Raw genomic sequence first — 120,818 nt, 5'->3', positions numbered from 1 at the left:
ATATTGGTTTTAAAGGCCTCTGACCCTCCGCACTTTTCAAGCAGCAGTGTCGAGGTGTTTGAGCAGTCCCTTTATACTCAGCAGGACAGAGCAGGTCTCTTGCACTGGAATTTGCCATCTTGTTTTTATTAGTTATAAGATGCCTATGACTGATCTAAAGTCCTATCAATTATCTCTGTATATAAAGCCCTAATATACAAATAGACTGAGTGGTGAAACAACAGAACAACCGTTGACACGCACTGACCACCAGGAGGCGAGTGTGGAACATGGTGGGCATCAGCCATGGCCGGATGGTAGAGCAGGTGAGGGGGCTACTGCATAGGGGCTAGCCTCTGGTGGTTACTGAAAATTCTTTGCTCCCACGTGCTGCAGTCCCACCCAGGGCACGCATCCACTGAGGGTGCCTGGTGCCAGGGCCTGATCGCTCAGTGCCACCAGCAGGTGTGAGCGATGATTGCCAGCCCCGATTGCCCTTGAGGGCTTCTCCACTCCCCCTGCTCCTGAGGGGCAATCGGGGCTGGCAGCCGCCTCTCGCACCCACTGCCGGCAACTGCCTTGCTTACACCCGCTGCACACCAGATCCTCTGCTCACACCCACTGCTGGCGCTGGCCCCGCTTTCATCCACTGTCGGCACCCAACACTGTTCCGGATTGCTAGGGACTGACAGCGGGTGCGAGTGGTGGCTGCCTGCCCCAATTGCCCCTGAGGACTTCTCCACCTCCCCCTGCTCCTGAGTTGTGACTGCCAGTGGGTGCGAGTGGGGCTGGTGCCTCAGTATGTGGGAGTTGCAGTGGTGGGAGTGGGGCTGGCAGAGAGGAGATTGGGGGGCTATAGTGGGAGGGGCCAAGTGGGGGCATGGAGGATGTGCCCCTGCAGCCTCACAGCCCACAGTTCCTGTCAAGGTGCACAAATTTGTGCACTGGGCCCCTAGTAACATTATAAATACATGTCTGTTATAGAAAAAGTAGAAAATACAGATGAAAAGAAGAAAATACTAATAAAGTTTACCTTCTCCATGACCCTGACAGCACCACTATTAACATTTTGATATATACCCATCCATTCTTTTTCTATGAATATATGTACCCACAATACAAATTTGCAAACTTTTAACATTAAAAAACGAAAAGGTAATTTTATTCTTCCAAGATGAATAATGTGAAATTCATAAACAACTATTTTCTAAATAAAATGACAAAGATGGAAGACATCATTTAGGGCTTGAGAGTAAGCTTCTTGTTAAAGGATTAAACTAAGAGCCTGGGGAGAATGGGTGCTTTTGAGGATGCTGGTATAAACTAAGAGCCTGGGGAGAATGGGTGCTTTTGAGGATGCTGGTATTGTAACTATTCATAAATAATATAAATAACCACCAGATGAGCAACAGAAAAAACAGTACAGTTGGCAATTTCTGAAGAGATTGTCTAATTTTGTCACATAAAATGCCAGCACTAGTGAATTCAGTCACTCAGGTATCGAGATATTTCATTAAACGTGAAGGCTTGCAAGGCAGCTGCTGGAACTTACAGTCACATTTTCATTAAAAAAGAGGCCCTCTCCCACCTTGCAAATCTAATATTTCAATATGTTTTCTTTTCTTTTCTTTTTAAAATAAAAGTGTACTCAAATGGATTACTTAACATTTGGCTTTTGGGATATAAAACATTTCTTTGTGGTACTATTGCTTGGTCATTGTTAATGCCCGTTTTAATAGGTGTGTAACCCATAGAGCTGATGTGTTATAGATTGCACATCCATTTCTTGATGTTGCACACTTAGCTTGGGTCTCTTTCTACCGCCACCGTTTTTTGTTATTTATATACTATGTAGTGCTGCTGCAGCAAATATTTTGGTGCACAAACCACAAGCCATTTTTACTTTTGAGTTCTCTTCTTTTTCTTTCAGATAATCTGGTCACATTTCCTGAACAAGGGGTCTGAACATTTTTATAGCTCTTCTTATTGAAAATATCTTCTTAGCATGAAAAATTCCAAGCACATAAAAAAGAAAGGTCTTAAGATCCCTCCTCACATCCTTCAGCCATTATCACGTGGCCAATCTTGTACCACCCACACCCCTTCCATTCCGTGGTCCCCTCATTTCCAAGCAAATCCCAGCCATCGTATTCCAACTTTGTAAGCACACCCCTTTCACAGATGAGGACTCCTAAAGAGCCGCATGACACCTGTCACACTGAACAACCAACCTTTAAACAGCCAGCAGCGCAGGGCGTGGCCCTGCTTCAGAGCCGCCTCCTTCCCTGTCAGACCTGGTCTGAGAGGGAGCCGGCCGGGCCTGGGACCGCCCCGCCCCCCCATCCCCATCCCCATCCCCAGGCGGCGGAGCCGGCGGCGGCAGGTGAGGCGCGCTGCAGCCACAGGGCCCGCACAGGGGGCGCGGCTGGGGGTGCGCGGCTGGGGGTGCGCAGCAGGGTCTCCCCAGGGAGAGGCACAAAGCATGCATGGGGTGGCAGGTGACAGGGTTTTAAGGGGTGCCGGGAAGGTGGGGTCCATGGGAGGTTTGTGTGTGTGTGTGTGTGTGTGTGTGTATGAGTGTGTGTGTGTGTGTGTGTGTGTGTGTGTGTGTGAGTGTGTGTGTGTGTGTGTCTGTGTGAGTGTGTGAGTGTGTGTGAGTGTGTGTGTGAGTGTGTGAGTGTGTGTGTGTGTGAGTGTGTGTGTGTGTGTGTGTGAGTGTGTGTGAGTGTGTGAGTGTGAGTGTGTGAGTGTGTGTGTGTCTGTGTGTGTGTCTGTGTGAGTGTGTGTGTGAGAGTCTGTGTGTGTGAGTCTGTGTGTGTGTGTGAGTCTGTGAGTATGTGTGTGTGTGAGTGTGTGTGTGTGAGTGTGTGTGTGAGTGTGTGTGTGTCTGTGTGAGTGTGTGTGTGAGAGTCTGTGTGTGTGAGTCTGTGTGTGTGTGTGAGTGTGTGTGTGTGAGTGTGTGTGTGTGAGTGTGTGTGTGTCTGTGTGAGTGTGTGTGTGAGTGTGTGTGAGTGTGTGTGTGTGTGTGTGTGTGTGTGTGTGTGTGTGAGTGTGAGAGTGTGTGCGTGTGTGTGTGAGTGTGTGTGAGTGTGTGTGTGTGTGTGTGTGTGTGTGAGAGAGTCTGTGTGTGTGTGTGTGTGTGAGTCTGTGAGTATGTGTGTGTGTGAGTGTGTGTGTGAGAATGTATGTGTGTGTGTGTGTGAGATGAACTATCCAGGAAAGGGACACCAGCCCACTTAGGAACAGCAATGACTGAAACTTTGTAGTATTCCAGCGGCAAAAACAATGGTAATAATGGCTGCTGGTCGGTAAGTGTGTGTGCAGTGCTGGGCTTAGTCCTGTCACGTTACCTAGTTTTCCTCCGGATTTTGTAAGAAGAAGTGGGAAATGCAGGGAGGGCAGATGCACGGAGACCGCATGAGCGTCAGCCATGTCTGCAGGCTTGGCCAGGGAGCCGCCGTTGCCACCCCCACAGAGGAGGACCGAGAGCCCAGCGAGGGTGAGGGCTGGCCCAGCGGCACTCAGCTGTTCCAGGGCTCCCGCCTTGGGCCGCTCCTGCTCCCCAGGTGGTGCCAGCTGCGGAGCTTAGGTTCATGGCCGCTGAGCAGAGAGGGACATGCTGGCTTTGGGGTGTGGTCCTGACCCTTCACAGCTGTGTGACCTGGGCAGGTTCCTGGTCCGTGAAATAGATAATTGTAATGTTTGCCCCCGAGATTCTGCAAGGATGAAGTGACAGTGTGCAGAGGGCTTACACCGAGTTCTCTCCTATCCAGTGGGTGCTGGGATATGCACACACTGGCACCCCCACCGTTTGGGTGACCTCTGTGGGGCCTGAACTCCTCTACAAGACTAACGAGGCTGATGGGAAGAGCAGGGGGGAGGGCAGGGCCTGGGCGCCGGAAGGTGCTCAGTAAGACCATCTCTCTCTCTCTCCTTTCATTGTGGAATCTCCAGCATTCTGACTTCTTCTCCGGAGACCGAGAGGAAGAGGCCTGGCTGTCCCGAGTCGAGTCTCACCGTCAGGGCAGGGCTGGCACAGGAGGGGCTCCGTGCCCCTGGCTCAGACAGGTCTCACCCTTGAGTTCTGCGCCCTTGTGAGCTGGCCATTCCAACACCAAGGTTTGAAATACAATCCAAATCCAGTTCAATCAGCCCGGTATCCTACAAGCTGGACTAGTAGGGCATTTTGCATTATAGTAATGAAAATGGTATCTTTTTTGGGGGTGGGGGTGGGGGAGGGAATCTCCAAGTGGGGATCTGCAGGCCCATACGGGTGTCTGTGGTACAGATCTCAGACAGCCGCCTCGCAGGCAGTAAAAGCCGTCACTGTGAATTGTTGGTTTGCTTCTGGATGGATAGCCCAGCGGTGGAGGAACCTCCGGCATCTTTGCAAGTTTCCTGGGAAATGAAATGTTTCTCATCCACTTGTCCAGGCTCCCCGGGGACAGGCCAGGAAACGGGGCTGCTGGTCTCCCTACCCATCCATATGCGTGTGATGTCTCAGGAAACTGTTTGTTTAAGGCATGTGGTCATTTTTGCGCTATCATTTTAGGTTCCAACAGGGTGGTCCTGCTCACCTGATTTCCAACACCCCCCTCCCCCCGCCCCCCAGCCAATGAGGGTTCCAAGGGGCGGGGCCCAGGGAGAAAGCCATTGACTCCCTAATCACCAGTGCCTTGTGGGGCCTTCCAGTTCTTTTGGCCAGTCTCCTAAACGAGAATGACCCAAAGGACTTTCATTCAAACCCACGGGCTGGGTTTCCTTGGAATGGGCTTCGTCAGTAATTGTAAACTTCTCGGCAGCGTTAATGGGACGCTGTGCCAGGGGCACAAGAAGCTCGTTGTCTGGGAAACTGGAGAAGGTGACTGAGGCCAGTGCCCAGGGCAGGGAGAAAGCAGTAGGGGTTGTGGGAGGTTGGGAAGAAGCCTGGGGCAGGATGGGTGGGTGAGCGCATCTACAAAGTGCTTTGAAACCCAGAGTGGAAGGTGCAGCTTTGGTGTCTGGAGGTTTCAGAAGTTTTAGTTTGTTTTTGTCCTGGGCAGTAAAACGAGAATAACTGTTTGCAAAGTTGGTTGTGGAAGCCCCCTTGGGGGATAAAGAATCTGTTTGCATACAGGCTAGACCACACCAGGGAACTCTGCATGAAAGAACTTGGATTCCTCTGAAACACTCTGGAAAGTTGTGCTTTTGGGTTTCCCATCAAGTTCCTGTTAAGAGCAGGTATCTGCTTTGGGGTGTAAGCATAGTGTAATTCCCAGACTTCACCTGACCTGACCCAGGAGCAGCTCTGAGTGGTCCCCCTTCTCCACTTCACCAAGAGGACACCACATCCTCATGTTTTCCTCAGCCCTCTGCTCATTCCTCACACCTTTCCACCCTCTTTTATTTCATTTTTTAAATATATACATTTTTAATAGTTGATAGTATTACAGATGTTTCCTGTTTCCACCCCTCCCATAACCCCCCTTCTCCAAGCCCCTATCCACCCACCCAGGTCTTCACCACCCTATTGCCCGTGTCCATACATGCATATCTCTCTATGTAAAAAGCCAGGGACCTGAAGGCCGTAATGACCGGTGGCTGTGACACCCACAGCAGCCAGTGAACTGCCTGCAGCCCCTCACCCTGCTAGCTCCTCCCCCAATGGCCCCCTTACCCCATTTGGGGGTGGGGCTGACCGGCCAACATCTCACAGCCCCTCCCCCCACCTTGCCTGGCCCTGATTGAACCCTGATTGGCAGGCCTCTGAACAACCTCCTGCCATCTCCTCCTCCCGATAGGCCCAGCCCCGACCCACCCCAATTAGGGCCAGGCCGGCAGGACCCCACGGGCACATGAATGCATGCACTGGGCCTCTAGTAACAATTTAAGTGCTCTGGTTTGTATCTTATTGGCATGTCAGTCTGTTCCATGCCTCCATTCTTCAGGTCCTATTTTGTTGGTCAATTCATTTTGTTTATTAGATCCCACAAATAAGTGAGATCATGTGATATTTGTCTTTCTCAGTTTGGCTTGTTTCACTTAGCATAATAGTCTCCAGGTCCATCCAGGCTGCCCCAAAGGATAAGAGACATCTCCTTTTTACAGCTGCATAATATCCGTTGTATAAATGTCCGACAGCTTTATCATCTATTCATCTTTTGAAGGGCACTTGGGCTGTTTCCAAGTCTTACCTATGAACATAGGGGTGCATATATTCTTTCTGATTGGTGTTTTAGAGGTTTTAGGATATATTCCCAGAAGTGGAATCACTGGGTCAAACAGAAGTTCCATTTTTAATTTTTTGAAGAAACTCCATACTGTTCTCCACAGTGGCTGCTCCAGTCTGCATTCTCACCAGCAGTGAACTAGTGATCCCTTTTCTCCACATCCTCACCAGCACTTGTTTGTTGATTTTTTGATGATATTCTGACATGTGAGGTGATATCTCATTGTGGTTCTAATTTGCATCTCTCTGATGATTAGTAGCTTTGAGCATATTTTCATGTCTCTTCGTCATTTGTATGTCCTTTTGGAGAAATGTCTATTCAGGTTCTTCTGCCCATTTTTTAATTGCACTGTTTGTCTTCCTTTTGTTGAGTTGTATGTGTTCCTTATATATTTTGGATATTAATCTCTTATCAGATGTATCATTGCCAAATATGTTCTCCCTGCAGTGGACTCCAATTTTGTTTTGTTGATGGGTTTCTTTGCTGTGCAGAAGCTTTTTATTTTGATGTAGTCCCATTTGTTTTTTTTCTCCTTAGTTTCCTTTCCCTAGGAGATGTATCAGCGAAAATTCTGCTATGTGAGATGTCTGAGATTTTACTGCCTCTGTTTTCTTCTAAGATTTTTATGGTTTTATGCCTTACATTTAAGCAGTTTATCCATTTTGAGTTTATCCTTGTGTATGGTGTAAGTTGGTGGTCTAGTTTCATCTCTTTGCATGTGTCTGTACGGTTTTCCCAGCACCATTTGTTGAGGAAAACTGTACAGGTGTAGGTCAATTTCTGGGTCCTCTGTTCTGACCCATTGGTCTATATGCCTTTTCTTGTGCCAGTACCAGGCTGTTTTGGTTATAATAGTTTTGAAGTATAGTTTGATATCTGTTATTGTAATCCCTTCAACTTTGTTCTTCTTTCTCAAGATTGCTGCAGCTGATATCCAAGTTCTTTTATAATTCCATATAAAATTTTGGAGTATTTGTTCTAGTTCTGTGAAGTATACTGTTGGTATTTTAATAGGGATTGTGTTGAATCTATACATTGCTTTGGGTAGTATACACATTTTAATGATGTTAATTCTTCCAATCCATGAATATGGTATACATTTCTACTTCTTTGAATTTTTCTCTATCTTTTCAATGTCCTGTAGTTTTCCAAGTACAGGTATTTTCCTCCTTAGTTAAGTTTATTCCTAGGTATCTTTTTGTTTGTTTATTTTGTTGCAATAGTAAATGGGATTTAATTTTTTTTCTCTTTCTGAGAATTCATTATTGGTGTTTAAAAATGCCATCAATTTCTGGAGGTTGATTTTGCATCCTGCTACCTTGCCTAATTCGTTAAAAAAATATAATTTTTATTTCAGAGAGGAAGCGAGAGGGAGAGAGAGATAGAAACATCAATGATGAGAGAGAATCTTTGATTGGTTGCCTCCTGAATGCCCCACACTGGGGATCAATTGGGAATGGAACCACAACCTCCTGGTTCATAGGTTGACGCTCAACCACTGGGCCACACCAGCTGGGCCCTAATTCATTTATTAAGTCTAGTAATTTCCTGATGGAATCTTTAGGGTTTTCTATGAACAATATCATGTCACCTGCGAATAATGACAGTTTTACTTCCTCTTTTCCAATTTGGATGCCTTTTATCTCTTCTTGTATGATTCTGTGGAATTCCAGTACTACGTTGAATAAGAGTGGTGAAAACAGATATCCTTGCCTTGTTCCTGTTGTTAGGGGAAACGTTTTCAGTTTTTTCCTATTGAATATTGTGTTTGCTGTAGGTTTGTCATGTATGGCCTTTATTATGTTAAGGATGATCTCTCTGTTCACAGTTTGCTGAGAGTTTTTGTCAAAAAAGGGTGCTGAATTTTGTTGAATGCTTTTTCTGCATTTATTGATGTGATCATGTGATTTTAAACTTTCATTTGATTTATATGATGTATCATATTTGTTGATTTGCAAATATTGTACCAGTCTTACATCCCTGGAATAAATTCCACTTGTGCATGGTGTATGATCTTTTTAATAATTTGATGAATCTGATTTGCTAATATTTTGTTGAGAATTTTAGCATCAGTTTTCATCAGGGATATTGGCCTGTAATTTTCTTTCTTTGCAGTGTTTTATCTGGTTTTGTATTAGGATAGTACTGGCTTCATAAAAAGAGCTTGTAAGTGTTCCTTCTTCTGGAATTTTAAAGAATATTTTGAGGAGGATAGGTGTTAGTTCTTCTTTTAATGTTTGGTAAAATTCACCTGTAACTCCATCAAGTCTGGGACTTTTGTTTGTTGGGAGTTTTAAAATTATTGCTTCAATTTCATTGATTGTATTGATAGTTGCCCTACTCATGTTTTCTGATTCTTCCTGATTGAGTTTTGGAAGATTGTATGTTTCTAGGAATTTGTCCATTTCATCCAGATTGTCCAGTTTGTTCCATATAGTTGTTCATAGTATTTATTTACAATCCATTGTATTTCTGTGGTGTCTGTTTTTAATATTTCCTCTTTCATTTCTGATTTTATTTATTTGGGTTCTTTCTCTTTTTTTCTTGATGAGTCTGGCTAAGAGTTCAACAATCTTGTTTATCTTTTCAAAGAACCAGTTCTTGTATTCATTGATCTTTTGTATTGTATTTTTTGTTCTCTGTGCATTTATTTCCACTCTGATCTTTATTATTTCTTTTATTCTATTTCCTCTGGGCTTTTCTTGATTCTCTCTTTCTAATTCATTTAGTTGTAGGGTTAGATAGCTTAGAGTGCTTTTCTTTTTCTTTTTTTTTTTTGTGTGTGTGTGTTTACTTTATATTTTTTAATTTTTTACTTTTTTTTTTTTTTTTTGAGGTAGGCCTATGGTCTATGAACTTCCTTCTCAGAACTGCTTTCCCCATGTCCCATAGGTTTTGGGTGGTTGTGTATTCATTTTCATTTGCTTCCAGGAAGTTTTTAATTTCTTGCTTGATCTCATTGGTAACCCTTTCACTGTTTAATAGCATACTATTTAGCCTCCATATATTTGAGTATTTTTGATTTTTTTTTTATTGTAATTGATTTCTAACATTATGCCATTGTGATCCAAGAAGATAATTGGTATTATATAAATCTTGAATTTGTAAAGACTTGTTTTGTGCCCTAACATGTGGTCTATCTTTGAAAATGTTCCATGTGCACTTGGGAAGAACATATATTCTGTTGCTTTTGGGTGAAATGTTCTGTAAATATCAGTTAGATCCATCTGATCTAGTGTGTCACTTAAGGCCTCTGTTCCCTGATTGATTTTTTTAAATCTGGAAGATGTATCCAGTGACGTCAGTGGGTGGTTAAAGGCCACTACTATGACTGTCAATATCTCCCTTAAAGTCCATCAAGAGTTTTTTATGGCCAGCTCAGTGGTTGGCAAACTGTGGCTCATGAGCCACATGTGGCTCTTTGGCCCCTTGAGTGTGGCTCTTCCACAAAATACCACGTGGGGCATGCACATATAGTGTGAAACTTCGTGGCCCATGAGCTTAAGTCGGTTTTCGGCTCTCAAAAGAAATTTCAATCATTGTACTGTTGATATTTGGCTCTGTGGACTAATGAGTTTGCTGACCACTGCCCTAGCTGGTTTGACTCAGTAAATAGTGTCAGGCTGCAGATCAAAGGGTCCTGGGTTTGATTCTGGTGAAGGGCACATCCCTCAGTTTCAGGCTTCTCTCCAGCCTGGGCCCTAATCAAGGCTTGTGCAGGAGGTAACCAATCCAGGTGTTCCTCTCACATCGATATTTCTGTCTTTTCCTCTCTCTTCCGCTCTCTCTAAAATCAATGGGAAAATGTCCTTCAGTGAGGATTAAAAAGAAAGAAAAAAAAAAAGCTTTTTATTTTTATTTTTTATTAATGTACTTGGTTGCTCCCATATTGGGTGTATATATGTTTATAAGGGTTATATTTTCTTGTTGAATCATTCCCTTTAATAATATGTAGTGGCCTTCTTTGTCTCTTGTTATGGCTGTTGAATTCTATTTTGTCTGATTGACTATTGCTACCCCAGCTTTTTTTTCTTTCCATTTGTATGGAATATTTTTTCCATCCATTGACTCTCAGTGTCTGTGTATCTTCTGAGGTGGGTCTCTTGTAGTAAGCATATATATGGGTCATGTTTTCTTATTCATTCAGTCACCCTGTCTTTTGATTGGAGCATTTAATCGATTTACATTTAAGCTTATTATTGATAGGTATTATTTATTGCCACTTTTATTTTTGTTAGAGCTATGATCCCCCCCTCTCCTTTTCTTCTTCTTTTAAAAAAATATTTTATTATTTTTTTTTACAGAAAGAAGGGAGAGGGATAGAGAGTTAGAAACAGTGATGAGAGAGAAACATTGATCAGCTGCCTCCTGCATGCCCCATACTGGGGATGTGCCTGCAACCGAGGTACATGCCCTTGACCGGAATCAAACCTGGGACCCTTGAGTCTGCAGGCCGACACTCTTTCCACTGAGCTAAACTGGGTTCGGCTTCTTCTTCTTCTTAAAACAGTCCCTTTAACATTTCTTGCATTAGTGATTTGGTGGTAATGTGCTTATTTAACCTTTTTATAAATTTCATCTTCAATATTAAATAACTAGAGGCCAGGTGCACGAAAATTTGTGTACTGGGGGGAGAGTCCCTCAGCCTGGCCTGCCCCCCATCACAGTCCGGGAACCCTCATGGGATGTCGTACTGATGGCTTAGGCCCGTTTCTCATAGGGAGTAAGCCCAAGCCTCAGTCTGGCCTCCCTCTGTGGGAGGCGACTGGCCAATCAGGTATATAGTTACTTTCTGGAGGCACCTGGACTCCTTCCTTACTTCTTTCCTTTGTGGTTGGAGAACAGGGGACTAAAAGGTGGAGACAGACCTGTGCCGAGGCCTGGAGCTTTTGTAGGCAGTGGAAAGAGGGAGAGGGCTAGGAAAGTCTAGACATATTTCCTTCGATTGTCCTCCCTTTCTCTGGGCCACTCCCTCCATTTTTCCTTCTCATGGTGGACACTTGGGCCTTGGTGCTGAGAACCAATTCCATCATGTAATAATTACAAGAGTTCTGTCAAAAGGTTGATGGGACTTGGGCGGCTCAACAAGGGTGAGTCACATATGTAGTTTACCTGTTGGAAATGGGTAAGGCACTTCCCCCAAACCTGAATAAGATATGGTTTGCTGCCAGACAGCTCAGGGCATTTTATTGCCTCCTGTTGGCCAAACACCTGAACAGTTGTAGGCTATTCCCCAAACTGACAATACCCTTTGATACCTTACTCTTTGAAGTGTATATCTCCACCTTGCTTTGGGATGAACTGTGTTTAATAAAAGCACGTGGTCCTGAGATAAGGAGAGTCTTCTAGCTCCTTCAGCTGAAGCTCCTCTGACCCCCAGTGCCTTTCAAAACTATCTTTCGTCCTTGGACTCCTTCTTGAATCTATGTGCAGCCCCTTTCTCCAGAATGCTGAACCCTTTGTAAGGCTGGGAAAAGAGTCCCAGCACCTTTGAATGACCGGAGCCCAGCAACAGTGGTGTTCAGCCCCCTCACTTCTCAGCTGACTGTACAGCCACCTCACATTCCAAGTGACTGAAGCACTGGGAATCCACAGCTCCTGGCTTCTCCCCTCTTGGTTTCTTCCTTGAGTTGGTTGAAAAGTTCACCGAGACACTGAAGCAGCTCTGTGCTGGGGGTGGGGGGTAGAGTGGGAGACACAAGCAAGCAGCCCTACATCCCAGGTCAGGGACACAGGCAGGCAGGGTCACATCCCTGGCCAGGGATGCAGGCAGGCAGCTTCACCTCAGTGCAGGGCTGGACGTTAGCGCTGGGCAGGCCTGGGCCTGCCTCCACTGGGGGCAAAAGTCCCCACCTCCATCCCCACCCCCCAGTTCCTCTGCATGCACAACCCATTGACTGGTCATGACTCAGACACCATAAGGGACAAATTAGCATATTACCTCTTTAAAAAAAAATCTTTATTGTTCAGATGATTACAATTGTTTCTCTCCCCCGCCCCCCCCCTGCCCCCCATAGCTTCCCTCCACCTGGTCCCCACTCCACCCTCTGCCCTTACCTCCTTCCTCCCCCCCCCCACCCCATCCTCATCCATAGGTATATGATTTTTGTCCAGTCTCTTCTCATACCCCCCACACAGGCACCCCTTTCCCCCTGAGAATTATCAATCCCCTCCCATTCTATGCCCCTGGTTCTATTTTATTCACCAGTTTATTCTGTTCCTCAGATTCCCCCCCCCCCCCCATTTTTTATTAAGGTATTATATGTGTACATATCTTACCATTGCCCCCCCCACCCACTCCCATACATGCCCTCCCTCCCCAGAGTTTTGTATCCATTGGTTATGCTTATATGGATGTATACAAGTCCTTCAGTTGATCTCTTATCTCCCCCATATCTCCCTGCCCTACCCACTGTAATTTGACAGTCTGCTTGTTGCTTTACTGTCTCTATCTTTTTGTTCATCAGTTTATAATGTTCTATATTATCCACAAATGAGTGAGATCATGTGGTGTTTTTCTTTCATTGACTGGCTTATTTCACTCAGCATAATGTTCTCCAATTTCATCCAGGTGGCTGCAAATGATAAGAATTCCTTCTTTTTTATGGTAGCATAGTATTCCATTGTGTAGATGTATCATAGTTTTTTGATCCAATCATCTGCTGATGGGCACCCAGGCCAGCGTTTTTCAACCGCTGTTCCGCGGCACATGCCTAGGTGCAGACAAGACAAGAATTTTATAATTTTTCACTATTTTGTTTACTTAATATTTCATAATAAAGTAATTATAAAATACTTTCTTTGTGTTTATTTGATTCCTATTCAAGAGAATTACTTTATATATAGTCAATATAGGCACAGAGTTAAATTTTTTAACATTTTCTAATGGTGGTGTGCCTCGTGATTTTTTTCATGAAACAAGTGTGCCTTTGCCCAAAAAAGGTTGAAAAACACTGACCTAGGCTGTTCCCAAATCCTAGCTATTGTAAATTGTGCTGCTGTTTCTAGTTTCTTAGGATATATTCCTAGGAGTGGGTCAAATGGGAGTTCCATTTTCAGTTTTTTGTGTTCCTCAGATTTTTAATTCACTTGACTTTTAGATTCACTTGTTGATAGATATGTATTTGTTGTTCATAATTTTTATCTTTACTTTTTTCTTCTTTTTCCTCTTTTTAAAGAACACCTTTTAGCATTTCATATAATACTGGTTTGATGGTGATATACTCCTTTAGATTTTTCTGATCTGTGAAGCTTTTTATCTGCCCTTCAATTCTGAATGATAACTTTGCTGGGTGGAGTAATCTTGGTTGTAGGTTCTTGCTATTCATCACTTTGAATATTTCTTGCCACTTCCGTCAGGCCTGCATAGTTTCTGTTGAGAAATCAGCTGACAGTCATGTGGGTGCTCCCTTGTAGGTAACTAACTGTTTTTCTCTTGCTGCTTATAAGATTCTCTCTTTGTATTTTGCTCTTGGCATTTTAATTATGGTGTGTTTTGGTGTGGTCCTCTTTGGATTCCTTTTGTTTGGGGTTCTGTGCACTTCCTGGACTTATAAGTCTATTTCTTTCACCAGGTGGGGGAAATTGTCGGTCATTATTTCTTCAAATAGGTTTTCAGTGTCTTGCTCTCTCTCTACTTCTGGCACCCCCATCATTCTGATGTTGGTTCGCTTGAAGTTGTCCCAGAGGCTTCTTACACTATCTTCAACTTTCTGGATTCTCTTCTCTTCTTGCTCCTTCTTTATTATATAGGATAGCCTTGCTAGTTTCAATAGTGTTGGATTTAGGCCCTGGCTTTTCATTATTTTGAAGACTTCATGCCATTTTCTTCTGGCCTGAAGTGTTTCTATTGAGAAGTCAGATGACATTCTAATGGGAACTCCTTTGTAGGTAATTTTCCATCTCTCTCTTGCTGCCTTTAAGATTCTTTCTTTGTCTTTAATATTTGCCATTTTAATTATAATGTGTCTAGGTATTGGTCTCTGAGGGTTCATCTTTTTTTTTTTTTTATGCTGTTGAGAATCTTTACCATCATTACTCTGAACTTTTTCAGATAAATTTCTTATCTCTGCTTCATTTATCTCTTCTTCTGGAGAATTATCTTGCTCTTTCATTTGGGAGTTGTTTTTTGTCTCCTCATTTTGGCTGTCTGGGTTTGTGACTATGTATTAGGTAGATTCCCTACACTTCTTAATCTGGCTAATTATATTAGGCAAAGACTCAAAGCCTTCAGAGACCACCTCTATCTACAGACTGATAGGACTTGAATTGCCCCAGGCAATCATCCTCAAGTGTGGCAAGAGTTTTTTTTTTCCAATAGGATGGGATAGTTGTTTCTGCTGGAGGCTAATTGTTCTTTTTAAGTGGCCTCAGGGCAAAGCATTTTCCAATAGGGCAGGTCAAGTGCCTTCCCTCCAGGCAAGGCAAATGTCTGTGTGGGAAATATGTCCTCTGCTGTGTGAGGGAATGGCTCAGCACAGGAAACCCGGTTGTCTGCTTTCTGAGCTCTAACCCCCAAATTCCAAATCCTGGCTTCTGCTCACACAGCTCCAGTTCACTCCACTCTCCCTCTGACGGAGCACAAGGTGGGTGGCTCCACAGGGAAATTTGTGCATTGGTCCTTTAAGAGGGTGCCTGTATTTTCAGCTGTCACTCCCTGGCAGATAGCAACCCTACTGCTTTTCACAGCCAGATGTTATGTGGGTAACCTCCTCAGTTCTGGTGCTCTCTGATGGGGAGCCTAGCTTTGGGATTAGATGCAAGAGTTCTCAGTGGCAGCCCCCCTCAGTTGAGATATCTCTCTGGGACTTTAGTTGCTGTCTCTGGGCACCTGACCAGCCCTTTCTTGCCTCCAGCCCTCCTACCAGTCTCCATGTAGTCCCCACTTTCAGTCCTCAGGTATCAGGAATCTCTCCAACAAGTCTTCTGTTGATTATTCAGGAAGTTTTTCTGTATTTTAGTTGTAATTCCACTTTGTTCCTGGGAGCATGTCCATGCAGCATCCACTTACTCTTCTGCCATTTTTAATCTCTGAGGGTTCATCTTGATTATGACTCTCTGCACTCCTGAACTTATGTGACATTTTCCTTCACCAGGTTGAGAAAGCTTTCTGTCATTATCTTTTTAAACAGGTTGTCTGTTCCTTGCCCACCCTCTTTCCCTTCTGGTATACCTATAATGCAGATGTTGTTACATTTCATGTTATCCAAGAGCTATCTTCCTGGTTTTTAATTCTTTTTTCTACTTGCTGCTCTAATTGGGTATTTATTTTTTACCTTGTCTTCCAAATTATTGATTGATCCTCTACTTCATCCAATCTACTTTGAATTCCTTCCAGTGTGTTCTTGATGTCAGATATGTTAGTCTTCATTTCTATCTGGGTCTGGTTCATGGTTTCTCATTTATTTTTTCATGCTGCTATAGTTCCCCCGAGTTCCTTGTAATTTGCACTAAGCTCCTTATGCACCTTATAACCATTAGTCTGAACTCTATGTCTGATATGTTGCTTGCCTCCAGTTCATCCCTCCTCCCCCCCTTGGAGATTCCTACTTTTCTTTCATTTGGCAATTGTTGCTTTGTCTCCCCATTTTAGCTGTCTGTATATTTGCTTCTATGTACTAGATAGAAGTTTTATGCCTCCCAGTCTTCATGGGATGGCCTTATGTGGAAAGTGTCTTGGGGTCCAGTGTTGTAGTCTCTTTGATCTCCTGAGTTGGATGCTCTAGGAATGCCCCTTGTGTGCATTTTTTTGGGCTTTCCTGTTGTAACTGGGACTTGATTGTTGATGTCCCTTTTGTAGGAGAGATATCTCCTCCAATTTGCTGTCAGTGAGCCTTAACTTCAACATTGTTGTGCCACCGTTATACAGATGCTGACAGAACAGAATCAGACACAGTAGGACCAATAAAAAATACCCTGGAAATCAGCCTACTCAATGCAACAACAGGAAAGACTAAGAAAAAAAAAGTAGAAAAAAACAAAGCAAATAAAAAATAAAAAGAATACTAAAAGATGTGTGATCAAAGACTTAGAGGGGATATAAAGAAAAAGGGAGGAAGAATAAGGAAAAAAAAATGCCCACATGGAAGCAAGATGGAAGCTAAAAGAACTAGTATAGCTGAAGCTGGTTTGGCTCAGTGGATAGAGCGTCGGCCTGCGGACTGAAAGGTCCCAGGTTTGATTTCGGTCAAGGGCATGTACATTGGTTGCGGGCACATCACCAGTAGGGAGTGTGCAAGAGGCAGCTGGTCGATGTTTCTCTCTCATCGACGTTTCTAGCTCTCTATTTCTCTCCCTTCCTCTCTGTAAAAAATCAATAAAATATATTTAAAAAAAAAAGAACTAGTATAGGAAGAAAAAAGAAAAGGAAACAGAAAAGAAATGAAATAATAATAATGAATTAATATGTAGTAATAATAGATATATTAAGATATAGATAGGAAAAGTAAAATAGGAAAAATGAGAAAAAAGAGGAAAAATAAGAAAAATTAAAAACAATAAGAATAGACAAAAGTAGAAAAGAATCAAAGGAAAGGGAAATTAGATATATGCAAGAAAAAAGAGATGAGAAGAATAAAAGGGGAAGAAACAAACTACAACAAAAAACAAAAAAAAATCCATGCAAACACACACACACACACACACTCACAACCACACACACACACACACACACTCAAAACCTTTGGGTCCACTATTTGTAGAGCTTGCTGGATTTTGCTCTGATGTTGAATCTGGTCCCTTGGTGTATCTATCCTGGGCTCTCCACCCCCCACCCCCCCGCCCCAACCCCCAAGGTTGAAGCCCCTAGTAGTGCAGTGGGCGGGGACTCCTTAGCCCAGAGGCTGGGGCTGCCTTGAGTCTCACAACTTCATTGTCCTCCCCCTTAGAGCTGGGGCTCTGCGGGGTAGCCAGGTCTTGGCCGGGATGGTTTGATCAGACTATTGTTGGGGTTGATGCCAGTAGCTTGGGGGTGGTAGGCCCTTCCTCCGTTTCTCAGCTCTGCCTGCTTTGCTGGCACCTCCGCTCTGCCACCTGCGGGGGCACAGATTTCCTGCCCTGGCCATTCCTCTTGCCTGGGGATCAGAAGCAGCTGTTTTGCCAGGAAAGAGGGGACCTCCCCTGTCTTCCAAGTGGGCAGGCTGAGCCTCCTTCCTTGACCCACTGACCAGCCCCCTTTCTGCTCACCCAAACGAGTTCCTCAAAGAAATAGAGGGGCCACACATTCAATGTCAAGTGTGTCCTTCAGGAGCCTCCAGTGCAGTTTGGGCCCAGGCTGCATGAGTCTCCAGGCTTGGTGCCTAGCCGCTGCCACTCCCCGCAGCCTCCTTCCCGGCAGGACGTGTAAACCCTTCAAGGCGGAGCTGCGCTGGGGAGTGGCGTGGCGCGGCTGTCAGCTGCAGGCGCCGGTCCCTGAGCATTCCCTAGATTAGGGGTGTCGAACTCAATCAGAGAAGGGGCCAAAATCTAAAATCCAGCCTAAATCGCGGGCCGAATGGTTTACTGAACAGTCATAAACTGTCATTGTGATGGAAACGCAGCGGAGTGCAGTGATGACAGCGCGGTGCGGGCCACATTGCAAGGCCTGGCGAGACGGATTTGGCCCTCGGGCCTTGTGTTTGACACATGTGCCCTAAATGCACAGTCCGGGAGGTGTCTGTAGGGGCGCCTCCACCCTCTTTCATTAAAAACACAGCAGTCATTTTGTTTTGCCTTTTGTTTTAAAAAAATTGTTGATGTACCAAATTTCAAACACATGCAAAGGTAGACACAGGACTATAGGGAACCTCCTGTGCCCACCACCCAGTTTCCATTGTCAACCCACGGCCAACATTTTCCTGGATGCCCATCTGCCCCCTCCGCCCTCCCTCTGCATCCTTTGAAGGCATCGCTCACCACGTTTCTTTTGTGAACATGCACGTGTGTGGCTCCCCGCGGGGCTGGCGGCCTTCAGCTGGGCGCCGCGGCCTCGGGCTTCTCTCCGCTGGGGTCTGAGAGCAGCCACGTGGTTCTCGCCGGGCTCCCCGCATCGCCAGGGGCGGCGATGGGGACCAGCCCCTCTCACCTCTGGCAGGGTCACTCCGCCGCCCAGACCCCACCCACCTACCCAGGCGGCTGCTGCCCATCCTTGTTGTCCTGTCTCCTCCGCTGTGTCTACTTGTTAATTCCCGGGATGTACTCTGATGTAGTTGCTTTTCCAGTCTGGCCCTGGGACAAGGGGCACGTCTGCCTCTTGGGCCACCCTTTCCCTCTGTCTCACTTTAAATGCATGAGCATGGTTGTGTGCCAACAAAACTTTATTCATGGACACTGACATTTAAAGTTTGTACATGACATTTTCACGTCTCAAGAAATATTCTTCTTTTGATTTTTTTAACCATTTAAAAATGTAAAAATTCCTTTTAGCTCATGAGACATGCAGCTGATAGAATGTGGCCCTTGGGCTGCAGTTTGCTGACCCCTTGCTGGCGAGGTCATCAGAATGGGGCCTTCAGAGTCGGGTGTGGTGGGACCAGTGTCTGACCCCTGGTGGTACCTGTGTCTGACCCCATTGAGGCCTCTGTATAAGCTGTTAGATTCGGGGGGGGGGGGGGGGGGGGCGGATCTCATCTTTGTGGCCTTCCAAGACAGGCCTTGAGTGAGTTCTCCTGTTTATAAAAGTGCTACCTACCAGTCTGAGTGGCCTGTCTTTCTTTATTGCAATCCGAGTGTGGGGCCCGTTTGCAAACCGACATCCCTCCTTTAATAGAGAAATGCTCCTTTAAAAATATAACCACAATTCTGTTACCAAACTTAAAAATATTAACAATTGTGTCACACCAGCACAGCCAAGGGTTCGGCGAGCCCGAGAAAGGGCTGGTGAAGGATGAAGAAAAAGACAAAAAGAATAAGCTGGGTCTGGGTGGATTTTCTCTGCCTGGCTGAAGCCACAGAACAGATCCAGACTGCAAAGCTGATGCTTTATTTATAGTCAGGGGCAAACAAGGTAATTTACAATGTTCTTATATGTTTCACATGTTCTTATATGTTCTTATATGTTCTTATATGGCAGCACTTGCTGCCCAGGAAAGATCTAGGGAGCAGTTACAAGATCAAGCTTAATTATGCTTAGTGGACTGTGCCCTCCAAGCTGGGACTTGTTTGAGACTTTGCCAGCAGGTCAGTCTGCTTAACCCTATAATCACTCTCTACATCTTGCCCTTCTTTTAATTTTAAGCTACTAATGATGGAAGTAAAACTTAAACATCAAAAACAAAGTTCTGACTATTAAAACATTAATAAAACAATGAAATGAAAAACCCAATAACAAAATAATACAAATGCAAAACCCAGACATGGCTGTTAATAAAACAATGCCAATGCAACACAACAATAATAGAGAAATCAAACTACAGTAACATTTTTCTACTAAATGAAAGTTTCTTTTGCTGATTTTATCAAGATCCTCGGACTTGGCTGCGCAAGAGTTTGCAGAAGACTGGCAGCTAACCAATGCTAGGATGACCAGAAGCAGGAGTAGCTTCCATTTCTTGCTTTTCTGCTATCTGCTGGGCCTCAGTTGTTAACTTCTTCAGTTGACCCCATGTTGGCATCTCAGTCTTTTGCGTAGCTTTTGTCATCTTCCTTTTATGCTTTGCTGTCGTCAGGGCAACTCTCAGTCTTTTGAACGATGGGACAAGGAGCTTCTCTGGGCCATGGTGGTGTCATACGTAATGCTCTGGCACTCAGATTGGCTGTGCTGCTCATTCTGGAAAGATACAAACACAACCTCTTCCCCACATCATTGCTGGATCTGGTCCAAACCTTTGTCCAGTTTGTGTATACTTCCATCGGGCTAACTCTACGGAGTCTATTGTACAGGAGGCATGATGCCTTTCGGCTGCTGTATGACCCTCTGCATTCCAATTCAAAAAATTTAAAGTATAAAGAACATGACTGAGTTTGTTTTGAGGTGACACATAACATCCGTCTCCCCGTTTCTGTTTTAGTAATTGCATTTTAAGAGTACAATTTGCTCTTTCCACTATTGCTTGACCTTGAGGGTTGTAGGGGGTACCAGTTTTATGACAAATTTTATATTGCTGACAAAAATGTTGAAAAGCAGAACTAGTATATGTGGGTCCATTGTCAAATGTTGCCCTGCTTCTAGCTTAATTAAGAATGCAGGCAGCAAAAAACAAAAGAAAAAGAAAAAAAAAAAGTATGCAGGCGGCTACGGGCTTTTTGTCATTTTAAATTCTGCTGTTGGATTATAAGAAATATTTAGTTACTTCATTTTTCCCTTCTTAGAGGCCAAAACCTTCATAACATTTAATTTTTATTTGATAAGGCTTTCCATGCAATCCCAAGTATTTTAGATTTGTTAAATTTAAAAAGATTTCCTTTAAGAAGAAAGAATAAATTTTTTTGTATTACTCCAGGCCCTTGGAGCTTTCCAAGAATCATCTGTTAAAGCGTTGACATTTTAACATGGAAAAGAAATCAAACAAATATCTATATATGATCTAAATATTATAATACCTTTAATTATTATCTTATGATATCAATTAGATTCTAAACAAGTTTTTGCATAGAAAAATTTTGGTTGGGATCACAGAATTAATCCTCCTTTTTAATTAGACCAATAATAAGCAACTTACTTTGAATTTCTAATTATTAAAGAAAACACAACATTTTATTTTCTCAAAAATAAGTTCTTACACTTTAGGCACTTAATTACCAAAAGTATATAATTTCTCCCAATTTAATTTGCACTTTTAAAGCTGGCAGGTCAAATATATTCAGCATTTCCTAGATTAATAGTACTTTACATTTTTAAGAAAAATACAAAACATAATAAATTAATAGTTTCAATTCTATCCTCTAGGTTTTTTATATGGCAAATTTAAACTTTACTTTTTATTTGCCAGTAGCTCTGGAAAATCAGGTTTGGTTTATTCGAATGTAAATTACCACATTTTTCAAAGATGGTTCCTGGCAGGACACTAGATTACCTGTCTACCCATTCCTCCATTAACAAAGGGTGTAGCCAGTTACCTGGGCTTTTTAGATATTTATAATTAATACATTATTTATCTATATTTCAACAATTTTTTGAGATTCAATTCCAATTCCAATTCCAATTATTTTAAGGCATTTGCTTTGGATAAATTCTATAACAGAGAATTTACTGGTTTTCTTGAAGGCCTTAAACGTTAACTTTTAACCAGGTTCATTAGTATTTTGAAAACTACTCTTTATTATAGAAATGCGAATTCTTTTGCTGAAATTAGCTTGAATTTCTTTGGAGAAGACTTTTTTTGCTGTTTTTCTTAGGAAGAATTACCCAATTCTGGGTTTTTCATTTTCTATAGCTTTTGTAGAGAGATTTCAGTTTAAGACAATTTAAATGACTGAAATCAGACCATGCATGCATTCTGTCTTACAGCTAGGTTCTCTCCTCACAAGCGCATAAATTCCAGACATATTTCTAAAATTTTAAGACTTTTTCATGGCGAAAAAGGAAACTTTAATTTAGCCTACTGAGAGAGTGGGCTTCCATATTGATCGCCATGTGTCTCCCTTCCCCCACATCCTGCTTACTTCAGGGGAAACATCAGCAACAGAGCTGGCTGAATTTCTTTTCATGCTTAATAGATAAAGATAGATCTTAAATTTTTTCTTTCTTTTTTGCTTTCTTAAGTAATAACTAATCACCCAATTTGGCCAAGATTTGCATTTCCCTGCCCATTCCTCCATTCCCCTTCTGGAGTGGGCTCTAGACAGTCCCCAATCAGGGACCACAGACTGAAAGTAGAGGCAGGCATTTCCTCTGGATCTTCAGCTATATAATGATTGTGAAGTTGTTTTCCTACCTTCTCCCATGCCTCTATATTTACCTTTTCTTCCTCAGAAAAACATGGGCAGGTTTTACTCACAAAATTCAAAAATTGAAAAGCTGTTCATACCACACAGAACAGCCCCTTGCTTGAAGCCTTAAGCATGGATACACAGACATTCTTTCCCTTCGATTCCGGATTTCCCATGTTTTACACCATGTTTTAACTGCACTCCTTACCTTCCTTTTTGCTTTTTGCATGTGCTTCACTGGAGCGTCCTTTCACCTGACAATTGCAGTTCTCTCACACTCAGGCCCGCATTGAGTGCACTTGGGCTGAACTCAGCCTCGAGTTAGGTGCCACTTGTGCCGAGCCAGCACAGCCAAGGGTTTGGCAAGCCTGAGAGAGGGTCCAGGATGAAGAAAAGACAGACAAAGAGAATAAGCTGGGTCCAGGTGGATCTTCTGTGCCTGGCTGAGGCCACAGAACAGGTCCAGACTGCAAAGCTGATGCTTTATTTATAGTCAGGGGCAAACAAGGTAATTTACAATGTTCTTATACATTTCACTTGTTTTGGCAGCACTTGCTGCACCTCCCACAGCCCATTAGCTGCCCAGGAAAGATCTAGGGAGCAGTCACAAGATCAAGCTTAATTATCCTTAGAGGACTGTGCCCTCCAAGCTAGGACTTATTTGAGACTTTGCCAGCAGGTCACTCCGTGGCTTAACCTTATAACCGCTCCTTACAAACAATAATTCTTTAAAATCTTAAATATCCAGTCAGGGCTCAAATTTCCCCAGGTGTCTCATATTTTTATTTTATGGTTTTCTTGAGGATCCAAATAAAGTCTCTAATTGGCTGATGTAGCTAGGTTTTTATTTTTATGTTCACAGTTCCTCCCCCCTCCCTCCCCCCTTTCTTTGCAATATATTTGCTGAAGAAACTAGGTTGTTTGTTCTTGGGGAATCACCCACTCTTGATTTGCTGGTCGTACCTGGTTTACCCAATATCTTAAGGAAGGAAATGTGCTTGAATCAGCCCTTAAAACTCACGTCGTTTCTTCTTAGGTACTTTCTTGGTAATCTCCTCCAGCATTATGGGTTTAAGGATATGTTGAATGCTCTGTATATGGAGCATTGTTTCATATACAAAAGGTTTAAGGTTCAGTTCCCAGTCAGGGCACATATGGAAGGCAACTAAGCTCTCCCCTACTGCAGACTCAAAGAGCAGAATGCCTACTTGCTGTCTCCACTCAGATATGTAGGTGGCATCTAAGTTAGTATGCCCACTTCCAGTGTGTTGGCTGTGCCTTCCCAATACATCCAGCATCCAACCATTTCTCACCACCTCCCTGCCATCTATGACAAAGTCATTATTGTCACCTAGTACTGGTTTCCCTTGCTCAACCACTGCCTCCTCCATGATAATCTCAGGGTTATTGGTCCAGGTTTAAAAAGTAAGAGCGTGCCTCTCGCTCTTGTGCTAATGTTCCTTCAGTGGCTCTCATCCCCCCCTACAAGTAAAAGTAAAGGTGCTTAGCAATGGCCTTATCTCACATTTTTCTAGACCATTTCCACAGACATTCCATGTTTGAATTTTGAAAATATCAATCTGGATTTTTGTTGTTATCTAATAAACATACATATAGAGCTTTATTTGTGTCAAGCATTGTTTCCAAGTGATTTACTATTTAAAAAAAAAATCCTCACCTAAGGATTAGCTAATAGATTTTAGAGAGAGGGGAAGAGAGAAAGAGAGAGGACAAGGGGGGGGGGGGAGAAAGGGGAAGAGAGAGAGAGGAAGGGGAGAGAGAGAGAGAGAGAGAGAGAGATCAGTTGATCAGTTGCCTTCCGTACATGCTCCAATTGGGAATTAAACTTGCAACCTAGGCATGTGCTCTGACCTGGAATTGAACCCCAAACCTTTTGGTATATGGATTGAAGCTCCAAACAACTGAGCCATACAGTCTTGGGCTAAGTGATTTACTACTTTTTTTCTTTTCTTGATTGCTAATAATGGTAGCTTGCTTTTATTTATTTTAATTTAAATTCTTTATAGTTTAAAGTATTACATACGTCTGCTTCTGTTAGAGAGTGGGGATTTTTGAGCACTGCTGAGGCCGTAAACTATGCCCCAGATAGAGTTGTCAGTGCTGACACCAGGCCAGGCCTTGAGATAGGGGCTCATGGCCCCTTCCCAGCACGTAGGCCTTCTTTCATACAACACTGTCAGCTTTCTGAAGAACAGGACGACCCTGTGAACAACATGGTCGTCAATGGCATGATCCTGACGTTGCTTGGGAAAAACTGTTTTGTCTTGGGTTACTTGTTCTGCAAAAACAGGATGTGGTTAATGTGCTTAAAAGTGGTCCTGCACAAAGGGTCAAGACTGCTCTCTAGACTCCCTGCGTGGAGAAAGGCAGAGCAGTCGATAGCCAGCTGGCCGGCCGGCTCTTAAAGGCTCCCTAAATTCTAATTTGGTCTAGACTCTAGTGGTCATTCACTTGCCTTCAGTCCACAACACTCTCTCCCCCCATTGGCCTCTCTTCAATCAGGGTGGGGGTGGGGGGGTAGAGAGGAGACATATGTAATACTCCCAACCCCAAACACTTGCCCTCACCCCACTATTATCTGTGTCCATTGGCTATGCATACAAGTCCTTTGGTTAATCTCTTACTCCCTTTCCTCTCATCTTCTCCTGCCTTCTTGCTAAGGTTTGACAGTTTGTCTGATGCTTCTATATCTCTGCATCTGTTTTTGTTCATTAGTTTATGTTGTTCATTATATTCTACAAATGAGTGAGATCATGTGATATTTATTTTTCTCTGACTGGCTTATTTCGTTTACCATAATGCTCTCCAGGTCCATCCATGCTGTTGTAAATGGTAAGAGCTCCTTCTTTTTTATAGCCAAGTAGTAGTCCATTATATAGATGTAGCACAGCTTTTTAATCCACTCATCTGTGATGGGCAGTTAGGCTGTTTCCAAATCTTAGCTATTGTAAATCAGCTGCTATGAACATAGAGGTGTATATATCCTTTCTGATAGATGTTTCTGATTTCTTGCTATATATATATATATATTCCTAGAAGTGGGGTTACTGGATCAAAAGGGAATTCCAGTTTTAATTTTTTGAGGAAGCTCCATACTGTTCTCCACAGTGGCTGCACCAGTCTGCATTCCCACCAGCAGTGCATGAGGGTTCCTTTTTCTCTGCATCCTCGCCAGCACTTGTCATTTGTTGATTTGCTGATGATAGCCATTCTGACAGGTGTGAGGTGGTACTGTATTGTCGTTTTGATTTGCATCTCTTGGATGATGAGTGACTTTGAGCATGTTTTCACATGTCTCTTGACCTTCTGTATGTCCTCTTTTGGAAAGAGTCTATTTAGGTCCTTGTGCTATTTTTTGATTGGGTTGTTTATTTTCCTTTTATTAAGTTGTATGATTTCTCTGCAAAATTTGGAGATTAAATCCTTATCGGAGATAACATTGGCAAAAATTTTCTCCCAGGCAGTAGTCTCTCTTGTTGTTTTGTTGATTGTTTCTTTTGCTGTGCAGAAGCTTTTTATTTGATGTCGTCCCATTTGTTTATTTTCTTTTTAGTTTCCATTATCCTAGCAGCACTATCAGTAAAGATATTGCTATGACATATATTTGATATTTAAAGCCTATGGAGTCTTATAAGATTTTTATGGTTTCCTGTCTTACATTTAAGTCCTTTATCCATTTTAAGGTTTTTTTTTTGTGTGTGTATGGTGTAAGTTGGTGGTCTAGTTTCATTTTTTTTGCATGTACCTGTACAGTTTATCTAACACCATTTATGCTATTGCCTCCTTTGTCAAATATCAATTAAGCATAATGGCTTGGGTTGATTTCTGGGTTTTCTGTTCTATTTTATTGGTCTATATGTCTGTTCTTGTGCCAGTACCAGGCAGTTTTGAGAACAGTGGTTTTGTAATATAGCTTGATATCTGATATTGTGATCCCTCTGATTTTGTTCTTCTGTCTGTAGCTACTCAGGGTCTTTTTTATTCCATATGAATTTCAAGGTCTTTGAAATATGCCACTGGTATTTTAATGGGGATGGCACTGAATCTATAGATTGCTATAGGTAGTATGGACATTCTAATGATGTTGATTCTACCAATCCATGTAAGTGATTTACTATTAGCTACTTTATCCTCAGACCACACTATGCTGGGTGTACAATTATTTACTCCATCTTACAGATGAGAAAACAGAGGCCCAGAAAGATTAAGTAATCTGTGTAACATCACACAGCTAGTAAGTGGTGGTGATGAGATTCAAACCAGGCATCTGGCTTCTCAGTCCATGCTTTTCTTTTCTCTTTTGAAATAAACATTTGTGCAGTATAATTTATATTAAAATAAAATACATCCATTTAAGGTGTACAGTTCAGTGAGATTCGATTAGCGTTTGTACATTTCTGTATAACAGCCACCACCACCACCAAGATATAGTAATTTCACCCCATGAAGTTTCCTTGTGTTTTTTTGCAATAAACTCCCCTCACTGTATGTCACTGTTTCCTAGGCACTCCTGATTTGCTTTCTGTTACTGTAGATTATTGTGTCTGTTCTATAGTTTCATATAAATTGAATCATGACATATGTACTCTTTTGGATTGGCTTTTGTTTGGCATTACATCTTTGAGGGCATCAATATTCTTAAGTTAGTTTATTCCTCTTGCTATGGTTATAATGTGATTCAGTTTCTTTCATCACTTTAAAACATTTTTTTTTGCCATCTGGTAGACCTATAATGATTTTATGGTTTTAATATTTATTTCCCTAATGGCTAATGATGTTGAATATCTTTTCATGTTCTTATTTGTCTTCTGGATATCCACTTTGGTGGAATGTCTGCTCACGTGTTTTACCTATTGACTAATTGGATTGTTTATCTTTTTTAAGGTTTAATTTTGAGAGTTCTCTATATATTCTAAATTGTGTGTGTGTGTGTGTGTGTGTGTGTGTGTGTGTGTGTGTGTTTGTGGCAGCTTGATTATGATGTGCCTTAATTCGGTTTTCTTTGTTTCTTCTGCTCGGAGTCTGTTGAACTTCTTGGATTTGTGGGTTTATAGTTTTATGAAACTTGATAAGATTTTGGCCATTGTTTCTTTATTTATTCTGCCACCCTCTTTTTTCCTGGGACTCTAATTACATGCATTTTAGATGTTTCATAGTGTCCCCAACTGTCTTCCCAGTTCAGTGAGACCTGTAGGCTGGAGACACCAGGTAGTGAGCTTGCAGAACTCCGTTTAAGTGTAAAGAAAACCTCCTGAGTAGAGAAAAGCCCAGTTCTCCCCTCCTTTGTCTGTTCCTGTGAGCCTGTCACCTGTGTGTCTCCTTCACCACTCCACACAGCACACTTCATCTGGCCACTAAGTGTGTGAAGGTTTCCCCCACACTAGGCAATTCTGTGATGCCGGTGGGTGTCCTACAATTTAAATTCTGACACTGTCTGGAGAAAATGCCAGACCCCACTGGTTAAGGGCCCAGTCCCACCAAACCTCTTTTACCCCACTCAGCTGCAAATTACGAGTGGTAGGTTTCCAGGTTACACACAACTTCTGTCGGACTGGCTTAGGATTGGAGGGCCCCACCCCGCCCTGATGTGTGATGGATTTGGTGGAGCAGCTCACAGAGCTCAGGGAAACACTCATGCTTAGTGACAGTTTATTAAAGGGCGCGATAGAGGATACAGAGGAGCAGCGAGGTGAAGAGCTACACAGGGGGAGGCTTGGAGTGTTCTGAGTCCAGGAATTTTTGTCATGTGGCATTAGGGTGCCCACCCTCCCAATGTGGATGTTTGCCATCTTGCGAGATGTCTGAACCACGTAGTATTGGGATTTCCCTCCTTTTGGCTGGTCAGCCATTACCTTCCATTCCAGCCTCTCTCTGGAGGGTGGGGGTAGGCCTGAACATGCCGGTCTTTAAATCATGGCTTAGTCTTTAAGATGATCAGCTCCCATCCGGGAGCCGTCCAGAACCATCTAGACTCGCCTTCATGGAACAGAGGGTGCCCTGGTGCTCTTGTCACCCAGGAATTGCAAGGATTTGGGGGGCTCTGTGCAGGAGCCAGGAACAGGACCAGTATACGTACATTTCCTAGTATCTCACGCCTTCCCTTCTCTCAGGAATCTCAGCCTTGTGTTACCTGTCACCCAGTATCTAAAAACATTTGTTCATATATTTTGGTTGGTTTTCTAATTATTTTAAGTATGAGATTTTATCTACTGCCAATGACCCCATCATATCTGGAAGCAAAAGCTCAACTCATTCCTTTTTATTGATGAGTGGTATTCCATTGGATGGATATGCCACATTTGTTTAATCTTTCACCTGTTGTTGGCATTCAAGTTGTTTCTAATTTTTGGCTCTTATGAATGAACCTGTACAGTCTTTGTGTGGACTTAAGTTTTAATTTTTCGTGAGTAAATTCCTAGGGGTGAATTCCTGAGTCATGGAGTATTATATATTTAACTTTTAAGACATTGCCAAACAGTTTTCCAAAGTGGCTGTATCAGCAACATATGTATTAGAGTTTTTGTTCTCCATTACCACCAAAACTTGGTATTATCAGTTTTTTAAATATTTTGCCATTTTAGGGAGAATGTAGTTGTATCTCATTGTGGGTTAAATTTGCATGTTCTGATAATTAATGATGTTGATCATCTTTAATGTGCTTTTTGGCGATTTGTATTTTTTAAATAAAGTTTATATATTTCTACATTTCCCCCCATTGGCTATCTTCTTCTAACTGAATTGCAAGAGTTCTTTTTATATCCTGGACACAAATTCTTTGTTAGATACAGCAGAGTCCTTGATTTTAAGCACTCCTCTTGGTTGGCTGAGGGGAATGAGGGGAAGGTACGACTTTCAGTAGGTGAGAGAGGCTGTGTCTTAGACCGGGATAGGGGTTTACATGGGAAAAGTAGGTGGGATTTTAAAATTGTTTTGAAAAAACCTTAAGGGATTCTGGGTCTATTTGTTTTTCCCTTTTGTCTTCCGAATCTTTTAAATATATTTAAGAAATCAAACTGGAATTATTGATCTATAATAATCATGCTTGAATTAATTACAGGAGGATGACTCAGGAACCTAGGACATATGCACCTGTCCTTTTCCTTTTTCTGAGCCATGGAGTGGCCAGTATCAGCGCAAATTCCAGCCAGGGTGAGTCGCAGGGAGGAAACCTCTCATGGTTTCCACACATCCGGGGGATGGAGCGGGGATGGGCCAGATTAGGTCCTTAATGCTGTGAGGTATTCTGGAGTGTGTGTGCATAGGTGTGTGTGTATAGGTGTGTGTGCACATGATGTGTGCATAGGTGTGCGTGCAGGAGCACATGGAGGGTTTTCACGGTTATTCTAAAAGGGGTTTTCAAACCAAGCTTTTCTCACACTGGGCACATATGGGTGCAGGTGTGACTAACACGCACTATCATTTTCCTCCATGGCTTTTAGGGGGACTCTTATCTGAACCCACATTTGTATCTTGGAAGGTTACACAGTTCAGCTCTAGCTGTGCATTCGCTGTTTTCTTACAGGTTTGCATCCATTGCTGCAGAAAATGGCAGTGAGTATCCTTCCTTCCTTCCTTCCTTCTACCCACACCTCCTCTCCAGTTTTGGATGTTATACTTAACTGTTGTCCCTTTGCCTTTCAGGAAGAAATAATAGATGGAAACTATCTGAATGGTAATGTCCCTACCTGCTGCTTCTAAGAATTTCACACCGAATGTGACCCATCTCTCTGGAGTGCCTCATTTTTAAGCATCTTTCATTTTATTCCCATTCTAGCATTTCTGGATCTCATACAGTTTCAAAGGTAACCTGCTCTTGGGGCAGGGGGGAGGGGGATAGATTTTTAGTAAAAGTTCTTCATGACAGTCTCTTAGTTGTAAAGGTAATAGATACACATTACAAACAATGCCAGCCGAAGCACCAGTGTGTTTTTAAGGAGACACAGTTGTTCCACAAGCTTATTCCCTTGCTCTGGCACAGGAGCTGGGGGGTGAGGTGGGGCGCTGGGGCGCGGCTTTTCAAAGTGCTTTATACACTGAAACACGTCGGGCCCTCCCAGCACCCCGGGGCCCTGCTGCCACCCCATTAGGCGGAATGATGACACTGAGGCCCGGGGGTGCATCCAGCCATGCAGTGGGGAGGGGAGCCCGCCCATGGCCTTCGCTGTGGTGTCGCCCCTGCTGCGGACAGCCCTGTGAGACCCCTGGGGCACAGGCAGGGTTCTGGGGAGCCCTGTGGAAGGACAACCACCGCAGATATTTGTCTGCCGGGAGTGCTGGCCTCAGGGCAGGGGCGCCCGATCATGCTAACGTGAAAGATGCCCACAACACTCCCCTCCCTAAGATGACTCCAATGGGTAGTTTTAGGAATATTTTTTCAGGCTAAGATGTTGATTTATTAATTTGTTATCCATTCGTCACTTATAACAAAAACGGGCTTCTGAAGGCCTTCCAGGGGCTGGCGGAGGAGGCTTCACGCCGGCAGGCACGCTCTGCGAGGAGGGTGCTCCATGGGCGCACACGGGAGCTGGCCTCGCACCACTGCTGGGGTGTGAGCTGTGCCAGCTTTGGCTGTTACGAGGCGAGCTGTGCATTTCTATGTGCTGCACCATTCAAAGCACGCTCCCTGTGTAAGCAGATGGAACCCCGACAATGCATAACACAGACAGGGAAACCGAGGCACAGGACAAGTCAGTAAGTTGCTGAAGGCCGTGCAGTTGCGTGACTGAGCCAGTATTCAAATCCAGTTCCGAACCCACACTCCACAGTGCTATTCCAGTCTCTAATGGTACACACAGCTCCCGTTTTCATTTATTATTGTTACTAATTTAAAAATATTTTTATTGATTTCAAAGAGGAAGGTTGAGGGAGAGAGAATCATTGATTGGCTGCCTCCAGCATGCCCCACCCTGGGGATCGAACCTGCAACTTGGGCATGTGCTCTTGGCTAGACCCTTCAGTCTGCAGTGAGCCACATCAGCCAGAGCCTGTTTTTCAACTTAATTTAGTGAGGACGCCTTCCAGGTTCACCTGTTTGAGCTGTAGTTGGTTTAAGGGGATTGCTGTGGGAGCTGGAATGCTGCACAGAGCGCAGAGGCTGGTCATTGTCCTTCGGAGAAGGGGATCCAGGCTGATTCCTAAACTGGAAACTCCCCCGGACCCACCCACTGTGCCCCCTTCCTCTGCACTCACGCACAGTTTCCGGCATCCCAGCCGCACTCCCCATCCTCCAACGCCCTCCCGCCCGGTCACTCAGCTAGCAGGAGAGCTGCCTGTCAGGGGCGGGGAGCCGCCTGGTGACCTTCTCCCGTCTCTCTGACCGAAGCTCCCAGCCGTGGACGGCAGACCTGTCCCACGCAGTCCTGGCACACCTGAACGCGCGGAACGTGGCCTTCACCGCCCCCAGCCTGCAGGTGTGTGCCCCCCCCCCCCCATGTGCCCTCTGCTCAGGGCCGCAGCCTCGGGCCAGGTGAGCGGAGAGGGGCCAGGTGCAGAGCTAGGCTTCGCCCCAAGGAAACACGTTCCGTCCAGTTTTTCTTAAAACACGATACAAGTTCTTGGTCTACGGTAGCTTTTATCTTTCCATCTTGGATGGAGACATGGTCCCTTAGGGTGTAAGCTGAGCCGCCATAACAAAGAGACCCCAAACGACAGCGCTCAAACAATTTATTTTATTTCTGTCTTATGCAATAGTCCACAGCTAAGCGGGAGACCCAGAGAGGATATTTGAAAAGCCCATCCAGAGACCAGGCTCCTTCTAGCTCACCACTTTGTCAGTCATTCTCTAGGCTGTTGCCCACATTCTGAAACAGCACACCATTCTCTACCCAAGGCGGGGAAGGCCGGGGGAAGGTGGGGGGGGGAGATGAGGCAGGAGGAGAGAATCAGGCAGGCGGGGGGAGGGGGGAGATAGGAGGGGAGAATCAGGCGGGGGGAGGGGGGACAGGAAGTGAAGGTGGGCAGCTTTTCCTTTAGGGATGTGAGCTGCCTCCCACACTTCCTTTGCTTGCTTTCCTTTGCTCTCAGTCCATGGTCATGTTACTGCAGGCCTTTCTCAGAGGCCACGGACCGATTTGGACGAGTGGGATTCTATCGCTAAAAGGAACAGGGGAATAAGTATCAGTATCTCGGTCATGCATCCAAGAAATATTTTTCTTCACTTTTAACCCAACTGCAAGCAGAATCATGTTCGGTGGCCGTGGATCTGGGCCTCGGGTGGCGGGGGCCATGTACTGGGTCTTCGCCATTGCCCTGGGAATAGCACACACAGAAAACCGAGGGAATGCTCTCCCAGAATTCAGACTCCGCAGAGAATTCATGTCTGGATGAATGACGTCTGACAGCTGTGTTTCCATGTTTATGTGATGAAAACAAAAATACCAGCCAGCACTCGCAGCTGCACTCCTCGGAGAGTTAGCCGTGCGCCATTCACAGGGCACCTCATCCCTACTGCTCAGCAGGCTGAGGCAATTTAAGACAAGAAATGCCTGACCCTTTCTCTCTAGCATGTGGTTTCTCATGAAATACATATATGCATATTAGTATGATACTACCTGTCTCCATGTATGCGCAAATATATACTAGATATTGAGTGAATGAGTGGTAATACTACAATACTACCATTGAACAACAAACAGAGTATAAGTATGTCCCCTGCAATGAGTGGGATATGCTTATGCTAAAAAAATTATTCCTTGCTTACCTGCGATTAGACTCAGCTGGGTGTCCCGTGTTTTCTCTCGCAAACTGGTGAAGTAACTTGCCCAAGGCCACGCAGCCAGGACGTGGCTCTGGAGACCACCTTTGCCCGGGCCACCTGCCCTGGCCTTCCCGGAGCAGCTGTGTTTGAGGGAAGCTGAGGAGGAGGTGCCGGGGAGTGGAGGGAATCTGGCAGGAGAGCTGCGGAGGGAATGCGTCCTCACTCCTGGAATGCTTGTCTGGCCCTCGTAGCTTGGGGCCTGGGCCAGTGCCCACCGGGGGGCACACTCTCTGGACCAGGAGCCTCCACCCCCCAGGGAGCAGGCGGGCAGGGAGACGTGGGCTGGCTGGCTGGGTGGGCGGCGAGCTGATGTCCAGGCGGGGCGCGCCCAGCATCGCCAAACCTTCGTGTTTTCCGTGAGAAGCTGGAGATCTGGATTGTGTGGGAACACCCTCCTCTCAAAGCTGGCAGCTGAGGACACCCCCGCCGCCTGCCGCTGGGTGCTGCTGGGGTCTCTGCAGGGTAGGAGGTGCGGCCCCTCCCGTCTGTCCTCACCACCTCCGCACCCACGTCCAGGCAGCCGCGGAGCACCACCTGGAGCAGCGCCTGTACCAGCCCTGGCAGCTGCGGGAGGACCTGCGGGGAGCGGACGCCCAGCAGTTCCGCACGGCCATGCAGTGCCTCCGGGCCGACAGGAAGGACCGCTGGGTGAGGCTTCGGAGGGGAGGGCGGGCCGCTGTGCTTGCTGAGTTGAAGCGAGTTGAGCCTGATTCAGGTTCTGAGCTTTCTTTCTTTTTAAAAAAAAAAAAAGTATGTTTTTATTGATTTTAGAGGGAGAGGAGAGGGAAAGAGATAGAAACATCCATGATGAAAGAGAACCAGGATTGGCTGCCTCCTGCACGCCCCACTTGCGATGGAGCCCGCAGCCCGGGCATGTGTCCTGACTGACCAGAATCCATCCAGTGACCTCTTGGTTCCTGGGTTGACGCTCAACCACTGAGCCACCCCGGCCAGGCCGGCCCTGACCTTTCCTGTCTCCTTCTTCCTCTCCACCCCCTGGCAGATTTAGGCCTGAGATTTTCTCACTCTCTGAAAATCAAAGGAAGAGCCCTCATGCACACTTGTGAATGGGCGCTCTGCCCCCAGGGAAACCGGGCTCAGAGATAAAAGACTGTGTCCCTGACCTCAGCAGTTGACAGTTTGGAGTAGGGACAAAAAGCAGATCATTTTCACAAAAGTTAGTGATGTGAGAGCAGAGCCAGGCCTCAGACCCAGAGAGCCCGTGGCCGGCCCCGCACCGCGAGGCTGAGATTCCTGTCAGAGGCAGGTCTTGTGGGCCAGTGTCCCCAGAAGGAGTTGAACCAAGTACACATTTTCATCATCAGGGGTTTACTTTAAAGTCTGTGATTAAAAAAGAACGGAGACATTGAACCTGTGAGATTCGTAGTAGGAATGTAGTGTTTCCTTCTGAAATGAATCGAAGTTTGTAAAAAAAAAAAAGAGTTTGTTAAAACATACAGAGTAAATAATAGAAAAGGAAGTGCCAGTTTAGGCAAAATGGGGATTTCCAGGAAAACGATACTGATGAATGTGCATTGGGGTTTACCATGTGCCAGGCCTGCTCCCAAGGCTGGCCCGGAAGCTGTTTCTGAAAAGGCCTGGCCCCGTGGTTTAGGCTTTGCCCGCCGAGCAGTCTGCACAGCGGCTCACCGTGCCCTGGAGCAGGCCGGCTCCACAGGGCAGGAGTGATGGCGCGGACGTGCTCCATAGCCCGGCCCCCTGAGCGGGCAGTGGGCTGGTGGGCCAGCAGTGCTCTCAGCACGGACCCTGTGCGGGCGCTGGGTTCCCTCCTGAAATGGGGCCGTAGGAATCTTACCGTTTCAGTGCTCAGAGGAGGAGGTGGGTGGGGAAAGAGAGGGCTGTGAGCCTGCCGGCATCGGCTGAGCCCATGGGCCCTTCTCAGGATATCGTGTTAAATCTGTAAAATAAACAAAGAAAGCCAATTCTATTGAAACACATTCATCAAAATGTGTAAATATAACATCTGTGGAATGTCTCCTGTGTACCTTATATGTATTATCTCCTTCAAGGCGGGTAGGAGGTAGGCACTGATTCTATCACATGAAGAGGAGGGACGCAGCCTTAGGGTGAAGTGATTAGGGACACACACAGAGTAAGCGCAGGGCCTGGGGTTGAATCTGAGGATGCCTGGCCCTCAGACGCGTGGGCTTACCCTAAAGGAGGGCCATCTCTGAGAAGACACACTGCTAGGCACAGCAGTCAGTGCTCAGAAAATGGTGGCTGTTATTTTTAGAGGGTGTGTTGGGTGAAGGACAGTGGGCCAAATCAGGTGTGACAGCCCTGTGAGCATTACTGTGTTCTGTGGCTCACAGGAGTCATTCATTCACTCATTCATCCATCCATCCATCCATTCATTCATTCCTTCACTCAGTCAGTCATTCAACAGCTTATTTCTCAAGATTGTCTACATACCAAGCATTCTACTGGACACATGGCTTGGGCCTCAAGGACGCTCCTGGATCAACCCCACACTAGAATCAGGTGCGAGGGCTCCAGCCCACCCAGTGAAGTCAGATGCTACAATGGTGCTTGCCCAGTGCGGCTGATGTGCTGAGCAAGTAGACCACCGGCTTGGAGGAAAGACAGCCCATGAGCATCTCGAATGCATCGGGGAGTTTGGCTCAGTATGCTCCTAGGAGCACTGCTGGGGTAGAACTGATCTGACATTACGGTGACGCCTGAGCTCAGCCTTGGAGGACAGGAAGGAGTGAGCTGGGTTTCAGCAGGGGAAGGAGTGGGGAGGAATTCCGGCTGGAGCCAGGGCCGGGGTGAGCAGTCACGGGCATCTCAGAACAGGCTGTGCCGTGTGGGTGGAGCAAATGGCGGCCTTGACTTGGTCCTGGAGGCGAAGGCAGGTGGTAGAAGGCTTGGCACACAGCGTGGGGTTACACAGTGGTCCTTGCTTTCCTCGCTGCTGCTAATGTGGTCCCTTCAGCGCCTCTGCACCCAGAGACCGCGCTCAGACCCCCTCCCCCGCTGCCTTTATGCCTTTAGGAGCTGGAAGGCGTCGTCATTGACTTGGGAGCGATCCGGGAACAAGCCCTGCAGAGCCCGGGCGTGAACCGCAGCCTGCTTCTCATCACGCTGGAGAGGTGTTTCCAGGAGCTGAGCTCCCTGGAGTGCGTGGAGGTCCTGGGCAATCTGCTGCGAGGGTCCCCGGGCAGCTTCCTGCAGGCTGACCTCCCCGAGAGGCTGCCCCCCGGCCTGCGCCAGGACGCCTTCCGGAACCTGTGAGTCCCCGGCCCTCTCACTCCACTCGCCGCCCGCAGGTTCTTGTGAGAGTCCAGGAGATGACACAGGGTGTCCAAAAACTCAAGGCACACTGAGTAGTTGTGAAGTCAGTGTTCACTGACAGCAGCTCATTTCCAGAATTCAGAACCATCTACAGAAGTGGGTACGTTTTTTGTCAGGGCGTTTCCACCTGATGACTCTGGTCCAGGCGCTGCCGGTGACAGTGGAATCTCAACATCAAGAGTCACTTCGTGCACTATCTGTGCTCTCCACTGGTCAGCTGTTGCCGGTTTTGTACCGTAAACTTAATCTCTTATGTCTCCCCATACAAAAAAGTCTGGTGGATAAATTTTCTTTGTTCAAAGCTTATTCTGGCTTCACCAATTATTTTAAATCGGTTAATCCTGAAAAGGAATGAAAATTGAGCGCATTATGTGCTGTTGAAGCGTATCTACATTTCTATACACACGTGGATATGAAGACAATGTTTGTACTTCAACTGCATTTTCAAACTTCCAGGAGCATTTTAGGATGGATTTCCTCTGCTCAAAGCTCAGCCTGGCTGAAAAGAAGCAGCAGTGGAGCGCTCAGCTGTGAAAGTGTGGCCCATGTTTGGGGCACCCCGAACGGGCAGAGGGAAGGCGGTGGGACCGGTCAGGGTGTGAGGTCTGGACAGAAGCTGGAAACCTGCGGAGTTTAGAGATGGTTTGATTAGTGTCTCCCGAATTCCCGTCACTCCAGACCTCACGATTTTTGCCGTATCTATACACATCTGTGCTGTTATTTCCTTCCTGTTTTTCTTTATAGGGACTCATTTTTTTCCTTAGTATTTATTTAAAAAGAAAATTTGATATCATTATTGCAAATGGGAAAAGGGTATTATTTGTCTTAAGTAAAGTAGTCATAGAAGTAAAAACGATAACAAAAAACGGTGCCACTCAATGCCAGCGAGGCGTGTGGCTCCCCGAGCCGAGTCCCTGAGCCCCTCCTCCTGTCGTGAAAGGGAGCTGGGCCTGAGCCCTCCCACCGCACCTCCTCCCGAGAGCGGGATGGCGGGCACTGCGGGGTGGGGGGTAGGAGTGGGGAGGTAGGGGTGGGACGGAGGGGGGTGGTAGGGGCAGGGGGGTGATATGGGGGGACTGGCGGGCACTGTGGGGTGGGGGGAAAGGAGGGGGGTGGAGTGGAGAGGTAGGGATGGGGGAGAGTGGGGGGGTAGGGGCAGGGGGTGATGTGGGGGGACTGGCGGGCACTGCGGGGTCGGGGGAAAGGTGGGGGCTGGCGGGTACTGTGGGGTGGGGAGAAGGGGGTAGCACCTTGCCATGAGAAATTACACCTTGGGTGCGGGACACTAATTAGAGGGTTGTGTCCAGACTTGACAGGCATTGACCTTGCGACCACTGCCAGCTCCTTCTGCTAATTCCATCTCTTTATGGCCCTAAAGAGCCATTGAAGCCCAAACATGACTTAGAAGAGGGGAAGGACTCTGATAGCAGCAGCGTGGGCGGGTCTGTGTGTGTTTGCTTTCAGCACCGAAGGGCTGTGGGGTCACAGGTCATGAGCTGGTGCTGACCTCTGTCTGTCGCAGGGTCCGTTCTGGGCCCCTTTGCTCGATGCCATTACATAGCCCGCTCCCGCTGCCCGCTCCCCCAGGCTGATGTGCGGGGAGTGGACGGGAGAGAACGTGATTGGAGAGGAATTTTATTGGCCACTGCTCATCTGAGTCAAGTGTCAGAACACCCATTCAAACATTTTTTTTTTTTTAAACTCTTGTTTCTAAGAGGGAATTACCAGATCCTGTAGTCGGACAGTTCAGCGCAGTCAAGTCCAAAGCTCACACGGTGTCAGGAGCATCTTTGGACGGCTGTCCCCGCTCTGCCGTCCTCATGGGCCTGCGCCAGGCAGAGAGCCCTGTCCAGAGGGCAAAGTCTCTTTCCAGCAGGTCCAAGCCAAGTCCGGACCTGATGCTCACTGGTCCAGACCGGGTCATGTGCCGTTCTTGGTCCAATCACTTGTAAATGGACCTAATATGCTCAAGGCTGAGATGGGGTGCCATCCCACTCAAACCTCATGGGTGAACCAGGAATGGGAGAAATGTTTCTCCAGGAGCAATCGAGGTGCTTTATGAGAAAGAGGGGTGTAGATGGCTACTGCAAAAACTCTATGGAGCCCAAATAAGAGTGGGGAAAGGTTGCAGATCTTGTGGACGGAAAGACAATGGAATAATGCTGATCTAACATCCCGGTTCTCAGCACGAGTGGGGGTCCGGAATGTGCCCCCACACCCCCTGAAGACGTGCTAACGGGTCATCTAACAGCCTCTTCTTTTATGGACAGAGAATCCGAGGCCCAACAAGGAGGTGCACCCACGGTGGGTGGCGCCGTGAGGCCTGCCTGACTTCTGCCCGTTTTGTCCTGTTCCTACTCTGCCCGTCACCCCCTTCTTCTGAGGCGGAGGCCTTTGTTCCCTCCTCGTTGTCCAGATGAGGAGCCTGAGGCACGAAGGCCCCCAGGTCGGACTGCAGGGGCCGATGGGCCAGGTTTCATGAGGCTCACCCCTTCCCGAACCCGTGTGCCTGGAAGAACAACAAAACCAACAACAGAAGCCAGTGAAGACCGAAGCACCAGAAGCAGATGTTAAGGTGGACTTAAGGGACAGTTGCTTGCTCACCTTGATGTGACTAGGACAGCGGCAGGGGAAAGGAAGCTTGGAAAGGCTGGGACAGTCCGCTGGGGGGTTGGTTCAGTGGGTGGTGGGGGCAGGGGACCCCGGGGGGCTGCGCCTTGCTGTCAGGGGCCGCTGTCTTTGGCCAAATGGGACTGCCAGGAGGGGACGGCGACGTGGGCCACAGGAGCAGGGTGGGGGACACCAGGTTCCGGCGGCCACTGTGCGCCCAGCGGGTCTGTAGCAGTGCATGGCGGTGACCGGTGCGGGAGGACGCGGGGCAGCCAGGGCCGCACACGCTGCTGGTGGAACGTAAAACGGGCAGGCACTTCGGAAAGCAGTCCGGCCGTTTCTCAAAAGGCCAAATGCAGGGCTGCCACCTAACCCAGCCACGTCCATCCGGGCGTCATCCAAGAGAAATGAAAGCGTGTGTCCACAAACACCCTGCACAGCAATGGCGGCAGCAGCACGGCCGTCACAGACAGGCGAGCCTCAGGCCCCCGCGGGGGCGGTGAGGAGATGGGGCTGCCGCACAGCGGAGCGTTTCCTGGCCACGAAAGGAATGAAGTGCTAACACGCATGAACCTTGGCAGCATGACGCCGAATAGAAGAAGCCAGTCTCAGGGACAGCGCCTCGTCTGAGTCCATTATCTGACATGTCCGGAGGAGGCAAAGCCAGACAGGAAGTACATGTGGGGGCTGGAAGGTGAGGGCACGGGGGTTCTCCATGAGGTGGTACTGGTTGTACAACTCTGGTTACACCGAAAACCATCAGAGTGTACCTTTAAATGGGAAACGGTGTGCTGTGTGAGTTATAATTTCAATCAAGATGCTATCAAGGGAGCAGGAGGCTGAGCGTGAGCCGCTGTCCCTCAGAGCAGCCTCCACCTGTTGTCCTTCTTGTGTCCTTTAGGTCCGCAGTGTTCAAAGACCTCTACGACCAAACCTCGGCCCGTTCCCAGGGAGCCCTCTACTCCTGGATGGCCGGCGTGCTGCGGGCGTCCTCCGGCGCCACCGGTGAGCCTGCGTGCGGGCACCGCCCGGGGGCCGCCATCCTCAGAAGAGGCTGCCGGGCTTCTGAGGGCGGGCTTCCATTCTGTGCCACTTGGGATTTTACCTGCCCCTCCCAGACTGGCAGGAGAGTTTGTGAGGCACGGGGAATAAGACACGAACCCGCTTCGTGAGCACTTTCCCTGTGCGCAGGCCTGAAGTAAGGCCGCATCCAGGTCTCCCAGACGGTGGGATGGGAGCAGGGTGGCCTCCTGGACGTGAGGAGAGCCTTTAGAGCAAGGTCGCAGGTTCAAAACCCGTGTTAAAGTGGCACAGGGTAACCTTCAAAAATAAAACCTAGCTCGTCCGGCGTGGCTCAGTGGTTGAACATCAACCTATGAACCAGGAGGTCACGGTTGGATCCACGCTCAGGGCACAGGCCCCGGTTGTGGGCTTGATCCCCAGTAGGGGGCGTGCAGGAGGCTGCCGGTCAATGATTCTCTCTCCCTTCCTCTTGGAAATAAAAAATAATATATTAAAAAAAATAAAACACAATCTAGGAAATGAAGCACTGGAGTTTAGCCCTAAGCTTCTTGGCAACCAGAGCAGAGATAGGTCAGGATCCGTTTACTTGGGAGATGTTTATCAAAAGCCTGCCATGTGCCTCCAGGGGCACAGAGAGTCCAGGTCCCAGAGACAGGAAGTAGCATGCTGGTGGTGTGGCTGGGGGCAGGGAGCTTCGCTTTTAGGGAGCGGAGGTCCGGCTTTGCCAGATGAGGGAGTTCTGAGGTGGAGGCAGGAGGGCCCACGGCAGCAGGCGAGCGAGCTGGAGGCACCAGGACGGTCAGACGGAAGGTTTATGGGGTGCATTTGACCACAGCGAGAACGAGCGATACGGAAAAAGGACGCTGTGGAAGAGCAGTGCCAACAAGCCCTTCGGTAGCTTCAGCGTGCGGAGTGCGTAATGTTAGTGTGCACACAGGACGAGCCTTGGAATGCTTTCAGAAAGCCCCGTCTGCCGGCCACCGGCACAGAGGAAGCAGACAGCCTTCGCTGGGCGGCGGGGGAGGGTGGGGTGGGGTGTGTGTGTGTGTGTGTGTGTGCGTGGAGAGCCCGCCAGGCCAGCACACTCTGTGCGAAGGGGCAGGAAATAGTTTAGACTTTGTGCCTCCAGGGTTCAACTCTGGTGTTACAGCGAAAGCAGGCACAGGCAGGAGATGAACAGGCCTGGCTGTGTCCCATAAGCTTTATTGGTGGACACTGAAACTTGAATTTCATGGGTCACAATATATTCTTTCTTTTTAATTTTTCTTTCAACGATTGAAAAGTGTAAGAACGGGGGTGGGCTGTGGTCTGCAGGCCCTGGGCCAGGGAATCGGGGAGACCTAGCATTTCAACTGATCCAAATGTGTGACCCCTCCCCTGCCAAGTGGGGATGGGGAGCCAGGCCGCAGGGACTGAAGTGTGGGGATCCCCCTCCCCCAATTCTCTATCCTGCTGGAGCTGCTCCGCTAATTACCAAGTCAAATGTCCCGAGTCCCCATCTAGGGATCCTGAGCTCACCTCAAAGCTCTGCTTCCTGTTGGGGTCACCCTGTTGCTCACATGACTCAGCCCCCAGCAGGGCTGCCATCATTGCTCCTGATGATGACTCACTGCACCCCCAAAGCTCCCTGCCCCCCTTTTCCCCAAATGCCAACAATGAATGTTGCTGTTTATAAAAGTTTTTTACGGGAAGATTGGAGCATGGGGCCAGTTCTAGCTCAGGGAAACTTGAAACTGGATCCTGGGCATAACTGCTCTTTTAAAAAATTTAAAAACTTCTCAATCTGCCCAGCTCAGTGATTGAGCGTCGGCCCTTGAACCAGGCCATGGCTTGATTCCCGGTCAGGGCACATGCTCGGGTTGCAGTAGGAGATGTGCAGGAGGCAGCGGGTCAATGATTCTCCTCATTGATGTTTCCATCTCTCTCCCCGTCTTCCTTCCTCTCTCTGAAATCAATAAAAACATATTTACATTTTTTCAGTCAGAGTTGACACACACTATTAATTAGTGTCGGATGTACATCACAGCGATCAGACATTTACTCCCTATGAAGTGGTCCCTCCAGCAAGGCTAGCACCCCGGCCCCGCACATGGCCATGCAATGCTATTGACCGTATCCTGTGCTGCACTGTGCATCCCGTGACCACTTCGTAACTTCCAGGCGGTACTGCTAATCCCCTCACACGCCCCAGCCCGTCCCCTACGGCAGCCATCAGTCCCTTTATGAGTTGGTTTCAGTTTTGTTTGTTCATTTATTTTGTTCTTCAGATTCCACATGTAGGTGAGATCACATGTATTAATCTTTCTCTCTCTGACATTTCACTTAGCAGATGCCCTCTAGATCCATCCATGTGGTCACAAATTAAAACAAATGTTTTTGGGGTTAAATGTCATTTGAGGATATTTCTTTCCATTGATTTTTAGAGACAATAGAAGAGAGGGAGTGAGGGAGGGTAGGAAAAAAGAGAGAGGAAAGAGAAAAGGAGAGAAAGAAAGAGCGAGATGTGAAAGAGACACATTGTATGGTTGCCTCCTGATGGATCCCCAACTGGGGCCGGGGATCGAACCTGCAACCCAGGTCTGTGCCCTTAAATAGGAATGGAGCCTTAGACCCTTTGTTGTGCAAGTGGGTGCTCTAATCATTGAGCAATACCACCCGGGGCAAGATGTTATTCTTTTTTTATTGTTTAAAGTATTACATATTGTATGTCTCCTTTTCCCCAGTTAACCCCCCACCACCACTCCCACCCCTAAGGGCAGGCTCCCACCACCCCAGTGTCTGTGTCCATTGGTTACACTAATATTCATGCATACAAGTACTTTGGTTGATCTCTACCTCCCCCCTCCCCGCTCTCCCCCGCTCCCTGCCCCTTGTCTCTGGATCTATTTCTGTTCATCAGTTTATGTTGATCATTATATCCCATATATGAGTGAGATCATGTGATATTTATCTTCGACTGGCTTATTTCACTTAGCATAATGCTCTCCAGGTCCATCCATGCTGTTGTGAATGGTAAGAGTCCCTTCTTTTTTCCATTGTGTAGATGTACCACAGTTTTTTAATCCACTTAATCATGGATGGACCTGGAGAGCATTATGCTAAGCAAAATGAGCCAGTCGAAGATAAATTTCACATGATCTCACTCATCTCCTGATGGGCACTTAGGTTGTTTCCAAATCTTAGCTATGGTAGATTGTGCTGCTATGAACATAGGGGTGCATACGTTCTTCCTGATTGGTGTTTCTAGTTTCTTAGGATATATTCCTAGAAGTGGGATTACTGGGTCGACTGGGAGTTCCATTTTTAGTTTTTTGAGGAAACTCCATACTGTTCTCCACAGTGGCTGCACCAGTTTGCATTCCCACCAGCAGTGCATGAGGGCTCCTTTTTCTCCACATCCTCACCAGCACTTGTCATTTGTTGATGATAGCCATTCTGACAGGTGTGAGGTGGTACCGCATTGTTGTTTTGATTTGCATCTCTTGGATGATTAGTGACTTTGAGCATGTTTCATATGTCTCTTGACCTTCTGTAGGTCCTCTTTTGGAAAGTGTCTATTTAGGTCCTTTGCCCATTTTTTTGATCAGATTGTTTATCTTCCTTTTGTTAAGTTGTGTAAGTTCTCTGGAAATTTTGGAGATTAAACCCTTATCTTAAATAGCATTGGCAAATATGTTCTCCCATGCAGTGGTCTTCTTGTTGTTTTGTTGATGGTTTCTAAGATTTTATTCTTTATTATAGCTGAGTAGTAATCCATTGTAGATACGTAACACTTCTTTATCCACTCATCTACTGATGAACACTTAGGCTGCCCCCCTGTCTTGGCTATTGTAAATAATGCTGGGGTGCAGATATCTTTTCAAATGCGTGTTTTCATTTCCTTCAGATAAACACCCCAGAGCGGAATTGCTGGGTCAGAAGGTCGTTGTGTTTTGTGTTTTTGAGGCCCCTCCATACTGTTCTCCATAGTGGCTGCACCATCCCACACTCCCGTTCACGGGGCACGAAGGTCCCTTTTCTCCACACGATGGTTCTTCAAGTTCTGTTGACATCCCACTGATGGGAAATTCAAACAGAGTGACCGAGCTCTCAGGGAGTTCAGGGGAGAGAGACAGTGCCGCCGGCTGGGGAACAAGGTCGGCTTGCGGGAAGAGGAAATGTTTGAGCTCAATCTCGAAGGTAGGATTTGGAAGCAGAAGGGTATCGGGGGTGGGGAATGTCTGGCCCGCTGGCCATGTAAGTCCCTCGAAATCATGTGGTCTGGCCCTGCCAAGGCATTAGGGGTGAGTTAATTAAATGTTTGACCAAATATAGCAGGCTCATTTTTAAGGTGATCATTTTGTATGGCACTTGAAGGATGTTATAAATATCCACATGGCACTGGGCAGAAAAAGGGTTCCCCACCCCTGGTTAGGTGAAAGGCATTCTAGCTCACAGGAAGGCCCACGCAAGCAGAGTTTGGTGATAACCAACAAGGATGATAACGGTAGTTAGTAATGAAGAGTCAGATATATCTGAGGTTGCCAGGTTACTTAGTAACGAAGTGAGCTAACATAAAGCTGTACTGTGGTCTGAGGTCTAACCAGTGATCTGCATCTCTAACAGCTCCCGGTGCTGCTGGTGCAGCCGGGAGAGCACACTGCTGAGTAACCAAGCCCCGCTGGCAGCATCTGTGCTGCCCAGTGAGGCGTGCGCCGGGGGCAGCGTGCTGTCCGTGAACGAATGCAGGAAGGAGGGCCTGCCTTCAGGTCCCGCCACAGCGCACGGCTTCTGTTCACGCATGCGCTCCCTGACCCATTGATTTATTTGCTTGCAGATGGGTCTGCTTCCTGGGTCAGCGCAGAAAACTTACGGATTTTGGGGAGATACATGGTCCACCTCCCCCTTGAAGAAATCATGGAAATTAGCCCTATGGAAGTAAGTCGGGAGGCACGCTCCCTGTCCCCCTTGCTAACTCCCGGGTGCCCTGGGCACTGGACCCTGACCAGCGCAGGCAGCCGGGGCTCGAAGGAAACCCGCGGAGGGCCTCCCGCGGTCAGCCCCCACCATGTCCCAGTGCCGTCGAGCTGAGCCGAGAAAGGGCAGCCGTGGCCACGGAGACAGCTCCGGCAGGAGCCGATGTGACAGGAGGTTGTGAACCAAAAGTCACTTGAGTGTTTTTATCCTCGAGAAAGGCCATGGGACATAGCGTTTCTGGCCAGGAGGCATGAGCCCAAGTGGAAGGCAACGTGGAGGTGTAGCGCTGAGCTGTCGCGAGGAACTTAACTTGTGGCCAGCTGGCCCTCTCCTGCTGCTGACCAGCCACCTCGCAGCCCCCAGAGCGCGCCGCCAGCCCGAGGCGTTGGGGGGAGGGGCGGGATAAGAGGGGTGACTCGCTCTGCTTCCCCCCCAGAGTGACCCATCGTCCCTGGCCCGTGAGCGAAGCCTGCATCGGGCGACAGGCTTGTCCCAGGGCCCACCGACCCACAGGGCCTGGCTGTTGTGAGACCGGAGGCAGCACTGGGCTCCCCTTTGACCTGAGAGGCGGGCGGTGCTGAACGGCTTCGATGCTGTCACCCTTTGCCCTCCCAGGCTGAGTCCGGATAAAGGCAGTGAGATTCCGAGTGAGCTGGGCGGGGGCATGAGAGGATCAGGAGGCCACATGCACCTTGTCTTCTTCATCTGGGAGGGTGGGAGGGCGGGAAATCGGGCACAGGGCAGTCACCTCCAGAGGTACTTACTGGTTGGGTAGCCGGGCCCTGAGGGCCTGCTTTCTGCCCCATTTACAGGGAACGCCCTGCTCTGAGGACAAGGGAACCTTTCGCTGGCTTCCAGTCTGGAGCTCAGGACAGTGAGCTCAGGAAGGTGGGGCTTTTGTGGCCACGTGGGACCCTCGTCCCCATTCACAGGGCCCCAGGGCCTTACCCACTGGTTAGGCTTTTAAGCTCAGAAAGCAGTGCATTGAAACGGGCGTTAATGGGACAGCCTTGGACACAGGCAAAAAGTGAGCAGAAATAGGAAGATGTGCTACTCAGATTCTGTTCCAGTTCACTTCTTAATCTTAAAAAGAATACAAGTTTTCAATTGCCTGAGGCCATTTATAAACTCACTCATCTATCAAAAAAATTGATTCCCCCAAACAGGAAATGTGTGGGCCACCTTCTCTAACCTCAATATAACAAGCCTAGAAGTAAATGTGCAAATATTAACTTTAAAAAGTTCAGCTTCATGGATATGAAAAGTAATGCTTCCTTAATACAGTGGGGCTTTCTGAGGCTGGAGGCACCCAGCAGCCAGGGGCCCCGACGCCCACGGGGACGGGCCCGGCACCCTGTGTCTGGGATGGCCCTGGCCACGTCCGCCCCCGCCTGACCTTTCTGTGCTTGTCCACCAGATGGGGCTGTTCATCAGCTATGACAATGCCACCAAGCAGCTGGACACGGTCTATGACATCACGCCGGAGCTGGCCCAGGCTTTCCTGGAGCGGATCGGCTCCTCGGACTTCGACATGAGGAACGCCTCTACCGTCCACAGGCAGGGCCCTCGGAGCTTCTGCCCGGATGCAAGCACTCTAAACGCCCGGTTCCTCCGAGCAGCAAAGCCTCCGGGAGGGAAGGGGAAGGGCTAGTCCGTGAATAGTCTGGGGCCTCCAAGGTATTCTCCAAGGCCTGAGGGGGGACGGAGGCTTTCTGGGGTCTCCTGGTGGCCAGGCATTTATGCAGCTTTGTCAGGCTCAGGGTTTAACTCGCGGCTTGCTGTCCATCCCAAGGTAAAGGTGCAATTCCCAGCGAGCTGGGTGGAGTGCTGGACACGGTTCCTGGGCCCCCTACTTGTGAACCCTTGTTCTCGAGACTCCCAGGCGGGATGTTAGAGCCCAGGTCAGCTCTAGAATTTAGGGGCTGTAATGGGATCCTCCAGGAGCCATTCCCAGCAGGAGCCGTGCTCAGGAAGAGGCCGAATGCTGGGGGCGAGGAGGGCATGCAGTGGGGGGATCTCCAGGGCCTTGCTGTCTCCTCCAACATCACCTTAAAGTTTTCCAAACTCACCTGTGAGAATGTCGTTACATAAAGTGTTACCCCTTCTTCCTCCATCCCTAGAAATTCTCACCAGCAGCCAGGGTCTCGTGTTTCTATGGCTGCACAAAGGAGAGCTAGTGGGACCTGAGCCAGGCCTCCTGGTTTGATCCTGGCTCTGTGACTTACAAGCCGAGGGGTTTCGGCGTGTTCATGCCCCGCTCTGTGCCACCCTTCCTCTGCCTGAGAAAGGGAGCCTGCCCCCCTCCTCCCCCCGCACTGAGGGACCACACGGGACACGCAGTTACCTGCTCAGGAAAGTCTGTTATTCTCAGCGCTCATTCCCATCGGCCTTCGCCTCCCCGTCGCCTTCCTCAGTAGACACATGTCAGACCCTCTCCTGTGGACACGCCTGGGCATGGCCGTGCCTGGGAGGGCGGGGCCAGGGGCAGCATGGCCAGGCAGGCGGGCAGCACGCCACGCCCAGGAGACAGCATGGAGCGCTAAGAGCAGCCAGGACTGAACTTGTGCTCCGTCCCGCCAGGAAGCGTGCTGATCGTCAGCATGCCTAGCCTCACGCTCAGTGCCCCAGCCCCACACCCATCACACGTACCACGACGTGCTCACCGACACAGCAAACCTCCCCTTCCAAAGCCCCGGGCGGGGCGCCTGCGCAGATGGACTGCGGCAGCACCTTGCAGGGAGGTCAGGTAGCCTGCCAAGTCCCGGCCTGGGCTGTGCTCTTCACCCCTGGGGCGGTGCTCCCAGCTGGGCCAGGGGCACAGCCCACTGCTGCCCACACTCCTCTGTCTCTTGGTTTCCTCTCCTTTGGAAAAAAGTCATTGTCACCCAGGGGGTAGTATGTAAGCACCCTGGGCATGAGTCTGGCCCCAGAGAACCCCTGGCGGGCAGCGGCGTGTCTCCCATGGAAAGGGGCGTTCCTGTGGCCCCTCCCCCAGGAGGAGAGCTGACAGCCCCGGGCTCCACGCCGGCTCCCCTGCGGCTAGTCCGTGAATAGTCTGGGGCTTCCAGGGTATTCTCCAAGGCCTGAGGGGGGACGGAGGCTTTCTGGGGTCTCCTGGTTGCCAGGCATTTATGCAGCTTTGTCAGGCTCAGGGTTTAACTCGAGGCTTGCTGTCCATCCCAAGGTAAAGGTGCAATTCCCAGCGAGCTGGATTTGCAGGCCCCGCCCCGGTGTCAGCCTTCTCCTCTCACGCAGGCTGGGGCTGCTCGTTTGTTTCTATGGAGACCTGGAGCTGCTGGACGCCACCCTGGCCCGAGTCCTCCTCCACCAGATGATCAAGTGCAGCCGCCTCCGGGGCTTCCAGGCTCGCGTCCAGAAGGTGCACACGGGACGCACAGCCCCGGCCCGGGCCTCAGTCTTACTGGCCAGAGCAGTGGGGAGTCTTGCCCGGCCTTTCGGGACCTGGATCCAGCCGGAGTGGAAAGGGTCTCAAACACACGAGCTTAACCTGGGAAGGAGCGACACAAAACTAGGAAAAGTTTGTTTAGATCAAAACTCTCCGAGTGGCCACCCCAAGCTTAGAGGTGCAGGACACCGGGGACGGTAAGGGTAGCTTCTGAGGCCCCCGGTGGAGCCGACTGCGCGTCTAACGGCGCCCAGGTGGCGAGCTGCTGCCAAAGACCACCCGCCAGTGAGCCGCGCTGTCTGGTGCCCTCGCTGGCAGATGTGGACGCCGAGCGCTAGCGAAGGCAGGAAGGCAGGGAGGCAGGGAGGCAGGGAGGCAGGGAGGCAGGCGGCAGGCTGGGGAACTGGAGCCGGGACAGCTATTTCTTTCACTTCTCTCTGTTGCCCCCCAGTGGCCATTTCAGGACGGCCTGGAACACAGGCACACTCATCTCAAGTGAATACATATGTTCTTCTCACAAATTCAGGTGTTAGACTAGGGGTGTCGAACTCAATCAGAGAAGGGGCCAAAATCTAAAATCCAGCCTAAATTGCGGGCCGAATGGTTTACTGAACAGTCATAAACTGTCATTGTGATGGAAACGCAGCAGAGTGCAGTGATGACAGCGCGGTGCGGGCCACATTGCAAGGCCTGGCGGGACGGATTTGGCCCGCGGGCCTTGTGTTTGACACATGTGTGTTACACCATGAGCCGTGCCTGCTTTTTTCCCTCTTGTGCAGATGTCATGTTAAAAGTGGTGACATGGAAACAATTGGGAAACGCACTTGACTAGCGCTAGACAGACATAAAGTAATTGTCCAGGTGGTCACAGAAGCGGGGGATTTTGTTAGATATCATTTTAAGTGAAAAATATAGAAAAGTACACTTCTGTTCATATGCCAATTATGTAAAAATATGTACTATCGCTTATTTATAAAGGCATAGAGGTCTTAGCAGCCGATAGTTATTTGTGTGAGGCAGGATTTTCAGGAGCCTTACTTTGTGTTCCACTGGGAATTACTCCCATATAGATTGCACATCATCATAAAACCCCTGGGTGTTTCAGGAAAGGAAGGCAGCCATGCGTACAGCTGTAGAGTTCAAGGTCACACAGGAAACAGAAGCTGTGAGAGCGGCTGGCACTGTGGGTGAGGTGGACAGGGTCCTCCTGCCATGCTTTCAGGCTCATTTAGAGACAAATTAGTATTTAAATGAAGCACAAGGTCAAGGCCGGAGGAGGTGGTGTTCTCTTTGGGTGACTGGCTGTCGGGCCTGTCAGGAGTCCCACCCAGGCTGGGTCCTCTCCCCCTGGGGAGGCGGGTGCTGGAGGCGGCGTGGAGCGGTCATGCCAGGACGCAGCCAGGGGCACTCCTGTCCTACTTGCTGTCGACTCTCACTGCAGTTTCTCCCCTGCCAGCTCAAGGCCCACCTCCTGGGCATTGCCACGGAGAACCAGACGCTCAACGAGACCCTGGGCTCTTTGTCGGACGCGGTTGTGGGCTTGACCCACCGTCAGCTGGAGTCCCTGTCCCCCCAGGCTGTGCACAGCGCCATCTCCACCCTCAGCCAGGTGTCGGGCTGGGCCAAGAGCCAGGTGGTCATCTTGTCCGCCAAGTACTTGGCCCATGAGAAGGTCAGTGGGAACTCTGAACTCTTAAAAAAAAATATTTTTATTGAGGAAGGGAGAGGAAGAGATGAGATGAGATGAGAGAGATGTGATGAGAATCAGTGATGAGAGAGAATCACTGATTGGCTGCCTCTTCCATGCCCCCCACCAGGCATCGAGCCTGCAACCCAGGCATATGCTACAATCAAACCATAACCTTCTGCTTCATAGGTTGACTCTTAACCACTGAGCCACACCAGCCAGGCTGAACTCTTTTTGTTGCTGTTAATCCTCACCGAGGACATGTTTTCCATTGCTTTGCAGAGAGTGGGAGAGAGGGAAAGAAGGGGAGAGTGAGTAGACATTTGGGTGAGGAGAAACATTGATTGGCTGCCTCTCATATTCGCCCCCACTAAGGGTGGAGCATGACTCTGCAACCCAGGTACATGCCCTGGACTGGGAATGGAATTATCCACCCTTCCGAGTGCAGGCCGATGCTCTCATCCCTGAGCCACCGGCCAGGGCTCTGACCTCCTTTCAAGGCCCGGCACCCAAGGGCCAGCTCTGGGTACATGGTGGACAGCCGAGGAGGACTCCTCGGTTCAAACCCTGTCCTTCCATTTGCTAGCTGGACATTGGCTACCTTGGACAATTGACTTAATTCCCCCTTGTCTGTTTCCCTATTTGTAACATAGATGGATACCAGTCACATCTATTCTGTAGGCGGCTGCATGGCTTACGCAGTCAGTACCCAGGAAGAGTGGGGACATCCCGTGGCCCCACGTGTCGCTGGGGGTGTGAGACCTCGTTGAGCAAAGCTCAAGAGTCAGCCCAGGACGTCCTTGCTGGTTGTTGAGGCTGCGAACACACCGCTCGTCCCACGTCAGAGATAGTGCCCTTCCTTTCCAGTCTGTCCCCACAGACGTCCCCACAGACTGTCCACGGACGTCCCCACAGACGTCCCCACAGACGTCACCACAGACGTCCCCACAGACGACTGTCCCCACAGATGTCCCCACAGACGACTGTCCCCACAGACTGTCCCCACAGACTGTCCCCACAGACGTCCCCACAGTCCCCACAGACGACTGTCCCCACAGACTGTCCCACAGACTGTCCCACAGACATCCCCACAGATGACTGTCCCCACAGACGTCCCCACAGACGTTCCACAGACGTCCCCACAGACTGTCCCCACAGACTGTCCCCACAGACTGTCCCACAGACATCCGACTGTCCCCACAGACTGTCAGACTGTCCCACAGACTGTCCCACAGACGTCCGACTGTCCCACAGATGTCCGACTGTCACCACAGACTGTCCCCACAGATGTCCTCACAGACTGTCCCCACAGACGTCCCCACAGACGACTGTCCCCACACCACAGACTGTCCCCACAGATGTCCCCACAGACTGTCCCCACAGGCTGTCCCCACAGATGTCCCCACAGACTGTCCCCACAGACTGTCCCCACAGACTGTCCCCACAGACTGTCCCACAGACATCCGACTGTCCCCACAGACTGTCAGACTGTCCCACAGACTGTCCCCACAGACTGTCCCCACAGACGTCCCCACAGTCCCCACAGACGACTGTCCCCACAGACTGTCCCACAGACTGTCCCACAGACATCCCCACAGATGACTGTCCCCACAGACGTCCCCACAGACGTTCCACAGACGTCCCCACAGACTGTCCCCACAGACTGTCCCCACAGACTGTCCCACAGACATCCGACTGTCCCCACAGACTGTCAGACTGTCCCACAGACTGTCCCACAGACGTCCGACTGTCCCACAGATGTCCGACTGTCACCACAGACTGTCCCCACAGATGTCCTCACAGACTGTCCCCACAGACGTCCCCACAGACGACTGTCCCCACACCACAGACTGTCCCCACAGATGTCCCCACAGACTGTCCCCACAGGCTGTCCCCACAGATGTCCCCACAGACTGTCCCCACAGACTGTCCCCACAGACTGTCCCACAGACATCCGACTGTCCCCACAGACTGTCAGACTGTCCCACAGACTGTCCCACAGACGTCCGACTGTCCCACAGATGTCCGACTGTCACCACAGACTGTCCCCACAGATGTCCTCACAGACTGTCCCCACAGACGTCCCCACAGACGACTGTCCCCACACCACAGACTGTCCCCACAGATGTCCCCACAGACTGTCCCCACAGGCTGTCCCCACAGATGTCCCCACAGACTGTCCCCACAGGCTGTCCCCACAGACAGATGACTGTCCCCACAGACGTCCCCACAGACGACTGTCCCCACAGACTGTCCCACAGACTGTCCCACAGACTGTCCCACACAGACTGTCCCACAGACTGTCCCCACAGACGTCCCACAGACGTCCCCACAGACGTCCCCACAGACGACTGTCCCACACCACAGACTGTCCCCACAGACGTCTCACAGACGTCCCCACAGACGACTGTCCCCACAGACTGTCCCACAGACTGTCCCACAGACTGTCCCACAGACATCCGACTGTCCCCACAGACTGTCAGACTGTCCCCACAGACTGTCCCACAGACATCCCCACAGATGACTGTCCCCACAGACATCCCCACAGACGTTCCACAGACGTCCCCACAGACTGTCCCCACAGATTGTCCCCACGGACATCCCCACAGACGACTGTCCCCACAGATGTCCTCACAGACTGTCCCCACAGACGTCCCCACAGACGACTGTCCCCAGAGACTGTCCCACAGACGTCCCCACAGACGACTGTCCCACAGACATCCGACTGTCCCCACAGACTGTCAGACTGTCCCACAGACTGTCCCACAGACGTCCGACTGTCCCCACAGACTGTCCCACAGACGTCCCCACAGATGACTGTCCCACAGACGTCCCCATAGACGTCCCACAGATGTCTCCACAGACTGTCCCACAGACGTCCGACTGTCCCACAGACATCCGACTGTCAGACTGTCCCACAGACTGTCCCACAGACGTCCGACTGTCCCACAGACATCCGACTGTCCCCACAGACTGTCCCCACAGACTGTCAGACTGTCCCACAGACGTCCGACTGTCACCACAGACTGTCCCCACAGACTGTCAGACTGTCCCCACAGACTGTCCCACAGACATCCCCACAGATGACTGTCCCCACAGACATCCCCACAGACGTTCCACAGACGTCCCCACAGACTGTCCCCACAGACTGTCCCCACGGACATCCCCACAGACGACTGTCCCCACAGATGTCCTCACAGACTGTCCCACAGACGTCCGACTGTCCCACAGACATCCGACTGTCACCACAGACTGTCCCCACAGACTGTCAGACTGTCCCACAGACGTCCGACTGTCACCACAGACTGTCCCCACAGACTGTCAGACTATCCCACAGACGTCCCCACAGATGACTGTCCCACAGACTGTCAGACTGTCCCACAGACGTCCGACTGTCCCCACAGACTGTCAGACTGTCCCACAGACTGTCCCACAGACGTCCCCACAGATGACTGTCCCACAGACGTCCCCACAGATGACTGTCCCCACAGACGTCCCACAGATGTCTCCACAGACTGTCCCCACAGACTGTCCCACAGATGTCTCCACAGACTGTCCCCACAGACTGTCCCACAGACTGTCCCACAGACCCATAGGCTGTCCCCACAGACGACTGTCCCCACAGACGTCCCCACAGGCTGTTCCCACAGACGACTGTCCCCACAGGCTGTCCCGACAGACCCACAGGCTGTCCCCACAGACGACTGTCCCCACAGACGTCCCCACAGGCTGTTCCCACAGACGACTGTCCCCAAAGGCTGTCCCGACAGACGTCCCCACAGACGTCCCCACAGACTGTCCCACAGACGTCCGACTGTCCCCACAGACTGTCAGACTGTCCCACAGACGTCCGGCTGTCCCCACAGACTGTCAGACTGTCCCACAGACGTCCGGCTGTCCCCACAGACTGTCAGACTGTCCCACAGACGTCCGGCTGTCCCCACAGACTGTCCCACAGACGTCCCCACAAATGTCTCCACAGACGTCACCACACCCACAGACGTCCCCACAGACTGTACATCCCCACAGACATCCCCACAGACAGACGTCCCCACAGACGTCCCCACAGACAGACATCCCCACAGACGTCCACACAGACAGACATCCCCACACCCACAGACTGTCCCCACAGACGTCCCCACAGACAGACGTCCCCACAGATGTCCCCACACCCACAGACTGTCCCCACAGACTGTCCCCACAGACTGTCCCCACAGACTGTCCCCACAGACGTCCCCACAGACGTCCCCACAGACAGACATCCCCACAGACGTCCCCACAGACAGACATCCCCACAGACGTCCCCACACCCACAGACTGTCCCCACAGACGTCCCCACAGACGTCCCCACAGACAGACGTCCCCACAGATGTCCCCACACCCACAGACTGTCCCCACAGACGTCCCCACAGACGTCCCCACAGACAGACGTCCCCACAGATGTCCCCACACCCACAGACTGTCCCCACAGACTGTCCCCACAGACGTCCACACAGACTGTCCCCACAGACGTCCACACAGACTGTCCCCACAGACGACTGTCCCCACAGACGACTGTCCCCACAGACGTCCCCACAGACGTCCCCACAGACTGTCCAACAGACGTCCCCACAGACGACTGTCCCCACAGACGACTGTCCCCACAGACGTCCCCACAGACGTCCCCACAGACTGTCCCACAGACTGTCCAACAGACGTCCCCACAGATGTCCCCACAGACAGACGTCCCCACAGACGTCCCCACACCCACAGACTGTCCACAAAGACTGTCCCCACAGACTGTCCCCACAGACTGTCCCCACAGACGTCCCCACAGACGTCCCCACAGACAGACATCCCCACAGACGTCCCCACAGACGTCCCCACAGACTGTCCCACAGACTGTCCAACAGACGTCCCCACAGACGACTGTCCCCACAGACGACTGTCCCCACAGACGTCCCCACAGACGTCCCCACAGACTGTCCCACAGACTGTCCAACAGACGTCCCCACAGATGTCCCCACAGACAGACGTCCCCACAGATGTCCCCACACCCACAGACTGTCCCCACAGACTGTCCCCACAGACTGTCCCCACAGACTGTCCCCACAGACGTCCCCACAGACGTCCCCACAGACAGACATCCCCACAGACGTCCCCACAGACGTCCCCACACCCACAGACTGTCCCCACAGACGTCCCCACAGACGTCCCCACAGACAGACGTCCCCACAGATGTCCCCACACCCACAGACTGTCCCCACAGACTGTCCCCACAGACTGTCCCCACAGACGTCCCCACAGACGTCCCCACAGACAGACATCCCCACAGACGTCCCCACAGACAGACATCCCCACAGACGTCCCCACACCCACAGACTGTCCCCACAGACGTCCCCACAGACGTCCACACAGACTGTCCCCACAGACGTCCACACAGACGTCCACACAGACAGACATCCCCACAGACGTCCCCACAGACAGACATCCCCACAGACGTCCCCACACCCACAGACTGTCCCCACAGACGTCCCCACAGACGTCCCCACAGACAGACGTCCCCACAGACGTCCCCACAGACAGACGTCCCCACAGACGTCCCCACACCCACAGACTGTCCCCACAGACGTCCCCACAGACGTCCACACAGACTGTCCCCACAGACGTCCACACAGACGTCCACACAGACAGACATCCCCACAGACGTCCCCACAGACAGACATCCCCACAGACGTCCCCACACCCACAGACTGTCCCCACAGACGTCCCCACAGACGTCCCCACAGACAGACGTCCCCACAGATGTCCCCACACCCACAGACTGTCCCCACAGACTGTCCCCACAGACGTCCCCACAGACAGACGTCCCCACAGATGTCCCCACACCCACAGACTGTCCCCACAGACGACTGTCCCCACAGACGACTGTCCCCACAGACGTCCCCACAGACGTCCCCACAGACTGTCCCACAGACTGTCCAACAGACGTCCCCACAGACGACTGTCCCCACAGACGTCCCCACAGACGTCCCCACAGACTGTCCCACAGACTGTCCAACAGACGTCCCCACAGACGACTGTCCCCACAGACGTCCCCACAGACTGTCCCCACAGACGTCCACACAGACTGTCCCCACAGACGACTGTCCCCACAGACGTCCCCACAGACGTCCCCACAGACTGTCCCACAGACTGTCCAACAGACGTCCCCACAGACGACTGTCCCCACAGACGTCCCCACAGACGTCCCCACAGACGTCCCCACAGACGACTGTCCCCACAGACGTCCCCACAGACGTCCCCACAGACTGTCCCACAGACTGTCCAACAGACGTCCCCACAGACGACTGTCCCCACAGACGTCCCCACAGACGTCCCCACAGACGTCCCCACAGACGTCCCCACAGACTGTCCCACAGACTGTCCAACAGACGTCCCCACAGACGACTGTCCCCACAGACGTCCCCACAGACGTCCCCACAGACTGTCCCACAGACTGTCCAACAGACGTCCCCACAGACGACTGTCCCCACAGACGTCCCCACAGACTGTCCCCACAGACGTCCACACAGACTGTCCCCACAGACGACTGTCCCCACAGACGACTGTCCCCACAGACGTCCCCACAGACGTCCCCACAGACTGTCCCACAGACTGTCCAACAGACGTCCCCACAGACGACTGTCCCCACAGACGTCCCCACAGACGTCCCCACAGACTGTCCCACAGACTGTCCAACAGACGTCCCCACAGATGTCCCCACAGACGTCCCCACAGACTGTCCCCACAGACAACTGTCCCCACAGATGTCCCCACAGACGACTGTCCCCACAGACGACTGTCCCCACAGACTGTCCCCACAGACTGTCCTACAGATTGTCCCACAGACGTCCGACTGTCCCCACAGACGTCCCGACTATCACCGCAGACTGTCCCACAGACATCCGACTGTCCCCACAGACTGTCAGACTGTCCCACAGGCTGTCCCACACAGACTGTCCTACAGACGTCGCCACAGACGTCCCCACAGACGACTGTCCCCACAGACGTCCCACAGACGTCCTGTCCCCACAGACGACTGTCCCCACAGACGACTGTCCCCACAGACGTCCCACAGACGTCCTGTCCCCACAGACGACTGTCCCCACAGACGTCCCCACAGACTGTCCCCACAGACGACTGTCCCCACAGACGTCCCACAGACGTCCCCACAGACTGTCCCCACAGACGACTGTCCCCACAGATGTCCCACAGACGTCCCCACAGACGACTGTCCCCACACCACAGACTGTCCCCACAGACGACTGTCCCCACAGACTGTCCCACAGACATCCGACTGCCCCCACAGACTGTCCCACAGACTGTCCCACAGACATCCGACTGCCCCCACAGACTGTCCGACTGTCCCACAGACATCCGACTACCCCCACAGACTGTCCCACAGACTGTCCCACAGACATCCGACTGCCCCCACAGACTGTCCCACAGACTGTCCCACAGACATCCGACTACCCCCACAGACTGTCCCACAGACATCCCCACAGATGACTGTCCCCACAGACATCCCACAGATGTCCTCACAGAGTCCCCACAGACTGTCCCACAGACTCTCCCACACAGACTGTCCCACAGACGTCCCCACAGACGACTGTCCCCACAGACGTCCCCACAGACGTCCCCACAGACTGTCCCCACAGACGACTGTCCCCACAGACTGTCCCACAGACTGTCAGACTGTCCCACAGACTGTCCCCACAGACGTCCCACAGACGTCCCCACAGACTGTCCCCTGTCCCCACAGACTGTCCCACAGACTGTCAGACTGTCCCCACAGACTGTCCCACAGACTGTCCCCACAGACGTCCCACAGATGTCCCCACAGACGACTGTCCCCACAGACGTCCCACAGACGTCCCCACAGACTCTCCCACAGACTGTCCCCACAGACTGTCCCCACAGACGTCTGGGACAGTCTGTGTGGGAGAGTCTGTGGACAGTCTGACAGTCTGTGGGGACAATTGGATGTCTGTGGGACAGTCTGTGGGGACAGTCGTCTGTGGGGACGTCTGTGGGGACGTCTGTGGGACGTCTGTGGGGACAGTCTGTGGTGTGGGGACAGTCATCTGTGGGGACGTCTGTGGGGACGTCTGTGGGACGTCTGTGGGGACAGTCTGTGTGGGAGAGTCTGTGGGACAGTCTGTGGGGACAGTCTGTGGGACAGTCTGTGGGGACGTCTGTGGGACGTCTGTGGGGACAGTCTGTGTGGGAGAGTCTGTGGGACAGTCTGACAGTCTGTGGGACAGTCTGTGGGGACGTCTGTGGGACGTCTGTGGGGACAGTCTGTGTGGGAGAGTCTGTGGGACAGTCTGACAGTCTGTGGGGACAGTCGGATGTCTGTCCCCACAGACTGTCTCACAGACATCCGACTGTCCCCACAGACTGTCAGACTGTCCCACAGACTGTCCCACACAGACTGTCCCACAGACTGTCCCCACAGACGTCCCACAGACGTCCCCACAGACGTCCCCACAGACGACTGTCCCCACACCACAGACTGTCCCCACAGACGTCCCACAGACGTCCCACAGACGTCCCCACAGACGTCCCCACAGATGACTGTCCCACAGACTGTCCCACAGACGACTGTCCCCACACCACAGACTGTCCCCACAGACGTCCCACAGACGTCCCCACAGATGACTGTCCCACAGACGTCCGACTGTCACCGCAGACTGTCCCACAGACATCCGACTGTCCCCACAGACTGTCAGACTGTCCCACAGACTGTCCCACAGACGACTGTCCCCACACCACAGACTGTCCCCACAGACGTCCCACAGACGTCCCACAGACGTCCCCACAGACGTCCCCACAGATGACTGTCCCACAGACTGTCCCACAGACGACTGTCCCCACACCACAGCCTGTCCCCACAGACGTCCCACAGACGTCCCCACAGATGACTGTCCCACAGACGTCCGACTGTCACCGCAGACTGTCCCACAGACATCCGACTGTCCCCACAGACTGTCAGACTGTCCCACAGACTGTCCCACAGACGTCCGACTGTCACCGCAGACTGTCCCACAGACGTCCAACTGTCCCACAGACGTCGTCCGACTGTCACCACAGACTGTCCCCACAGACTGTCAGACTGTCCCACAGACGTCCGACTGTCCCCACAGACTGTCAGACTGTCCCACAGACTGTCCCACAGATGTCCCCACAGATGACTGTCCCACAGACGTCCCCACAGATGACTGTCCCCACAGACGTCCCCATAGACGTCCCACAGATGTCTCCACAGACTGTCCCCACAGACTGTCAGACTGTCCCACAGACTGTCCCACAGACGCCCGACTGTCCCACAGACATCCGACTGTCACCGCAGACTGTCCCCACAGACTGTCAGACTGTCCCACAGACGTCCCCACAGATGACTGTCCCACAGACGTCCGACTGTCCCCACAGACGTCCAACTGTCCCCACAGACTGTCAGACTGTCCCACAGACGTCCGACTGTCCCACAGACGACCGAATGTCACCGCAGACTGTCAGACTGTCCCACAGACGTCCGACTGTCCCCACAGACTGTCAGACTGTCCCACAGACTGTCCCACAGACGTCCCCACAGATGACTGTCCCCACAGACTGTCAGACTGTCCCACAGACGTCCCCACAGATGACTGTCCCACAGACGTCCGACTGTCCCCACAGACTGTCAGACTGTCCCACAGACGTCCCCACAGATGACTGTCCCACAGACGTCCCCACAGATGACTGTCCCCACAGACGTCCCCACAGATGACTGTCCCCACAGACGTCCCCATAGACGTCCCACAGATGTCTCCACAGACTGTCCCCACAGACTGTCCCACAGACTGTCCCACAGACCCACAGGCTGTCCCCACAGACGACTGTCCCCAGAGACGTCCCCACAGGCTGTTCCCACAGACGACTGTCCCCACAGGCTGTCCCAACAGACCCACAGATGTCTGACTGTCCCCACAGACTGTCAGACTATCCCACAGACTGTCCCACAGACGTCCGACTGTCCCCACAGACTGTCAGACTGTCCCACAGATGTCCGGCTGTCCCCACAGACTGTCCCACAGACGTCCCCACAGATGACTGTCCCCTCAGACGTCCCCACAGACGTCCCCACAGACGTCCGACTGTCCCCTCAGACTGTCCCACAGACGTCCCCACAAATGTCTCCACAGACGTCCCCACACCCACAGACGTCCCCACAAATGTCTCCACAGACGTCCCCACACCCACAGACGTCCCCACAGACATCCCCACAGACATCCACACAGACTGTCCCCACAGACGTCCCCACAGACTGTCCCACAGACGTCCCCACAGATGACTGTCCCCTCAGACGTCCCCACAGATGTCCCCACAGACTGTCCCCACAGACGTCCCCACACCCACAGACTGTCCCCACAGACGTCCCCACAGACTGTCCCGCAGATGTCCCCAAAGATGACTGTCCCCATAGACGTTCCCACAGACGTCCCCACAAATGTCTACACAGACGTCCCCACACCCACAGACGTCCCCACAGACAGACGTCCCCACAGACGTCTCCACAGACGTCCCCACAGACGTCCCCACACCCACAGACTGTCCCCACAGACGTCCCCACAGACATCCACACAGACTGTCCCCACAGACGTCCACACAGACTGTCCCCACAGACTGTCCCCACAGACGTCCCCACAGACGTCCCCACAGACGTCCCCACAGACTGTCCCCACAGACGTCCCCACAGACTGTCCCCACAGACGTCCCCACAGACATCCCCACAGACTGTCCCCACAGACTGTCCCCACAGACTGTCCCCACAGATGTCCCCACAGACATCCACACAGACTGTCCCCACAGACGTCCCCACAGACTGTCCCCACAGACGTCCCCACAGACGTCCCCACAGACTGTCCCCACAGACTGTCCCCACAGACGTCCCCACAGACGTCCCCACAGACGTCCACACAGACTGTCCCCACAGACGTCCCCACAGACATCCCCACAGACTGTCCCCACAGACGTCCACACAGACTGTCCCCACAGACTGTCCCCACAGAATGTCCCCACAGAAGGTCCTCCTGAGCGGGGTGGGGGCAGACCCAGCTCAGTCTCCTGCGTGGGTCAGATACGTGGCCCTGTATGTGGCCCACGCCCTCGCCCTGGGGCGGGGACGGGCCTTTTTCTTGGGGCTTAGTCTCTTCGGGCCCAGCAGAAAGGGCTCGGAGCCCTGAGCCCCGCACGGGGTGGCTCCTGCTCTTCAGTCACAGCCAGCCCTTCCCAGGAAGCAAAGTGGCTCCTGAGGATCGGTCGACCAATTCCAATGTGACAACAACAGCCTTTGTCAAGCGCTCACCCTGGGCCAGGTTCTGCTCCAGTGAGCTGATCACTTAGGCCCCACAACCCGGTGGACGGAGTCCTGACTGGCTCTCCAGCTCCTTCCTGTGAGGCACACAGCACAGACGGCATTGCCACGGCTGCAGGAGAGGCACCCGGCTGGGGCTGAACCCAGGGCACCTGGCTTCGCAGCCTGCTGGCCAGCTCCTGGCTGACACTGGGCATGGCGCCAGGACCACTGCCCGCTGTCCTCACCGGCCTCCAGGCCGAGGCTGCGTTCCCCTGGCCCTGCTAGCCTCGGGCGACTCCAGTCTGAAGGCGTGGCAGCCCTTCCCTGCGTTGCCTGGGGACAGGGGGGGCTCGCCTGGCATTCCCTGCGGTGGTGTCGGAGTTAGGGGTCTGTCTGGGTCCCCCAGCTCTGGAGGAGTGAGAGGCAGTGCTTCGGTGGGAGAATCAGAGACTGTCCATCCTTCGGAGCACAGCCCAGGGAAGCCACGCAGCCAGCCTTTGTAGAGCCACGGAATCTGCCTGCGTATATGGAAGCATGTGCATGCTCCAGATGAGGCGGGAGCATGCACAACCTGAGAGGAGCCAGTACAGACATATTGTCACAAAGCATCAGACTCATATCCTGAGACGTACCTTTATTATTTTTAAAATGTGTTTTTATTGACTTCAGAGAGGATGGGAGAGAGAGACATCAATGATGAGCGAGAATCATTGATCGGCTGCCTCCTGCACGCCCCCTATTGGGATTGAGCCCATAACCAGGACTTGTGCCCGGGGCCCTTCAGTCTGGAGACCGATGCTGGCCGGGACTGAAGCATGTCCTTATTTCAGGGGAGTTTCTGCCTGGAGGTAACTGAGCGCGGGTTTGGCCCTGTTGGCTGCGTGCGGGGGACAGGGTGAGAGCATGGATGGCCTCCGCACGCAGGCCCGAGAGTCACGCTGGCCGCCGAGGGCTGCTCTGACGAGTATGTTTCGTCTGAACTAGCTGGCATTTAACATTTAACATTTTTCCAACAAAAATCCAGGTGAGTCTCTGGCTTTTTAAAATGTGGGCCCACACGGCAACAATGGGCAGGAACGGACCAGCCGCTGCCCCCGGCGGCCCCAGGCTCTCGGGGGCAGCGGCTGGTCCACAGGCAGCAGAGTACCCCCCGTAACCCCCCGGGGGTTGGTACTGCTCCGTCCGGTTCTGACGTTTACTCTCTTTCCAGAGAGAGGAAGGAAGGTCTGGGCGGCAGCACACCCGCCTCCCGGTGCCCACCCTGCTGCCCGGCATGCAGTGGGCCTAGCCAGTGCCCTGCAGGCAAAGGCCTTCGCAAAGCTTCGCCCCTCTCACCGGTCCCCAGGTACTGTCCTTCCACAGCATCAGCCAGATGGGCGTGCTGCTGGCGGGCGTCGGCGCCCAGACCTTCTCAGACATGGACCCCAGGGCGCTGGCGCAGGTCCTGAGAAGCGCCGGCTCCCTGCCCCTGTCCGCTCTGTCGCCGGCCCAGCAGCAAGGCATCCTCAGCAAGGTGAGGGGCAGGTCCCGCCGGTGCCCAGCGCCTGCCCGCAGCCTGTGGCTTTGGGGTTTGTGAGTGGGCGGGGTTAGCCCAGCCTCCGGGGGAGGGAGTTGGTCGGGGGGAGGGGTTCCACCGGGGAGGGGTTCCTGCGGGGAGAGGTTCCTCCGGGGAGGGGGTTCCTCAGGGAAGGGGTTCCTCCGGGGAGGGGATTCCTTGGGGGAGGGGTTCCTCCGGGGAGGGGGTTCCTCAGGGGAGGGGGTTCCTCAGGGGAGGGGGTTCCTCCGGGGAGGGGTTCCTCTGGGGAGGGGTTCCTCTGGGGAGGGGATTCCTTGGGGGAGGGTTTCCTCGGGGGAGGAGCTCCTCCGGGGAAGGGTTCCTCCGGGGAGGGGTTCCTCCGGGGAGGGGCTCCTCGGGGGAGGGGTTCCTCCGGGGAGGGGTTCCTCCGGGGAGGGGGTCGAGCCTGGAGAAGGCTTTTTCTGCCGCCTTCCCTCCCCCCAGAGAGCACCTGGCTCCTTGTACTTCTTCCCAGACCCCACTGCTCTCCGAGCCCCTCACACCCGGAGGACTCCTCTTAAACTAGGTTTCCTGATACAATAACATTAAACGTAGATTTTCCAACTTCAGAGTGAGTCTGAAGCTCCCGGGGTGCTTCCGAAGCCCTCTGGGTTCACAGTCACACCAGCTCCTCTTCCGCACTCGCAGGGGCCTTGGGGGCACCCTCTTCTCTCAGACTTGCCTTTTCCGATCGCAGAATCTCTTAGAGACCAAACAAGAGACATCTGCCCCCACATCACCCCCTGCAGCGGCAGGGGCACTGATGGTTAAAATAGAGAGCGAAGGTTTTGATTTTTTACAGAGAGGAAGGGAGAGAGACAGAGAACTAGAAACGTCGATGAGAGAGAAACATCGACCAGCCGCCTCTTGCACACCCCCCACCGGGGATGTGCCCGCAACTAATGTACATGCCCTTGACCAGAATCGAACCTAGGACCCTTCAGTCCACAGACCAATGCTCTACCACTGAGCCAAACCGATTTCGGCAAAATAAAGAGCGAAGGTTTTGAAATAAGACAGACATGAATCTTACTTTCAACCAATTACTCATTAAGCCTCAGTTTTCTTAGCTGTACAATGGGGGCAGTGACCCCGGATGGGTTTTGTGCTGGGGAAGCCCGTGGCACAGCGCCTGGCGTCTCCCACGTGGCTGTCCGTCAGTGCCCTCTCGCTCTGCAGGTGGCCGGAGCGGGAGCTGGCGCCCCGGGTGTGGTGGACATGCCAGGGGCCCTCTTTAAGGAAGTGTCCCTCTTTGACTTAAGGAGGGAACTTGGACTCAACTCCACTGTCCTAAAGGAGAAGGCATTTCGGAGGAGCCAGGTATGACTGCTGAGATCGGACACGGTGTTTGAGGTGTTCCCACGCCAGCGAATCCCCCCCCCCCCCCCCCCCCCCCCCCCCCCCCGCGAGGCCTTCCTCCAATGAGATCACCTCGATTCCACACTAGCTGCCCGGAAGGGCACCCCGGAAGGCTCAGCCTCAGAGGGTTCCGCTGCTGCCCCAGGCGCTGTCCAGGGCACGGGTGCTGCCGCCTGCCTGCCTGCCCGTAGGCTGGGGCTCCGGTGACCCTCCGTGGGGTTGGTTAAACTGCTGGAGCGGCTCCCAGAACGCAGAGCAGCCCTCTGTTCTTTGGGCCACTGGTTTTTAGGGAAGGATGTGACGGGAACAGCCGTTGGAGAGAGGCGGGAGCAGAGTGTGGGGGAGGGGCGGAGCTTCCCTGCATCCAGCCCCCCACCCCCTTCACCAGCCTCATCATTGAGCTTCTAGCTCCCTCCCTCCCTGGAGGGCAGGGGTCGGCCTGAGAGTCCCACCTTCTGATGACATAGTGGCTTGCCGCTTCTGCTCCCTGGGCGTCCTGTGTCCAGGAACTACCAGGCGGGCCTGTCAACACAGAGGCAGAGGGCGGCAGCCCTGCTCCCTGCAGCGGCTCTCCCTCCGCCTTGCTCGGGGCGGCCTGGTGTGGGAGCGGCCCACCACCCCTCCCCTCCCAGCCCTGCCACTTAGCAACTGTGTGCTCCTGGGCAAGTCAGCCTGGGAAGCCTCTGTCTTCCCATCTGTAAAATGGGTCGTGTGTGCCTTCCCCACTGGGCTTCCTGGTGCTGGGCCCAGCATGTGCTTGTGGGGTGAACCCCCCCCCCCCAATCCCCCCCCCCCCAACCCCGCCCCGCCAAGCTGACATTGTTCTCTCCCCTCAGGCCTTGTTCCTGTTTGAGCTGCTGTCCCAGACCAGCAGGCCCGCCGAGCTCCTGAGGTAGGGAGCGCAGCTTGCTAGCTCTTCGGAGCCTGGGAGAGCTGGGCAGGTCCTCTGCAGCCCATGCCACGTGGGCTCTGCCTTCTCTCCTCCTCCTCCCCGTCTCACCCAACCGCTCTCCCCGCCCCTGTCTTTCTCCAGTGCCGGGCAGCTGGTCAAGGGCGTGGCGTGCTCCCACATCGACGCCATGAGCGCCGACTCCTTCCTGGCCCTCTTCCAGCATTTTGAGAACAACCTCTCTCTGCTTTCACCCTATCAGGTACCTTTCTGCTTCTGCTTTTCGCTTTCTACCCGGGAGCTGACCCTGCCTTGACTGGCTCTGAAGATAGTGATGCCGGCAATATTCTGGTGCAAATGATGGTGTGGGCCCAAATACCGAGCCCGGCTTTCCCCAGCTTCTTTCGTTTTTAAAAAGTATGTTTTTATTGATGTCAGAGAGGAAGGGAGAGGGCGATAGAAACATCATGATGAGAGAAAATCACTGCTCCATGCCTCCTGCACGACCCCTACTGGGAATGGAGCTCACACCCGGGCAGGTTCCGGTCAGGGAACCGAAAGTGACTCCTGGTTCATAGGCCAATGCTCAGCCGTGAGCCACGCCGAACGGGCTCCAGTTCTTTCTTAGATGCTCCGCATGCCCGCCTCCAAAGCCGGAGCTTTCACAGGGCGGTCGTTTCGCACTCCGTGCTGAGCCCTGAGGCCCGCCCGGGAGGCGCAGCGTCGCCCGCTCACAGCCACATCCCAGACCGAAGGCGCCCGTCAGCCACAGGCGCGCGGCCAGCGTGGCCAGGACACAGCTGCTGTAGGGCCTTTTCTTCTCACTGACACCTTCGAGGTCCCCGGTGACATGCTGCTCTCACAGACAGACTCTTCGGTGCTGGGCATGTCTTGGGCCTTGACTGAGGTCATGGCTTCGCGGGTATTTGCATACGTCCAAACGCATCCATTGTACACTTCAAACCAGTGTGGCTCTTAGCATACAATGATAGTTCAATAAAGCTGTCAGGAATACAGGCTGCCGGCTTTCTCTTAGAGCAGGTCTGGGGGACCCTGTGGGCTGCCTCCTCACCGCTCCCTGGTGGGAATGTCCCCGGCGGAGGCGGGGGCGGGGGGGGGGGGCGGGGAGGCCAGCCGCCTGGAGCAGAGCCCCCCAACTCCTCTCCCAGACGCTCCTGTTTTCCACCTTCACATACCGCTTCCTCAGAAAAGTTGCGTTTTTTCTTTATATTTTTTGCTAAAAACACGTAATTATCATATAAGAAATAGCAAGAAAGTAAATTTCCCTGAAACAGTGGTCCCCAGAAATTCTGCTGTCACACTTGAGGGAGGTGCTCCTGGCATCGCGTGTGTGGGGGCCAGGGCAGCAGCTTCACACATCGAGCGCAGAGGGCAGCGTCTAGCACATGGGAACCCCCCTCTCCCCCTCCCTCTCCTCCCCATGCCAGCGCCCAGCTCATGGCCACCTCCTGAGGCCAGCAGGGCTGCGGCTAGACTGCTCCACAGGCAACTGCAGGGAATGCTGGCTCCTGACTCTGAGGGTAGGGTGTGTATAAAACACACTTACCTGCAACTTCAAAAGTACAAGCGAGCTCATACTGTGTACACTGTTCTCCTTAACTTATATACTTATATACTTGTATATGTATATAAATTAGGGCATGGACATCATTGCATATTAATATATGCAAAATTTACCTGCGGAAACAGGTAATTGTGCAGTATTCCACTATTTCATAATTTACCTAACCAGGCAGCCCCCACTGAGGGCCATGATGGCGAATCTTCCTTTTTTGCCATTATAAACAAAACCGTGGGGAGCATTCTTAGACTTAAAGTTTTGTGTTCATCTTTAAGTGATTGCCTCAGTTTCCTCATGCACAAACTGGCACAATGGTGCTCCCTACACCCTGGGGTGTTCTGTGAACAAGACACATCTGTGAAGGGCCAATGCCCTTATCATTTCACTAAATGCTACACCTTTTTCCATCTTTCAGGTTAACTGTTTGGCGTGGAAAGCCTGGGACGTTTCCGGGTCCTTCATGCAGCCCTTCCTCTTGGCTGCGCTCCCGTGAGTGAGCATGGCCCCCTTTCTGGCTAGGCCATAGGGTTGGGGGCCCACCCAAACCAAGTGCTCCTCCCCTGGGGGACTTGTGAGGAGCCAGAGGCGGAGTGGAGCGTTCCTGGACAGTGACGCCCTCGAGACATAGGGTGTAAATCTGGGCCCACAGGTATTTCAGACCCTTGCTTTTTCTCGTTATTTAAAAGCCGAAGCCTGGGCCCAGGAAGCAGGTCTGGCCTGGCGGCCTCGCTCTGAGCCCACGCTCCGGAGGCAGGGCTGGGTGAGCCGTGGGGCTTTGCCTGGTATGTGTGGGCACTCAGGCCTGGGGGCAGTCCTACTTTCAAAACATAGTCTGGACACGGTTTCTGCTTTTCTCCTCTTGCTGTTATTGTCTTCATTCATTCAAAAACATTTATTGAATGCTTACTACGTACTAGCTCTTAGAAATAACTAAAATTTCCCCATAAAGAGCTTACAAGCTTAAAGGGGAAAGACAGTTAAGCATGAAACCAATTATAGTATCAAGTTGATATTTAGTTAAAAGTGATAGACTCTTAACTCAAATTGGCTTAGGCAATAAAAGGCAATTTTGTATTTAGGTAGCTGGGATGTCCAGAGATGGATTTCAGGCATGGCTAGATCCAGGGGCTAAAATTATGTCATCTGCCTCTTAGCCTTGCTTTCCTCTGTAGGCTTCTCTGTCAGACAGTCTCTCTCTGTGGTGGCCCCTGGCAGATCCAAAGTTACATCTTCCTAGTTTCATGTTTGGGGAAGAGAAAGACATTCTCTTCCCATTCTTCCCAATAAGACTTGGGTTGGACTGTCATGGGCCTACATTGGGCCAATTTGCTCTTCTTGACCCAGCCACCGGGTTTGGAAGGATGGATAACTCGGCTGGAGCTGAGAGTGGATAGGCACCCCCAAAGCACATGGTCTTACAGTGAAGGGGTGATTCTTTGGGAAAGCCAGGTGGGAATGGGGCATGGACACTGGAGCAGCGGAGGGAATAATAGTCTTTTCTTCAGACAGGAGGTCAGAGCTTGAAGAATGAGGTGGGTTAATGAGTGTAAGAGGGACACTCCAGGCAGGGGCCAGGCGTGCCGCCCCACAGGGATACGTGCAGGGAAGAGTCCTGGGAACACGGGCTGTGATCTGCAGAGTCGGTGTCAGAGAGAAGGCCAGACAGGAAGAGACCGTCAGACCAGGGAGTGCTGTGTGGGGCCCTGCGGGTTCACTGTGTTCTGGGCACAGCTCTCAGATTTACGTTTCAGAAAGGCCATCCGCGCTGCCCGTGGCAGAAAGCAGGGCCTCAGCGGGATGGGGGGCGTGTGGCTTCTTGTCTGTAACCTGGGCCTGGGCTGCCTGTGTCCTTCCGCCGGCCCTCCAGCTTTCCCACCAGCACGCTCCATCCGGAGCCACTCACTTTCCCCCTCACCTGTGCCAGCCGCTGAAATTTCCTGTCTTCCCCGCTGGTGGCAGGGCCTCCCCCTTACAATGAAGCATCCTGCGAGCAGGGGCCTCCCCTCCTGTCCTGTTCACGGTGTCGCTGGCCGCCAGCACGGTGCCTGACACACAGCAGATGCTCTGCAGATATCTGCCGAGTGAGTGAGTGAGTGAATGAAGAAATAAATGGAACTGGGAGTGGAGAGACAAGGGAGATTTGAGTAATATTGTATTAAGGCCAGCGCAGTGACATTGGCATACAAGGGGAAAGGAGTCTGGGGTGGCATAGAGGAAGAATGTCAAATTTAGTTTTGAAAGAGTCACATGGCGACGAGTTAGGGCACCTGGGTGTAGAACAGTCTTTTTTAACCTTTATTTCATTGTTGCGTCCCGAACATTTTAATTTCTTCCCAGTGAGAGAAATGGTGAAGAATAACTTTGTTGAGTAGGGCTGAGCTTGGTGAGTCACAGATCATTGTAATAACATTAGCTTCCCTCCCTCCCCTCCTGCCCTGAACATTCTCCGCCCTGGGGTGACATTGCACCTGCTGAGGACACAGTAAGAGCTGAGGGGGCACTTCTGGCTGGAGATGATGGAATTGGGAGTCATTTCTCTTGCTCTCTTCACTCCCTCCTCACATTTTTTCCTCATTTTTATTTTCTTCTCTTTCCTCTTTGTCCCTTCCTTTTTCTACTTTATCTTTTCATTTTCTCCTCATTTCTCCCCTACTGGTCATCAGTCAACATATGTTTATGGAGATACTATTCTGAGATCAATGCTGCTAGAGCATAGAAGAGGAGCATGACGGGGAGTTTGGTTTCTGCCAATAGGAGAGGAGCAAGATAGGAAGTTTGGTTCCCATCCCTAGAAGAGAAGCATGATGGGATATTTGGTACCCATCCCTAGTAGAGGATCATGATGGGAAGTTTGGTTCCCATCCATAGGAGAGGAACAGGATGGGGAGTTTGGTTCTCATTACCAAGAAGAGGGGCATGATGGGGAGTTTGGTTCACACAGCATTAGAGGAACATGATGGGAAGTTTTGTCCCATTCATAGCAGAAGAGCATGATGGGAATTTTGAACCCCATCCTTAGAAAAGCAGCATGATGGGAAATTTGATTCCCACCCATAGGAGAGGAGCAGGATGGGGAGTTTGGTTCCCATTCTTAGGAGAAAAACACAATGGGGAGTTTGGTTTCTCTCTCTAGGAGAGTATCATGATGAGAAGTTTTTCCCCCCCATCCATAGGAAAGAAGCATGATGGGAAGTTTGGTTCCCATCCCTAGAAGAGGGGCACTATGGGAAGTTTAGTTCCCACCTGTAGGAGAGGTGCTTGATGGGAAAATTTTTCCTTCCCTAGAAGAGGGGCACTTGGTTCCTATGAGGGGTTTGGTTCCCACCCCTAAGGGAGGAGCATGATGGGAGTTTGGTTCCACCCCTAGGGGAGGAGCATGATGGGAGTTTGGTTCCCACCCCTAAGGGAGGAGCATGATGGGAGTTTGGTTCCACCCGTAGGGGAGGAGCATGATGGGAGTTTGGTTCCCACCCCTAGGGGAGGAGCATGATGGGGAGTTTGGTTCCCACCCCTAGGGGAGGAGCATGATGGGAGTTTGGTTCCCACCCCTAGAAGAGGGCCATGATGGGAAGTTTGTTTCCCATCCATAGAAGAGATGCACGATGGGTGGGAGGCTTGCAACCTGCCCAAAGGAGCCACATCACTGGGAGAACACACATTAAAGATTCCCCTGTGAGAAGCTCTTGGGCATGCAGACCCCGGCCCCCAGGGCAATCCAGAGCAGCCACCGTCTTCCTGCCCTTGGTTCCCACCTCTCTCCAGGGCTCGCTACCTGGCATCCATGCCAGCCTCCAGGTGTGTGCCCCTTCTGATCGGCCTGGGGAAGATTCGGTTGGACTCCTTGGTGTTAGATCTCCACAAAAGGACTCTGGTCCTCAGGAAAGTGCAGCAGTGCCTGGTAAGGAGCCTTTCTGGGCGACACTTTCACTGATGTCCCTCCCCCCCACCCTCACCCCGAGGCTCCCGGGGAGCCTGGCCATCTGGCTGGGACCTCAGCCCGATGTGTGTCTGAAGCTGGCTCTGAAGCCGCTGTGGGGCGGTCTTGTCCCCGGTGCTGGAGACTGCTGTTCTGGGGCCCGAAGGAGGGCAGACGGCTCAGGGGCCAGGAAGAGCCCAGCACAGTGTCTGGGCTGTGGACACGCCTCTGCTGGTGGCCGTCTATGTGCTGTGGGAGAGTCACCTTTCCTCCTGAGCCCCAGGCGCTATCTGCAAGTGGCTGAGCACTTCCTGCGCAGAGTTGTCGAGGCCCAGGATAGGCGAGGTGCTGTTCAGTACCAAAGCCCAGTGGGACCCGGCCTCGCCGACATCTTTAATTATTAGCAGTTACAGTTACTCTGGAGATGAGCGTGGATCAAGACTGCAAACACCCAGCATGGCCGCAGAGCGAGCGCTCGGTAACCGCTAGCTCAGCTGTCATGCTGAGAAAGCGCTCTGAAGACCTTCAGGGCTGCACGCACTGGGCGCCGCTTTTCTTGTTCATGTGCTGTTGTCACAATGGTCCCAGCTCGGGGGCTCCTCAGGCAATGGCAACGAAGCCAGCCCTCATCCACCCCCTCACCATGTGCCAGGCCTCTGTCCACACTGGCTCCCATGGGGTCTCCCCAGAGGTCCCTCAGGTCTCCCTGGGGCGAGGTCAGGCCGGGCTATCTGTACTGGTCCATGGCAGGGCGGGTGGAAGATGCAGGGTTTTCTGAGGTTTGGGGATGGGAAGTGATTTTAAAGGGTCACCATGTTGGGCCCCGCTGGTCCTGCCATGCGTTATGTGTCGGTTTCAGAACAACTCCATTGCCGATGAATACACCGTGGACATCGTGGGGAACCTGCTCTGCCACTTGCCAGCGGCCGTCATCAAGCACGGAGTGTCCCCCAGGGCCTGGGCCACTTTCCTGCACGGCCTCAGAGCCTGCGCAGAGCTGAGCCCCGAGCAGGGGGCTGCGGTGAGGCTGCGGCTGCTGGAGCAGCACGGGTGAGCCGGTCGGGCGCAGCTCCAGGTGGGCCTGTCTGGCCAAGGGGCACAAGCCCTGGCCTCCTGCCCTCAGACAGAGTCACCTGCTTAGGATGAGGCTAGATGCTTGCATTCATTCTGCAAACCGGCCTTCTTCTTTCGGCCTCAGACTCCCTGGAAAGTGAGAACCACGGTAGCTGCTTTCAGGCCTCCCGTGGCTGTCCCCACACATCTTCGCATATGAAAAGGGGAAGCGTTGTTGTCATGACATGATAATAATGACAACGAGGATGATATAAATAACCGAGGTGTTGTCACTCTCAGTGAGCGAGGGTTCCCTAGGAAAATGAACTGTTTTTCCCCTGTAGAATTTTCTGACGTTTCCTCAGATAGTTGAGTAGGGCCTAGTAGGGTCAATGGTTAGACAACAAATGTTTTTGAAGAAATGGCTGTATCCCAGGCACTGTACTATTATAAAGAGTTACGAATATGGAGTTAGAAGCAAAATTCCTTGGGTTAAAATTTTGTTTCTATCATCTATTGCCCGTGTGACCTGGGAAAAGTTACCAAATTTCTTTGCACTTTATTTTCTCATCTGTAGAATGGGGACAGTGACAGTCCCATAGGATGAACTGAGTTAATGCAAACACAGTGTTACCACAGTGCACAGTCCACAGGACTATGTGGCAGCTGTGTCCTCTTAGAGCCACAGATGCAGCAGTTCGAGATGGGTGTGGTTCCTGTCCTCATGGAGCTCAGGCCTAGCGGGGTTACACATTTACATTAGAGTGCTGGGTGCAGGAATTTATGCACATTGAAAGGAAATTAATTAGAAGAAATATTTTAGAGGCGGGGGAGGGACCAAGGGAGGTTGGCTCCAGGGTGTGCCTGGCCCATCTCGCCCAGTCCTGATTGCTAGACCTCAGCAGCAAGCTCACTTACAGGTCAGAGCGTCTGCCCCCTGTGGTCATGGCGCATCATAGAAACTGGTTGAACGATTGAATGAATGGGTGGATATTTAGCAGTTTAGGCATACCGTATTTTTCGGACCATAAGATGCACTTTTTCCCCCCCAGAAGTGGGGGGAAAAGTCCCTGCGTCTTATGGTCCAAATATAGCCTACAAATATACTTTAAAAAAAAAGTTTTTTTACTTGCCCGGCTCTGTGTGGTCTCCGTGTGCTTGCCCGGCTCTAAAATGGTTCTAAATGCTGCTGTTTACTTTACAGGGTTGATTACATGTGTTTATGACTGTGATGTTGGGTTTTAATGCACATAAAATATTTTAGGACACTATTTGTTTCAGAATCTTTTTTTCTTCGTTTCCCTTCTCTAAAAACTGGTGCGTCTTATGGTCCGAAAAATACAGTGTGTGTGTGTGTGTGTGTGTGTGTGTGTGTGTGTGTGTGTATGCCTAAACTGCTAAATATACACATATACATATTGTGAATATACACATAATATACACATACACATATTGTGAATCCTCACCGAGGATATTTTTCCATTGAATTTTGGAAAGAATGGGAGATGGAGAGATTGAGAGAGAGAAACACATCGATTGGTTGCCTCCGCACTTGCTTCTGACCAGGCCTGAGGATTGAGCCTGCAATCCAAGTACGTGCCCTTGACTGAAATCAAACCCGGGACCCTTTAGTCCATGGGCCAATGCTCTATCCACTGGGCCAAACCGGCTAGGGCTGGGATAATATTTTCAATCAAAGAGATGGGTGGGAGGTGGGGGGGTTGGCCAGAGTTGGCTTGCCTAGGCCTAAGAGAGGGGTTATCACTACTACCTGGGCAGCCCCCCTTCAGAAATGCCACTGAATGTGGTGTGAGGTACTTCACTGAAGACATTTGTGGTCTCTGTAAGAACAACAGTAGATTCTATGTTAGTGCTGTCAGTATCCGGTCAATATTCAAGAGGATATTTTGTCTCGTTATAAGGAAAGACTCTTATGACAATTTAAAGAAACACATAGATCATTACTCTTCTATTGAAGAGGGTGAGAAAGGAAATGACTGAAATTTAACAATTCAATTCGAGCTACAAATGGGTTGCTGAGTTCAGACACTGAATGTAATGGAAAACTGCAGGGATGGACTTCAGGCATGGTTGGATCCAGGAGCTCAAATGGTATCCTAGGAATTTTTCTCTTACACTCAGCTCTGTGTTCTTGGGTGTGGTCATACTATCATCACTGGAAGGGCCTCCAATATCTTTTTTACTACACCGGATACCAGGAGAGAGAGAGAGAGAGAGAGAGAGAGAGAGAGAGAGAGAGAGAGAGAGAGAGAGAGAGAGAGAGAGAGAGGGCTTCTTTATTTATTTATTTTTATTAAGGTATTATATGTGTACATATCTTTCCATTGCCCCGCTCCCCATGCCCATACATGCCTCCCCTCACCCCCCCAGAGTGAGAGAGCTTCTTTAGCAGTTCCTTCAAAATTTCTAGGGATGATTCTGATTGGTCAGCCTGTATGCACAGCAGCTTGGCCAGGCAAGTGGGACCATGTGGTTGGCAGTCTTTCCACACATGAAGATAGTCTATTTCTGTAAGAAAGGATGCTGGGACAAGGACAACAGCACAGCGTCTGATTTATTGCTTTTTCTCTCTTAGACTCCCTCAGAACTGGACAGCCGAGACGACAAAGGACTTGGGACCCTTTCTAGTACTTTTCTCAAAAGATGAATTAAGCTCTGTTGCCACAAAGGTACCTGTGTGTCCTCTTGTGAGAAGGCGGGAGGGGTCTGGGGGAGACTGTGGTCCGGTACACTCCACAGGGTGCTGCCGGTTGTTTCCTGAAACTTCCCCTGCTCTGAAGGGCTCAGGTGTTGGCAGCTTCACCCCAGGAGGCCAAGGGCAGGACGGGAGTGAGGCCACCACTGCCTGAGCTCCCACCCTTCCACATGCCTCTAGCCCTGCTCTTCCCACACGCATGCTTGTTCCAGGTCTTACATGCACCAGTGTCATGTGCATACACACATGCCAGCCTATGTAAATGGCATGTGCTTTCATTGTTGAACATTTGTTGAATTATTGTAGAGGTTGAATATTGCTTTATATGATCCTTTGTAGAAACCAGGTTAGTTTGGCTAGGGATTAAATTTATGTGAGAAGCTGCTATGAAGGAAGAAAAACCTGAGCCAGCAAGTCCTGGTATAGTGTAAGGCTGCTTTCGATGTGTGTTTACTGTGCTTATTACTTCTCCTCCTCATTCCTCTACTCTACCCCACAGTTTCCTGATATCCTTCAACAAACAGCTTCCAAGATGGTGGGGATCTTGCCCCCCAAAGAATTCCTCTGGGCTGTCTTTGAATCTGTTCGGAACAGCAGCGAGAGGGGCTCTGGCACTGACCCCAGCCCTGGTGAGTGAACGGGGCCCCTGAGCCGGTGCCAGGCACGAGTGTTTCGGCGGAGTCCCTGGCATCAGAGGCCTCCTCTCCGGGGGACTGGTGAAATGGTTGCAAAACAACAGGCTGGCAAGAATTCACACACCAATGGCCCCCTTGTATGGTGACTTGAAGGGCAGCTGCGTGCCTGACCCAGGCCGGTAGTTACTGGTGGACACAGCATTTCACAACGGTTGGCTTAATGGGCCCCAGTGGCTGAGCGGCTGTTTGCAGGGCCGGGGCCAGGCTGGGTGGGTTTGAACCCTGGTCGGCCGCGTGCTGAGTGTGTGATCTGGGTTAGCTTTTTAACCTCTCTGTGCCCCCGTGTTCATCCTCTGTGAAACGGCAGTAGAAGTTCCTACCTGAATAGGCTATGCAAACTTGTCAAACTGTGGCCGGCGGGCCGCGTGCCTCGTTCATTATGCAGCCTGCGGGCCACGGTTCGACATACTGTGTGAGGACTAGTGGATTTAACCTCTAACATGTTCCCATAGAGCCTGGCATGTAGGAAATGCTCAGGGAGTGTTAAGTGTTTTTATTAAAAAAAAGAAAAAAAAAAAGAAGCATTTTTATTGAATTCATGTTCAAATGTTTTGGGGGTAGCCAGACAATAAATGATGCAGTAGCATGCTGAGTGAGCTAAGTGCATGAAGGGAAATAAAGCAAGGGGAGGGGTCAGGGAGTATGGGCGGGACTGTGATTTGAAAAGGGATATTTCAGTGAGAACCTGACATTCTAGTAAAGACCTGAGGGGGTGGGGAGGGACCCGTGGACATTTGAATTAGAGTCTTCGAGGCAGAAGGATGGGTGAGGGGGTGGGGTGACACCGGCCTGCCCTCAGGCCTTGGCGAGAGGCCTGAGCCCTGGGTGTCCCTGGGAAGGGGCTCCCGGGCATCCAGCGGGACGTTCCGACCTGATTTGTGTTCCCGGTGGCCTCCACTCCTCGGCTGTCTCATCCTCCCGCCCTGAGGGCTGGGCACCGTGATCTCCCCCACTTTCCCAGCCAAGGAACTGGAGGGTCAGAGAGATGAAGAGACGGGGCCACCGTCTCAGTTAGTAAGTGGCAGCTCATTCGGGGGAGCTCAGCCTTGCAGCCAGAGGCCAGGTGGCAGCACTCCTAGTCTGTGCACACGCAGGAGGGCTCGCCTAGTGCGGGGTCCGAGCTGCCAGCAGTGCCTCAGGGTTAGTCACCGCTGCGCTCACAGCCGCTGAGGGCTTAGCAGGAGTCCTGCTCGGCTTCATTTCAGCTGACCTGTGTGCTGAAATTCCACAAACGTACGCTGGGCACCGGCCCTGTGCCCGGGAACGCAGCGGTGGGACGGCTCCGGTTCCCTGCTCAGCCACTCTGGTCCTCCGGTCCCCACTGCCGCCCGGGCCTGTTGTCCCTGGAGACGGAGAGGGCCTCTAGGAGGGACGAGTCTCTGTCCCCTCCACGTGGGTTATGATAACGATGTCTGAGGGCCTCGCACCGGGCCCTTGACCTGGTCCAGTCTCACTCCTTGATTGAAATCCAGCGAATTTGTGAGGCCGGAGTGGCACAGGCTTGGGAAGCGCTGGGCGAGGCTGGTGCTGGCGGCTTGTCAGCGTCAGTGTCCAGGGTCGCTTTTAAGATGGGAGCTGTGGGTGTTCTCCCCGGTTGCCACCTCTGGGCCACAAAGGCGATCTCTCACCTCCGCGCTGGGGGTGGGCACTGGCTCACCAGGTGCGTTCCAGCTGCTCAGGGTGAGCTGGGCGGGCTCTCCTGCCACTGCTCCTCCTGCCTGGGAGGGAAGGCCCAGCCTCCATGATTTTATGGAGGGCAAGTCACCCCCCTCCCACTCTTAGGAGAGGTCCTTTCTCATAATCCTGAAACCCTCAACTCTGGGTTTCAAACTCAAATGGGTGGGGTGGGTGGCAGGTGGCGTAAACAATAGAAAGTGTGAGAGTGCTCACTGCCTCCCTGAACCACGTGCTTCATGGGTGACGCCACGTGGTCCTCACAGAAGTCCGACCAGGGGTTCCCGCTTGTCCAGGCAGCACACACGCACGGAGGGTTAAGAGCTTTGGATTTGAACTTGCAGCCAGGATCTTGACGGGCAGCTCCTGCTGCCCTCAAGGCAGTTTGCAGTCTAGCTGTGATGCTGCAAAGCTCCTACTGGGTGCAGGTGGCTGTGTGAAACGTTGGCATGTTCACAATGTTGTTACCAGGTGGTTAGAAGTGGGGCTCAAGCTGCCCCAGGTCCTGCTGCCAGTTCTCCGTTCACTGCCTCTCGGGGATGAAGCCGACAGGAGCATTACTCACGTCAACACGGGAACACCTTTCCTGAGCTGCTTTCTTCCCGCCTCCCCCGGGCTCCGTTTCAGGTTGCCATGGAGTTGAGGTCCCCTCTTCCGATGACATCTTCAAGCTGGCTGAAGCCAATGCCTGCTGGGCCCCCCAGGACCTGCGCTGCCTGGAGGAAGCCACGTTCCTCGGGAGCGTGGAGCTTCTGGGGGCCGTTGGGGGCTTCCGCCGGCCTCAGCTGACCGCCCTGAAGGAGAAGGCGATCCAGGTGACGTGCACTGGGGGGCGGGATGGCTAACAGGAGGAACACCCACACCACGGCCAGCCCGCCTGCCACGGAGCCCGAGCCAGCGAGGAGCGCTCCCCTGTTTTCTGGTTGCAATTTCACTGCGGGAAGTATCCAGGCCTCCCCTCTGCACCTCCGTTTCCTCCCTAGGCTGCACAAAGACCATCCAATGGGCGCTGCATGAACCCCATGTGTGGGTGAACCCCAACTGTGGGTGAGCCCCATTGCGGGGGAACCCCATTCTGTGGGCATATCACATTCTGCAGGTGAATCTCATTCTGCTGGTGAATCCCATTCTGTGGGTGAACCCCATCCTATGACCGAACCCCATCTGCTGGTGAACCCATCTGCAGATGAACCCCATTTGTAGGTGAACCTCATCCTGTGGGTAAACCCCATCTGTGGGTGCACCCCATCTGTATAAACCCCATCTGCAGGTGAACCCCATTCCTGGGTGAACCTCATCCATGGATAAACCCATCCATGGGTGAACCCATCCTGAGGGTGAACCCCATCTGTGTAAACCCCATCTGGGGGTGAACCCCATCTGTGGGTGAACCCCATATACGGTGAACCCATCCTGTAGGTGAGTCCCATCTGTGGGTGAACCCATCCTGCGGGTGGTTTGGGCCTAGACAGGATGGTTTCTAGGGAGTGCTCTTCATCCTCCTCCCCGATAACCCCAGCTGAAGAGAACCAGAAGTTTGCCATTTTTATTGTTTCAGCTGTAAGGAGAGTTGTAGAATATAATTACTAGAGGCCCGGTGCACGACATTCATGCACTAGGGAGGGGGTCCTTCAGCCTGGCCTGCACCCTCTTGCAGTCTGGGAGCCCTCAGGGTGTCAGTCGGACATCCTTAATGACGTGGCAGAGGCCAAGAGGCTCCTGCCGCTGCCGCTGCCGCTGCGCTCGCCAGCCATGAGCCTGGTTTGTGTCTGAGCGGCACTCCTCCCGTGGGAGTACCCTCGCCACCGGGGCAGCTCCTGCACTGAGCACCTGCCCCTGGTGGTCAGCGTGCATCATAACGACCGTCATTCCACGGTTGGGTTGATTTGCATATTAGCCTTTTACTATATAGGACTAGGGGCCCAGTGCATGAAATTCGTGCATGATGGGGAGTATCCTTCAGCCCGGCCTGCACCCTCTCCAATCTGGGACCCCTTGAAGGATGTCCTACTGCTGGTTTACAGGGATCAGGCCTAAACTGACAGTCGGACATTCCTCTCACAATCCGGGACTGCTGGCTCCTAACTGCTCACCTGCTTGCCTGCCTGATTGCCCCTAACCACTCTGCCTGCCAGCCTGCTTGCCTCCAACTGCCCCCCACCACTGGCCTGTTCACCCCCAAATGCCCCTCCCCAGCCTAATAACCCCCAACTGCCTCTCCTGCTGATGTGCTTGCCCCCAGCTTCCCTCCCTACTGGCCTGCTTGCACCCAACTAGCCCCCCTGCTTGTCTGCTTACCCCAACGGCCCTGCCCCCCACCAGCCTGATTACCCGTAACTGCCCTCCCCTCTTGGCCCATAACTGCCTCTCCCTCAGCCCTGCCACCATGGCTTTGTCCAGAAGAACATTCAGAAGGTCTCCTGGAAGGTCTTCCAGTCTAATTAGCATATTACCCTTTTATTAGTATAGATAGAGGCCTGGTGCACGAATGGGGGCTGGATCAGGGTGGGGGTTCCCTTGGGGAGTAGGGCAGCCTGGGTGAGGGGCCGTTTTCAGGCTGGTCAAGCCCCCTAGTGGGACCTTCTCCCCATGGGAGTGTGGCCAGCCTGGGTGAGGGCTGATGGCTGTTTGCAGGCTGGCCACACCCCCTTCAGGTGGGGTGCCTGGCCAGTCTGGGTGAGGGGCTGATGATTGTTTGCAGGCTGGCCAAGCCAACAGCGGGGACCCTCACCCCATGGGAGTGTGGCCAGCCTGGATGAGGAGCTGAGGGCTGTTTTCAGTTGGCTATGCCCCTCACCTCCCATGATCCAGGCACCCAGCCCCTTCTTTTTTTTTTTTTTTTTTTTTTTTTTTTCAGTGCCTTCTTGAGTGGAGGCCAGGGCTAACTGGAAGCAGATATCTGGGATTTATTTATCTTCTATAATTGAAACTTTGTAGTCTTGAGCACAGGCCAGGGTCAGCCAGGGCGGGTGGGAAGCTTGGCCTCCTCCATCACCGGGGGCAACCCAAGCTTCCTGCTTGCTCCAGCTCCATGGCCGCCACCATCTTTGTTGAGTTAATTTGCACACTTGCTCCTGATTGGCTGGTGGGCATAGCGGAGGTACTATCAATTTGAATGTTTCTCTTTTATTAGTGTAGATAGCCAATTTCCCCTTTAAGAAGCCTGTACTACCGTAATTTATATTCTCAACATCAACAAATGAGGGTATCCTTTACCCCATATCTTTCCAGCACCAATAAACGCTCATTCTTTTTACTCCTTATCAGTACCATCGGCCAACGTGGTGTTCTTTGATTGCTGTTAATGTACATTTTAAAAAGTTATGACTGAGAGGGAATTTCCCCCGTATGTTTACTTATTCTTTTAGGAATTTTCTGTTCATATCTTTTGCCCATTTAAAAAACAAAATATAATCATCTTTTTCTTAACGATTCACAAAAAAGTTTAAATATTAAGGAGGTTTACCCTATGTCTGTTTTACATACTGTCGGTAAAGCTCAGTCTATGCTTTCTTCCCTCTGAAGGTCTGGGACACGCCTTCTTACTGGAAAGAACACCACATCGTCTCGCTGGGCCGCATTGCTTTGGCTCTTAACGAGAGTGAGCTGGAGCAGCTAGACCTCAGCTCCATCGACACCGTGGCTTCCCTAAGCCAGCAGTCAGGATGGACCCCAGGACAGGTAGGCAGATGTTGCTGCACAGGACGGTGCCCAACAAACTCTGCCCCCCCGTCCAGGTGGGGGTTCCCTTGGGGCGTGGGGCAGCCTGGGTGAATACTCCATCATCACTGTCGTTTTGAATCTGTTTTTATCGAGTAACCTTTCTCCTAATTATGAGCCACGTTTTCTTATGTGTAAGTGTAATAATTTTGACTGGCTGGTGGGCACTGTGAATTTTATATTTTGAGGCTTGATTTAGTTATACTTCTTTGAAAAATATTGGGCTTTGTGCTGGGATACACTGAAATTACCTGCAGATCAGTTTGATTTGGGGGCCTTCCTTTGGAAGTTGATAAGGGTGAGCGCGGAGTGACCTTCAATCTGCGGTTAGTTTATCCCCATGACTGAGATGTGGTTCTGAGAAGAGTGCCTAACAGCGCTCGGTGTATTTCAAGGCCTCTCTCATCAGGACGGTGGGATGTGGACTCTCTCCAGCTCCACATGAGCCCTGAGAATTGTCCAGCCCCTGCTTTCTGATGCCTCGGCCTGACATTTACGTGGAGTTTTGCTTCCTGTCTGTGTAGGTCAGTGCTCAGCTGACTTGAGAAAGCCTCCATGCAGATCTCTGGGGTGAGCTGTCTGTGCAGGGCTTCCCTTGCCAGCACTTCCTCACCAATTATGGGTGCTCCGACCTCTGCAAACATGAACCTCTGTACCCTCAATAAGCTGGACCACTGGGCGTGTTTGGGTTCCCTTCCCTGCTCCATGGCCTGGCAGCTGCCTCTGGGCAGTGAACAAGGGCAGTTTTAGGGGTCACCTTAGTTGCTTTGCTTTTCTCAGGATTATAGTCCTGTGCTGCTTGTTGTACAACATCTGAAGACATTCCTTCTATGTAACTTATTCAGTCTTCTTGTTTTTTGTTGGAGGACGAGTCCTGTGTCCGTTAATCCTTCATGTGCTAAGAAGTTCTCTCCAGAACTTGTTTCAATTGGAGGGAGTTAATCCACTGTATTGCCAGCGAGGGGGTCACAGCCGCTCTGTGCTATCTCATTATCAGGGTCATTGTTAGCACTGGGCTTACACATGATCTAATTAGCAACCCACAAAAACTACCCTTCCTCATCAGTCTTTGAAAAAGTCCTAGCATTGCCCTGGTCGGTTTGGCTCAGTGGATAGAGTGTCAGCCCAAGGACCGAAGGGTCCCGGGTTTGATCCCAGTCAAGGGCACATGCCTGGGTTGTGTGCTTGATCCCCAGTGTGGGGTGTGCAGGAGGCAGCTGATCAATGATTCTCTCTCATTCTTGATGTTTATATATGTCTCCCTCTTCCTTCCCTTCTGAAATCAATAATAATAAAAAAATCTCTATATATAAAAGGCTAAGTGTCTGTGATACACAGTGACCACCAGGGGGCAGACACTCAATGCAGGAGCTGCTATGGCACACACTGGCCATTTAAAAATAAATAGCACCATGGACCCGGCACCGACAAATTAAAATTCAGCTTCCCCCAAGTAGGACATAAAACCCACCACCACCCTGGATGACCCTCCACCAAGTCGCAGCCAATGCTGCCAAGATCCCATGGTGCAAAATGTGGCCCACAGCCAGCCCAGCCTGGAAACGATTCCTGTGGGCGCAGGGTAATGACATCACATAGCAACGCCCGGCTTCCTCTCCCTGGAGACTAGCTTCCTTGGAGTTTCTTCAGGCTAGGTGCAAACATTTGACAATTTAACCAAATGTTTGTGAAGAATTTTCCTGTGCCTCATCTCATTTGATCCTCACAGAAGTCCTGGAGTAGGTAGATAGGAGACTCGGTAGAATCCTATTTTCATTAGCTGGAAAATGGAGATTTAGGAAGTTTAGAAACTTGACCCGACTGAAAAGAAGTAAGAAATGGTGGACCTTGAAAATGACTTCAGGTTTTCTCACTCCACAGAATATAGTAAAACACTGCTGCAGTTAAATATTTCACCCTTTGTTCTCTCTGTGTGATCTACAATAATCTACTTTATGTTGATATTTACTGCTGTGTTGCTGACAATTACCTGAAAGAGAAGTTGGGGTGCTTCTCTGGGTTGGAAATAAGTTTAGCTAAATCAGAAAGCAGGTCTAATTAAGCAAGTTTATTCTATCTATATTATAAAAGGCTTAAGTTGACTCACATATGAGCGATACATATAAAGCCAATCGCATGCGTGTGTTTCAGTCTGTCATTGTTGATAGTGAATTTGGTTGACACTTCTATTACAGAGAGAGGACAAATAGTAATATTAAAATATTTCTTCTAATTAATTTCCTTTCAATGTGCACAAATCTGTGCACCAGGACACTAGTCCTATAAATTTAAGAATAATATGCAAATTGTATCCTCGACTGGGAATTTGATTGGAATTCAACCAGGAGGGGTTGGTGTATGGTAGGCTTCATACAGGTCCCGAAAGGTGTCTGGGTCCTGATCCCTAGAACCCGGTGTGGCAAAGGGCTTTGCAAAGGTGATTAATTTAAGGACCTCGAGATGGGGAGTTATCCTGGATTGTCCAGTGAGCCCTGTGTGATCATACGTGTTCTCCTAAAAGGAGGCAGGAGGGCCACACACAGGCGCGTGATGATGGGTGTGGAGGACAGAGACTTGAGGTGTGTGCTGCTGGCTGCAGGATGGACTGAGTCAGGAGTGTAGACAACCCCTGGAAGCCAGAGGCAAGGGGAGCACTTCTCTCGAGGCTCCAGAAGAAATGCCCTCCGACCCACTTCAGGACTGAGGACCTCAGGGACTGTGACAGAATACATGTGTGTGTGTTAACCCATTACATTTATGGTAAGTAGTTAGAGCAGCAAGAGGGAATACATACTGAGCAGTTTGTCAAAGGCATGGTGTCAACAAAGAGAGAACGGATTCAGGGCAGGCAGGGGACACTAAGGCTGAGTGGCACCCCCCAAATAGGACACCTGTGAATTGTGACCTCTGGAGCTGGGTGACGTGGAGGCCCTGGCCACGAGGGTTACATGAGCTAATACATGTGAAACACTTCACACAACCCCTGGCACACAGCATTCAATGAAAATTAGGTGTTTTCATTGTTAGCACCAGCATCTTCATTGTTGTCATCATTACACTTCCTCTCTCTCTGGCAGTTGAATGGTCTCCGCATTTGCAAGATGAGAAACAGACGCAGCAATCAGGTTCTTTCCACTCTGACATTCCGTAGTTCTGGGGTTCTGTGACTCTCAAACCGGTTTTGACTGGTTTGAGAAGTTCCACACCACATTTTGATATTAAAACCTTTCTAGTCACATCTGGGAGAAAGCAGAAAAACATACCCAACTTGGAAGCTAGAGTATCTCCTTTTGCAGCAATTTTAGTTTCCATGAGCCGCAGTGAGATTTGTCAATATGTTTGAAGAAAATGTGCAAACCTAATATTTGCTTGTGTCATTTGTGCTCAGTCCCTTACCATTAGCTGTCAGTCAAACCCTTAAGTGCATGTCCTCGATTAGTAGACCTGGTGGAACTACATTAACAGCGAGTTCAGCTGAAAGCCAGCAGCAGGAGAAATAACATCTTCTAGAAGCTGGCGAATGAGCAGAGCTCAGAGCTTACAGGGTTTCATTTTCCAGTGCTTATTATTGCCTGAAAGTATTAGAATTAATCGTGGTGGGATCATTACAGATACACTATGTTTTAGCTCAGCACCGGGCAGGCTGAGCATGCATTTTCCAGCTCCCAGTGGCAAGGACAATTTAATACCACATCTTCAAGTCATTTGTTTAAATTGTATTTTTGCACTTTCATTTTAAAATGGGCATGCCTGATAGTTGGAGGAGCACATATTTCTGTGAGCCAACTAGTGAACCTGGCTGTGAAGGCTTATCTCTACCTTTTCTCTGACCTGGCGCCTTCGAGAGGGCAGGCTCTGGGGTCCACCTGCGAGTCTTATCCCAGGACTATTATTTGCTAGCTGTGTAACCTGGGCTCAGTTACCCAATCTCTCTGTGCCTCAGTTTCCTCATCTGTGAAATAGGGGTAATATTCATGCTTACTTTGTGGGGTGGTTGTGATGATTAGGGAGGTGGGGTATGTGACGTGCTGGCACACAGTAGCATTCAGTATTATCAGCTAGTATTTCGGGTGCATACAAATGCCAGGCAAACACACTGCAGTGTGCGTGTGGTGCCACTGAAGTCCCCCATGGAACTGTGAGCTTGGTGATCATGGGGGCAACTTCCTGTGGAAACATAGGAAATCTCCCTGAAGCCAATCCACCACGTGGAGGCAGCATCGGATGCCATTTCCCAGGAGTGCACATTGCCTACCGCTTCCATCCCTCACCGTTCAGCCGCCCTTCACTCTCATTCTCCACTGAGCGCCAGGCATTGTGTTGGGTGCTGGGGATACAGCAGTGAACTAGCTGGCTAACGTATGTATCTTTATTGGTTCTACTTGGTGATACAGACAAAAAAGGTGAGTAATCAAGGTGGAAAATTGAAAAAATTGTGATAAGTGAGAAACATCAAGTGGACAAAGTGCTCATAGAAATAGCAAGGAGGGAGGGTAGTTGAGAGGGAGATCCAGGCAGGCTTCTCTGAAGAGGTAGCATTTAAACCAGAGAAATGGGAAAGCAACAGCCACATGGAAACTGGAATTCCATCGCGACAAGTCACTTTTTTTAAATATCCCAATCATTGTGCAAATTTTCCGCGCTGTCTGGATCTCCTGGTATGAGGGGGACGGACTGATGCTAAAGGAACATGGAAGTTCAGTGTCCCTGTGATCCTCACACCCACTCAGGAGGCGTGTGTCCTTGGCTGTCTCCTCCCACTTGGCCCTGTGAGCTCTCGTCCTCTTGTATCTTTGTCCCCCCCCCCCCCCCCCCCCCGTACCCCCACGAGCACAGAGGGACCAGACTTTCTATGCAGCTCTTCTCCAGCAGATTGACCCGGATCCTTCTTCAGGGCCAGTGTAGGCAGATCAAATACACATCAGGGCTCATTTCGTTACAAGTGGCAGGAAACCCAACTCAAAGTGGCTTGAGCAAGAAAAGGAATTTATTGATTCCTATAACTGAAAAGTTCAAGTATAGAGTTCCTGTATGGCTAGATCCAGGGACTTCCACACTATTATTAGGATTCTGTCTCTCACCATTAAAAAAAAAATTATTGATCTCAGAGAGAAGCAGGGAGAGAGAGAAAGACAGAAACATCAATGATGAGAGAAGAGCCATTCATTGGCTGTCTTCTGCATGCTCCACACTGGGGACCGAGCCCACAACACGGGCATATGCTGTGACCCGAAATCGAACCATGACCTCCTGGCTCATAGGTCAATGCTCAACCACTGAGCCATGCCGGCCAGGCTCCCGCCATTTTTTTTACCCAGATTCTTTTTTGGTTGGCTTCATTAGAGGCAGGCTCGTTCTGTGTGATGAGTTCTAGTAGATTCAGGTGTTTCTCCTTCCCAGGTCCAGTCCAGAGCAAAGAAAACTTTCCTCTCCTAGTTATGCCAGCTAAAGTCCTGGTAGGTTTTGCCTGGATCACATGTCCCATCTAGAACCAATTAGTGCAGTCCAGTTAAGAGATGCCTTAGCCGAAACCAGTTTGGCTCAGTGGTAGAGTGTCAGTCTGCGGACTGAAAGGTCCCAGGTTCGATTCTGGTCAAGGGCATGTACTTGGGTTGCAGGCACATCCCCAGTAGGGGGTATGCAAGAGGCAGCTGGTCGATGTTTCTCTCTCATCGACGTTTCTAGCTCTCTATCTCTCTCTCCTCCTCCCTGTAAAAAATCAATAAAATATATATTAAAAAAAAAGAGATGCCTTAACTGGTCAGGAGCAGGCCATGGAATTGCCCTCTGGAAGGGTCGTAAACAGTGGATGGCTTGTGTAGAACTTCAGGGACCCTACACATCAGCCCCCTTACAAGAAAGTTCATTGAAGAGATCCTGTGTTTTTCCAACACCACAGCATTTGATGTGCTGCTCTCTGGAGCTGAAGAATGAGGGCAAGTTATGTAGGACCTGAGAGAAAGAAAAATTCATTTTAGCTCAGATAGTGAGGGAAGGCTTCAAGGAGAAGATGGCATTGGATTTGAACCCCCCAAATGAAAGGATGGTTGAATTTTCAATAGTGGGAATGAGGAATGGCATTTCAGATGGAAGGACTGATCTGAGCACAGGCACAAGGCAGACGAGGGTCAGGTTTTGTCAGAAAGTTATGGGAACAGATACTGAAAAGTGTGGATCCTGATTCAGAACTTCAGTGTCCAAGCCTTCTGAAGGTTATGAGCTACGGAAGCAAAGCAAGGAGGCAGTGCCTTTAATGCTGGTGGAGCTCGCAAACACTTCACTGCCTGCAGACGTCTCTGTAGATCAGAGCGCAGATGCTGAGGCCAGCTGGTGCCATGGTTTGGGATGGGCACTGGGTCAAGGAGTAGGGTTGGGGGTCCATCAGGAGGCTGCTGAGTTGCCCCCTCAGACCGCTTGGTTATCCCTGGGAGCTCATCTCCTAGCCCTCTTCATTTCCGTAGGCCACATCCATCCTGCACGGCTTCCTGGAGGACTCAGGCTACGGCATCCAGGATCTGAAGAGCTTCCACTTAGTAGGACTCGGTACAACTCTGTGTGCCATGAACGTCACCGAAATCTCCCTTATAAAGATCTCAGAATTCAGGTAACCAAATTATAGTGTGCAACAGGCCAAGGATGGATGGGTCGTTCCTTCAGCAGATCCTGTGCTTCTGATGCTTGGCCACACTTCTGGGCACCAATGGGGTTAGCTGGGTCCTTTTCTGGTGCCGAGCTGACACCTTTTTTGGCTCACGCTATGTCTCTCCCTCTTAACCAGGGTGGTGGTGGCCAGAATCGGGACCCTGCTCTGCAGCACCCCTGTCTTGGCCGAGTTCAAGAGGAAGGCAGAAGTTGTGTTTGGGGATCCCACCAAGTGGTCCAGCTCTGTCTTGCAGGAACTCGGCACTATTGCCGGTAAGAGTCACTTTGACCGTGCCCTTCTCTTTTTCTGACCTTAGACCTGGGGACAGGAAAAGAATCCCGGACATCTGTACAGTTCCAGTAAAACCTGGATGTCAGCGCATGAAGTTGCAGAGGGTGGGGTTGCAAATCTGCCCTTTGAACAAGCTCTCTCAGCAGTTCTGTGCACCCAAAGTGGTTTAGAGTGTGATGGAATGGACTGCTGAATAGGTTTACACCGGATCTCAAAATGCACCTTCTCAGTGTCCATTTCATCGTAGGAGACCCATCAGGCTAACGCAACCCCCACTGTTTCCCCGCGTTGATTAGGACAGAGTTCCCAGGGGCCTCCAGGGTCTTCTGTAGGAGGGACACGCACCTCCCACTGCATCATTCATAAAACAAGTTGTGTTTCGCAGTCCTGAAGCAAATCCTGTGGTTCCTTTTCTCCCCAGCCGGATTAACGAAGGAAGAGCTCCGGGTGCTTGACAAGGATCTGATGCCGTATTTCCAACCATCAGCAATCAGATGCCTTCCTGCTGAGATATTCAAAGTAGGTCCTTGCTTCTTAAGGGAGCTGGAGCTTGACCCCATTTCACACCACACCAGGAAGCAGGGCGGCCCTGCTCCCCGGGCACCACTGGCTTCTGCTCAGGAGCCAGTGGCGGACCTGTCATAAGATAACTGCATTGTTTTTCAAGTTTTTTTCTTAAACGTTTAACTTATGTTTTAATTGTATTTAGTTATTTATTTTAAAATATTGTTTATTACTTTCAGAGAGGAAGGGGGGAGAGAGATAGAAACATCATTGATGAGAGAGAATCATGGATTGGCTGCCTCCTGTATGCTCCACACTGGGGGTGGAGCCCACAGTCCAGGCATGTGCCCCAATGGGGGACTGAACCATGACCTCCTGGTTTATAGGTCGATGCCCAACCACTGAGCGACACTGGCCAAGCTAGTTGTATGTTGTTGTTTTAAGTTGCATTCTCTTCATAGCAAATGGCACTGACTTTCTGTTAACAATGACATGACAGGTCCATATTCCCTTATCCCCAACCCTTGGGGACAGGTGTTTTATAGAACTCAGAATTTTCTAGATTTTAGAGAGATCACTTCATGACTGTACAGTATGTAACTTCACAGCCCCAGTGGTATCTGGGAGGCACCAGTAAGCACATACATTGCTATTTCTGTGAGGAAACTGATACTTCTGGCCAGGCACACTAATAGACTCCAAATGACTTCACATCAGTTTGTCTTAAATTTTAGAAAAAACTTTGCATTTGCAGACTTTTTTGGACTTCAGAGTTAGAGATGGGGGATTGTGGTCCTGGGTAATATTTCCTTTAAAAATACATTTCGGTAAACACATGGAATTGATTTAGAGAAAGGTGTTTAAAAAGCCACAGCAGGACAAGCGACAGCCCCGCATAGCGCGTACGGAGAGGGAGGCTTGGCCACTGAAGCCGGGAAGCTGGGGGCGCCGGGCAGGCAGGGGCCCTCTCTTCTCCCTGGGCGCAGCTGCTCTGGGGGGACCGGCCCAGGCCGTCTTCCTTGCTGGCTAATTGGGATCAGACACCTGAAGGAGCTTAGGCAAACTCCCATGATGCCTCATCATTGGTTCATTTCAAGACACGCAGAGCCTGAACCATCCCCATGCCCAGGACAGCTCCCACAGGCAGGCGCCTGGCTGCTGGGGCAACAGTCAGAATGCTGCAGCTGCTGACTGGCTCATGGCTGGCATGGAGGGCGGCCTGTGCCTGCTTCCCGGCTCCGGCAGGAACTTGGAAATCCCTACTGACCGCCTGTGCCGGCAGGCCCAGCGCACCTGGCATGGCCGGGGAAGGGAAGCAGTGTCTCAGGGCCTGGAAGAGACCTCTGGGTGCAGGGCTGGGAGGGTGGCGGGACCTGGGGAGGCTGCTGGGCTCTGGCACAGCAGGGCAGGGTGATGGGGGTGCGGGGGGCTCAGGCAGGGCAGGGTGATGGGGGTAAGGGGTGCCCAGGCAGGGCATAGTGATGGTGGTGTGGGGTGCCCAGGCAGGGCATGGTGATGGCGGTGTGGGGTGCCCAGGCAGGGCAGGATGATGGCGGTGTGGGGTGCCCAGGCAGGGCAGGGTGATGGCGGTGCGGCGTGCCCAGGCAGATCAGGGTGATGGGGGTACGGGGTGCCCAGGCAGGGCAGGGTGATGGGGGTGAGGGCCCAGGCAAGGCAGGGTGATGGGAGTGAGGACCCAGGCAGGGCAGGGTGATGGGGGTGGGGGGTGCCCAGGCAGGGCATGGTGATGGCGGTGTGGGGTGCCCAGGCAGGGCAGGGTGATGGGGGTGAGGGCCCAGGCAGGGCAGGATGATGGGGGTGCGGGGGGCTCAGGCAGGGCAGGGTGATGGGGGTGAGGGCCCAGGCAGGGCAGGATGATGGAGGTGAGGGCCCAGGCAGGGCAGGGTGATGGGGGTGTGGGGTGCCCAGGCAGGGCATGGTGATGGCGGTGTGGGGTGCCCAGGCAGGGCAGGGTGATGGCGGTTGGGGTGCCCGGCAGGGCAGGTGATGGCGGTGCGGCGTGCCCAGGCAGCTCGGGGGATGGGGGTACGGGGTGCCCAGGCAGGGAGGGTGAGGGGGTGAGGGGGGCCAGGCAGGGCAGGGTTGATGGGGGTGGGGGGTGCCAGGCAGGGCATGGTGCGATTGCGTTGTGGGGTGCCCAGGCAGGGCAGGGTGATGGCGATGTGGGGTGCCCAGGCAGGGCATGGTGATGGCGGTGTGGGGTGCCCAGGCAGGGCATGGTGATGGTGGTGTGGGGTGCCCAGGCAGGGCAGGGTGATGGGAGTGAGGGCCCAGGCAGGGCATGGTGATGGCGGTTGTTGTGGGGTTGCCCAAGGACGGGCAGGTTGATGGGGGTGAGGGCCCAGGCAGGGCAGGGTGATAGGGGTGAGGGCCCAGGCAGGGCAGGGTGATGGGGGTGGGGGGTGCCCAGGCAGGGCAGGTTGATGGGGGTGTGGGCCCAGGCAGGGCCCATGGGTGTTGCGGAGTGCCTGGGCGTGCAGGCTCCTTTCACTGGAATCTCAGAGTGAAGTGTGGGCAGCCGCTTTGGATTTGTTTTGTGAGACACAGTGGCCGGAGGTTCAGTCTGGCCTCGGGGTGTGGAGTCAGCACCCCTAGACAAATGGCTATGCTTGTGGTACAGACTGCTAATGGTGGGTCAAGGGGAAGCCGAGCAGCCTGGGCCCGCACATGTGCATGTGCGTGTGCATGTGTGAGTTTGTGTGTGCAAGTGTGTGTGTGTGTAGAGAGAGAGGAGGCGATGCCCCAGGCAGGACAGGAGAGAGAAGGGGGGAGAGAGGAGGAGGGAGGAGAGAGGAGGGGGAGGAAAGGGGATGGGGGTAGAGGGGAGGGGGGAGGAGGGCGGCGGAGGGGGGAGGGGAGAAGCCCGTCCGCGGGAAGGCGCGATGGCGACCCCTGGCGGCACCCACCGGGATCCCGGAGTGAAGCGGGGGGAGCAGGGGTAGCCTGAGCTGTGTCCTGAGTGGGGCAGGGAGGGTTGACTGGAGTCCAGGAACACACCTCCCGGATGGGAAGGAGTGGGGAGAAGGGGAGGGGAGGGGAGGGGAGAGGAGGGAAGGGTGAGAGAGGAGGGGAAGGGGATAGGGGAGGGGGGTTACAAGAGGAGGAGGGGAGAGCAGAGGGGAGGAGGGTAGAGGAGGGGGTTGGAGGGGGAGGAGGGAAGGGGGGAGCATGAGCCCCTCCTGGGACCATGGGGCCTTGGAAAACCAGCCATGAAGTCCGTGGCCTCCGCACACCCGCGGGAACCGGAGCCTCCTCAGAGCTGAAGGGGTTCAGAAGGCGTGTTCCGGCCGTGGGAGACCCCGTGCGCGCAGAAGCCCCCACGTGCGGTGCCCACGCAGACACCCCTGGGAGACCCCGCACCCCCCACCCCCTTGGGCCCCGGTGCCCGGTGGACCCCGCGCAGAGAGGAGCCTCCGGCCACCACGGCGCCCACACTGAGTCCCTGCCTCGCCCTCTGCCCGCCCGGCCCGGCGCTGCACGGAGCCCTGGGAGCCCCTCCGCCGGTGCCTGCGGGGAGTCTCCCGGAGCTCACTGCCTTAGCTCCAGGGACCTGGACTCGGCGCTGCCGCCCAAAGCCCGGCTAGAATTCTGAGGGCTGCGTTCATCTCTGGGCTATGGTAATGGTTACGGATGGGAAGTCGTTCCGGGTTTGCATTTTTGGAAATTTGCTTTTAGAAAATACTTTCTGTAGCGAAAGTGTCTGATTTTAAGGATAAACGGTAAAGCGGGCACGACAAGGTACCCGCGGCGCTGCCCTTCCCCCGCAGGAGCTCTCCGCCCAGCAGATCGCGGCCCTGGGCCCCGAGAACGCGGCGGCGGTGACCCCGGCCCAGCGTCGCCAGCTCCGCGCGCCGCAGCTGCAGAGCCTCCAGTGGACGCTAGACGGCGCCAAGACGCGCCCCTCGCTGGAAGCTCCCCCGAGCGCAAGCCCCAGCCAGACCCCGCCCTCCCATTCTCGCCCAGGTGAGCGGACAGCCCCTGCCCACCCATCCCTGGTCCTCACCCGTGTCCGCTCCGGGCCTGGGCGGGAAGGGCCAAGATGCAAGCTCACTGGAGACTCTGCCTTCAGAGAAAAGTCCTGTCCACTGAACACGTGACAGTGACTAAACGCCCCACTGCACGTGGAAAATATTTTTAATGATTCTTTTATTGATTTCAGAGAGAAAGGGGGAGGGAGAAATAGAAACATAGATGATGAGAGAGAATCATCGATCTGCTGCCTTCTGCACACCTCCTACTGGGGATGGAGCCCGCAACCTGGTCCTGTGCCCTGGCAGGGAATCAATCCCAGGACCCTAAGTCTTCAGGTGGATGCTCTATCCACTGAGCCAAACCGGCCAGGATCAGGGCAGCTTTTAAAAGCCGCCAGTTTCACTGGCCTCATCCAGAACACACTGGATTAGAGCCGCTTACGACCAAACTCACTCCACTGGTGCCTTTGCCTCCTGCCTTCCCACTGTGTGGCATTAATTACCAAGTCTAACCAACACTCACTGGGCACCTGCTATGTGCGGGCCTGCCGTCGGGGCTGGGAATACAGAGGTGAGCACCACAGGCCCAGCTGTCTTGTAAATGAGCAAGTGATTTCCCAGCTGGTACGGGCAGGGCAGGGCAGGGCAGGGAAGAAGCGGCAGGTGAGTGAGCAGGGGCTGAGCTGAGTGGGTATGGGACCTGGCTTCCTGCCGTTCCTCCTTGCCTCCCCTCCCCCCTGCCCACTTTGTGATTCCTTCTGTCTTTACTATCCCCGGGCTAAGTCGTGGGGAAACAGCTGTGAACAAGCCACTCGTGTCCTCCACCCTCAGAGTGTGGGGCCGGGAGACATGGCGCCCAGTGGCGGGAGGCAGGTGCAGTGGGGAGCACAGGCATGGAGGGAGCACAGGGGAGAGGCGCTGCCCTAACGGGGGACCCTGGGGAGGGGCCATGGAAACGTCCCGAGGCGGTGAGGGCCGGCTCAGTGCCACCCAAGGTGGGGAGACAGATGGGTGCTCAGCCAGGTGAGGGGTCCCGGTAGAGGGAGCAGCTTGAGCAAATACCCAGAGAGAGAAAGAGAATGTGGGCTTAAGCCTGCACTCTGCCTCTCCCAGCCGCCCCTCGGGCTGGCACATAGGGGCTCCCAATTGCTGCTGCCGCAGTGGCCAGAGGTGGCGCTTGTAAAGCGGAGCCCTGCTCTGGGACTTTCTGTGATTATCTTTAAAACGTTAAATGCAATGTGCATACATTTAGAGATTACTTTTAAATGTTGTGGCGTTTTTTTTGTGTGATACACACAATAGATGATACATGTTTCCAGCGATGTAAGGCCTGAAAAGGGATGCAGTGACCTCCCCTCCCCCCCAGCCTGCTGCCAGTGTCCTGAGCCTGGTGCGGATTCGTCACCCTGGCCGACCTCTGCGCTGTGACCCAGCTTACACACTTTGTTCTGCGTCCTGCATTTTTCACCGGGACAGTCCCGTGTCTGCCTGTAGGGCTGTGCAATTGCTGGTTTTCTGGTGCCATAACTTTAGCGAACTAGGTCCGTGCAGACGGGGTTCATGGGTTCTGCTTGTTCTGTTTTAGTGCTGCAAAGGACGCAGCAGTGACTGACCTGGTATACTTTGCTTCCGTTCAAGTTGCAGGAGCAGCTCTGCGCGAGGGGCAGCCGGGGCGTGGGTTTGGCAGTCCTGGCTGATACTGCCACGTCCCTGGCAGAGCAGAGAGCGGCCGGTGTGCCCTGAGCCGGCAGTGCGGGAAGTGGCCAGGGCCTTGGCAAAGTCTTCCCTGCAGGTGCTCAGCTGGGCATGTCCTAGACATCTCTCCCTCCGTCACGCCCAGGCCTGGGCGGCTGGCCGTGGCAAACATTCCTAAACTTGCTTCCTGCTCTGATTCTTAGAATTCAGATGCCTGGGCCTTGCTGAACCGGAATCTGCGGGGGGGGGGGGTGGGAGGGGGTCTGCGTTTTTAACCAGCTCTGCAGTGACTCCTCTGTGAGGCAGCTCTCGGGAAATCCTCACCCTCCAGTACCCGCTTTGGGCACCATTCCCATTTAGGACGGAGGAGTTGGTGTGTGCCTGCCTGGCTGGGAGACCCTGTACTTCCCTGTGTTTCCTTGCAGGGGCCTCCGCCTCCCGGGCCCTTTGGCTGGGCTGCCCGCTGCTGGTCCTAGTGCCCACGCTCCCTCGGTGAGCCGCCTGCTGGCACTCCTCCACTGCCCACGCTGTGCAGCAGGCCTCGCCCAGAGCTGCCACCAGAGCGGCATTGAATGAAGGTCCCAGAAGGCCACGCTGGCTCCTGCTGGGCCCAGGCCTCGGCCCCATCCAGCCTCTCACCGGCCAGGTGGACGGCAGCTTTCAGGAAGGGGGTCGGAGGGGGCTGCCATCGGCCTGAGGACCTTCCCGCGGTTGCTGCCCTTTCTCCAGGGAGAGGCAGACAGCAGAGCTCTGCCATGGCCTCCCGCCCGCGGCCCCGGGGCTCCAGGCTCCCCTGGCTCCTCAGCGTCGGCAGGGCGGACACGGTGACCCGGCTTCCTGCCCGGCTGCTGCGATTCACCGGCGTTTCGGGGCGTTCCATTGCTTGGGAATTAAAACCTTTAACATGATTCAACATGAAATCGGTTCTGAAATGTGTTTTTCAGACGCCTGTGTTCCGCCCGGAGTAGCCCAATGGACGGCTGGTTCCCCTGAGTTCTCTACTGGCGGCCGTGGCCCAGCTCTCCGGGCTGGGGTGGGGTGGACTGAAATGAAAGGAGCTGCTGCGAAGCCAGTCACAGGGAGAGCCAGGAGGCCGTGGCCAGGAGGCCGTGGCCAGGAGGGCCGTGGCCAGGAGGCCGTGGCCAGGAGGCCCGTGGCCAGGAGGCCGTGGCCAGGAGGGCCGTGGCCAGGAGGCCGTGGCCAGGAGGCCGTGGCCAGGAGGGCCGTGGCCAGGAGGCCGTGGCCAGGAGGCCGTGGCCAGGAGGGCCGTGGCCAGGAGGCCGTGGCCAGGAGGCCGTGGCCAGGAGGCCGTGGCCAGGAGGCCGTGGCCAGGAGGCCGTGGCCAGGAGGGCCGTGGCCAGGAGGCCGTGGCCAGGAGGCCGTGGCCAGGAGGGCCGTGGCCAGGAGGCCGTGGCCAGGAGGCCGTGGCCAGGAGGCCGTGGCCAGGAGGCCGTGGCCAGGAGGGCCGTGGCCAGGAGGGCCGTGGCCAGGAGGCCGTGGCCAGGAGGCCGTGGCCAGGAGGGCCGTGGCCAGGAGGCCGTGGCCAGGAGGCTGTGGCCAGGAGGCTGTGGCCAGGAGGCCGTGGCCAGGAGGGCAGACAGCCTTTAGGGGCTGGGAAAGGTGCTTCTTTAAGTTTCAGGCTCAGGGAGGCAAAGCTCAGGAGGGGGCAGCATGTGCTCTGTCCCCGGGCCGTGCCTTCTGGGTGACAGCCCGCCAGGTGCCCTCGCCACTCTGGGGTGCCCGCGGCCGCCGGGCACTCCCCTCCCCCAGCACATCCCGCCCCTCCCTTCCCTGACGGGTGGGTTTTTAAAAGGAGCGTGGCCCTAGCCAGTCCGGCTCAGTGGATAGAGCCTCGGCCTGCAGATTGAAAGGTTCCAGGTCTGGCTCTGGTCAAGGGCATGGACCTCAGTTGCAGGCTCAATCAGGTGCGTGCGGGAGGCAACCAATCGATGTGTGTCTCTCTCACATGGATGCTTCTCTGTCTCTCCCCTCCCTTACCCTGTGAAAAATCAATGGAAAAATATCGTCGAGTAAGGATGAACAACAACACGGCATGGGTAGCAGAGGCCCTGGTCCGGCCGCTCACTGGTTATAGCATTGTCCTGCTACGCCAAGGCGCCGGTTTGATCCCCGGTTAGGGCACATACAAGAATCTACCAATGAATGTGTAAGTGAAACAGCACACCTATGTTTCTCACTCTCTCTCCCTCTCAAATAATAATAAAAAAAGAAATATGACCAGGAAAGGGAAAAAAGACCAAAAAACGCTCTTCATTCTCCTCAGAGGAGCCTGGCACTCGTGGGTCTGAGTGGTGCTGAGGCTCTGGCTCGCAGTGGCAGCCACATCCGTGCTTCCTGCGGGCTGGCCGGCGGGGCCTCACTCCGCTCTGGCCCAGAGGACCCCACCTTCCTCAGCAGGCGCTCAGCAGCCGCAGGACACAGCCTGGCAGGTGCTGCAGAGACCGCCGTGAATGTCACCGGTGGTGGCGACAGGCGGGAGAGGGCTGGGTCTGGAAGGGGTGGCCCGGCAGGTGCCATGTGGACGGGGATTGTGTTTCCGTGGGCGGCGGGGACAAGGAAGGCGCCGATGCCTCCCAGCCAGATCATTTGCGTTGTACAGGCCACGCCGCCGGGTAGCTGTGCTGGGCCCACGCCCGGAGGGGGACGCTGGGCGGCCGTGTCTGCTGCCTGTGCACGTTTGCAGCAGAAAGACCCTCGATCTCGCCAGGATTCCAACGTCCCCCGTCCTGGCGGTGACAGCGAACAGGCCTCCCTCCAGTTAGACTTCACCAGCCAATGGCGTGTGCTTGTGTCTCGCTGCGCCTGCCGCCCTGTGCTCTGACCTTTTCCAGGCCCCGGGCCCGTTTTGGAGGGCCAGCTCTGACAGCACGCTCACCTCGCCCTCATCACTCCCCTCCAGGGGGTGCTGCTGGGATCCTCATTTCCCAGGTCAGGGAGGGGCATTCTTGTCACAGGCCTGTCTCATGGTGGGAATTGAATGCTGTCTGTGTGTTTTTTAATCTCCTGCAGAGCAGCCTCCTTTAGCTTCTCTAATAAGTTATATCAGAGAGAGACTATGGATTCCTTCGCCTCTTCTGGCGGGCGGCCAGTAGCCTCACAGCACATGTAATTGGTGATGGCCTCAGGCAGGAAGACAAATCCAGCTTGTGCCCGCAGGCCCCGGGCAGGTGCAGCCCTGTGCACGCGGGGAGGGCTGCTCTGCTCACCTTGCAGTGTCAGCCCAGTGGTGCACCCAGTCTCCATCTGCATCCCCAGCTGGAGGCAGGCATCACCGTCGCCTGCAGGCAGGTGCCAGGTGCCAGCGCTGGTTCTGACAGGTCAGCACTGGGCCATACTGGCTGTGCTGATATCACCCCCCAGGTCCTTCGGCTGAACTCCCCCTTACGCCCGCTCCCGACACGGCCTGTGCGAGGGCAGGGCATCTCTCCGAAGGCTTTCCAGGCCAGGGAATGGCACATGGAGGAGGCACATCCCCGTCTTCGGAGAGAGCATCCCCGTGGGCTCCTGCTCCCGCTCCCATGGGGTCCATCCGCTCCCTGCAGGCCAGGCTGCGCTGCCCGCTCTCCACGCCGCCTCTCCATGACCTGCTCTGAGACCCAGCGGGAAACCCGAGGCTGATGGCAGCGGCTCCTGGGTCTGGGAAGAACGGCCACTCTCCAGCAGGGACCCTAAGCTATTGTGGGCAGCAGCCCCGTCTTGTCACCTCGCTGCCAGGGTTTCCGGCTACAGCCCCAGCAGCTGGGCCTCGGGTGGTGACCATTTCGCGTTTGTTGAATAAATGGGTGAAACCACTTCCCTCCTCGCACCCACTGAACTCAGTAGGACCTTTGATCAGACAAATGTTGGGTAACTTCAACTCCAGGGCACCTGGGGAAGTACAATCGGAATATATTATTTAACAAACAGCCCCTGTGCCGGGCACTGCAGACACAGAGCACAGCCCGGTCCACAGGCACAGGGAGGCAGTGACACAGGCCAGGGAGTGATAACACACGGCAGAGAACTAACCCCGAAGGAAGAACTGGGAGCGTCAGGTGGGGGGGGGGGGAGGGTAGTGCGGGAACAGCTTTAAGTAAAAATCAGGTGGTCAGGGGAAGCCTCATAGAAAAGAGGATGACTGAGCAGAGACTTGAGGGAGGCAAGGGGGTTCACGCATATCTATCTATCTATCTATCTATCATCAATCATCTATTTAATATATCATCTATTATCTATCTATCTATCTATCATCAATCATCTATTTAATATATCATCTATTATCTATCTATCTATCTATCATCTATCTATTATCTATCTATCTATCTATCTATCTCCCCATGTATATCTATCTATCTATCTATCTATCTATCTATCTATCTATCTATCTGGCATGGTCTCCAGGCAGCAGGACGAAAGACAGTGAAAAGGAATAGAGAAACATTTGCTGCGGAGGGCAAGGGCATGGAAGCAATATAAACCTCAGAAGCTTCCCTGCTTCTCTCTCTTGCTGAGGGAGGCGGGCGTTTCCTAAGGTCCCATCTGTTTGTGAAATCCTCCAGGGGGAGCTGGCGTTCGGGGAGGTCTTAGCCGGAGGGGTCGCTCTGGGCGGCCCCAGACAGCTCTCTCCCCGTGACACCGGCTTCCTGGAAATGGGCTGTGGCTCCCGGAGCTGTGCCTGGTCATCTGCATTCTTTACGTGGTGTCTGGTTCCCTCGCTGCTTCCTGGAAAAGGGTCCTCCACCAGTTCAGTCTGACCAACTGGTACTGGCAGATTTACTTGGGCCGTCGCGCCCTGGTCCTGGCCTGGGGAGGCTCTGTCCTCACTCCGCGCTGCTGCTGGCAGTGGGGAAGCCAGGAGCTGGTGGAGCCCTCTGAGTCACGGGAGAGACCCTCTCCACTGCATCCCTGCCGAGAGTGAGAGCGAGAGCAAGATTGATTGTCTTTCCTGGTCATTCCAGCAAAGGCCCCGGATTTACTGTGATTGGGCCTCCCCATCTCTGAACTGACCACTGAGGCCAGGACGACGGAGCACCCCCACTGGCCCCTCCAGCTGAGATCACCCTCAGGACTGCCCAGGACCACACAGCTCAGGAAGAGCTGATCCCATGGGGGCTCAGTCACCAGAGGGTGGCGGGCAGAGCTCAATGGCTCCAAGTGCCCTGGCCTGCATGCCTGGGAAATCGAACTCGAGGGACAGGCAGAACCTGCCAGGTGATAGAATGTCACTCCCGCTAGGTTGCTCATCGGTTAACTCTGAGCTAATTAAAAAGGAGTATCTGGGTGGGCGCACCCTTTAAAGTAGGGGTGTCGAACTCAATCAGAGAAGGGGCCAAAATCTAAAATCCAGCCTAAATCGCGGGCCGAATGGTTTACTGAACAGTCATAAACTGTCATTGTGATGGAAACGCAGCGGAGTGCAGTGATGACAGCGCGGTGCGGGCCACATTGCAAGGCCTGGCGGGACGGATTTTGCCCGCGGGCCTTGTGTTTGACACATGTGCTTTAAAGGAACAAGGCCTTCTTGAAGTCAGAGACAGAGAGTGTGAGCCCCTGGAGGGCACAGGCAAGGACCAGGGTGGACTCGGGAGGGTGAGAGTCCCAGGCTGACACAGAAAACGCAGTCACACAGACTGAAGTCTGAAAACAGCCAGCCGTCTGGGAAAAGAACCCCAGCCCCTGCTGACACGTGATGCCTGCCCAGCGAGACCTGAGCAGAGGACCGAGCTGAGCGGGGCTCAGGCTTCTGACCGACCGACCGACCGACCAACCAACAGCACTGTGCCCTCATAAAGTGTACTGCTTACACTGCTGCTACGTTTCTGTTGATTTGTAGCAATAGCAAGCTGATACACAGGATGAGGGGAAAGGAGGAGGCAGACATCTCTGGCTGAAACATACTCTGGAATTAAAGCTCAGCCTGCAAAATCATCCACGTCCAGCAACCCCACCTTGCCCCAGGAGAAGTTTCCTAGGGAGGGCATTCACTCATTTTCTAGGATCTTTGCTTCTTAGAAGAAGGGAGACCTGGTATGTTTATCTTCTGCACTTGTCATTTATAGGGACTTACCAGCAGTTTTTCCTTCCTCACAATGTTGTGAATTTTCTTAATGGAAACACCCCTCTGAGACTGTTATTCATGTGAATTAGGTGGGATTAATCCTACCTTTGGTTCCAGGTCTAGGCTCCTGATTTACTTAAACCAATCAGCACACCGCATTCCTCAGGCCACAGTGATTGATTTAGGCATGGACCAATGAGAGCCATGTGTGGATTTTTATTCAACCACTAGAGGCCTGGTGCACAGAATTCATGCACAGGGGGTAGGGGAGATGGGTGTCACTCAGCCTGGCCTGTGCCCTCTTGCAGTCCGGGACCCCTCAGGGGATGCGGGCCTAAGCCATCAGTCGGACATCCTTAGTGCTACGGTGGAGCAGGAGAGGCTCCCACCACCGCCGTGTGCTTGTCAGCTGTGAGCCCGGATCAGGGCTTCTGGCTGAGCGGGGCTCCCCCTGTGGGAGCACACTGACCGCCAGGGAGCAGCTCCTGCATTGAGTGTCTGCCCCATAGTGACCAGTCATTCCACTGTTTGGTCAATTTGCATATTAGCCTTCTATTGTATAGGACTAGAGGCCCAGTGCATGACATTCGTGCATGCAGGAGGGGGGGCGGTGTCCTCCAGCCTGGCCTGCACCATCTCCAATCTGAGGCCCCTCGGGGGATGCCTGACTGCCAGTTGGACATCTCTCTCACAATCTGGGACCACTGGCTCCTAACCGCTAGCCTGCCTGCCTGCCTGATCACCCCTAACCACCTCTGCTGGCCTGATGGCCCCCAAATGCCCTGCCCTGCTGGCCTGATGGTCCCCAACCACCCTGCCCTGCTGGCCTGATGGCCCCAACTGCCCTTCCCTGCCAGCTTGATGGTCCCTAACCACCTTTGCCTCAGCCCCCACCACTGTGGATTTGTCCGAAAGAAAGTTGGATGTCGGAAGATGGCCGGTCACCGGTTTAATTAGCATATTTCCCTTCTATTAGTATAGATTGGAGGAGAGGGGCAGCACTGACTCTTTCCTTCTGGACATGAATTGGCCAGTGATCTTGAAATTGTGAGAAGCTGTATGAAATGGAATTAGGACACTGAAAGAGGAATGGAACTAAGAAATGGTGTGAGAAAAACCAGGAATGGTAGAAATTATTGGAGCGTAGATCAAACCACACCTGCAGTCATGCTCAGGACCATTCACATGTAAAGAATCAACTCCTGGCACCTACACCTGGATGGAGTGACTCCTCTTCCCTGTTTATTCTTAACTTTTGGTGTCCATAGATTGTTTTTATTTTTAAATATTTTTATTGATTTCAGAAAGGAAGGGAGAGGGAGAGAGAGATAGAAACATCAATGATGAGAATCACTGATCGGCTGCCTCCTGCATGCCCCCCACCGGGGATTGATCCCACAGACTGGAATCGACCCAGGCCACAGGTTGTTCTTTATTGTGGGTGCAGCTGATCTGAAGTGCCATTTGCTCTCCAACCAGTAGGTATGGACATGGCTGCACACAAGCTTTCCCCTGAACCTGGCTCAGATGAACCTGAGTGATGGGTTACAAAGACTCTGTTTTTGAAAACTGTCTTTACACAGATGATAAAATGGAAAAATAGTGTTCAGGTTTTTCCTTGTCTTGAGCCTGGGCCTGTTCTGGAGATGCCTCTCAGAGATTTCCCCTCCCCCACATCATCACCCCCCAACTCCAGGGGCCTCCTTGTTGGGAATTTGGCCTCAGGGGCTGAGTCATACCTGAGTACAGGTTCCTGTCCCCAGAGAGCACTCTTATCTGCTGCTTTTCTTCCTCCTGAGCCTCCAGGAGCAGAGCAGGGCAGAGCTGGGCGGAGAGGGTTTTTACTCTGCTTCTGGGCTGGATTTGCAGGTACAGCCACCGGCTCTTACCGAGTCTGCGTTCCCAGGTGGCACCCGGCAGTGGCTTGTCCTATGACTTCCTGTGATGTGGCTCTGGTCTTGGCATAGACGCTGGGCTTTCCTCCTTTTCCGTGTGTAGTGTGTGACTGTCCCTGTGACCAGACCCTACACTGGTCTTGTCAAGAGCTGGGCTATAGAAGCAAAAGAAAGGTATGCATGATGCTGCTCCCTGGAAACATGCTGGCCCATCTTCCCTCTGTCTCCACACCCCCCCCCCCCCCCTTCCCAACGCCTGACACTCTTGCGCGGTGCCCTGGGGTGTGCTCAGCGGCCTCTGCAGGTCATGGTGCTGCACATCTCAGGGACACTCCGCTTTGAGCACGGAGCTGCTTCCCGTTTGGGCTCTGGGTAGATCCACAGGGTGGGTGAGGGTGGGCACTTCAGTCCTGAGCAGACTGGCAGGAGGCACACCTTTTCCTTCCAGAGAAGACCTTCATGTAAAACGCGGTTCGGGGTCTCCACGCAGCTTCTGAGAGCCTGTGGCGTCTGCTCCTTCCCAGAATGGAAGACTCTGTCCTTCCCCGAGCGCAGAAGCGCCTGGCTGTTGTGTTTTGGGCTCTCCTGCTCTTCTCCCCTTGGCTCTCCTGCTCTGGCGTCCAGTGGGAACAGCCCAGGCCCCCTCCTGCCAATGAGGCTTTCTGTGCATGCTGGACCTCACAGCTCCTGGGGTGGCCCTTTCTCTGGTTCCAGAAGCCCCTGTCTCCCTTTCAGACCTGGTGGTAAGGACTGCCCCCTGCCGACAGTTCCAGGGCACTTCACACCCCATGGTTTCTCTTAAGCCTGCCCACACCTCTGCAACAATCCCTCCATTAATAAGCCTTCCATGGCGCTCAGTGTGCTGCCCTCTCCTTGCCAGGACCTGACTGTGCACTGTGCAGAGTTCTAGTTACTTCCGAAGCCGGCTCCCCAGGTTGTTGACAGAGCCCTCCAGGTGTCCAGCAGCACAAAGCCCCCTCTTTAAGCCCGGCCCCCTTTCTTAGGGAGGGACGTGGGTTACGATTGACCAGATATCTGTTCCCTGAGTCTGCCAGCATCTTCTTGTACTTATTGTCCAACAGCTTAAAGCTATTGGGAAATGCATGCAAACAGCATTTTAATAGAACAAAGAAAGTGCCCGATGACATTGTTTTGATCCCACTGTATATTAATAACAGGAAAGGCACAAGGGGAAGGCCAAATAGGATAGGCATGCCATTTGCCCGGAAGCTGCACCTTAACACTCCTCAGGGCCTGGCCAGGAGGACAGACACGTGGCAGGAAGGTCTGGGTGACATAGGGACAGTACCCGTTTGTCAGTCACACCTAGGAAGAGGTCCATGGGCAGAACAGGTGTGGCCACTGCACGCACGGGAAGATCTGAAATACTGAAGATCCTAAACAAGGGGGTTTGTGCTCTTGCTCGGGTTTGCGTTCCCGGCTAGTAGGACCCTCACATGCCTGCAGTTGCTGATGGACGCATCTAGCCTGATGCTACCCCGGGCCCAGCTCCACCAGGGAGCAGACTCTGCACACTGGCTCTGCACTGCTGAACCCCAGCGACACCTCTTCCCAGACGGGATTAAGGGAAATGGGACTTCAGGAACCCCAGGTGTCATTCCACACAACTGAAGACCACTCATTCTCCCTTGCAGGTCTCAGAAAATTCTCTTTCTTCAGATATCGGAAGAACCCACTTCCATTAGCGATGGAGAGCGGACACCCATGCGTTTCTCGGACAACAGTTTGACTCAGGCTGTTGGGTCCTGTGTGAAGGAGAACGACATTCTCGGAAGAAAGCTTTAAGCTCAGCTTTATGGCATTTCCGTTAGTATCTTAGACAAGAAGGCTGCTACAGAAATGCAGTTAGCAACATTCTTGGAAAAACATGGGTTAGGAGAGAATTGAAGACCACATATCATCCACTACCTTGATGACATAATTGCAGAGTCTGAGGCTGAGAAACTTTTATAAGTGAAGCTGTAGGAACACAGAAGAGTTCCCGAAGTGCAGTTCTTGAGTTGGTTGGTTCATACAGGGAAACCCCGGAAGAGCCAAGACTTTGTTAAATACCTAACACTCCCTGCAAGAAAGATAAATGCAGGTGTTTAAGCATGTTACCTGCCAGCAAAATTCAGTGAAGTCATTGTAGTGAAGACTAAAAAAAGAAAAAGAACCAGGAAAGACTTCAGGAGAAAATTATATAAAAACACATCAGGAAGTGGCCATTTCTGTGTGAGCCACCAACAGCTCTCACGAGGTCCTTCCAAGAACTTCCTAGCTGTTCCTCCTGGCTCAGATGTGTTCCTTTAGGGATTACTTTTAAAAAATAGCTTTATTGATTTCAGAGAGGAAGGGAGAAGGAGATAGAAACATCAGTGATGAGAGAGAATCTCTGATCAGCTGCCTCCTGCATGCTCCACACTGGGGATTGAGCCCACCACCCCTGCAGATGCCCTGACTGGGAATCAAACCGTGACCTCCTGGTTCATAGGTTGACGTTCAACCACTGAGCCACACCAGCCGGGCTAGGGTCTACTTTTAACACAACAACCAGAATGCTTCTTAAAAAAAGGTGGAAACAATCCAAAAGTCCATCAACTGACGAATGGATCAACAAGATGTGGTCTATCCATGTGATGACATGGAACACAGACACTTGCTACCACATGGATAAGCCTTGAAAACATTATGTTCCGTGAAAGCCAGTCACAAAAAGCCATGGATTGCATGATTTCACTTACATGAAAGGTCCAGAATCCATAGAGACAGACACTAGCACCCCCTCCCTGCCCAGCCAGTGCCTCTGCCCCCTGGGCTCCCACAGCTGCCCTGCAGAGCCTAGGCGGCCCCCGCCCCCCCGGGGGGGGGGGGCTGCGCTGAGAACCAGGCATTCCTTCAAAGTAACCAATCAGCTTCCGGAACCTTCCTGGCTTCTGCTGGGATCTACCCTACAGGCCATTTCCTAGCTCTCCTGGGGTTCTGTGCCCCTTATTCAATCAGATCCTTTCCCCAGGCTAGGCCCCGCCTCTTATGGTGCCATTTTAGCTCCCATTGGCTGCCTCAAAGTGGCAGCGCCTCCACTGCACCTAGTTGGTCTCCACTGCGCATGTGCCCAGCAGGGCATTGCCTTTGTGTGCTTTCCGGAGTCTGGGTGAGTGGGGGGTGTGCCCCTGGGAGATTGGAAAGCTGGTCCCTCGTCCGCACTGGGGCCCGGTGTTGTTAATCCCCTTGGCCTAGCAGTCCTGCAACGTCCTAGGAGGCAGGCCCCCTCGCTTGTTATGCTTCATCTCCTCTGATTCCCTTTGCTCCCCTCCTTTATTGCTAACTAGCTACTGTGCTAACAAAGGCACGTCCCTGATATTTCCAGCTTTTCTTCCTGCTTCAGTTTGCTCTGTAGCATGTATGACCTATTAAATAGTTTACTTAGCTTGTGGTTTGTTATCTGTCTCCATCCCCAGAATGTAAGCTCTATGAGGCAGAGGTTTTCATTTTTTAATTTATTTTATTTTGTTTTATTTTATTTTTACTGGTATATCCACAGTATCTAGAACAGTGCCTGGTACATAGTAGACACTCAATAAATATTTGTTGGATGAAAGAATGAAAAGCTACCATGTGTTCAAGCAGTTATTACTTGCAGCATAGGAAACAGTACCTATTAAAGAAATACATTTTCCTGCAAATAGTGTAGGAAAATGCCATGCAAGTTGCCAAATAGATTAAAATGTTCTTTTGAAATTGCAGATCCTGGAGGGTAATATAAAAATAAGGGCAAACATTCCTTTATTTGTACAACATTCCCCTTATTTTTCTACTCTACCTCTCATGCAATTGCCTGGAGTATCATCAAACATCATTTAAAGAGTCTTCACTGCTCTTATCCCAGAATATACAGAGTTGTCCGCATGAGATGTAGCAAGTTAGTAGTTAAGGGTGGCTGTCCCAAGGAGCTGAATAGACATTTCTCAAAAGCTGGCACACAGCTGACTCTAGATACATGAAAAGATGCTCAACATCACTAATCACCAGGGAAATGCAAATCAAAACCACAACAAGATGTCACCTAACACCTGTCAGAATGGCTACCCCTACTGAATCAACAAACAACACCTGATGGTGGGGATGTAGACAAAAGGGATCCCTTGGACACTGCGGGGTGGAAGGGGCCACGGGAAAAGGGATGTAGATGGTGCACTGTGGAAAGCAGTATGGAAGCTCCTCAAAAGTTAGAAATGGAACTGCCTACTGACCCAGTAATCCCTCTCCTGGGCATATAGACAAGGGAAATAAATTCAGCATCTCCATGTTCTATGCAGCATTATTCACAATAGCCCAAGACCTAGAAACCACCCAAATGTTTTTATATAGAGAGACACTAAAAAAGAAGGCAGTCCTGCTATTTGTAACTTTGTGGATGAACCTGGAACACGTTGTGCTGAGTGGAATAAGCCCAGACAAAGACATGCCCTGCATGGTCCCACTTACGTGTGGGATCTAAAGGAGTTGAACCTGTAGAAGAGGAAAGTAGAACTGTGGTTGCCAGGGCTCAGGGTGGGAAACGGAGAAGTTGGTCAGACGGTACAAAATTTAGTTACGCAAGAGGAGCAGGTCTTGGAGAACAAAGGAGTTTGCTCTCTTGATTCCTCTTTGCACGTGACTCCTGACTGGTGGGGTCCTTTGGCTTCTGCTTCCCTACGTTTGTCCACATGGCCCGTGTGGGCCCCACACGCAATGGGCTAAGGGGCTGCAGCCAGCCTGAGGCTGAACTGGACCCGGCCCCAACATGGGGAGGAAGCTCTGGACACTGGCTTTGCCTCTAGCTCTACTGAAACCCCAGCCACACGTCTTCTGTGACTGGACAGAGGGAAATGGGACTGGGATACACAGGGATTTAATTACATGTAATTAAAAATAACTCACTCTCCCATGTGAGTCTCAGAAAGTCCTTTTTCTCCGGAGAGTGTAAGAAGTCAATCCCGCAGCACCCAGTGGGGAAGAGGGCACACGTCTGGTGTCGTCTCCAGCACACACACAGGGTGACTCTGTGAGGGGGTGGGATGGTAATTAGCTTGATTGTGGTAACCATTTCACCATGCAGACACATGCCAAACCACATTGTACACTTTAAATATATGCAGTTCTACTTATCATTTATATTTAAATAATAAGCTAGGAAGAATATTTTACAATTTTCAGCTTACTGAGACCGAGGTTCTTTGGTGATAATCTGGCCACCAGACTATTTTGTGTGTGGATCTGAAATGCCACATATTCTTCATCTCTCAAATTGCATTATGCGTTTACAAAGCAATTTGTATATATCAAGGGTTGAGTAATCTGGGAAACGTCTATACTTCAGTTTCTAGGTAAAATAAAACGAGAAAGAATGGGCCTTGAACTTGTGATATATGGAATTGTGAATCCAAAGTTTAAAACAAAGGGGAAGACTAAGAGACAATAGCAGGGAAGGGCTGAGTGCGAGGAGGGCTGCAGACCAAAGCCCTGTTCACTCCAGGGGCGGGGGGAGAAGGGGAGGGGGAGCAGTATGACCTCCAGGGAGTTATCTACCGCCGGGTGTCCAGAGCCAGCGCTGGACCTGCAGTTCCTTTCCGGGAGTGACTGCAGCCCAGAGGAATTTTATAAAGTGCCTCCCGCTGTGGTAGGGTGGGCTGATTACCAGAAGGTTGAAGTCCTTTGGACCAGGCCAGATGGCTCCCTGTGACCAAAGCAAGGACTGAACTTGTCCCCACTTGTCAGCTTGGCAGGTGCTTTGTGGGGAGCCCAGGGCACAGGCTCCCCCTCCTCACTGTGGGGCTCAGCATCTTACACTGCATATGGAGCTCAGGCAGACCTGTGTGTAAATGAGGAATGCCGCCTGGGGAAAGGTTATGTGGGACTGGCACTCCCGCCAGAGTCAGGATCTACAATAGAAGCTTCACTTGAGATTTGCTTATCTGACAGCGTGGTTCTTAAATGATAACGGATGGGGGCTTCCATGACATTCCAGCAGAATTTGACTGTACTTGTGTGTATTCTGGGTTCATTTGGAAATTAACAATTGAATATATGTAAGAGGGACCTACTTGGTTTTAAATAATCTCTTTTATTCTTTGTAGAATATTGGTAACTACAAATTAATTTAGCCCTAAATGGTTCAAAGCCCTTTTTGTTTGAGCTCTGGGAATAATGTTTTTCTTCTTTTCAAAGGTGTAACATTTCTGCTAAAAGTAAGGAAGATAACAAAGGTAAGAACCTTCAGGGCTCTTTGAAGACAAAATGGTATTCCGATTCGGACATTCATTACCCTGAAGAGGCATTCTGCTCCGGGGCCTGTGACTTGAGGTCTGTCTGTCTGTCTGATGCATTGCTTCGCTGAAACTTCAGGTGCACGCATGGTCATTTTGAAGAGCAGATAGATGAGCAGCTGCTATTTGATCCCTAAATCTTCTCAAAGACATTTAGAGATTTGCCACCGATTTGGTTAAGTTTATTTTCCATACTCTAAGGCAGTGGTCGGCAAACTCATTAGTCAACAGAGCCAAATATCAACAGTACAGCGATTGAAATTTCTTTTGAGAGCCAAATTTTTAAAACTTAAACTTCTTCTAATGCCACTTCTTCAAAATAGACTCACCCAGGTCATGGTATTTTGTGGAAGAGCCACACTCGGGGGGCCAAAGAGCTGCATGTGGCTTGAGAGCCGCAGTTTGCCGACCTAAGGTGAAGGCAGGATGGCTGCTCCCCTCCCCCCCACACCTCAGAAACATGGGCATTTCTTCACTTACACATTCCAGGGCCTCAGAGGAGGAGGGCAGAGGTTGCAGAAGGGTTAGAAGCAAAAGTGGGGGTGGGGAGAGACCCTCATTGCCATGTGAATAGGGAACTGTGTGGGACAGTGCGGTTTGGATTGCTGGCTTAGCAGTGGATTGTTTTACCTAGCTCTTGGTGCTGTGAGGAGGTTTAAGTACGGTCATGGTCATGGACACAAAGAGCTTGGAAGGGTCTGGTGGGTGTTAGCGGCTGCGCAGGATTCCAGTGGGCCCTCAGTGCAGCGGAGGACGGGTGCCCAAGGTGATGGGGATGGCCGCGCGGCTGGCCACTGGCCCAGTGAGCTCTTCAGGATATAGGCTGAAGAAGGAGAGCCCAGGGAAGGAGACAGCTTTGCCACGAGAGCTGGGGACTGGCCACCACTCCAGCAGCTTCCGGGACCGTGGCCTCCCAGCTCCGACCTTGGCAAGGGAGGCATGTGGTGCTGTGACGCCTGGGCTGCTTATGGCGTACACTCCACTCCTGCAGCTTTGACGAACTGTGAAGCTTTTGTTTCTCCTCAAAGCATGTAGACGTATATCACAGCGTGTTTCCAGGCTGATCGCCACCATTAATTTTTAAAATTATACTCCCTTCTTTTTCTTTAAAAAAAAAATAAATCTTTATTTTCAGATTATTACAATTTTTCCTCTTGTTTCCCTCCTTTGCTTCCCTCCACCAGGTTCCTACCCTTTCCCCACCCCCCACTGTCCTCATTCATAGGTATACAATTTTTGTTCAGTCTCTTCCCACACCCCCCCAATCCCCTTTTCCCTGAGAATCATCAGTCCACTCTCTTTCTATACCTCTGATTCTATTATATTCACCAGTTAATACTGTTCATCAGATTTCTTAATTCCCTTGGTTTTTAGATTCACTTATTGATAGTTCATAATTTTTATCTTTATCTTCTTCCTCTTCTTAAAGAATACTTTTTAGCATTTCATATAATTCTGGTTTGGTGGTGATGAACTCCTTTAGCTTTTTTTGTGAAGCTCTTTATCTGGCCTTCAATTCTGAGTGATAGCTTTGCTGGGTAGAGTAATCTTGGTTGTAGGTTCTTGCTATTCACCACTTTGAATATTTCTTGCCATTCCTGTCTGGCCTGCATAGTTTCTATTGAGAAATCAGCTGATAATCGTATGAGTGCTCCTTTATAGATAACTAACTGCTTTTCTCTTGCTGCTTTTAATATTCTCTCTTTGTCTTTTGCTCTTGGAATTTTAATTATGATGTGTCTTGGTGTGGTCCTTTTTGGAAGCGCACAGAACCCTTTTGTTTGGGGTTCTGTGCACTTCCTGGACTTGTAAGTCTATTTCTTTCACCAGGTGGGGGAAGTTTTCTGTCACTTTTCCTTCCAATAGGTTTTCAGTATCTTGCTCTCTCTCTTCTTCTGGGACCCCCATAATTCTGATGTTGGTTCACTTGAAGTTGTCCCAGAGGCTTCTTACACTATCGTCAACTTTCTGGATTCTCTTCTTACTTTTGTGGAGGAGTGTCCTCTTTGGGTTCCAAATCTTTGACTTGATTCTTGCAATCTTCCATTCTGTTTTTAGGTCTCTGTATAATATTTTTTATTTCATTCAGTGTATGGTTGATTTCTAGTTAACCCCTTTTCATATCCTCAAAAGTCTCATTTATTTTATCGGCCTTTTCTAGGAAATTCTTGAAAAATCTTTTAACTGTGGTTTTGAACTCTATGTCCATTTTTTTGCTTTCCTCCATTTCCTTCCTTTGTGGCCTGCCTCTTCTCTGCATTTTAGCTGCTTCCCTGAGTTGATGGAGTAGCTTTGTGTGCTAGGTGTCCTAGCAGGGCCCAGTAGCTCAGCCTTCCCAGTTACCTGAGGTGGACAGTCTTGGTGCAGCTTTTTGTAGGCTATGTGTGCAGTCTTGTTGTTAAGCCTTGCTTGTTGTTGGTATCACTGGGGAGAGATGATCCCCAATCGGCTGTGAGGATCAGCAGTGGCTCAGCAAGGAGGGCTTCTGTGTTCCGCTTGGATGGGGTGGAGTCTTGGGGTGGAGCAGACAAGCTTTGGTTTCCCATCAGCCCCACCCTAAGAGGGTCCTGTTCCTGAGTCCCTCAGTAATGGCTGTTGGCATGCACACCTCTGAGAGAGTTTTGCCCACTGCCTGACAGTCCAATTTCTTTCTGACTGAAGCTGTCTATCAATGCAACAAGGAGGTCTTGTTTTCCTCCCAAACAAGAAGCTAGCTGTGCATTAGCTGCCCACCCTCTCTGTGCACGCCGAGAATAAGCTAGTAGCGTATTCGGTGGCCACCCCTTCCGCGCACACAGATCTCCGCACCTCCACAGCTCCTGAGACTCAGCGTCCTTTCTCTTCCCTTCCTAGATGGTAAAGCTTCCACTCAGCCAGCCTTCTGGTGGTTCAGGGCGATGTTTGCTCTGTTTTCTAGATGTAATTTTAAAATTGTTGAGGTAGGCTGCATTTAGGTGTTTACCTTTTGCCTCCATCTTGGTTTCTCCCTATACTCCCTTCTTTTGAAACTTCATAAGAGTAAGGAGCTATACCTTTTCTGTATACCCACTATCTCATTTCCCTCCACCATATTCTCATAACCCTATTCAGTGTCAAACCAGGAAATGGCTGCTGACTTAATACTCAATTTACTTATTTAATTGCTTAATTGGTTTAATCTGGACATTATCCAGAAGCAGCTACCTCAAACCTTGGAAATCCTGGCCCAAGAAGTTGCAATTAGGCTCCATGAGAATGCCAACAGCTTATGCTCTGGAAATTCCCATGGTGTCTCCCCCTTGTCTTGTGGGGTCAGTGTGGGTTTTCTCACTGTAGCCACTTTCTTCAAACCCTGAGTGTGGTTCCAAGGCAGCTTGTTGGAGGAATTTTATTCTTCATTTGTTTGAGCAAATGAGGTAGCAGTCATGATAAGGATCAGGAAAATCATGTCAGCTGATCTCATTGTCATAAAATATAATAAAAGAGGAGGAATGTTACTAGATAGTAATATTGAAAGGACCTGCTGGTAGTAGAAGCGAACCCAGCTCTTTGCTCAGCTTTGTGGAGGGAATTGCTTTGGATACGAAAGTTGATGGCAGGAGGATTTATGGATAAAAAAGGAGTATAATCTCAGGATTGCATACAAGGAAAGGAGAGGCAGTTTGGGTGGAGGTGAGTGGGTGGCAAAGAGAAGACAAACGCTAGCCCACTTAAAGTATAGCAACATTACAAAGGACAAAGTTGCAGATGTGGCAAAAAGGGGAGACTGGTAAGAGGACAGTCATGAGCATTGCCCACTGATGCTCTCTGTGTATTATGCCCTCAGCCAGCACCAGTGGTGGTCTTATTCACAGGAGGAATCGAGGAGGCTTGGGTATGAGGTTGGAGGTGGTCAAAGAAGAATGGATTTTAAAAAGGGAATGTAGTCGCTGTCCTCCTGACATTCTTGATGCTCTCTCCTCTGCTCTGGACAGTCATTCTCTTTCCAAGTGTTGCCTCATCTACCCGCAAAACAGGCCTCCAGTTCACCGTTCCTGTGCGCCTCCTCTGCCATCACCCTTGGTTACCACTATGCCTCACCTGCGGGTGGCAGCAGCTGAGCCCCTCTCTTCCTCTTTTGCTCCTGTCTAGCCTGTTTTCTAACAAAAGTCAGGGGAACCTCGGACAAATGTGTATCTGCTAAAGCAATCCCCTGCAAAGGCTCCCTTCACATGGCCATCACTTCCCAAACCCTTACCGGTATTGTGGCCCGATCCCAGCAGGGCCCGACCTTCTTCACCAGCCTCAGCTGTGCTACTGCCTTGCTGATCATCCTTCATTTCCCCGACTACACCCTCTCTTTCCTTCCCCATGGTCTTCATGTGTGTTGTTCCCTCTATTTAAAACACTTCCTTCCATTTTGAACCACTGACATCAGATATGTTGTGGACCGAATGCCTGTGTTATGTTAAAACCTTGCCCTGCAATGTGGTGGCATTAGGAGGTGGGCCTTTGGCAAGCAATTAGAATTACAACAGCTGAGGCCCGAGGGGGTGCCCTGTGAGTGGGATGAGTGCCCTTCTGTGAGTCCCGAGAGAGCTTGCTTCCTGTCCCTGCTCTGCACCAGGCGAAGACACAGTGAGCAGAGGGCAGACTATAATTTGGAGATGGACTCTCTCACCAGCGTCCGACTCTGCTGGCAGCCTGGCTTGCTTTCCAGCCTTCAGAGCTGAGCGGGGTAAATTCCTGTTGTTTTCGGGACACCCAGTCCAAAAACAGACAAAGGCAGGGACTCACCTAAAACGCCAGTTCTCCAATTCTCCAAATTGAAGTAGGCCTTCTGTATAATTTAGAGTGGTATGTTTTCTTCCCCATGCATTTACAATGTGTAGTTGTATGTTTGTTCAATGATTTGTATCATAAAGTCCATGTGGCCAAGAGCTTTCGCTCCCCTTTGTATTTCCAGGGCCCACACAGTGGAAACGGCACTCACTAAATACTTGTCAATATTTACCAAGTGATCAATGAATGAATGAATGAATGAATGAAGGAATGACTGGATATGTATAGGATTGCTGACAATCCTGGCTTTTGGGCCTTTAGTATAATTTTTCATCTACTTTCTTAAAAAACAGTAAGTTTAAAGTTATACTTTAACCTAGAAGATATGAGTTTGAAGCAAAAATTTGAAATCAGTGATAGGTGACAAGTAATGGCTGCATGTCCACACAGCCCAGTGCCCTTGATCTGTGATAGGACTTTGCCTCTGAGTCTGCAGCGTGAACTTGACCATAAAGACGCTGAGTGCAATGCCAGCCATAAGTGGCAGCAGAGCAGCGGTGGTGGTGTCAGTCTTAAAAGCATAAGCTATTCTGAGCTGCTGTTTTACAATGGGCTTATCATGGAGCCGCTGAAAGGGCCCAGACCTATGTCTCCGCCTGGCGAAGAGTCTGAGCACGGATTGCGTAAAGCACCGCGCTGGCAGACACTGCAAACCACTTTGCGTGATTTTGGAGGCCAAGGCTGTGGGTGCTCTGCCACGCAGAAGGAAAATCTTGTTTGGAGCAGTACTGTGAGAAGTCCAATCACACCAACAGGATTAGGTTAGAATCCCTGGAGGAATGGGCAATGGCAGGAAACCTGGGCCTGGGGCTGTGGACATTACTGAAATTGTTTTGGGTCAAGTTGAAAAAGGTGCCCTTAGTGAGCTCAAAAGGAACGCCCGAGGGCCTGGGGAGAGGCCAGGCAGCCACCCCAGTTTTCATGAAGGATCCGTCCTCCGTCTCAGTGTCAGGAAGTCCACGGCCGCCGGTCCTGAGCGGGACAGGACGCCGCTCTGTGATGTCTGACTTTTCAGAAACGGAAAGACCAGCGCACCAGTGCTTCGCTAATAATAATCTTGAGGGGAATTCTCATTTTTTCCGACGGCCAGTCATTTACTCACTCATCAGAACAATGAAGCAAATGTGATGCTGTCTTCTTTGGGGAGGGCGTGTTGCGGGCCCCGGTGTGGATGTGGGCGGTCCGGGTGCCCAGGGAGCCTGACGCCTCGCTCCTCCGTGGCCCGCGGGCCAGGCCGTGGCTCCTCCAGAGGTTTCTCCCGCCCACCTGCGTACGCACACGCAGGCCTTTCCTTTGTCCTGCGCTCTCCCTCTTTTTAGGTCAGATTCACACTCCTCCGTGTCCGGCCCCCTCTCCTCCGTGTCCCTCTCCTCCATGTCCCGCTCCCTCTCCTCCGTGTCCCTCTCCCTCTCCTCCATGTCCCGCTCCCTCTCCTCCATGTCCCTCTCCCTCTTCTCCATGTCCAGCCCCCTCTCCTCCATGTCCCTCTCCTCCATGTCCGGCTCCCTCTCCTCCATGTCCCTCTCCCTCTTCTCCATGTCCAGCCCCCTCTCCTCCATGTCCCGCTCCCTCTCCTCCATGTCCCTCTCCCTCTTCTCCATGTCCAGCCCCCTCTCCTCCATGTCCCTCTTCTCCATGTCCGGCCCCCTCTCCTCCATGTCCCGCCCCCTCTCCTCTGTGTCCCACCCCCTCTCCTCCATGTCCAGCTCGGGTTGGTCCTGGCGGGCAGGGAGCTCAGTCCCGTAAACTGATCCAGAGCCGCAGCTTTCTGCTGTGTGTCTGCTTCGCCTGCCCCTGGGCCTGGCCCAGCACCGCACCGCTCCCAGCTCTGAGAGGGGCAGACAAGGCCGACTGACGATGGTTGAGGACCGTTACTCTCCTTCTGAGGACAGTGGAGGCTCTGACACGTCCCCTCCACTCACAGTTTCTTGGTGAGAGTGCAGTTACCACGCTTAGTTGCCGAGAAGTGAGAAGCCAGCAGGTGGCCGGGTGCCCTGGGGAAGCCCTGGGGATGCACACAGAGAAGGGGTGAATGTGGGGAGCAGTGAGCCTCTCTGCCCTGAGTTCAGAGTCTGGCAGGAGCAGAAAGACAATGATATTGCATCTGTCATCAGTGCACCCATCCCAAGCAGTCCGCACTGTCCCAGGGGCGGGCAGGACTGCGAGGAAGAGCGGGGGTGCCGCTTTCTTCTTTGGCCCTTTTCTTTCCTTCAGAATCTGTTTCAGGGATGCCAGTTATGTAATGTGGAAGCCGTTCGGTCACTCAGACCACTGATGGAGCACCTCCGTGTGCCAGGCATGCCTAGGTGCTGGGCACCGAGAGGTCCCCATGGAGCTCCCAGAGAATGAAGGAAATGGACAGGCATCAAACCGCAGTCAGACACCCGACCACAAACACGATGCGCCGCCTGAAGGAAGAGTAGATTATTCTGCGGGAGAGGATGACACACTGATCTAATTTATGTCAGAGATTGGGGGAGGGCATGGAGAAAGTGGTGTGCAAGCTGAGACCCAAAAAGGGGACGTGTTGTCCTGCCGGTGTGGCTCAGTGGTTGAGCATCAACCTATGAACCAGGAAGTCATGTTTCAATTCCTGGATGGGCACATGCCTGGGTTTTGGGCTTGATCCCCAGTAGGGAGTGTGCAGGAGGCATCCAATCAATGATACTCGCTCATCACTGGTGTTTCTCTCCTTCTGTCTCTCCCTCTCTTTTCCTCTCTGAAATGAATAAAATTACATTAAAAATAAAGAAATTAAAAGTAGATGTGGTGGCATTGCCTGGTGGATGAGGGAGGGAAAAGGGTGACCTAGGCAGAGGGGTTGGGACAGTGGATTGGGGAGAGGGGTGAAGTGTGGCTGGAGGGAGAGGTGAGGAGAGATCCCCCCCCCCACTCCCAGCCTTTAGGTCAGTGGTTCTAAACCTTCCTAATGCCGCGACCCTTTAATACAGTTCCTCGTGTTGTGGTGACCCCCAACCATAAAAATATTTTTGTTGCTACTTCAGAACTATAATTTTGCTACTGTTAATGAATTATAATGTAAACATCTGGGTTTTCCAATGGTGTCAGGCGACCCTGCTAGCTTAAGCTCTCAGGTTCCCGACCCACAGGTTGAGAACCACTGCTGTAGAGCCTCAGACCCTCTGAAGAGCCGGCCACCGGCTGGGCGCTCCCCTAGGTGGGCTCTCGTCCCCACTGGGCTAGGCCACAGGCGACAGGGTCTAAGAGGAAGGGGAGGCAGGCAAGGCCACTGGGATTTATTCTCAGAACCCACTTCATCATTCCTGCCACGTTCTATTGGCCACAGCGCGTCCCCCAGCCAGCCCAGTCCAGGGTGGCAGGCATCGCCCCCTCTTGGAAGGAGCTGAGAGTCACATTGCAAAGGGAGGGGTGGACATTGAGGGTATTTTGAATCATGTAAGGAAGTTGTGTGATTGGAACTCAGGAGACAGGAGCAGGGCATGTGGCCGGGGGATGGGGACTGTGCCGTTCACGTCTTACCCTGCCATCTGGGTGGCCAGCTCTTTGGCTGCAGGTGTGTGGTCCCGTCCACCGGCCTGGACACAGTGGCCACCTGCCGCTCGGCCCCTGGGCTGGAAGCGGGAAGGGAGCGCTTTACGCTTTCAGCCTCTGCGGGCTTCCCGGCGGGGCGCTGCGGAGGGGGTTGCTGTCTAGACAGTGTAGCTGTTGCAGTTGCGAAGCTAACGCCTCACCACGAGCCGAGCTGCAAAGAATCGCAGACTTGTCTAAATTATAATTTGTTGGTTGGGCCTTGAGGGGGCTTGAATCCCCAAATTCCCTCTGACAACAAACATATTTGCCCAAACAGATTTCTCTCTGAACATCTTTTAAGGCATTATTCCCCCAAGTGTGGTGTGCTGGTTTTAAGCTCTTGTCTCTCAATGACCCAGTCCGTCTAGACCGCAGTGTGTGCTGCGGCTGGGGGTTCTGTTGGAAGGAAGCCGGCAGGGAGGAGGCAGGGGAAGGGACCCTCCTTCTTATTTGCTCGCTCTTCCAGGAAGCATCACCGGCAATGGCTCCCCCCCTTGGTGGTCAGTTCTCTTTCTCTCCCCTCGCCCCAGATCCAGCTTCAGGAGCCCCGGAGAGACCAGCACTGTCTGGGTGTAGTCTCCTCCTCGGAGGTCTGAGCCAGTTCTAGGACAGGCTTGCTGTTCGCTGACGGTTTCCTGAACGCCTTGCCACCCAACGTGCTTTAAAACACCGCTTTCTTAATCACAAAGCGTCCACGTGCAGGAACAAAGGACTCAGGGCAACTTTTTCCTCCTGGATTTCTGAAATACCTTTCACTCGTTCCTTTCTCTGCCTTACGTCTAACCAGTTCTCTAACGCACATCCTGGCACTCAGCCGGCAAATGCTTATTGAGTGCCCAGCGCCTCTCTCTCCACCGGGAGGCACGTAACCTGCAGTTTTCACTCAGAGCTTTTCGCTGGGGTTCTTCGCTCTCGGGACACGAAGTACCTGCCACCGCACAAGAGCTCTGGCCATGTTGACCTCAGGGTGAGCACTCAGATGAATATACTGGGTCTGAGCACCCAATGGAGCCACCATTTCTGTGCGGCGGTCCCAATCCTAATGATGCTCAGTTGAGGTCCTGGAGGAAGAAATTTCTAAATATGAGGAGGGTGGAGGGAACCCCTTCCCTGAAATCATCACCACCAAGCAATAGCAACCACAGCCCTGGAGAGGAGGAACTAAACACTGCATCAGAGAGCACAATTCGGTCCAACTGGATTCTGAAACCCACAGAAATCATTTGCACAGGAAGAGCCAGCAGCATGCAGGTTGGCATTTGCAGCTCTAGACCACAGGCTCCAGATGAATCTACGGGACGCACCCAGTGTGCGCACCATGCCGGCGTCCGGCTGCTTCTCATCGATAGGCGTGATGGAGGCACACTGCCATATGCTCAGGGAAACTGGCAGCTGAGCCGATTGGGGAAGTATCAGGAAATAAAAGCACAGAGCATCCTTGGTTTCATTCCCGTCACTGAACATGAATGGGACAAATCCGGCCACAGTGGTTCTTGGAACGCAAACTACTGGTCGGTGGGTGCACAAGACACACAGCTGAAGGAGCGCCTTCCGTCTCAGCTTCCCACGTGGCAGCTCGCCATGAGGAGGAAGTTAGGGGAAAGGATGGCGGGCCCCTGGATAGCCCTTGTCCCTGCAACAAAGCTCCGTCTCAGGCCACCCACCACATAGTCTCACTCATGTTGTCAGACCACAGTGTCTGCGCCTTGGAGATGCTTTGGAGAAGACTGTGCCCAAGAGATGAACCAGCTGTGTTACGAGTGGAAGCGGTCACCGCACACGCTCCGAGCCGTTTCCTCCCGTGCTTTATGCAGGAATTGCAGCTCGTCCTTGTCCCTTCAGCCTGAAATAGTATGAAACTGCCAACACAGCTCAGTGGGGTCCGTCCTCCCCACCCTGTGCGCTCTGGTGCCGTCAGGAGAAATGCCTTTTGAAGGTCCCAATGGAACATTAGTGGCTGGAAAGTTTTTTTCTTTTTTTTTTTTTTTCTTTAGCTATAACTTTAACTGAGAAAACGTTTGGACGTGGAAGGGAATGTCTGGCATTCTTGACAACACACAGGACTTCTCGCTGCGCTGGTAGCACTGCACGCATCCTGACTGTCTCCACTGGCACCAAAGAGTTGAACAAATCTTGTAAGGAGTTTTGCCTAGAGCCATGAAAACTGGTCTTTTGAGATGTTTTGGTCACAAAATGGATGCACAATATTATGTGTTTCTTATTGAACCAGTTTGTTGCACAAATCCCCAAGCTGCTGATGGAACGTTGAACAGAATTTCCACTTTAGACGGGAACAGAAGTCTGTGAGGAGCACGTTGGCTGCAAATCTGTCACCTGCTCTGACGTGGAGGACTTCATTGGCCAAGGGAATGAAGCACATCTTCCGTGTAGGGCCCTTCAGCTGCCATGGTGGATGCTGCAGAAAAACCACCATCTTGTTTGGCTAAACAAGCACGCTGCAGGGGACAACCCGCCAGACCTCCCGCGGCTGCTGAGAAGTGCCGCGCAGACGCCTGCCGCGGAGCTGGCCCGGTTCACGCTGCTTCAGCTAACCAACAGAGAGTGCTCAGATGTGCAGAGGACGCACCAAAACTTGTGCATTTACATTTTTTATACATTGAAAATGTATTTATTTTCTGCATATACAGAAGTTAAAAGAAAGTCTTTTTAAAGTCTTGGTCTCATTTCTTTATAACTTATTTTAAGATAACCAGGTCTATTTGAGTGATACCGAGAATAGCTCTAAAATTGCACATAACCCAAAAATTTTCCCATCTTCTTGTAATCATATTTTAATGAGATTGCTGTGATTGCTTATCTGGCATAAAAAGTTGGAATCGTGGAGTGGTCTTTGATTTCAACACCAAATCAGTTTCAGACTTGTATTTAAGTGGCAGCAGGAGTCCAAACTCTGAACCCCCAAAATGCATAGGGAAAGAAAACATTGTCATCCTTTGCCAGTTTAGGGTGCGGCTGTGCCAGTAGAAACGAAATGCTCCCAGAGATTTTAAGTTGCATCCCTGCTGCTTGCTTTCTGTCCTGTGCTAAGTCTGGTCAAGAGGGAAGAGGCGACGTGATGGCATTTGAAGAGAGTGAGTGTTAGTGACCTCGGCCAGCTCAGTGCTCTGGGTGGCTGGGCTCCGAGCTTCCTGCTTCCTGTGGAGACCTGGCTGCCCGCTGTGCCTGGGCCTGGCCTGGGGGGCGGGCGCGCTCAGCGGGGTGTTAATAGTTCCCACTCATGGCAGTTGGCCTCACCTCAATGGCAAGGAGCGCTGGCCTCCAATGACAGCACTTACGTGAAGTTTCTGCTTAAAGCGCCATTAAAAATTGAGCCGGGGTCAGTACACCTTTTCTGCCCAAATAGTTGTTGGTTTTGTGGTCTCGGCTGCAACCACTGGACCTACTGGGTGCGGCCACCTTGGCCTGCAGGCCTGGTCTGCTGCGTCCTGACTTAAAGGAAGTTCTGACTGAAACAAGAGTTCAGGGAGTGAGTGCGTACAGGAGAAATCACAGCAGGGATGTCAATGAATTCGTGTGTGTGGTTTTTAAAAAATACCGTGTGTATTCGGAGAGCTGGGACGCTTGTCTCTGGCCACGTGGTCCTCCTGCCCAGGCCGCTCCCTGCAGAGACCGGACTGCCCAGGGGCGGATCTTGAACGGAGCGTGCTGTGCCCTGTGAGCCTCTGCCGCTCTGGGGGTCAAGAGGGTCCCAAACGGCTGGGGTGAGGCGGGGGGGTGGGCTTCCCACATAAAGCCGGGAGTTCTTGGACTTCCAAGGGAGCACACGCAGCCCCCCACATGCCTGGGACATGCTTATCACACGGAATGTCTCATCACTGTTAACCCACCCGGTGGCTGTCGCTGGCTGAGGAAGAAAAGTCTGCCCAAAGGCTGCTTGGGAAGGAGTTTCGGCCCCCTCTCAGATCTTTCCGGTGCAAACAGCGTTCTGAGTTGTGGCCCTCGGTTTTGTAGTGGCTCCCGCCGGCAGGCCTGGTTGAGATTTTGTCTTCTTTGTATCTGATGAGTCCAGCCTGCCTTTGTCAGGGATGGAAGGGAGAACAGTTACAGGAGCTCCCAGATGAGCAGTGTGGGACGGGCGGGAGGGTGACAACTCCAGGTGGTGACAGCCATCCCAGGAGTGCCGCCATGCCTGTGCATGCATGTGCATGTGAGCCTGCATGTGTGTGATGTGCACGCCTGCTCAGAGAAGGGGCTGGATGGTCCCGCAGAAGCCCTTCCCCGCCCTCTGAGCCCCTGGTCTGTGCACTGACGCGATGCGGCCGGCCTGTTATTGGCCAGGAGTGGTTCTTCCCTGGGTGAGTCAGTGTAACAGAAACGGGCCGTCTTTGGGAAATCATCAGCCTCTGCACACGCCCCGGCGTCCTCCCTCACAGTGTCCGGCCACGGCGCCTCGAGCCACATAGATGGAGAGCTGGCTGGTCCGCACCAGCGCGGGCTTCCTTCCAGGCTCCGGGGGACTCCTGGCTCCCCGGGGGGAGCACCTGTGGCGTGGACGGCCATCCCCCCTTATCTGCAGGCTCTCCTTCCGAGATTTCTGCCTCTGTCACCCCATGTGGACTCCCCTGTGTGTCTGTCTCTCTGGCTCCAAGTCTCTCCTCAGGACACCGGTCACTGCATTTCGGGGCCACCTAACCCACACTCACTTCACTTACTGGTGACCCCACTTCCAGGTAAACCCACTCGCAGGCACCAGGAGTGAGGCCATGAACACATCTTCCGTGGTGCCATATGAC

General features: G+C 51.8%; 1 protein-coding gene across 1 annotated transcript; it reads left to right on the top strand.

The window, feature by feature from the left end:
* Positions 1-29,054: 29,054 nt before the first annotated feature.
* Positions 29,055-94,353, top strand: OTOA (otoancorin). Its single transcript, XM_036460365.2, has 28 exons — positions 29,055-29,204; positions 29,578-29,606; positions 29,697-29,727; positions 29,830-29,857; positions 31,378-31,465; positions 33,328-33,459; positions 35,827-36,062; positions 39,638-39,741; positions 44,576-44,676; positions 46,133-46,277; positions 47,919-48,094; positions 49,578-49,793; positions 62,513-62,680; positions 63,902-64,042; positions 64,918-64,973; positions 65,115-65,232; positions 66,968-67,041; positions 70,315-70,450; positions 71,328-71,518; positions 74,118-74,211; positions 74,737-74,866; positions 77,234-77,421; positions 80,132-80,287; positions 86,788-86,930; positions 87,105-87,241; positions 87,682-87,779; positions 91,553-91,748; positions 93,877-94,353. The coding sequence occupies exons 1-28, from the start codon at positions 29,117-29,119 to the stop codon at positions 93,945-93,947; spliced, it is 3,471 nt and encodes a 1,156-aa protein (XP_036316258.1). The 5' UTR covers positions 29,055-29,116; the 3' UTR covers positions 93,948-94,353.
* The last annotated feature ends 26,465 nt before the right edge of the window (positions 94,354-120,818 follow it).

The sequence above is a fragment of the Pipistrellus kuhlii genome, unplaced genomic scaffold (genome assembly GCF_014108245.1).
Source record: "Pipistrellus kuhlii isolate mPipKuh1 unplaced genomic scaffold, mPipKuh1.p scaffold_m20_p_31, whole genome shotgun sequence".
Taxonomy (NCBI): Eukaryota; Metazoa; Chordata; class Mammalia; order Chiroptera; family Vespertilionidae; genus Pipistrellus; species Pipistrellus kuhlii.
Note: the sequence above shows the minus strand (reverse complement) of the source record. Positions and strands in the feature narration are given on the sequence as shown.

Excerpts from the sequence above, each read along its gene's own strand:
- OTOA (XM_036460365.2), top strand. The coding sequence starts at position 29,117 with ATGACTCAGGAACCTAGGACATATGCACCTGTCCTTTTCCTTTTTCTG. Across the intron at positions 29,205-29,577 it reads CAGCGCAAATTCCAGCCAGG|GTTTGCATCCATTGCTGCAG; the intron begins GTGAGTCGCAGG and ends GTTTTCTTACAG. Across the intron at positions 33,460-35,826 it reads CCGACAGGAAGGACCGCTGG|GAGCTGGAAGGCGTCGTCAT; the intron begins GTGAGGCTTCGG and ends TTATGCCTTTAG.